At 43.9% G+C, this 123,443-nt stretch overlaps 10 protein-coding genes, 1 non-coding gene and 1 pseudogene across 13 annotated transcripts; 4 read left to right on the forward strand and 8 right to left on the reverse strand.

Moving 5' to 3' along the window:
* Positions 1–17,060: 17,060 nt before the first annotated feature.
* LOC118517131 (probable cytochrome P450 6a23) lies at positions 17,061–18,943 on the reverse strand. The gene is made up of 2 exons (XM_036062990.1): positions 17,714–18,943; positions 17,061–17,650 (listed from the first exon to the last, which is right to left on the reverse strand). The coding sequence occupies exons 1-2, from the start codon at positions 18,792–18,794 to the stop codon at positions 17,226–17,228; spliced, it is 1,506 nt and encodes a 501-aa protein (XP_035918883.1). The 5' UTR covers positions 18,795–18,943; the 3' UTR covers positions 17,061–17,225.
* A 57-nt stretch (positions 18,944–19,000) lies between these two features.
* Positions 19,001–20,862, reverse strand: LOC118517132 (probable cytochrome P450 6a14). Its single transcript, XM_036062991.1, has 2 exons — positions 19,622–20,862; positions 19,001–19,556 (listed from the first exon to the last, which is right to left on the reverse strand). The coding sequence occupies exons 1-2, from the start codon at positions 20,700–20,702 to the stop codon at positions 19,135–19,137; spliced, it is 1,503 nt and encodes a 500-aa protein (XP_035918884.1). The 5' UTR covers positions 20,703–20,862; the 3' UTR covers positions 19,001–19,134.
* A 997-nt stretch (positions 20,863–21,859) lies between these two features.
* LOC118517134 (probable cytochrome P450 6a23) lies at positions 21,860–23,597 on the reverse strand. Its single transcript, XM_036062993.1, has 2 exons — positions 22,480–23,597; positions 21,860–22,405 (listed from the first exon to the last, which is right to left on the reverse strand). The coding sequence occupies exons 1-2, from the start codon at positions 23,561–23,563 to the stop codon at positions 21,990–21,992; spliced, it is 1,500 nt and encodes a 499-aa protein (XP_035918886.1). The 5' UTR covers positions 23,564–23,597; the 3' UTR covers positions 21,860–21,989.
* A 1,420-nt stretch (positions 23,598–25,017) lies between these two features.
* Trnak-cuu lies at positions 25,018–25,090 on the forward strand. The gene has a single exon. It is a non-coding gene; the product is annotated as a tRNA-Lys (tRNA).
* Positions 25,091–25,480: 390 nt separating this feature from the next.
* On the forward strand, positions 25,481–37,173 carry LOC118517142. Its single transcript, XM_036063000.1, has 4 exons — positions 25,481–26,668; positions 26,729–27,145; positions 35,389–36,585; positions 36,662–37,173. Exons 1-4 carry the CDS (start codon positions 25,582–25,584, stop codon positions 37,075–37,077), a joined length of 3,117 nt encoding a protein of 1,038 aa, XP_035918893.1. The 5' UTR covers positions 25,481–25,581; the 3' UTR covers positions 37,078–37,173.
* Positions 27,766–29,458, reverse strand: LOC118517135 (probable cytochrome P450 6a14). The gene is made up of 2 exons (XM_036062994.1): positions 28,312–29,458; positions 27,766–28,246 (listed from the first exon to the last, which is right to left on the reverse strand). Exons 1-2 carry the CDS (start codon positions 29,390–29,392, stop codon positions 27,831–27,833), a joined length of 1,497 nt encoding a protein of 498 aa, XP_035918887.1. The 5' UTR covers positions 29,393–29,458; the 3' UTR covers positions 27,766–27,830.
* On the reverse strand, positions 31,016–32,644 carry LOC118517138 (probable cytochrome P450 6a14). The gene is made up of 2 exons (XM_036062995.1): positions 31,502–32,644; positions 31,016–31,441 (listed from the first exon to the last, which is right to left on the reverse strand). The coding sequence occupies exons 1-2, from the start codon at positions 32,574–32,576 to the stop codon at positions 31,026–31,028; spliced, it is 1,491 nt and encodes a 496-aa protein (XP_035918888.1). The 5' UTR covers positions 32,577–32,644; the 3' UTR covers positions 31,016–31,025.
* LOC118517136 lies at positions 32,971–34,911 on the reverse strand (annotated as a pseudogene).
* Positions 37,174–37,303: 130 nt separating the features above from the next.
* Positions 37,304–41,853, forward strand: LOC118517143. Its single transcript, XM_036063001.1, has 4 exons — positions 37,304–38,985; positions 39,048–39,472; positions 40,158–41,274; positions 41,340–41,853. The coding sequence occupies exons 1-4, from the start codon at positions 37,848–37,850 to the stop codon at positions 41,759–41,761; spliced, it is 3,102 nt and encodes a 1,033-aa protein (XP_035918894.1). The 5' UTR covers positions 37,304–37,847; the 3' UTR covers positions 41,762–41,853.
* A 169-nt stretch (positions 41,854–42,022) lies between these two features.
* LOC118517133 (cytochrome P450 6A1-like) lies at positions 42,023–44,005 on the reverse strand. The gene is made up of 2 exons (XM_036062992.1): positions 42,751–44,005; positions 42,023–42,690 (listed from the first exon to the last, which is right to left on the reverse strand). The coding sequence occupies exons 1-2, from the start codon at positions 43,829–43,831 to the stop codon at positions 42,269–42,271; spliced, it is 1,503 nt and encodes a 500-aa protein (XP_035918885.1). The 5' UTR covers positions 43,832–44,005; the 3' UTR covers positions 42,023–42,268.
* A 136-nt stretch (positions 44,006–44,141) lies between these two features.
* Positions 44,142–45,750, reverse strand: LOC118517145 (probable cytochrome P450 6a13). Its single transcript, XM_036063005.1, has 2 exons — positions 44,670–45,750; positions 44,142–44,605 (listed from the first exon to the last, which is right to left on the reverse strand). Exons 1-2 carry the CDS (start codon positions 45,748–45,750, stop codon positions 44,172–44,174), a joined length of 1,515 nt encoding a protein of 504 aa, XP_035918898.1. The 3' UTR covers positions 44,142–44,171.
* A 10,335-nt stretch (positions 45,751–56,085) lies between these two features.
* On the forward strand, positions 56,086–112,459 carry LOC118517146 (potassium voltage-gated channel protein Shaw-like). 3 transcript variants are annotated; one of them, XM_036063006.1, is made up of 13 exons: positions 56,086–56,347; positions 56,915–57,371; positions 87,469–88,118; positions 90,225–90,374; positions 90,848–90,980; positions 91,827–92,006; positions 93,142–93,624; positions 99,368–99,664; positions 103,031–103,240; positions 109,961–110,129; positions 110,312–110,407; positions 110,580–110,687; positions 110,803–112,459. In XM_036063006.1, the coding sequence occupies exons 3-13, from the start codon at positions 88,075–88,077 to the stop codon at positions 110,919–110,921; spliced, it is 1,989 nt and encodes a 662-aa protein (XP_035918899.1). In that variant the 5' UTR covers positions 56,086–56,347; positions 56,915–57,371; positions 87,469–88,074; the 3' UTR covers positions 110,922–112,459. The 3 variants fall into 3 exon arrangements, with proteins under 3 accessions (XP_035918899.1, XP_035918900.1, XP_035918901.1); XM_036063007.1 differs by having other exon boundaries at positions 56,086–56,341; XM_036063008.1 differs by lacking the exon at positions 56,086–56,347 and having other exon boundaries at positions 56,369–57,371; positions 110,806–112,459.
* The last annotated feature ends 10,984 nt before the right edge of the window (positions 112,460–123,443 follow it).

Here is a 123,443-nt window from a genome sequence, read left to right on the forward strand (position 1 = left end):
AAAACAACGTAAATCCCACGCTCCGCTAACCATACTCGTCCATTAACTATTCATGGCATGCGTATAAAATTTTCCATCCAAAATCACTTACACGAGCACATTTTCCCCAGAATACAAAAACACAAATCCATCCAAGCACGCACACTCATACATACACACGCACTTAAAATTGCACGCCACAAAAAGGCTACGACGAGGCGGTTTTCTAGCCACGGTGACATGATGAGGGAAATTTATTTGCATGTCCTTTACCTTAACTCACCGTCATCCATAACCTCTCCTAACGCAGCATTCCTGTACAGGGAAGGCCTGTATTGGAGGACATTGTAGAAGCAATGGATGGGGAACGAAAAAAAAAACATTGAGAGGACTTACAAAAAACGGGAAAAGTATCGTTACGTGTGCCTAGTGTGCGACGGAAAAGACAAAAGAAATACTCGGAAATGAAATGGCGCATTGGGCAAATGTGAAATCATAAACATGCCACCAGCAAAGGTGGCTAATATTTCATTCAATCTTTTCTCCCTTCGGCTTCGGCTTTTTCCACCTATTATTGTCCGATGGAAAAGTGTCCTTTCGCGAGTGTCCTGCAGATAAACCAGCGAATGCGACCACGACCTCTCGCTTATAAAAAGCCCCACAATAGCCCAGGACTCAACCTTATCCTTCCCATCATCATCGTCATCGGATCGCTGCTCGCCCGGCGTAGTAAGGGCTTTCGCTGGGCGGGGATCCCATTTGGGGATGGTTGTTGAATTTTTTATCGCTTTAAATAAAAACTTCGACCAAGGGACACCTTCGAAAATGGGTGTCCCATTGCGTCTGTTTCCCGTGCGGACTGTGGACACTGTGGAATGTGAATGGAACACGCCCGTTACTCTTATTATATTCACGGGGAGAAAAACAGGGAACGTCCCGAACGTTAGGAATTTCATCGCAGCTTAGCCGAAAGCTTAGCTTGTGTTTTCTTTCGCTCAATCCACATCGCTCGGGTTCGTTGCTGCTGGGCCAAGTCCTTGTGTGTGTGCCTTTTAAAACAGTATCGTTTTACCCTCCGGTTTTCTCGCGCTTTTCCGAGTTACATCACGCTCGGTTCATATTTTTCTTTGCCTACCCCGGTTCTAAATGGATCTCGACCATTTGAGATGATGCTTGTGGAGAGCTGAGGCTTTTCCGCTGCTTCCATTCTTTCAACAGTCGTTAGCTCATTTTTCACTCACACCATTCTGAGCGGGTACGACAATTAGAGGCTTTCAGCGGCGCCACACACAAACATCAACCTCTGGCGCGTGTAAAAATCCAAACGAGCGAAACCAGGGTTTGTGTTCAATTTCCAAGCAATGATTAAAGAGTACCGTTTACGGGTTTATGTTTGCCTCCACTTTTTTTTGTGTCACGTTTTCTCAACACGTTTTCTTCCATCCATCCATGTTTTTTTATTTGGACAATTTTCTACATGAAAACCTTTTTGAAAGACATAATTCCCGAAGGAATTTCTCTGTCACAGCTAAGGTAGGCAAGTTGACGATGATTAAAAAACATAAACCTGCTGATGGTGGTTGGGTGCAGAGAATAGAACTTTTTTTTCTTTTTGCTCCTTTCCTGGAAGAAATATACTCCTTGGATGGTTTTTCCCTGTGGAAAGACGATGCAGAAGGGAGCAAAAAAAAACATCTACGCCATCACAACGGCCGGAGGGATCCTCTTAAATGGCTGGCCAAAAAAAAAAAGGAGGACATCACGCATCCGTGAACGTGAAATTGACAGCCAGCCAGAAGAAGCATGCTAACGAACGAGCGAAATTAAGCCGCACATCAATCAGACCCACCGAGAGCCCTGCCGAAACTGCCGTGTGTTGTTGTGGTACGACGAGCTTTTTTTTCTTCTAGTAGGTGTGTGTGTGTGAGAGTCAGTGACACAGTTCCGGGGAAGACTTCCCTATATCCTGCAAGTGTCAATAAGAGCTGTAAGTAAGATGACAAAAATGATTGCAACGAGAACGATTCCAACGAAGCTGAGTGTAGTGACGGAAAACCCACGACTCGCAAGGACAAAATCTGCATTCACCATGAATCGTCAAGAAATGAAAAAACCGGGACACACACACACACACACTCGCTTCACGCACACAATTCATATCCGTGCGCTGGGTTTCTAGTTTTTCGTCTAAAAAAAGGATGACGCTTGTACGTATTATGGTGATGTGCTTCGAAATGATGGGTGCGAACCCGGTTAAAGGATAAAAGATTTTGTAGCAAAGAGAAAAAAAAACTGGAGCGTGAGGAGTCTTTCCTGTGGTGTTATTGCAGCAAAGTCGTTATATTATGTTTAGTGAACCGATGACACGGTGACAAGCATTAAGAACAATGTAACGTTTCCGGGTTTAACGAGGGTTTTTTTTTATAGTTTATTGAGGGCTTTGGAGACATTTCGTACATGATTGGAGGAAATTTATTCAGTAGTTTAAGGTAGAAACCCTTTTTGCAATAAACTGATTGAAAGAAAATGAAAAATTAAATATAATTAAAAAATTGCATACTGCAAGGGGTTTTGCTGTGTCAATATCCCCAAAAGTTATGCAATCTTTGTTTTTTTTCCTAACTTTTGTGCTGAAAAGTGATGGGTTTAAATAAATTATGGGCTCTGTTCCACGTGAATATGTTCTGTGAAACGAATAAAAATTCATTTCCAATCGAAATCAATTGAAAGATGAGACAATAACACTAACAACACACCTTCATTACGATATAACTTTATACTGTCGGAAGGTAGCGCGAAACTGCGCTAAATTTCTTATCCTTCCACCCTAACTGTTCCACACCATAAATAATAATGAATCTACGTCATTACCCTGTTATCGGTTACGCAGACAGTAAGAGAATCAAGTAAAAAGTCTCATCATTTTTTAACACCTCACAAGCTTTCATCGAACGAGCTTTTCTCGTTCCTTGTTCGGAGCGAGTTTCCGACAAAAAGGGGTTTCGCTCGAGACGAAAATCTCGTTTATGGCCGAACACCATCATTGACGCACGATACCCGAAGGATCAACGCGCGTAGTCAACCCTTATCGTGATGTTCTTCTTCTAAAATACAGGACGAAATAAAAAATCTCCCCCTGAACACAACCCACCAATTTCCAAACTTGCTTGGTGTCGTTCTACTTTGACTCCACGGTTCGGTCCACAAGAACTCGCCCAAACACACACACACACAGTGAAAATGGGTGCGAATGATGACGATGGGACGATGATGATAATGCAACTTCCGATTCTCAATTTGGCTTTGGGGGTTCATTTGCCTCGTAACGGTAACGGGAAAAGAAACTCTACTGGAAGCCTATCTGGTTTCTGGTTCCCGAGGCCGACGAGCCCGGAACAAAAAAAAAACACACACACACACCTTATGTGAAGCGAAAAAATGAATCACATCCTGCGATATCGGAGGGCGTTTTTTTTTTTCTCCCAACGCGAGATCCGAACAACGTTTATCCTTATAGCGTGCCACCCAAACAACGCACCGCACCGACAAAGTCAATTTGAGTGTGCTGTGCTTGGGAGTGGATGGGTAAATTGGTTCAGGTAGTAGAGTTGCGAGTTAACATGGCACTGATCTCTGCGGCAGACTCTCGCCCATGCAGCAATCTGATCGAACAATTTAGCACGCTCGTAACGTACGCCTTCCGGGCCGCCAATCAGAGCGCGGGTCGCTAATCGACGGAAGCCACGCGATGGGACTTCATACATATATACACACAGGATGCGAAAGAGAGAGAGAGACACACACACACGCGCGCGTGGTGTACGAAATAGTATCATCCGGATCCGGGGATGATATATCTGCGTGCCCGTACCCTACGGCATTTGGGTACGATTGCGTCAGATGAGCTACGACGCAAGTGGCAGGTTTCCTCCATGCGTGACTAGTGTGGAGCACGTGACGATGTCAATTACATGGGCGAATGTGCAAATTATCGATCCGCAGACGGTCTGATTCTTATCGACGTAGCACGAGACGACGAATGCGGTCGAGTGCGGCCTACAAGAAGCAATTAAATTGCATGACAATTCGGAAAACTATTGAATGACGCATGATTGTGTAGCTAAATGTGGATTTGGATTTGTGGTTCAAGGAATAGATTGATTTGGAGCAAACAGCCATCAGAATGGAAAAACAAGTCGAAAAAGGCTTTGTGTTTGTGTTTACAATAATTAGAACTGATGTGAAGCAATTTTGTGATAAATAGTAATGGTTTATTAGCAATCATCTGACACTAGTCGACATAGTCAACATAGTCGATATTCAGCTCTAACACAACGAGAAAAATTTCACTTAAAGTAGAATTGCAAAATTGTTAGTTCTTTTTTCGTATTTCCTCAGTAGCATGCAAAGTCGACATAGTCGAAATACCGTGCTAAAGCCTCTAAGGGGAACCTCAAATGCTAAACATTCCAAAGTCCTGAATAATTTAACATCAAATTTTGAGACACGCGGCTTTTGTGGCACCACTTTAAACCCTACCTTTAAAAGAGTCGTCATCGACACCCACAAAATTTAACCGAACCCAACACCGTCCCCAAACAATCGATAACTCGACGAAAGCACCTCCCATATCCGACCAACTTACGAATGATTGATAGCGATTATACCGACTGCGCCGACACGGTTGCCCGAAAATGCCATCGAACAAAAGGACAGCTTGTCCCAAAGCTAGAATCCCCTTCCATGCAAAGCGTGCGTGCCGGGCAAGGGTATCCGTTTTGATCTGTCGCTCTAACGTCACTGCTGGGGATGAAACATCATCAATCCTACCGTGTACACGATGCACCACAATTGGAATTCGTTCTGTACGGTGGTGTCGGAGCGAAAGGGGTTTTCGCTCTGAACGTTCTGTGCAACAGTGCGTCAGTTAGACGTTTAGAACCTTTATCCTACTGGCACCTACCGAGCTGTACCGCTCCGGATGCACGTACCACCAAACGCATCAACGATGATAAATTATGTTGAGCCACTTTCGCATACTGTTAGCTAGAGAGTAAAATCCGGCTTTCGTTTGCTACACCGAAACTCACATCCACCAGGCCATCCAATGCTATTGATGGAAAGCGGACTCTAAACCTCGAAAAACCGAACCACGAGGACGCGAATCCCTGAGCTTCGGGGGGAGGCTGTTTTTTTTTTTTGTGTGATGTGTCCTATTCGAGGGCTGTTCCACTGCTGGTTGGTATGCAAGTTATTTTCATCCAAAAAACCTCGAACCTACTGCACAACACCGAACCACAGTACCAAAGTCAGAAAATTGTACGCTCGAACCTACCAGTTACCGGAGTCGTCCGGAGTTTTGTGGGCTTCCGGTTAAACTTCGCGAACAAAAAACAGCACACAGTATAAAAAGGAAACAATTTCAGGATCAGGAATTTCGCTCTCACACTCCATTCATTTACTCATCCATCCACTCGTTCGACTGTGTGACAACAGTGAGGGGGGGAAACAAACCTATGGCAAGAGAGTACAGAGTTTCCCGGGAAAGCGGAACACAGCGAATAATCTGCCTCACCTCGGTTGGAATTGTTTAGAAAAGCTCGCCCATAATATCTTTGCACCTGGCGTTGGTGTTGAAGCGGAAAAACGCGCGGATGCGAATGGTAAGGCGAAGGATAATGAAATTCCAATTTAGCGTTTATTCAGAACGCTCTCATTAAACCACAAGCTCTTGAGCTGGAATGGTGTGGACGCGTTTGGAAATCCTTTTTTTCCAACTCATTTCTTTTGTTGTTGAAGTAGGGACCGGAGGTGTTTGAGATTTCACTGCACAACTGTTTTCACTTCCAGTAAATGGAAGCTCCAGAACCTCCAGGAAGTGACGACCTAAATGACCTACCACGGAGCTCGAGGTGTTCCGTCCCGGAAGCGACCGGGAGTCGTGCTAAGGGTGTGCCAGTTTTTATTTCTACGCCCCCCCTGTTTTTACCGCAACAATTACATACAGCCTACATTAAGCTTCTGTGCGAAACAGCGACAATGTTGCATTCGAGAGACCTGATCCTTCGAACCAACCGAACCTGACCAGGAAACGATACCTCGATACCACTCCAAGATTCACTTTAATTAATCCAACCGTATATCTACAGCCCGACGTGTGCACGTCCTCTTAGAGCCTCGCCCGGGTTCGAAATCAGCAAACGGTGTGAAAACTAATCGGAACAATCACACCACCACAACGCCCGTGTGACCAATGGGACGCCTTTTTCCGGATTCTTAGCCGCTCGTACGCTCGTGTCAGTACGTGATCCACTTTCCACCAGCAATATCCACACGTACGCACGCACCCAAGGATTAAAGGATGTGCCAAATGGTGTAGGCTCATTTCCGGCTCACGTAAGCCTTCCGTATCACAGGGGGTTTTGCTTTCGGGGGAAAATCGAGGCCTGCTCAGCGTACGAGTCACAACCCGGGAGGAATTATGTTAATGGGATAATCCAGCATGCTAGTAGATCGGTGTGTGTGGCACTCGGTATTTTACTCATTTGCTTCTTTTTTCTTGGGGATGGTGAAAAAAGGGGTTTGGGCTTGTGGGAAGCTGTCGGTGCGAAACGGAAAATTAAATCTCCTGCTTACTGAGCTCAAATTTTCACGAACTATCTTTCCGAAAGCCGTACGTGGAAATGGTGTTGCTGTGTTGTCGGGGCTTTTGTCATTAATATGTGAAAGAGTGTGGAGAACTGGGTTGTATTTTGGAGGTATTTTTTTTACCAAACCTGCCGGTATTGATTGAAAGTTGACAGACAGATGGCGCTTTCGTCGTCGGTTAGTGCGGTATTCTGATAGCTCAACCGCAACGTTATCCAGTCCATCGGCCGACCGTTATGAGGATAAAGCTCTTCAAGACTAGAGTATCTAGAATCGCTAGAGGAAATATATCTAGCTCAATATTCGAGACATTTGGAGACCATACACTAAAATGTTTTAATTTGTAAGATAAATCCAGTCAAAATGTCTATAATCAACAACAAGTTTAAAGGCCTCTCCTCGTCTTAATATCATCTGCATGGCACCAGTCAACAAAACAGTACCTCAAGTACAAATCTTAGTTTTGATAACATAAGTATCTGTATCTATCTTTTAGCATCTTTAGCTACCACGAAACTTCATCTATCAAAATGTTTTGTCCACCAAAAAGCCTTGTCGTCCAGAGATCTCGTAGGCTTAAGGTACCATCGCTCAAGAGGTTATGCTATAAATATTACTTTGTCTATTATTCGATCGACTCCAGCTGTGAGAAAAGTGAGGCCTCATAGAATGAAGTCATTATCCGCAAAGTTCAAAGATAAACACCTTTCTATTGTCTGATAAATTGTAAGCGTGCGTGAGATCTACAACTTATTTCTATCCCGCTTTCGAGTGATAATTGCCTTAAACCCCAGGCATATTGCTCTCAAAAGCATGTATTCCTGGAATATTTCGACAACGACAACCACTTTCCAGTATATTCTTCCATTTTCCAGGAAAACCCCGTCGAATAAACAATCTGATAAACCCAACCCAACTGCTCGTGATGAGCAAACAAAACCGTGGCGGTAAACTCTACTGTACAAACCTTAAAATGGCATCCCTGTTGCTTCCGTCCCGACAAATAACTTTTTAATTTACCAACAAAAGCAAACCACACCCAATTCAACAAAACTATTCGGCTCGAATGCTCGGCTCCTATCTGTCATCACTCAGTAAAACTACCAACAAAACGATTATCCTCTATTTTATTGGTCCAATTTTGGGGAACAGTCGTGTTTACATTACAGCCAGTAAAGAGCTTTTAAAATGGTGCTTTGTTTTTATTGCACATCGACTGTGACTCTCCGGAAGCGAGCACAGAAACACACACACACACTCAGACGTGCTCCGATTTTGACTTCCCGGGACTGCGCAAAAGTGGATAGGAAAGATCCATATCCATAAACGTTTTACATTAAAACAATAAAAGCAAAAAACGAACTGCCAGAGCGAGAAAGATCAAAGGTGGGACGTAAACTTTTTCACCACATTTCGGGATGCTGCACGAATAAATAGTTCCATTAGCCTCTCCCGTTACGACAAGCTAGGTCTTTCATTTAGAGGCTTTCCCAACGATTGCGTTAACCTTTTTCGCTTGCCCTCCTCCAAAGGCGATAAAAGTAAAGCACAAAAAGCATGTGTCCCTGGAGCGAAGATGAAACGATTTTCGTGTGGCCCGGCACCGGAATGATTCCCCGGATCAATTTGTATCCATTTTGGATGAGTTCAACTTATCAATCCCATTCGATCGGGAAAAACCCTTTCCCGGTGGTTTTTGCACTGTGGTTGAGCAAGCAAGTGGAAAAGTTCAGTGATGTTTGTTGTAACGTTGCCACACGCTCGTCTGGCGTTAAATCGCAAATTGTCTCTAATTTATGTGCGGAGAAAATGCCGGAAATGATAGTAATAAAATTATCCCGTTCCAGGAACGTTTAATTCATACACCGACTATTGGAATCTTGATGATGATGATGATGATATCTACAAAGATCAGCGTCTGTCTCGGATTATCTGCACACCGGGCTAAGGGAAACCCCACGCACATACTCCGGCACTCAAGAAGCGTTGGGTATTGAAATTAATTTTCAAAACGTAACGAGCCAGTAAATGTATTGAACGTTGTTGCCGCCTAAACTGATAAAAACCCTCCAAAATAGCGCCGGGACAACGCTACATTTCCTCCCTGGCGTGCGAGACCTATCGAGTCCATTTTCCCCCGTCGGAAGCTCGGTCTCTTCGGTAGACATGGATGGTGGCGCGCAGGAGACCCATAAAAAGTGTATTTATTTTATCATTACTCCGGCCAGCGTTTCCCGGTATTTGGAGGGATTTTAGCAGACGTGCTGAAATGTGATCCGATCAATAATGCTTGCTGGCAGTGCTCGTACGGCGCCGAGCCGGGGATTAGTGGCGACCATCGAACGGAGCAGCGAAGGATACCGGCCTGCTCGATACCTTCGGAAATGTGCCACATTCTTCCGCACAGGGGACGCAAATGGACGTCTTACCCATCCATCTCGTTACGCAAAACCGGTGCACGGTGGGAGAGTGCGTGGAAACGAACAGGAAAACAATTTAATATTTTTCAAAAGATTTCTCAGAAGTTGTAAATAATAATAAATCGATGCCGATACATGTAATCCTATATTAAAGCATATATGGTATTTTCACATCCAGATGGCGCTACTGTACTGATTCTACTCATATGATTGAGTATTTTAGTATTTTCATTCAAGATTTTTAGCTGTGTCTACACGTGCGTTGCACTCTGAATTGGATCAGTTTAAACATTTTGCAATAATATAAAGCTTTAGATGTATGATTCCACGGTCAGAAAACAATTTGAACAACTGAACAAATATTTTTTTCGAGACGCTCACAACTTTCGAAATTCGAATCTAAGTGTCTAAGTGTGTGAGACGTTATCGTTCAGTGCTTTAGAGTACGAGTTTTGGAAACGACAAACGGCCCTAAATTGTCAATTGGCATTCGCTGTTTCTTATAATATGTAATAAATGTGTAAACAACTGTCCTATAAACAAATAAAAATCCAAAAATGAATAAAAAACTGAAAAATCCTAAATTTTTCAAAAATGTTGACAATTAGTAACCTAAAGCTCTTTTTTAAGTCACTAGCCACCGAGAGTATCGATACGTTTAACTAACACTCTAATGTTTTATCCTCCTATCTTATGACCGTCCACTGTCCCACCGTGCTGTGGTCCTTCGTTTTCCGCGAAATTACTTCTTTTCCCTTTTATTTCCCTTTTCAGAGTGGGGCAGTATGGGGAGGTATCCTCATTCTTCATACAGATCGCTTCATCAAACTGACACGATTGAATTGGAATACGTATTTGCCACGTATCGATCGGGTGCTTTGTACGGCGCGCTCAGTTCCGTTTGGTCATTCATCCATTTCTGCACTTGTTTATATCATGATGTGGATGATGCGCATTCCGCAGTACAGTATCTTCAAATTGTCCACCATCGGGGGGAAAGAGGATGACCCAAGGGGTGACGGATACGGCCTATTTCCTTTGACCCATTCGCTGCTGGTACAGGGAGAAAGCGCAAAGCGAAGAATAAAGATCCTGCAGCTTTTACTGGTTACCGAGCGTCCGTGCCTCACAATTTCCTGTGTCGGTGTATCCTTTTCGTCTGTTTTGTTTCGCACTCTGCGATTCTGTTTCGCTTTCCTGGAAATCGCATGGAAATCACGACAGAGCAAAATCGATCCCGAAACTTCGGCCGAACGTTCGGCGGCACGTGCCGAGCGCCATTGCGAATCTTTTCAATATCATTTACATGCCTGTGCGGTAGCCTTGGGCGACGATGACCTGAATTGCTGGTTGGGTTTCTCGTGCCAGACAGATGGGCCATTTGGGTGCTGTTGAGTAGCGACCCTCACGGGCAGTGTTACATAACACCTCAAGGCCCCTCCCCTCCCCCAAATCTTGCCCCGTTGAATCCTCAGGGCTATCCAATTACCGATAGCAGATCTAAGATTAAATTAGGCCCGATGCAATCTTCCCGTCGTTAAACACTCGGTGATTGTTCTCGGGGCCTCCTTCAGCTCCCGGAGACTCCTTACGCTTGACTTTTCACGCACAAAAACACACACATCATTAACCTAGTTTGTGCTCGAGAACATTTTCCCGTTTTTTATGCGTTTTCAAGAGTGATATTAAGGTAAGAAAAAATCCTCCGACTGAAAGCACACATAACCATCATCTTCATCGGCGGCGGCGTTGGTGTTTTGACGATATGCGATCATATGTGTGTGTGTGTGGTAGCATAATGTTGGAGCTCAAACCCACAGACCATCACGACAAACGCGCCAGTCAGTGCTGAAAACGATATCCAATTACCCGAGTGTGGAGCAAACCATATCCATCATAATTAATCTTGTCCAGTCGGGTTACCGGAGTTGTGGGCTGGCATGTTTTCTCTTTGATGCGTCGACCATGGTGATTTCAATGCACCGTGTGCCAGCATTACGCTGGTCGGCCATCAAACAAAACAATCATTCCAAGTTGCCAGCAAATGATTCCCTTTGCCTTTTCACACCAGAGTGGGATGTGTGGTGTTTCTTACCCTCACCCAACGCCTGGCACGTGACAGATATGGGGCTGCTGAAACATGATGTGAGATAAAAAAAACTGGGACGCTATTTTCGCGTTTTTCTTCCTTCCACTGAGTGGAAAACAATACGTCCCACGGTCAGCTGCGGCTGGTCGTAGGTTTGCTGGACTGGCAGCTTTTAGTTGGATTAGATTTCTGTTTGCTGTGGGTGTCTTGTGTGCCTTCGTAAGCTGTTTGGCAGTGGCGATAAACAGACGCTAATGGTTAAACAAATTGGCTTGTGGAAATTGTTACTGCCCATGGAAAAACGCGTTTTTTTTTTTGGAGAATGACTTCAAAAAAAAGCCTCCAAACGTCTGATAACTCTTACGTTTCGTTCAGTTATTTTGCCAAACATTTCTTGAAGCAGTGACTTAAGGTTGAACCAATAAATTCTACAAAATAATAACGAGACGTTCCCGGACACGGTACATGGAAAACTTGCCAGGTTTTTTTACAACTCACATGGAACTGAGAACCTTGGAAAGGAGTTTGACGATCTCTTGGTGAACTTTATAGCATGAAGAGCGCTATCCTAGAGCAAGAGTACAAGACTTTAAAAGTTCGAACAACTTCCTAGCATTTCCACAAGTCAACAACGATTTATTGGCTTACGCTGATGAGATTGGCTATGGACATCAGTAATATACTACACAATCCACCTGTGGCCCTGCGAGAAGCGTTAGAGAAACCTTCTCTTGGCATCAAATATTTTCTTTTTAAACCGTACCTTCAAGAGTCTTTTAGCTGGGGCAAAGATTTTCAGGATTGATCAGTTTCACTACCTAAAATCTTCAATTAAATCATTTTGATAGAAAAGGAACTGGAAGGCTTCAGGAATGTTGGTGATGAAAGTGTTATGTCAGTTGACACATGCCATCGCACTTTATCTCATTACATTATTCCAAAACCAAACCCGAACAGTGGCGAGCCTTAACAAAACCAAACCCGAACATTTCCACATATTCCAAAACCAAACCCGAACAGTGGCGAGCCTTAACAACTGACAATAACAATTAAATTCTCTGGAGCTTGTTATGATGTTACCAGCGGTTCTACACACTTCCAGTAGATATTGGGTGCAGTTCCTATTCTCAAAAGTCTCTACCCAATTTCCAGAATTATTTTTAACACTCGCGAACATTGCTCAGTGTCATTCAAGAATATTATGGATATTTGGATCCAGATTTTTGGAAGACTGTGAGGTCTATGATAACACGTTCTATGATGTTTACATAAGCCTCCACTAATTTTGTGGCCCAAAACATTCACCCGATTAAGGCCATTTAAAATGTAAGAAATAAAATAATATGTAACTATTTTTAGAATCAATTTGTTACATATCCCAAACCTCTTTTTAATTCTGAAACATTCTAAATTATCTCTCTCTCTTTTTCTAAGTAAAACGAATAAATGTATTGAATTTCCCAATTCGATTTCAAACCGACAAGACACGCAACGGCAAGGTTATTTGAAACACCATCACTGCAGTTATTTTACGCTTTACTTCGGAAAAATGTTCTAATGCTCATTGTTGTGCTCGTTCGGATGTAAATTATGTTTGCTCCCGTGCTGCCCAGGTGCATTATTCATCGCTTACGCCGAATTTCAACAACAAAAACCGATAACACAATCTCCGATCACATTTCTTCGAATATCCAAAATAAATGACACTATGTCGGAAAAAAGGAAAGGGAAAAGAAAAACGTACGCTCACGGTTGGTTAACTTACCCGTGTGACCAGCTGAAAGAAGTGTTATTTTTCGTCGCTTTAGTAGAACCGATTGGTCGGATGGATGCTGCTGGTTGGAAAGAATCTCACGTGTGCTTGCTGTTGACTGAACACTCGAAGACGCACGGTACCGAGATGCTTCTACGTATCGCAAGCAAATGGTGGCGTGATTTCCAAAATTTCACCACTTCGCAAAGGAACGAAGCAATGCTAAGCGTAGGATAAGCCTTTCATTTTCCCACCACCCACAAACGCACACGGTACGCACAATTTACGCACTCACTCAACCATATACTGCTCCTGGTACACACGTACGCTCGCACGTACACACACACACACGCACACACGCGAAAGGAGCTACGGTTAAGAAGGAGAGCCTTTTCTCCGTCCAAACCAAACCGAGCAAGGAAATTAATTATTTCGATGAATTTTTAAGCCTCTCGGGCTGAATCGAGCGCGATCAAAACGTTAATTGACGGAAAAAGCGCAAAGCGTTAGCGAAAACTACAGCGTAAAGCAGCGTTGGGATGGTTGAAACTGAGCAGATCAGAAGATACTAGGCTAGTTGATAGCGCTAGAGCCACGAGCACAGCGACACAAAACCACGCCGTCACAACGAACTTTACACCGTGCAGACGGAACTGGAAAGCCTCGCATAGGCTCACTTCATAATATTAAGATTTAACATCACACATATACACACCATTTACACACATACACACACACACTTATAAACAAACACGTACACTCAAAACACACACAGCACACACAGAAATCACTCACGCGCGCAATTTTCTAATAAGCCGTTTTTGTAATTGAATTCAAAACTTTCGCCACGACGCGCCGACGACGACGACGCGAAAATTAGGGCTAGCCGTAATGCAAACGAACTCCCCTGAAAAAGACTGCCTCTTTAGTTCTCGCAATTCTGTGCCGTAATTTCCTCCTCAGGTTGGGCAAATGAGATTTGAAAGCTGGTCCCCGGAGAGCAGCAGCAGCAGCAGCTGGTTCGATCAGCAGACATTTAAATTTCCCATCACTTTCCACCTGGGGGAATTACGTGAACTTTCGGACTGGTGACGATACGACACAAAAGCGTCCCTCTTCTCAAGGGAGAGGATTTAATTACTAGCTTTTAAGAATCACTTGTTAATTTGGTTTAAAGCTGCAAACACCGGACCAACACTATTAGCCGTTGGGTAATCCGTTTCACTTTCAAGCTGGCTTTGATCTTCACTGCTGGTGGCCTCACTGACTCACTGGCCCACTAGCCTACACTTAGATCGAGAAGTATCGCACACACAAGCACACACACACACTCGCGTCAAGAATATTCGGCACACGCGCGCGCAAACCTTAACCGGACCGGACTGAACCGCGACCAACAAAAACCCACTGGACAGGCACTCGGTGTGTGTTGTGTGTGCTTCACACGCGTATCCTGCTGCACGACTGACATGGCAAGGACGAGCCTGCTGTAGCTGATGCTGCGTATCCGAACGGCTCTTTCGGCTTTCGCCTCCATTCGTTCGTTCTCCAGCACCGTGGGGATGCTGTATCGGAGCCGGCGAAAAGCTCCACCGAGCGAGGGAAAGCTTTTCGAGCAGGGTTTGCTCGAATGGAACGAATCGTTTTGCAGGGGAGAACGAAAATCAGCTGGCGTAACCCATGGCAACCGCGTTGCTATCGTGCTGCGGGGAAAAAGAGGGCAAACCAGTGGGGTGTCAGACAGTTCAAGGGATGAAATATCAAATCATCAACCCCTCGTCGCTCAAAGTGGGGTTAAATAAAGCAGCATCGGGCACCGAGCAGCAGTTGGTGGCGTTATTCGCTTACGAGCTGGTTAATAATATACTTACGGGCCGGGTGTTGGATTTACGATCCAAACCCGAAAAACCCATCACACCATCATTTGTTCCGCTACCCATCCCACACACACACTCACACACACACACTCGCACACGGGCACCCTTTTCCCGGAAAAAAGGAAACAAAAATATTGGTTGCTGTTTGCTGGGTTGTAAAGTTTTCGCAAGGAAAAATAAAACCAACCGAAACCTCAACGAAACAGAGCAGGCGGGGTTGCATACGCTTCGGGGGACTATTTTGTACAGGGGTTTTGGTTGATTATTAGAGCCACATGTACGCACACATACGCACTTGGGAGGATGCCGTGGTACAAGCGTGACGGTGTTATTTTTATGAAATTATACTAAAAGCTACGGGCGCTTGCCCTGCCGGGTGTATGTGTGCATGTCCCTTTTTTTACCGAGGGAAAACTTCCCATACGCGCACACACGCAGACGGTACACACCCGCAGCAAACCGCACGGCAGGATGCTTACATGGAAATTTTCTTCACTTCGGTTTACTTTCACCTTTGGCTAACGAACCACTCGCCACAACAGCCCACTCACGACCATGCGGGATGGAAAGAAGGGTGACCCGGGCGTCATACGGCTGGCATGTTTTTCTTTAATTTTCTCACCATGTTTTTCTTTCCGGCCGTAGCCATCTTCTTGCGCTTGGTACGTGACCGTAGGTTGCGTAGGTAACCGAAATCTGCGTATTGTTTGGTGCGCTCCCATCTCGCGGGCGTTCATTTGTGCCGCCCGAAGGGAGAGATTGATTTTGATATGTTGTCTTCGGTTGGGTGCTGGTTGTCGTCTCTTTGTAAAGGGTAGCATGATGAGCGGACGGGTGTTTTATGGGTGTAATAAGGTAAGGTTAAATAAATTTCTTGTGAATTCAGCCGTTCACTTCACTCGAAAATAGAATCATTTCAATGATAATAACATTTGGTTCCATGGTTCCAAAAATGAACGGCACATTTTTTTATTCGTCATAAAGCGCAACAAAGTGTGACAAAATCATTCTAGGGTACACGCTGATAGCAATGGAATGGAACTGACCTAAACGAGTTGAAGCGAGTGATGAAATAGGCTCTGCAATTGGATTTATATGTAGTATAAAAAAGCCACACAAAACAATTTAAAGGATGAAGTGGTTTGCTTATCACAATAAACCCATTTCAAAAAATCTATTGAAACATTTTCATTGAATTAATTTACACCAGCAACCATTATGTAGAACGAGTTGAATAAGTGCCATATCATTGTTATTAGTCCAAGTATGTGAATACATGTGAATACCATCATGACGAGCCTTTTTTCTGCTCAGTTCTGAGATCGGATTGAGATAATAATCGATTTCGAAATATATCACAACTTTTAATAAAAAGTATATGAAATCGGATCGGTCAGGCGGTTGATCCGATAGCGGCGCCGGCCTTCACACGGCTCTACAGTAAATCTTATCGCTTCCGGATGGTTTTACATTACGCTGAACTGACTAGCCAGGTTCCGAGCAAAAACCAAACCAAGTTGAAGTGTCGTATATTGCAGTTTTGCATTTTTACTTCATTCTTCTTCTTCTTCCTTGACACTACAACCTCGAGAGGTCTCGGCCTGCCATTTCTTGCTTTCTGTGACTTAATTTTACCGTAGTAAAGTAGTCAGCCCTACGTACGGGGAGGCGGTCTAGATGGGATTTGTGCCGCGGCCCTGCCGTGTGAAGACTGGCGCTGCTGTCTCCTCGGCCACCGGACCGCCCCTTCATTATTTTTTTTACTTCATTATTTTTTTCAAATTATAAAGTGCTCTGAACAACCCCTGCAAAAGAATATCTTTTGTGAAATATTTCATTCGAAAAGTTTCAACCGTTGAAGCGTTTCTGAAGCGTTTGTGCGTTGAATTGGATGAAATTTCAAAAGCTTTTTTGCGAATGTTTCGGCGCTATCATTACGGTATTATTATTTTAAGCGACTAAAAAAACATTTCAAATCAACAAAGAGCAATCATTATTAATGGAAACGAGTTACACTGGATTTCCATTCAACTATCAACAAATAGCAAATTATTTTAAGCGCATTGCAGAACGGGTATATAATTCTGCGGCTTTTAAACAGTCAGCTCAGATCTATTTACCTTACTACAGAGAAGATCAAAATGGCCAGAACAGTGTTGATTGTTTGCGCGGTTCTAGTTGGTGTGTTGCTGCTGTCCAACAGTCCACCAGTGCAAAGTCATCTGCAAAATTGCACCAACATTAACTCCACCACGGTAGTGAGCGACGTTGACCGCAAAAAACACATTATTACATTCATTTAAATCTTTACAGGTTTATTGCACAGTGAGCAACACATCTGGATATTCTGGACACCGTCACCGGCACCGTGGCATAACTTCACTTGTGAAAGTCTTATACACGGGAGCTGTTGACAAGAATCAACCATAACGGGCCCGTTGCAACAAATACACCTTCCACTATTCATTGCTAAGCTTCTCTATCTTCAACCACATGCCAGCTCTGGGTGATAGAATGGCGTTCTTCAAGTCAAACTTCATCGGAATAGGTGTTTTAGTGCAGCAGTCGAATCGAAAACTTGTGAGCAGATGTACCAATCCTATGCGCGTCTGCATCAAACCAAACCGAAGTCCCACACAAATCCGAGGACCCTCGCCGAACGGTGTCCAAGCATACGGATGACGGTTAGCTTCCTGTTCCGCAGTAAATCGATCCGGATCGAATCGTTCCGGATCGGGGAAATATTCCGGATCGTGATGAATGCCTAGCACAGGAATCATGACTGAAGTTCCAGCTTCGAGGATAGAGTTTGTACCTGGCACTAGATAATCCTTTGCCGTGATTCTGAAATGGACTGATATTGGTGGATACTTTCGAAGGCATTCTGTAAAAAAATAAGGCTTTTAATGAGGCTTCGAATAAAAAAAAACCTAGTTTTGTTTCAAACCTTTAAGAACTCGATCCAAATAGTCCATCTCCAAGGCCGCTTCATACGTCAGTTTTCCATCATGTCGTTTCAGCACCTCCTTAATACATTTCCTGGCCGTTTCTTGGACCTCTTGGTTCAGCGCCAACTCGTACAGTGTGAATGCCATCAGCGAGGATGACGTTTCGAATCCGGCCAGGAAGAACACGAAAGCCTGAGCAGCAATCTCATTGAACGTCAGCGTTCCGTCATCCGACTTTGTCTCCTTATCACTGCGCATCCGAATGAGTATGTCCATAAAATCGCTTCTCTGCACATTATTCTCCACTCGGTACTTGATCGTGTCCCTCACAACGTTCATGAAGAAGTCTGACACCTCCGGAACGATCACCTTTATACCCACCAGCTTGGCCACTCTCGGGAATGCGTTCATCAGCAGCAGTTGCAGCTTGCCACGAGGCCTTGTGAAGATTTTCCTTCCCATCACACGGAACTTCGCATCCGGATCACGCATACTGTTACACTCGATGCCGAACGCACACATCCCAATCACATCGGTCGTGTAGCGAGCTAGCACATCCTTCAACTCCAATTCCTCCTGCCCCCGGATAGTGTCCTCCATAAAGTCCTTAAACTGTTTCCCGGCCGCAACTATCGTCGGGAACATCATCTTCATCTTGCCAGACGTGAACGTTGGGGAGATTTTATTGCGAAGATTTTTCCACTTTTGCCCTTCCAGGTTAAAGAGATGAGCCGACAGTGGATCATGCTTCTCGTTGTAGTACGTACCACGGTCGTGGAAGTACTGGAAGTCTTTCACAAACACACACTTTAGTAGCTCCAAATCGGTGATCAGTGCGACCGGTTTAGTAAACATGTAGATTCCACCAAACGGATGCTTTCCCTTGAGTGCTATGTACAGCTGACGAAACTTCTCACCAATGTGGTAGATTTTATTTACATCACGCACATCACCAAACAAGAGTTCAGGCTTCAACTGAGGCACATTGCGTTCGGTCCAGTATTGATATCTTCGTACGAGTATCAGATACACTATTATGCACAGCATGCCCACAGTTATTGCGACGTCCAGTACTTCCATCTTGCTGAGGAGATGATGCAACAAATTCAGTGGAAGAGCCGTCTATCCCACTTCAAGTCACATTCAATAATGCAATGCGTTTAATCTGAAAGTGCCGCTCTGAAAAGGAAGATTCTCCACGAGTGTTGTTATCAGCTTCACTATCTTGCATTTTGACAGCTGTTAACACGTGCTAGATAAACGGCACAGTGCAGGACAACATTTACTACGTTCGATTCTAATACTTTTATTATTAATTATGCAGATCGTTCCTTAGAGCTATTCTGAATTAATACTACAGGCAATACTAACAACTAATGCAACATTTCACTCAGCGAAGTCTTCACATTTCGTCTAAACTTTATGAGCTCAACTTTTCCACCTTCAACCACAAACCACCTTGCGGTGACAGGATGAAACTCTTGATGTCCAGCTTCATTGGCACGATTGTTTTGGCGCTCGGCATAAACCGGAACCCGGTCAGCAAGTAGGCAAGTCCAATCCTTGCCTGCATCATCCCAAACCGAAGTCCCACACAAATCCGAGGACCCTCACCGAACGGTGTCCAAGCGTACGGATGACGCTTCGCCTCCTGTTCCGTTGTGAACCGATCTGGGTCGAACCGTTCCGGATCGGGGAAGTGTTCCGGATCACGGTGTATTGCGTAGACGGGCACCATGACGGAGGTACCAGCAGCGAGAACCGTCTTCGTACCGGGCACCTGATACTCCTTAGAAGTCTCTCGGAAATGAACCGGAACTGGTGGATACTTTCGAAGGCTCTCTAAAGACGATGAAAAAGAGAGATTAGTCAATGTCGGCTACAGGAAAGTCATTATCGCTACACACCTTTCAGTATCTGGTCTAAATAGTGCATCTCCATCACGGCGTCATACGTCAGCTCCCCATTGTGCCGCTCGAGTACCTCCTTCACGCAACGTCTACCTTTATCTTGTATCTCTTGATTCAATGCCAGCTCGTACAGCGTAAACGTCAACAGCGTTGACGATGTCTCAAACCCGGCCAGGAAGAACACAAACGCTTGGGCAGCGATTTCGTTCAGCGTTAGCGTTCCGTCGTCCGACTTTGTGTCCTTATCACTGCGCATCCGGATAAGAATGTCCATAAAATCGTTTCGCTGCACATTGTTCTCCACCCGGTACTTGATGGTGTCACGCACCGCCTTCATGAAGAAATCGGACACCTCCGGATCTAGTGTACGCAATCCGATCAACTTTGCAAGTCGCGGCATCGAGTTGATCACCATACTCTTCACTTTTCCTCTTGGGCGAGAAAAGATTTTCCTGCCCATCACACGGAACTCCGCGTCCGGGTCACGCATACTGTTACACTCGATACCGAACGCACACATCCCGATCACATCCGTTGTGAAGCGAGCCAACACATCCTTCAGCTCGAAGTCTGCCTGTTCGTGAACCGTTTCCTCCATAAAGTCCTTAAACTGTTTCCCAGCAGCGATGATCGTCGAGAACATCATCTTCATCTTGCCGGACGTGAACGTTGGCGAGAGTTTGTTCCGAAGGTTTTTCCACTTCTGACCCTCAATGTTGAACAGATGAGCGGTAAGTGGGTCATGCTTCTCATTGTAGTACGTACCCCGATCGTGGAAGTACTGGAAGTCCTTCACAAACACACACTTTAGCAGCTCCAGATCGGTGACCAGTGCTACGGGCTTAAAGAACAGATAGACTCCCACCAGCGGATGCCGTCCCTTCAGTTCGTTGTAAATCTCCCGGAACTTGTCCGCCAGATGAATCGTACGGCTCACCTCACGCACATTCCCAAACACTAGCTCCGGCTTCGATTGTGGTACGTTACGATCGGTCCAGTACTGGAACCGCTTGTCAATTAACAGATACACCCCGAAACATAGCATCACAAGCGAGATCAAAATGTCCAACGGCTCCATACTGTTGCGTGTAGCTCCACCACAATAACCGGAAATCTAATTATCGCTCCCCTTTTCCCGTTCTTTTTTTACGACATCACTTCAACCACGTTGACACAGTCTACCGTCCGATCCCGTTGAGCGTTGTCACACGACTACTAGACACTCAACCAATCATTGGTCACTTTATAGAGCTATCTCGTGGATGCACACTCGCGCTCCAACCATGATCAGCATGTTTGCTTATCTATCTACGGTCGCGAGCGGCGTATAGCGAAGGCGTTTTGATACACGCGCCCCGCTTTGTTTGCGCGAGACTTACGGTGCAGTAAAAATGTGCAAGAGAATACGAATCTGGATTTGAGTGCCAGCGTGACGCTGCGATTTACCATAGACAACAATCATCTGGAACAGTTGTGATAGTAAAGTGAAGATAAAACAACCTGAAGATGCTGAGGCATCTTAGAACCAGGTAGTGAAATATCATTAGAGTACTGTTTACTTTGGAAAATGAAAAATGTCCATTCAGCATTTCTTTTTAGAATTCACTTATATAATTCCATTCTAATAAATTAAGAAACCTCATGAAGAATCCCGAAGCGAGACGTTTTACAGAGCCAACTCCAAGCATGGGCTATATGAGTCATACCCACCAGGGACAAAATAGACAACCCTTCCAAATATACGATTAGTCACCTTCAAAAGGAATGCCATTCCTATTTTAAATAAATAATCTATCCAAAAAAAATAGACGTAAGCTCCTGAGCTTGAGAAGTAGTAAACATCTCTCCATTTTCTCTTTCCCCTTAGCTTCTATTTTTAGTTCTTTCTCTGTCTCCTTTTATCTAGAGATAAAACCTAGATAATCAATTCTTACAACTGGAAGATCAATCCTGATGAGATTGAAACATACGACCATTCTAATCATATCATTGCCAAGAGTCATACTCGAAAGAGCCCTCAGCTACGCTTTTAAATTTGAAGTAATCGTGACAATCCACAACCTTTGCTGTCGATCAATCAAACTCTGCGCGAGATAAGGTATGCTATTTGATCACACAAAATGCTCCTGTCACTTAATTAGTCTGTAAGATGTCTGACGAGTGGTAAGCACACTTCAGATTAAACTGATTAGTAGCAAGTCATTAATCGTCAGTGAAAGCGATATCCCTCGTTAATTTTTAATGCAATATTTTATATTTAATAATCTCATCCAAGCAGACATTTTCTTAACTAACTAGCACTGCTACTCTTAAAACCTAAGACATTATACAGACAACTCTTACGACCTAAATTGACTAGAACAGCTCAAATTTTATCCACCTTCAGCCACAATCCTCCCTTCGGTGCCATAATGAAACTCTCGGTGGACAGTTCCATCGGAACGGTGGTTTTCGGACTCGGTCCAAACCGGAACCCATCCAACAGGTACGCCAGACCGATCCGTGCCTGCATCATGCCGAACCGCAGTCCAACACATATCCTCGGACCTTCGCCGAACGGTGTCCAGGCGTACGGATGACGCTTCGCTTCCTCTTCCGGACTGAAACGCTCCGGATCGAAACGTTCCGGCTCGGGGAATACGGCCGGATCGTGATGGATGGCATGGACCGGCACCATAACAGCGGTGCCAGCTTCCAGTACCGATTTGGTGCCAGGGACCTGATAGTCTTTCGATGCAATGCGGAAGTGAACTGGAACGGGTGGGTACTTGCGAAGTGATTCTGTACAGAGAGAGAAGGTAAAATTAGCTCTAGATACTTCGAGATATAAGAAAATCTTCCAAACCAACACCTACCATTAAGGATCTGATCAAGGTACTTCATGTCCAGGATAGCTTCGTACGTCATCTCACCGTTGTGCTTCTTGAGCACCTCTCTCACACACTGACGACCCTTCTCCTGTATTTCTTCGCTCAGCGCCAACTCATAAAGCGTCCAGGTGAGCAGCGTGGACGATGTCTCAAACCCGGCCAGGAAGAACACAAACGCCTGAGCAGCAATTTCGTTGAACGTTAGCGACTCATCATCCGAACTGTTCTCATCTTTGCTCATCATCGTGATCAGCAGGTCCACGAAATCGTTTCGCTTCACTTTGTTCGTCACCCGGTAGTTGATCGTATCCCGGACGGCGTTCATGAAGAAATCCGACACTTCCTGATCGGTTTGCTTCATACGCAACATCTTCGCCAGCGACGGCATTCCATTCATCAGCATCGTCTTGAACGTTCCGGGAGAAATCTCGAAGATCTTCCTGCCCATCGCTCGGAACTCCGCGTCCGGATTGCGCATACTGTTACACTCGATACCGAACGCACACATCCCGATCACATCGGTCGTGAAGCGGGCCAGCAGATCCTTCAGCTCAAACACATTCTCACGCTTCACCGTTTCCTCCATAAAGTCCTTAAACTCCTTCGCCGCCGTCACGATCGTCGGGAACATCATCTTCATCTTGCCGGACGTGAACGTTGGCGAGAGTTTGTTACGCAGCGTGCGCCACTTCTGTCCCTCCAGATTGAACAGATGCGCCGACAGTGGATCATCACGCTCGTTGTAGAACGTACCCCGATCGTGGAAGTACTGGAAGTCCTTCACAAACACACACTTCAACAGCTCCAGATCGGTGATCAGTGCGACCGGCTTCACAAACTGATAGATGCCCGCAAACGGATGCTTTCCCTTGTGCTCGTCGTAGATTTTCTTCATCGGCACCGTAATGTGTTCCTTGGTACCGACGGTGCCGAAATTCCCCAGCAGCAGTTCACTCTTCGGACCGGGTACGCCACGATCCTTCCAGTAGGATCGCTTCCTGTCGAGATAGTAATACAGGCCGGCTACCAGTGCCGCCACCAGGAACGCGAAATCGAACAAACTCAACATTCTGAACGCACGTTCGACTGATCGAACTGTTCACCGCCAACTGATGACTCGGTCCGCACAAACCGGTTCTCTTTATAGGCGAAATTAGACGCCAAAAAGCAATTTGCCCATTTTTTCCTGCAAATCTTAGTATCTCCAGTGAGCCCGAAATCTTATCGCACCCCCCCTGTTTTTTGCTGCCCATTCCGCGTGTGTCAGGATGAGTTGACGGTTTTCTTCGCAACGGATCTACGCGTGTGTACTTCATAAAAGCAGCATGCCCACCACGAGGTTTCGAGAGGTGTACACCATGGGTGTGATTGTTTTGGAGCAGTAGGAAGCAAAAAAAACACAACACAGCGCAATGATTAGATTAAGGAGAACGCCACCAGACAGTGGAGGAGTTGGTTGAGACACGATGACATAAGCATAATGCTTGATGTGTGAGTAAAGTCGCGTTGGAATGTGCCAAACAATGCGTAAACATGAGAAGCGCTATGTTTGCATGGTAAATTTGTGAGTTTTGGAAGGGATAGATCGTTTCGGTGCAAAGGAAAAAAAAATACTCACTCGACACAGATCATCATCATTAGCTGGTTAGAGAAATAGACGTTAGAAGGCAATTTTATTTTCTGTACGCGGTACAGTGCACACTTTCTCAAATGTGACATTAACCTTCAATTTCTGGAGAGGCTCGTTTGCTGTACACGCCTCCCGGCACGAGCACGATTCATATGGCACGAGTTGAGATACTGTAAAAGAAACAAAGTTCAATTATTGACTAATTGTCAATAAGGCATCGAGAGCATCAGGAATGGGGGAGCTAATCATAGAGTACGAACAATCTATTTCGGATGTTGAAGAGTAGATCAGAGGTTCCTTTGAGAAATTTAACTACTGATATGGTTTCTTTGCTGGTGGAGAAGAATTTAATCAAGGGCTAATCAGGAAGGGTCGTGTTTTATAAGCTAGGAAGGACCCAAGATCAGTTCTAGTCCAGTTATTTCTAGATCCAGGTCATTATGAAGATTAAGGTATGTTTGCACAGTCTCCGATGTATTTAAGCACCAGAAGACATACCTCCATCAAATTCAGAGAAAAATTGCATGAGAGCGTTTAGAAATAGATCGTGGAAGCATCACACAGGATACATATTGCGAACTTCACGAACGCATCTTCTTGAAGACAGACAGCAGTCTGGTGTCATTTTATACCATACACTTATATCCCCTGCTTGAGTAACTGAAACCAAACAGATAACACAAATTTTTATCACAGTCTAAAAATATGATTTTTGTTATTTATCTCTACAACATTTTGAGCGAAATGTAGCTCTCTCAACTATCATACCGGCTTGTAACGCTGATGTGCTTTGCGTCTGCGCAATCAACCATCGTAACACGAATGCGTATGCGCACCTACCACGTGTAAACGCTGCTGTGTCTGGTGTGAACCATGCTACCCGTTCATCAACAGCCCGGCTAGCTCAGTCGGTAGAGCATGAGACTCTTAATCTCAGGGTCGTGGGTTCGAGCCCCACGTTGGGCGCTCTCAACAATTCTTTTGCCTTTCTTTTTCGCTATCATCTCATCTGAGTCTGATTTTGATTTCAATTTCGATTTCATCATGCTATCTGGTGCGTTTACAATCTTAGCACACCATCTCAACCAGATAATATTCTTGCCAGCTCACGCTTATACATCGCGTAGACACCTTCGCATCGAAATAGGGTCAATACAACGGTCATTGTGCACTGGGCTCGCAACTGCAGCAGGAGAAACAACGTTCTATAACTTCAACAACCACCATCAACCTCAGCCACTCAGATTAGATAGCTGTGAAGGGAAGCGTCCGACCTGTCAGGAATGGTGTGCGAAAAGAGCATCTCGCACGATAATAAAAGCGACACTGTACAAGCATTTAATTACCCACACCTAACATTACCGAGTCATGCTTGCGGTGCGAAAGTATCGTAGAGCGGATATGCAAGCCCACCGGTTCAGTTTCTCTCCAGCGTTCATCCGAACAGCATCAGCAAGATGTGGATTAATTTGCTCGTGCTAGTGCTGCTGGCGGCGGTGTACTGGGTACGGCAACGGCTTGCCTACTGGAAGCTGCGCGGCGTCCCATACGTCCCACCGTCCTTCCCGCAGGGCAATTTGGCCGGTGTTGGCAAGAAGAGTCACATGTCAGGAATACTGGAGAATTGCTACAAACAGCTTAAAAGCTCCGGTAAACCATTCGGCGGTATTCACTTCTTCATCAACCCTGTGGCGCTACTGATCGATCCGGATCTCATCAAGACGGTGCTGGTGAAAGATTTCCAATACTTTCACGATCGTAACCTCTACCACAACGATCGCGATGATCCACTGTCGCGCCATCTTGTGGCCATGGAGGGAACCAAGTGGAGGAACCTTAGGGCGAAGCTAACTCCTACCTTCACCTCCGGGAAGATGAAGCTGATGTTCTCTACTGTGACTGCTGTAGCGGAAGAGTTTGACAAGTGTATGACGCGTGAGATCAACCACAACTCCGTGGTGGAGATGAAGGATCTACTGGCCCGTTTCACCACCGACGTTATCGGTTCCGTTGCGTTCGGGCTCGAGTGCAACAGTTTGAAGGACCCAGACGCCAAGTTTCGTGTGATGGGTCGCAAGGTGTTCCAAGCGTCTCGCTACCGTGCGCTCAAGGTCTTTCTCGCTTCGCAGTTCCCACAGATAGCGCGCGCGTTTCGCGTTACGTTGACAGCTCCGGACGTGTCGGAGTTTTTCATGGGTGTCGTTAAAGATACGATCGAATTTAGGAAAAGCAACAACGTGCAGCGCAACGACTTTATGACACTGCTGATGAAGGTGATGAAGGAGCAGGTGGAGCAGGATGGAGGTGGTGACCCGAAAGCTGATCACCTAACGATGGACGATATTGCGGCACAAGCGTTTGTGTTCTTCCTGGCCGGATTTGAAACGTCCTCCACCACAATGTCGTTCTGTCTGTACGAGTTGGCGCTGCATCAGGAGCTGCAGGATAAGGCACGCCAGAACGTAACGGAGGTGTTGAAGAAGCACACCACTATCAGCTACGAAGCGATACACGAGATGAAGTACATCGAGATGTGCATTAATGGTGAGTATTACCCTTTATAAAGAATTTTCAATTACGAGAACTTCCCACTCTCTTTTGTAGAATCTCTTCGAAAGTATCCACCGGCGACTACCCTCACGCGTAGAGTCGAGAACGACTATCGAGTGCCCGGCACTGATCAGATACTGCAGAAAGGGCTCATGGTTGCAGTACCAGTGTACGCTCTACACCACGATCCGGAACACTTCCCCAACCCAGAACGATTCGATCCTGGGCGATTTTCTCCGCAACAGAGTGAAAAGCGTCATCCATTTACCTTTCTACCGTTCGGTGAAGGGCCACGCATATGCATTGGGTTACGCTTTGGCATGATGCAGGCAAGAATTGGGTTGGCATATCTACTGAAGAACTTCCGGTTTACGCTTGCGAAGGATAGGATGAGTGTGCCGTTGAAAATCTCACCATCAAGTTCGATTTTGACCATCGATGGAGGGCTTTGGTTAAATGTCGAAAAATTGTAAAGAAAATCCAGTCAGCGAGAAGTAGTACGAAGAATAAAATTCCATTAGTTTTGCAAGAAAAGTTAGGTATTTCATTTAACAAATTTAATACGTATACTTATAGCTCAAATAGCTCTTCCAAATCCCTTGCATCGTTTTAAACGGCAAAAATTGGTAGCACTACGATCCACATTATACATTGAGGACAGCGCCGGAATGTATGCAATGCATGCTTCAAAACTTCAAAAACGCAATCCCGGTTAGAACAGCTTACGAAAAAAGCCTACAAAAGTGAATAAATTAAAAAAACTAGAAAATAAATAGTCTCTACCTGATTTTGGGAAACCCCCAGTTGTTCTTTCATTCATGCTAGAACAAACCTCAATCATATGTGCTGAAGTTGAGATGAGGTTGATTTCCCCAATCATTAGACCCTTCACTCTTCTCCCAACTGCCCTTTAGTTACACTCATTAACCCCCCAGAATTCATTCATGTTTATCGTATCGATGTGTAGGTACATTTATCTGACGCAGTTCGGTTCATTATTGCACTCAAGTCCCACGCAACAAGTTGATTACCCATACTTCTGAAACGCGCTCTACTATTATTTTCATTAGCTCACAAACATAACCAGCTCATTTTTTTTTCTTTAGAATTAAGCCTTTTATTTTACTCATAGACGGCGGAAAACTCAGTAACACCATTATAGTTTGTCCACCTTCAACCACAAACCCTCTCTCGGAGCCAGAACAAACGAGTTCAGAATAAACTTCATCGGTATCGAGGTTTTTTCGTACGGAGCGAAGCTGAATCCTTGCAACAAATATGCCAATCCAATGCGAGCTTGCATCATCCCGAACCTCAGCCCAATGCACACTCTCGGACCTTCGCCGAACGGTATCCAGGCGAATGGATGACGCTTAGCTTCCTCCTCAGGGCTGAATCGATCTGGGTCGAACTTTTCCGGCTCGGGAAACAGTTCCGGATCACGTTGAATGGCGAAGATCGGGACCAGCACCATAGTGCCGGCTTCGATCACGGAGTCCGTGTTCGGTACGCGGTAGTCCTTCGACGCCACTCGGAAATGCATCGGTACTGGAGGATACTTGCGTAAGGCCTCTGGAATTGAAATCAAAATAATATATTAGAAGAAGAGCTCTCAGATATCTTGACTGCATACATACCCATCAAGATCTGATCCAAATACTTCATATCATGAACAGCCTCGTAAGTCATCTCGCCGTTGTACTTCTGCAACACATCCTTCACACACTGACGACCCTTCTCTTGAATTTCAGGATTCTGTGCCAGCTCGTACAACGTCCAAGTGAGCAGTGTGGAGGACGTTTCAAACCCAGCGAAGAAGAATACAAACGCCTGAGCGGCTACCTCTTTGAAAGTGAGCGATTCCTCAGGATTATCCTTATTCTGTAGCATGCGGATCATCAGATCCATGAAGTCATTACGCTGTATACCATTCTTCACCCGATAGTCGATGGTTTCTTCAACCACCTTCAGGAAAAACTCTGAAACTTCCCTATCAATCAGTCTAATGCCTAACAGCCGGCTCAGCCTGGGTGAAAACTGAACCATGAAGTTGACGAATTGGGACGGTTGCCGATCCATAAACTGTTTGCCCATCGCTCGGAACTTTGCATTCGGATCGCGCATACTGTTACACTCTATGCCGAACGCACACGTCCCGATCACATCCGTCGTAAAGCGCGCCATTACATCCTTCAGCTCCAGCTCACTCTGCTTCTGAACGTTTTCTTCCATGAAGAGTTTCAGCTGTTTACCGGCCTCAACAACCGTTGGGAACATCATCTTCATCTTGCCGGACGTGAACGTTGGCGATAGTTTGTTCCGAAGGTTTCTCCACTTTTGACCCTCCAAGTTGAACAGATGCGCAGTCAACGGATCATGCTTTTCGTTGTAGTACGTACCACGATCGTGAAAGTATTGGAAGTCTCTGACAAAGATTGATTTCAAAAGCTCCAGATCGGTCGGTAGCACAATGGGTGATATCAGCATGTACAAGCCCGCAAACGGATGTTTGCCCTTGAACTGGGTGTAGTATTGTTGCAGGTATTCGGTGAAGTGTACCTTGAGGCCAGTATCCTTAAAACTTCCCAAGAAAAACGCCGGAGCCGGATGCGGTACACCACGATCTTTCCAGTAGGATTGTTTTCGTATCACGCAGTACACTAGGCCACCAAGTAGCGCCAGAAGCGCTACCAGTGCCTCTACAGAGAGGAACCACATGTTTGCTCCCTTGACGAACGACACTCGATGCAAGACTGATTGTGAAAACGGCAAGTGTCGCAGGTTAATTCATACGTTTATATTGTGTGTGATGTGTGTATTGGTGTGTTCCATCGTTAATACGATGCTCCGCCGAATATGGCCAAAAAGAACGCATCCAACGCCCGTCTATACATTGATAAGATAAACGCAATGTTTGGCACTGGCTGTGTTGATCTCACACAATCAAAGCCGGCTTGATCCAACTGGCGCTTCGACTGTTAACTTCATTTCACAGAGAACCTCGTATATGACGCAATATTTCCCCATCATAAGACCCCATCTGTTGCCCCCACAAAGACCTGGGAGGAAATAATTTCAACCCCCTTCAACACTCCTCCCACCCATTCGAATTAATGTTTACGTTAAAGAATGCGAATGTATGAGTGCTCCATTTATCAGGCGTGGTTTGATGTTGTTATTGTATTACAGTACCGCACAAAAAAAAAAATCGTTCCCACATGTGATGGCCGGATGCTTAACATACCATTTGTGGAACAGCGTCTGATCAACCGATAAAGAGATTTATTACGCTGGTCCCCAACATTGGTCGGGGAAGGAAAATTAGAGAATTCCATTATCTTATCTGCTACTTTCTTAAAAGGACTTGCATATCTCACTCATCGGCATATCACAACTGTCCAGTATATGCCCATAAACGGATGCCAGGCTTCGTACTGGAGTTAACAGACTGTGGGAACCACGATGCATTCCAATCATCATTCGAAGCGTGATGTAAAAGGACTCCAGGCAGGCGATTATTCTAACTCAGTACAACGTTAAAGGACATAGTTGTTCTGAATTCGAACTCCTAGTAAATAGTTCGTTTAACTACAAAGAAAGGTTAATAACTCTCTTAACTCTGGCTGTAATATTGATCCAGATAATCCGTGAAGTCTAGCTTTGTACCAGTATCCCTAAAAGCTACCCAGGAAAAATGCCGGTACTGGAAAACTCACCGTGATAATTTCAGTAGGATCCCGTTCACGCCAAGAAGTTTTAACACTTCTGCGCAATGCGAACTTCTATAGAGAGGAATTACATTTTGGCTTGCTTGCCTTACGAAACTCAATGGCAAAATTAAATTTTGGCATTTACATTGCGTATAGCGTGTGTGTTGGTGAGTTCCTTTGATAATACCATGCCTTGCCGAATACGGAAACGCATCAAATGCATTGATAAGATATACTGAATGTTTTCTTATTGGCACTGTTGGGCTCACACGCACAACATATCTGGCAGCATTCTCTCGCGCTTTAACTCTCCAGATAACGTAAAACAATCTCTCATACAATTCTCGTATAACACCTGTATCATCTTGAGTTCATTTCTTGTAAGTTCATTTCGCGCCGTCTAGCATACTTCACAAGCTTCACGTTGACATGAATCTAAGGAAAGCATTCATTCAGTACATCGAGTAAATCGACTGCCAAGTTATACCTCTCTAAGCTCATCATGATATATTTCTAAGAGCCTATACTGAACCTAGCATGAAGAAGAACATATCAAACTATCGATCAAGACGATTACCAGCATTTCTTCTAGTAGGTAAACTCAAGCACAAGGTTGATAATCCCTGGTATGTCTTAATTCTCTACAATTTATTCACCTTCAACCACATACCATTCTGCGGGGTAAGGAAAATATTATCCTTAACAAATTTCTTCGGTATGGAAGTTTTTTCGTACGGAGTAAAGCTAAAGCCCTGTAACAGATTTGCCAATCCGATCCGTGTCTGCATCATCCCGAAGCGTAACCCAATGCAAACCCTAGGTCCCTCCCCGAACGGTGTCCAGGCGAATGGATGACGCTTAGCTTCCTCCTGCGGACTGAAACGATCTGGATCGAACTTTTCCGGCTCGAGGAATAGATCAGGATCACGTTGAATGGCGAAGATCGGAATTAACACTAATGTCCCAGCTTCAATGATTGAATTCGTGTTCGGTACGAGATAGTCCTTGGTTGTCGTTCGGAAATGCATCGGTACTGGAGGATACTTGCGTAGCGTTTCTGAAATTTGCACAGACAATTAAGTTCCTAGTTGAATTTTCAAGCGTAGCTATCATGTACCTTTCAAGATCTGATCCAAATATTTCATGTCCAAGATAGCCTCGTAAGACATCTCGCCGTTGTGTTTCTTCAGAACATCTCTTACGCACTGACGACCCTTCTCCTGGACTTCAGGATTCAGGGCCAGCTCGTACAACGTCCAGGTGAGCAATGTGGAGGACGTCTCAAACCCAGCGAAGAAGAATACAAACGCCTGAGCGGCTACCTCGTTGAATGTGAGCGACTCCTCGGGATTATCCTTATTCTGTAGCATTCGAATCATGAGGTCCATGAAGTCATTGCGCTGTATACCATTCTTCACCCGATAGTCGATGGTTTCTTCAACCACCTTCAAGAAGTAGTCGGATACCTCTTTCCCAAGCAGCCTAATGCCCAACGTTCGGCACAGCTTAGGAGACACTTGTATCATAAAGTTCACAAAATTGGATGGTGGTCGATCTGCAAATTGCTTACCCATCACCCGGAACTCCGCACTCGGATCACCTAAACTGTTACACTCTATACCGAACGCACATATCCCGATCACATCCGTCGTAAAGCGCGCCATTACATCCTTCAGCTCAAGCTCACTCTGCTTCTGAACGTTTGTCTCCATAAAGTCCTTCAGCTGTTTACCGGCCTCAACAATCGTTGGAAACATCATCCTGATTTTTCCGGACGTGAATATCGGTGTTAGCTTGTTCCTTAAGTTTTTCCATCGTTGACCTTCCAGATTTGACAGGTGAGCTGTCAGCGGGTCATCCTTCTCATTGTAATAAGTGCCACGGTCGTGGAAGTATTGGAAGTCCCGCACTAAGATTGATTTTACCAGCCCCAGATCCGTAACGAGTACGATCGGCGATACTAGCATGTACCCACCCATGAACGGGTGTTTGCCCTTGTACTGGCTGTAGTATTCTACCAGATATTCTGAGAAGTGCTTTTTGATGCCGGCATCCTTAAAGCTGCCGATGAAAAATGTTGGAGTTGGATGAGGTACTTCGCGATCTTTCCAGTAGGATTGTTTTCGTATGACGTAGAAGACTAGCCCACCTAGTAGCGCCAGTAGCGCCACAAGAGCTTCTATAGACCACATTTAATCTCCCGTACCCGTCAACACACAGCGAAATACTAAACGTAAATTTGGCTATCGTAAAAGGTTACATATAGGTACACAGATATGTGGTTTCCAGTGTTGGTGTGCTCCATTCATTCGATGACGAAGCGCTACATGTTACGTTTATAGAGTTGTGTGTTTCGTTTAACCCCGTATATGGTCAAACAGATGCTTCAAAGAGTTCAGACGACAGCGTCTTTACACAGCGATAAGATTTATCAGTCGGTTGATACAATACAGTCAAACAAATTTGTATACCAATATTAATTCGAAAAGCAAGTGTTAGTTGTTTAACATAATCCAAAATTTTCTGCCAATGATATTGCTATACGTCGAGGATGGACATTCGTTAGGCTCTACTAGCTTATGAGTTTCGGTTATGATACGACCACCTATGTATTTGTGATTCATTTCACAGTATCATATGTTTACATTCAAATTACAGTGCCGCACAAAACAAATCACTTGTGCCATTAAGTTAGTATTTATATAGTTGACTTACCTAAATATCTGAGGATCGCTTCTTCCAATATGGCATTGTAAAGAAAAATTTTAATGCTTAGTTGGATCCTTTAAAGCTTTAAGTACCTTCGTTATTACTGTTTGGTATAATTTGTTCAAATATAATACTGGGCACACTGGGTAAAATAAAAGTAAGTAAAGACCGCTAATGCATTTGTAGTTCGTAAAATAATCTTCAAAACATAACAATGACCGACATGGTAGCTTTCAAAGCTTGTTCACCTTCAACCACAAACCATCCTTCGGCGAAAGGATAATGTTGTTCGTCACAAACTTCATCGGTATCGAGGTTTTTTCGCACGGAGCGAAGCTCAAGCTCTGTAACAGATTTGCCAATCCGATCCGTGCCTGCATCATCCCGAACCTCAGTCCAATGCACACTCTCGGACCATCACCGAACGGTGTCCAGGCACACGGATGACGCTTAGCTTCCTCCTCAGGGCTGAATCGATCTGGGTCAAACCTTTCCGGCTCGGGAAACACATCAGGATCACGTTGAATGGCGAAGATCGGGACCAGCACCATAGTGCCGGCCTCGATCACGGAGCAAGTGTTCGGTACGGGATAGTCCTGTGTTGCCACACGGATGTGTATGGGCAGTGGTGGATATTTGCGTAAGGCCTCTGGAAATGGAATATTTGTAATGTATTTTTTTCAAAATTTGTGTACAAAAAGATATTTATTGTGGATTAAAGAGAGTAATACCCTTCAAGATCTGATCCAAATATTACATTTCCATGACTGCCTCGTAAGTCATCTCTCCGTTGTGCTTCTTCAGAACCTCCTTTACGCACTGACGGCCCTTCTCCTGTACTTCAGGATTCAGGGCCAGTTCGTACAACGACCATGCAAGCAGTGTGGAGGACGTTTCAAATCCAGCGAAGAAGAAAACGAAAACTTGTGCAGCTACCTCGTTGAATGTGAGCGATTCCTCAGAATTGTCTGTGTTCCTATGCATCCGAATCATCAGGTCCATGAAGTCATTCCGCTGTATGCCATTCTTCACCCGATAGTCGATCGTGTCCTTAACCACCTTCAGGAAGAAGTCTGAAACTTCCTTATCGATAAACCTCACACCCAACTTTCGGCTGAGCTTATGAGAAAACTGCACCATTATGTTCACCAGATTCGACGGCGGTCGTTCCACAAACAGTTTGCCCATCGCTCGGAACTCCGCGTTCGGATCACGCATACTGTTACACTCGATACCGAACGCACACGTCCCGATCACATCCGTCGTGAATCGCGCCATGATATCTTTCAGCTCCAGCTCGCTCTGATGCTCCGCATTTTCTTCCATGAAGCTTTTGAGCTGTTTTCCAGCCTCAACGATCGTTGGAAACATCATCTTCATCCTGCCAGACGTGAACGTTGGTGTTAGCTTGTTCCTTAGGTTTTTCCACTTTTGACCTTCCAAGTTGAACAGATGAGTTGACAGTGGATCATGCTTCTCGTTGTAGTAAGTGCCACGATCGTGAAAGTATTGAAAGTCCTTCACTAAGATCGATTTCACCAGGTCCAGATCGGTAGGTAGCACAACAGGTGATATCAACATGTACACGCCCACAAACGGATGGTTGCCTTTGAACGCACGATAATACTCATCGAGATAATCCGAAAAGTGCTTCTTCATGCCGGCATCCTTAAAGCTGCCGAGAAAGAAGGTTGGACTTGGGTGAGGTATCTTACGATCCTTCCAGTAGGATTGCTTCCTTGTGACGTAGTACACTAGGCCACCAATGAGGGCCAGAAGTGCCACAAGCGTTTCTAAAGACAAGAGCGACATTTTTGCCTCCAGAACTAACACTGTTCAACGAAAGACTAAGCGTAAGTTAGGCTAGAGTCGCAAAATATTTCATGAATCGCGGCAGTGGTGTTCGTGTGTTCGATTCATGGCCACAAACCCAAACAAACACTATTTATAGCATGTTGTGCCGGCTGTCGAATGTGGTAGATGTGATAAGATATGCTGGACTGGATTGGTACAATGCGGCAGAAAAATGTTCTACACGATCATATCAAAGTCTATTCCGATTTTGTAAAATATTATATAATTTTTAAAAGCTCTTTTTTCCACTAAATGCTCATCGTCAGGTCATAAACATACGAACAAAACAGCTGTACGGTTTACGGTGGATGCTGATTACAAACGTCTTGAAAGGTCATCCAACAGCCCCACTACCCATCTTCACTCGTCAGTGGGTACACTCTAAGCGATTTCTCCCACTTATTTCGATCGCTCGGGAGAATATGAACATCGTTCTCTCAGCTCTTACGCTCACTCAAACGTCCGAACAACTCACAAAGGGTTGCCCAGCCGATCAACCTACCGAGCCCCATGAAGTTCAGTTTAATTCCACACTTAAGCCAGTGATGTTCCTTCAACTGCTCGGTCTACTATTAGCCCTCGCGATTGCGTGTTTCGCATGGATCAAGCGTCGGTACCAGTTTTGGAAGGATCGTTCCGTCGCCTACATCGAACCACGCTTCCCGTTCGGTAACTTTGCTACCCTCGGGAAGGTGGAACACATCGCACCTATCACCCAACGCCATTACGATCACTTCCGGAGGTTAAACGTGCCGTACGGTGGAGTTTTCATGCTGACCGCTCCACTGCTCTACATCTTCGACACGAAGCTGATCAAGACGCTGCTGGTGAAAGATTTCCACTACTTCCCGAACCGTGGCGTGTACTTTAACGAGCGTGATGATCCACTGTCGGCGCACATGTTCGCCATTGAGGGACAAAAATGGCGCACGCTGAGGGCCAAACTGTCGCCCACGTTTACTTCGGGCCGCATTAAGATGACGCTGCCGCTGGTGATGGAAGTGTGCCAGCGGTTCTGCGACCATGTCTACCAGTCGCTGCAAACGTCCAGTGAGATCGAAGTCCATGATCTACTTTCGCGCTACACGATTGATGTGATAGGAGCGTGCGCGTTTGGCATCGAGTGTAACAGCTTCCGGGACCCCGATAACGAGTTCCGCCGGTATGGAAAGATCGCGTTCGATAAGCTGCGCCATTCGCCGCTGGTTGTGTACCTGATGAAGGCGTTCCGTAAGCACGCGAACGCGTTGGGCATGAAGCAGCTACACGATGACGTTTCCAGCTTCTTCATGCGCGTGGTCAAGGACACGGTCGAGTATCGCGAACGCGAACAGATCGTGCGGAACGATTTTATGGACCTGTTGCTGAAGCTTAAAAACACGGGAAGGCTCGAGAGTGGTGGTGAAGAGATCGGCCACATAACGTTTGAGGAGATTGCCGCACAGGCGTTTATATTCTTCACCGCAGGTTATGACACTTCGTCCACCGCCATGTCTTACACGCTGTACGAGTTGGCGTTAAACCCGGAGGCGCAAGAAAAGGCTCGACAGTGCGTAAAGGAGACGCTACAGAAATATGACGGGCGGCTAACGTACGAAGCTGTGTCCGATATGAGCTATCTCGAGCAGTGCATAAATGGTGGGTGACGGTTATCTGCTTTGCTCTTTTGATTCTGTGCGGTCATCAACAAAAACACGCTTCTACTCTTTTTCAGAGACACTACGCAAACATCCACCTGTAGCGATACTGGAGCGTAACGCCGATAAGGACTACCAACTGCCAGACAGTGGACTGGTACTGCGCCGTGGTCAGAAGATCATGGTACCGATCTTCGCCATGCATCACGATCCGACACACTTTCCCGATCCGGAACAATATCGTCCGGAAAGGTTTTCACCGGAGGAGGTCGCTAAGCGGGATCCGTACTGTTATCTGCCGTTTGGGGAAGGTCCACGCATCTGTATCGGTATGCGGTTTGGTTCGATACAGGCAAAGGTGGGTTTGGCGAGTTTGTTGGATCGCTTCCGGTTCAGTGCGTGCGATAGGACGCAGATACCGGTACAGTACTCGCGCACCAACTTTATTCTTGGACCGGCAAACGGTGTTTGGTTGAGAGCGGAAGAGCTTTAGGGAGCGTTCCAGGGACTTTCGTAGGATATGTCGGAGATTCTAGTAGAATTAAGTATTTTAGAAATAAATGGACAAAAAGGTCAAGTTCAGACTCAAGATCAGTACAGACTCTCAGAAGTCAGAAGTTCAGAAACTGGCCAGTTATCTTGAGGGGTTATCTTGATACTCCTCCATATTCTCCAAAATGTCGTTGACGAGAGATAATGATAAGAATCTTGTTGACAAATTACATCAACAAAGTTGTGCTCTGTCAGATCTTCTACATCTCCAAGTTCAGTTGAGGCACAAAAAACATAACAAAATGTCTTTAATTCTTAATTATCCAGGACGTCTTTCTCCTATTCTTCAAAATTCAACACACACAATAGGCTTAACAGTGTCTTTCACTATCTCTTGCTCACCCCCAAGCAATGCATACAAACACAACTGATCGCCGCGCCGTCAGTTGAAGCAACAAAAAAAGAAAACCATAGCAACCGAAGGTGGGAGAACATAAATAATTCAAACCACAGCCTGTCTCCCATTACATCAACACATCAGCCGCACACAGTAGGCGCGTCTCGCCGTTCTAGAGTCTCATCACATCGTGGCGCGCGTGCGTTCCAAAGTGTCTGTAAACGGAGTTCTGCGCTAAAACAGGTCTCGGTAGCTGCCATTTCGAGTGCCACAATTGAAGCCGTCCGCAGTAAGTAGGTTTCGCTCCATGCTTGATTGTGCTGTGCGATAATAGTGCCAGGCATGTCCATGCTTGTGGTCGACGCGTCGCGATAATGCACGGCGTTAGTGTCTCGCCGATGGAGCTCGTGGTAGCATCGGTGGCGAGTTTCGGTGCGTTCCTCGCGACGCTCTGTCTGGGCGTGTACGTTTTTGTGGTGCGTAAGTACTCTTTCTGGCGCACCCGCCATGTGCTGTACGTGGAACCGGAGTTACCGTACGGGAACTTTAAGGAGATGGGCAAATCGATCCATCCGGCCCATCTCAGTCAGCGGTTCTATGAGCGGTACAAGCATGCCGCTGATCCTGGGTTTGTTGGACTGTACATCTTCCTCAACCCGGTGCTGCTCGTTACGAACTTACGGTTGGCGAAGAGAATTCTGATCGAAGACTTCCATCACTTCCCCGATCGGGGTGTGTACTTCAACGAAAAGGATGACCCGCTCTCGGCCCATCTGTTTGCAATCGAGGGTCAACGGTGGAAGGATCTGAGGTCCAAGATTACGCCCACTTTCACGAGCGGACGTATGAAAGCGGCATTCCCGCTGGTGCTCAGCATAGCGGAGCAGTTCTGTGAGTTTCTGCGCGAGCAGCACACCACTGACGATATGGTTGAGGTACGCGATCTTATGGCCCGGTTCACTACGGACGTGATCGGTTCGTACGCGTTTGGTTTGGAGTGTAACAGCTTCCGGGATCCTCAGAACGAGTTCCGGCGCATCGGCCGCAAACACTTCGATACACCCCGCAATCATCCATTGAAGGTGTTCATCATGAAGACGTTTCGGGGGCTCGCGAACCGACTCGGGCTGAAGCTGCTGCACGACGATGTGTCCACCTTCTTTCAAACTGTCATCCGCCAAACGATTGAACACCGCGAACGGCAGGGTACGCAGGGGAACGATTTTCTTGACCTGCTGATAAGGCTGAAGAACACGGGCAAGCTGGAGGGCGCGAACGAGATAGTGGGCCGGCTTTCCGGAGACGAAATAGCCGCACAAGCGTTCATCTTCTTTACCGCCGGCTTCGAGACGTCATCCAGTGCGATGACCTACACGCTGTACGAGCTGGCACTGAATCAGGAACTTCAACAACGGGCCAGGGAAAGCGTGCTGGATGCGTTGGAAAAGCACGACGGAGTGTTGTCCTACGAATCGTCCAAGAACATGCTTTACTTGGATCAGTGTATCTATGGTAAGTGTTGCAGAAAATGTTACTTTCAACGTCCTTTAACGAGTTGTGCTCCTTCTTTTCAGAAACTCTTCGCAAGTACCCACCTGTAGCGATATTGGAGCGAGTGGTATCCAAACCCTATCGAATCCCAGACACCGACATAAACCTACACCGTGGGATGAAGATCATGATCCCGGCCTATGCCATCCATCACGATCCAGACATCTATCCCAACCCGTCCACCTACGATCCGGACCGGTTCACGCCGGACAAGATCGCTAGACGTGATCCTTGCGCCTATCTACCATTCGGCGAAGGCCCACGAATATGTATCGGGCTTCGGTTCGGGATGATGCAGGCACGGATCGGATTGGCGCTACTGTTGAAGCACTTCCAAGTACTGCCCTGTAAGGAGACGGACGTGCCCTTGACCTACATTCCGCAGGCATTCGTACTGACGCCCGTGAATGGCGTGCGGTTGCGGTTGGTTAAGTATGATCTGCATGAGTAGACGGACGTCAGGTGTTTTTTTACTGTCAGGAATTTAAATCAAATTAATTTTTGTGACAAAATTAAAAGTTTATTAATTTCGTTTGTTTTGAAAATCGGATCGTATGTTCGGAAGAAGACTGAAATAAATGGAAAAATAAAAGTGAAACAAAAAATATGAAAAACACATTAAATGTACCATAAAAATTACAAACAAGAAATCAATATGCTAAAAGGAAATAAAATCTATTAATTAAAAATATTTAAACAAAATATATAAACCCTATAAATATATAAACTGAAACACCCTGTGCCAAAACGTCCTTGACCGAGCGTGCGAATATCACTTCACCACTACCTGCCGAACCGTAGCATCAAAACAAAGCAACCGTTGTGTGCGCGCCGCTTTACAAGCAACTGCCGGTGTGCGGTAGTGTGCGTGAGACGTTCGATGACATTTTACCGTAAACATTACGCACACCAGCTGACTGATTAGCGAACAAAAAACAAATCAGAATCATTTCATCTCGAACACTCTGGTGCGATGGGTGTAGCGTCGGCGCTAAAGTAACGCGCAGTGGAGCGAGAAACGAGCACAACACACAAAAGAAGGGATAAGGGAGTGTAGATAAGTATAATTTACTGTCACATAACTGGCTTACTGTGACACTTTTGTTCGGCGTGACCATAATTATACCAACTAGCCAGCCAGTAGGCGAGAAGATCCAGTCTGGTGCGAGATGCTGATCTATCTGCTGCTACTTGCCGTCACTGCGGCGGTTTGGTACGTACGCCGGAAGTACTCGTTTTGGGCGGAACGGGATGTACCGTACATCCAGCCCCGGTTCCCGTTCGGCAACATCCAGGGAATCGGACGGCGCATGCATTCTTCCCAGCTGATGACGAAGTTCTACAACGAGATGAAGTCATCCGGACGCGCGTTCGGTGGGATCTACTTCTTTACCAACCCGGTCGCGCTGGCACTCGACCTGGACTTTGTGAAGAATGTGCTGGTGCGTGATTTCGCTCACTTTCACGACCGTGGTGTGTACTACAACGAGAAGGATGATCCGATCTCGGGACATCTGTTCAATATCGAAGGTTCGAAGTGGACCAACCTGCGGAAGAAGTTGATCCCGACGTTCTCTTCCGGCAAGATGAAGATGATGTGTCCAACAATCGTGTCGGTTGGTGGACGATTCCGCGAGTGCCTGGAGCGATGTATCGAGAGTGACGGTGTGGTAGAGATGAAGGAACTGTTGGCCAGATTCACGACGGATGTGATCGGGACGTGTGCGTTCGGCATCGATTGCAACAGTCTGAACGATCCGAATGCCGAGTTCTTGCGCATGGGACGGAAAGTGTTTGAGGTTCCGCGAGGTCGTATACTGAAGTTCTTCTTCATGGCCACGTTCAAGGATTTCTCGCGACGCATCCACATCAAGGGCACGAGTGAGGATGTGTCGCAGTTCTTCTTCAAGGTTGTGCGGGAAACGATCGAGTATCGCGAGCAGCACAACATCCAGCGGAACGACTTTATGAATCTGCTGATGCAGCTGAAGAATAGCGGACAGTTGGATGATTCGGGCGAGTCGGTTGGGAAGCTGAGCTTGAACGAGATCGTTGCACAGGCGTTTGTGTTTTTCCTCGGTGGGTTTGAAACGTCCTCGACGACGATGTCTTACTGCTTGCATGAGCTGGCATTGAACGGGGAGATCCAGCAACGAGCCCGGCAGTGTGTGTTGGACGCGGTTAAGAAGCATGGTGGACTGACGTACGAAGCGCTTATGGACATGCCGTACATCGATCAGTGTATAAATGGTAAGGGAGATGATACAAACGATCCGGAAGTCTTTCTCTTAAACTGCTTTTCTTTCTCGTCGCAGAATCTCTTCGGAAGTACCCACCGGGTGCGAATCTCATACGGCAGGTTAGCCAGGATTATCGCGTACCGGGGTCGGATGTTACCTTCCCGAAGGGTATGAACGTAATGATCCCGGTGTACGCCATCCATCACGATCCGGACCACTATCCCGACCCGGAACGGTACGATCCGGACCGGTTTGGACCGGAAGCGAGTGAGTCCCGGAAGCCGTACAGCTTTATCCCGTTCGGGGAAGGTCCAAGGATTTGTATAGCGGCTCGGTTCGGGATGCTGGAGGCACGGGTTGGGCTGTCGGTGCTGTTGATGAACTTTAGCTTCTCGAGATGCGAGAAGACGAATGTGCCATTGGTTATTTCTTCCCGCCATGCTGTGCTGACGCCGGAAGGGGGATTGTGGCTGAAGGTAGAGAAGCTGGAGTCGTAAAGGAGTTGCTGTAGAATCTGATTGATATGGGTATGGTTAGTTTTATCCAACAAGAATTAGATGAATAAATGTGAATCTTTTAAATCTCTTGATTTGTACTGTCCATCCGGGTCTTAGCGGTATTCCTGAACTGTCGTTACTGACTCCCTTGACGTGCTTATACCCGTAGCTGGATAGTCAGACCGGAATCCTATCGGTCGACGGTTAAAATCCTATTGAGATGCTGTGAATTGAACTGGTTAATGTTGTTTGACGCACTGGTTTTACTTTTTTGGTCGTTTATTTATAGAGGGTTTGGGTCTTTGAGACCTCATTCGGCTCTTTAAAAGATACACTTGAAGGTTGGTGATTGTATGCATCGTCTTTCTTCCCATGTTGAGTAGGCATTTCCCCTCGAAATTAACTGATATACCACAACTCAACGACTGTGTCGTTTGTAGACTTAGAGGTGTAAGCTTTGCTTCGATGGTTATGGATTAACGGAAGCTTCTGAAGACTCTTCTTCCCTTACAGGTCATCAATACGTTTTACGTTCAACCATACTTCTCCCGCTGGTCCATGCAACAGATTGATCGGATCGATCCGTAGCGGACGTTCGGCTTCGGCAGGATCAATGGTGAAGCTATAATTCCTCACCAGCATAGCCAATCCGAGCCGTGTTTGAAGCAATCCGAATCGCATCCCGATACATATCCGAGGACCTTCTCCGAACGGAAGGTAGCTAAAATTGTTCTTAAAATCATTCTTAAATGAAAATCGTTCCGGTTGAAAGTCGAGTGGGTTTGGGAAGTAATCGGGATCGTTTTGGAAGGCTAGATTCGGTAGAATTACTCCAATCCCTTCCGGAAGGATGGATCCGTTCGGTAGTTGATAGGGTTGTGTCGTTATTCTGTGCAGCGTTGCCACCGGTGGATACATTCGAAGTGTCTCTAGAAGAGTAAAAATATATCATGAACGATTTACAAACATCTTTCTAAGGAAAATCGTACCGTTTATGATCGATCCAATGTACTCCATCTCCATCACGGCATCGTACGAAAGCGTATTGTCGTATTTAGCCAGTACATCACGAACACATTTCCTTGCTTCGTCCTGCACTTCAGGATGCTTGGCTAGCAGATGCAAGGCACACGTTATGGTGGTCGCGGACGTTTCGAATCCGGCAAAGAAAAACACAAATGCTTGTGCGGCAATCTCTTCGAACGTTAAGCATTCCCCATTTCCAGCACCATTCTCCTTCATCATGTCGATCAGAAGCTGCATAAAGTCATCCCTTCGTACGTTGTTTTCCTCACGATAGCGAATCGTGTCCCGGACAACGTTCAGGAAAAAGTCGGACACATCTTTGTCGTTAAACCGTATCCCGAGGGCTCGCGCCTGCTTCCGGAACATCATGGCGAAGAACACTTTCAGTGCCTTTAGCTTGGGAAGGTTTATCATACGTTTGCCCATCACCCGGAACTGAGAGTTTGGGTTGTCTATGCTGTTACAGTCGATTCCGAACGCGCACGATCCGATCACGTCGGTCAAGAACCGTGCAAGAAGCTCCTTGATATCGAGTCGCTGTTCTTGGGTGCATCGTTCTGCCAGATACTGATCCAATCGGTTGCCTACGTCCACTATCGTGTGGAACATTGCTTTCAACTTCCCGGACGTAAAGGTTGGTGCCAGCTTCGAACGCAGCTTTCTCCATCGGTTACCCTCCATGAAGAAGAGATTAGCAGATAGTGGATCAACCTCTTCATTGCTGTACACTCCGCGATCGATAAAGTAGTTAAAATCTTTCACAAGGATCGTCCGGGCAAACTCAGGCGACAGGACCAACAGCACCGGATCGCGGAAGAAGTAAATCCCCACATAATCACCACGCGACTTCAGCTTCCTGTACAGCTTTTCAATAATGTGCGCAAAGTGTATGGTTGGCTTCAGTGTATCGGGTACGTTTCCAGCCGGGAAGGATGGCTCCAGATAAGGCACCTTAAGATCCGCCCAGAAACGGTAACGTTGCTTGAAATGTAGATACACCCACAACAGACCAAGGCTGGCCACTAAAAGTAGATGAACGAACATGACTACAGCTAGCACAGTACTGCAACTGAATTGCCTCGTGAGTGGTTTTACGTCATGCAGTACAATAACTCGTTGCAAGTGATTTGGAATCGATTATTTCACATTTTATCAGCGATAATCGTTGCTGATTGCCGCATAATTACCGTTTACCGTGTATTCGAAGCAGATAAACAAGGTCCGGAATGGTTTGACGTTTGTTTGTTTACATCCGCGCACAACGGTTGGTCATACGGTCATCGTGACGTAATTTAAATTTAATTTAAAAAATCGTTTTTATTATATCATCTAGGGTAATATCGCGAAAATTGGAGATCGTTTAAAGAATTACCTCTAAGATTCATCATTTATTCGTATTACCCTCCACTGAACGTTCCACATTCAGCCAAACTGCTCCCGCCGGTCCGTGCATTAAGTTGATCGGATCAATCAGCAGCGGTCGATCAAAATCGCTCTCATCCATCGTAAAATTGTAGCTCCTCAACAATATCGCCAGCCCTAGACGCGTTTGCAGTATCCCGAAACGTTTCGCAATGCACATCCGTGGCCCATCGCCAAAGGGAAGATAGCTTGGGCAGCTCTTCCCAAACGTTTTGTCCTCGAATCGTTCCGGTTTGAAGGCGAACGGATCGGGGAAAAAGGCCGGATCGTGATGAAAGGCAAGGTTCGAGATGATTACGCCAACACCAACCGGGAGGATTTTGCCATTCGGAAGTTGATAGGGTTGTGAGGTCATACGATGGATTGTCGCTACCGGTGGATAGAGGCGAATCGTTTCTGAGAAAGAAGAGATGTTTCGATTAGGATGATTGAGTGGCGGTGGTTGAATATGCATCCGTACCGTTTATAACACACTGGATGTAGTCCATCTCCATAACTGCTTCGTACGTCAGCTCATTACCATACTTAGCCAGCACGCTTCGAACGCACTTCTTCGCCTTCCGTTGTGCCTTGGGATATTTAGCCAGCAAGTGCAATGCGCACGTGAGTGTCGTGGTGGAAGTTTCAAATCCTCCGAAAAAGAACACGAACGCCTGTGCGGCGATCTCTTCGAACGTTAGAACCTCACCCGAACCTGCGCCATCCGGTTTCATCATATCGATCAAAAGCTGCATGAAGTCATCTCTACGAATACCTTTCGCTTCTCGATAGCGGATCGTGTCTCGGACGACCTTCATGAAGAATTCGGACATTTCCTTATCATTGTATCGTATTCCTAGCGCTCGCGCTTCCTTCTGGAACATCATGGCGAAGAACACTTTGAGGGATTTCAGCTTGGGAAGGTTAATCATGCGCTTGCCCATCACCCGGAACTGAGAGTCTGGATTTTCCAACGTATTACACTCGATCCCGAACGCACACGATCCAATCACGTCAGTCATAAAGCGTGCCAGGAGCTCCTTGATATCTATTCGTTGTAAGCAAACGCACCTTGCAGCTAGATGCTGATCCAGCCGATTTCCCACATCCACTATCGTGTGAAACATTGCCTTCAACTTCCCGGACGTAAACGTTGGTGCCAGTTTCGATCGTAACTTTCTCCATCGAGTTCCATCCAAAAAGAAGAGATTAGCCGACAGTGGATCATCCTGCTCGTTGCTGTACACTCCACGATCAACAAAATAATTAAAATCCTTCACGAGAATCGTCCGAGCAAACTCAGGCGACAGAACCAACAGCACCGGATCGCGGAAGAAGTAAATCCCCGCATAATCACCACGTCCTTTCAACTTCTTGTACAGCTTCTCGATTAGGTGTGCAAAGTGTAAGGAAGGACTGAAGATGTCCGCCACGTTTCCAACCGGGAAGGATGGCTCCAGGTACGGTACATCACGTTTAGACCAGAAGCGGTACCGTTGCTTAAAGTGAAAGTAAAGCAAAGCGAAGCCAAAACAGGCCACCAACACGACAGCAATTAGCATGGCTGGGGACGTCACAACACTGAAACCGAACCACTCGAAGGGAACACCATTTATCGGAGTCGAATTGTTGCACATTATTATCGCTCTGCGTTGTGGCTGATTGCAACACGGTGCGTGGAGAATCGATACTGTCCAGATGTTGAAGTGCACGTTGGACAATGGTGATGAAGGGTTTTTGGGATACAGTTCGCTGGTTAGCTGTAAGGTGGGTAAGCGTCAATCAACAGAGTGGACCAAAGTCGACTATTAAGAGCTTAAAAAACGAGTTGAAATAGGAGAAAGTGATAAATGTGATTAAATTGCATACATTTAGGGGCTTTTAAGTTTTATTGTGTTTAATCAACCTGAATCGAATACCATTTCAGTCGCATCAAAACCTTCTCAATTTATTGACTAATTTGCAATCGTTTCATCTAGTTCGTTTTGATTTAATTTGAATCCGGTCAAGCAAATCTTGTCCATCCTACGCGTAAACTCTACAAGAATCTTCACAATCTTCAAATCGAACAAAAAAAAAAGCGGAATCGCTCCGGATCACGCGAGACTCCCTCAAACACACCCGAACTCTGTACCCATAATCGTTTTGTGGAACGCAGCTCTTGTCAAACTGTGCTGACTTTTTACGACTCCGGACCCACCGGGGGGTCCGGGACAGAAGCAATCGCAACTCTTGGAAGTATAAAAGCTTTCATCTGTTTCCCGAAAATTGGGTTAATCCTCTCGGCTCGCTGTTCCCTAGTGCTGTAGAGACATAAAAAGAGACACGTGTTTGTCGCTTCCGCAATGCTCTGCCCAACAGTCTATCGCTTCACATTGCCTTTCATCATCACCGGCGTCTTGAGAGTGCACATCCAAGCAGCCGTGCCCTTCCAGGTGCACGCGAATGTGGAAAGTGAAAATTGTTTAGCAGAAAACGGGACGCCGAGAAAGGACGTCCGACGCACGTCACGGTTGGTTGGTAGCTCCGTTTAACCTAATTTATATTCCGGCGCACCTTCGAGCTATCGTTCTGCTGTTTCCCGAACGGCCTCGAAGGAAGCGTCAGTTCACATTTATTTACCGTCCTGTCGATAAATGGGAATCGGTTTTCGATGAGCAATCGGGTCGGGAATGGAACAGGTGAGTGGCGAGCAGTGGTCCAAACAATCCAGTTTGTTATTGATGTATTTTAGCAGGCAAACAGTTGGCCAGTATCCTGTAGCTCTCGAACCTTCGGGCTACTGTTTATGCTTGCGGTTAGTCTCCGGTGTGACCTTCGAAAGGTGGCGGGACTCGCTGGAACGCGAGGGCCGTACTCGATAAATTTCTGTCCCAAGTCTCACACCCGAAACCCCACTAAACGTGCAACAGGATGGCAGTTTTGGGAGTGGTAAAGCAAAATTTAAGATGTTGCCTTTTTTTCGGTTGGCAATGCTTTACGGTGGTGAGCACACGGTGAGAACTGACCGATTCTTCTCTCCAGGGAGCTGTACGTGCCTTTGGGAAAGGTTTGGACCGGGCTTTGGTGGCGATAAAGTGAAGGTAATTTATTCTTCATGATAGCCAGCCAGCTAAAAGCGCAAAGAGAATACCAAACCTCCTCGTGTGGGCAGATTTGTGACTAGCGGGAATGATCGATTGATAGCGGGATTGGACAGATTTGTCAAAAAAAAGGACCATTTGATAAACTTACGCCACTGCAAACGGGATCCATTCGAGTGAAATGGATTAAACGGATTGACGACGATATCGGAAGTCGGAAGTCGAGCGAATGAATTGATTCTTTTATCGCTACTTCCCGGCTGGACGGGAGAATGCTGATTAGGGCAATCGTAAATCATCGCGTCCCGGAGAAAGAATCGGAGGACATGATAAGGCTGATACGGTTGTTTACGGTTCATGTAGTTTTAAAAGATTGCATCGATTGAAGGGGGATTGATGGGTTTGATAAATGATTCTCTTTATGGGGAGCGAATCAGTGTGTTTTGACTATAAAATATACGGTTAAGATGGCGGAAGACTCTTCCTGGATTTGATGAGATAAGAGATCCAATACCTTTGGTGTATATCCAGGAGCTTTTGTGGTTAATTCGTGCATGGAGAGAATCGTTTTTCACCCTTAAGTTTAATCAGACATATCAGAACTTAAATAATTTTAGAATCCTGAAGTTCCAAGAATTTTAGGCTAGCGCTAGAACTTTGATTTGAGGTACTTTTAGGTATATCAGCTCTAAAATGTTCCCTCGCCCAGGGCGATTCAATTAATTACCATTAAACCACCATCGCTTCTGGCAGCAGCATAATCGCACCAAACCGTTTAACCGAAGCCCACGGAAGCCAAACCGATAGTAGGTGATGCGTTCCGTAGATAACCATCGTCCAATGCTGGCACATGATAATGCAGTCGGGTCCAGTTCTGTGCTACTGCTGCTGCTGCTTGTCGAGTGGTCATTTACTCCCGCTTCGAGCCATCTAGTGAGCGTTGATGCGCCCGAAGAAACGTTGCAGCTGAACGCACTTGCACCGTCTGTGATCGTAATTGAAAGTGCACCACAGACATCCACATTCGCTTCTGTACTATTCTTTTCCCCCACTGGGATAGAAGGAGCAGGCCTGCCGAGGAAGAAGGGAAATTAGCTCAGTCACCGGGGTCATTTCCGGAGGCTGTCTCTAGTATTTCAAAGGCTGCAGCAACGTGTTACATTAACCGGGATCCGTTCCGATGTGGATGGGCGCATCTCGCCGTTGTTGGAGTATGCCGCAGTAATTAGCTTTTAGCCACCCGGGCGCTGTCCCTGTGGATGACATGGTTCAGTGGTTGAAATGAAAATGGTAGGCCAACCTGTCTGGCTGGCATCAGGTGTTGGAATTTGGAGCTCTGGGTTTCTTCGTCGGGACTCGGCTCCTTGATAGAGTTAATAGAAAAAAACTAGTGGACTTTAGACCAAGTAAAGATGCTCTTAAACGTATCTGAACGTCAAGTGAAATAAATTACAAATTATCTCAAACTACTGCTTGAACTTCAGAACCTTCAATTTCCATTCTCATACCATGGTCCGGTCAGTTTAAGCAAACAGCTTGTCTGCTCGGGGCAACAGCAGCAAACATTCAGCTCCATTCTTCCGTTTACTAGGTTAAAAACATAAACTCTCTTCACCTCCGGCTAAGATAATAGCGTTTACAAAATGGAGCAACTAAAAGGTGAAAAACTCCTCCAAACCACCCAACCTACAGTACTGGCTGGCTATCTGGCGTTGATGGTGCAGCTGTTTTCCCAGAACCAGAAACAAATGTTGTTATTCGCTAAACAAGCTTTTGCACCTTTTTTACCCTCGCAAGATAAGTTTACTCCTGGATGGCCATCCAGCCGGTCGGTTCAAACCCAGGGCGATGGCGTTTACGTGCAACAGGAGGCCAACCACGGAATCAGACCACGGACTCTTTACGCTACACAACCAGAATCCCAAACAGAAACGTTCTTCTACAAACGCCTTGCATCCAACGTGCAGCGTGCGCTTCAGCATGGAATGCAATTGCAACTTTTTATTCTGTAGCACGGGAATATTTAGCGCCACACAAAGCATGGCGGCCCCGGTTTGCTCGACAATAGTAAAGCTTCATCTCCCGGCATGCCATTTCCCGGTACGCTTTGCTTCATTTTTCGCTTGTGAGGTGCAGGTGCTAAACATTAGTTTATTATGGGAAGCTGGTTTGGTGTCCGAGACATTGAGGTGGTGATCTTCCTCAGTGTCTGTGAAGGAAGAATTATGGGATTGTTTGTGATTTTGTATTTCTTAAGTCAATTCCACGTAAGGTAATGGTGCTGGTTGGAAAAAAGGAAACATATTGCTTAACAGTATGTAACAATTATGTACAAAGTGTTATCTTGTTGAAGAGAGTGTTTATGCTCTTCTTTTCATCCATAAAAGAAGGATTTTACACCTTTACGACTGGATGTAGGCAAAGTTAATAAACGCCTGAAGGTATGCAATATATAAATATGATTATTTCTGAGGTAAACATAACGCTTGGGAATGACAATAATCATAATGTTGACTCGCCAACAAGAGTGTTTGCTCAAATATTTATTTATTAACAATACACGGATTGCAGTTTCTTCCAGTATGAGGAATTTTCGGAAAGAAGCGCCTAACACTATGCAATTTGTAAATAGTTTTACATTTCTTAAACCAACCTAATATAACCTAGAAAGTTACATACTTACAGTTTGTATTTGATTTATAATCGGACAGTTTCAAACGTCTGTTTGTAGGCAATATTATACGACAAGCTTATAAATGAGCAATTTCAAATAGTTTTCGTAATAGATTCTAACGTCCATAATCAAAATCTCTTCCTCCAAATTCTCTTTCTGAAGGCATTTCTACATGACAGTAATGGATTTTTTCGAAAACCAATACAAAATAGCTACCGGTTTTGTCCGAAACGAATGAATTTTAATCAGACGACAATAAAGCATTCCGGCTGCTGCAGAACGAACATCATCCGGCTTCTAGTAAGACAGCTCGCATCGCTTCTTATCTGACCTTAATCGGGAATTTGCAACCTCAATCAAGTTTAGACATTCCTAGTGGAGAAACCTGGGACGGACATTTGGTGATGCGAAGTAAGGGGAACCAACCCCGTAGCCTTTTAGCAATAAAAAAGGGAATGAAATATGGAGCATTATTGTAACCGGGGGGCAACAAAAGTTGAACGAACGGTCGTTTATTGCGTTGACTTGTTCCCTTTAAATCCATGATCATAATGTCCAAATAGTGGACATTAGTCTTACAAGTTGTTTCAATTTGGATCCGTATTCAAAGCTTTTTTGTATACTTTATGCTGCTTTTTATTGCCACAATAACAAAACACAGTATAAGATAACTAAACACGAATATTACAATAATTTTCTTACGTCAACAGCAATGATTGACCGAAGCTGTGATTGGCAAGCTTCGTAGAATTGGTTTTATCGCGTCATAGCAAATGTCAACTCTCTTGTTTCAACCGTTTGTGCACGGATTATGGTAGTCCGCTTTTGCTACATTGTAACCGAATGGCATCACAATACGACGAAGCATATCATTTTGCATACCATCGTCCAATCCGACGGCAATCATGAGCAAACTCCCACTACAGCTGACATTTGACACCCATCCAGTCCAGTACCCGATATTTGGTGCATGTATCGGCGAAATGTAGACTACCAATAAATCATTTCGTAGTGCGTCCGGGACCGTGAGGGAGAAGAATATACAAATCATCAGGTCCGGAGCAAGGGCTCACGGCGAGTTGTTCCGGTTGAACAAATGGTGCTTAAGATGGAGTAGGAAAAGCATATGGAAGCGAGGATAGACACACTCGCACACACACACACACACACACACACACACACACACACACACACACACACACTGTTGTAATCTTTTGGAATGTCACCGGCATTGGGTGAGCTGCTACAATAGCCTGTAATCCTGGATGAAAAGTGTAGTTCCGTTTGTACTTGCCTGATGAAGTTTGCTTTTAGTTCAAGGTTTTCCTTTTTTTGTATTAGGCGAGTGCTGTGATGTTTGAGGTTTGGGGAGAAAAAATGGATCTGGGTCAAGATTTTGCGAACGGTGGAAAGTTACATGAAGTTTTTGCTAGACTGGTAGAAACAAAAAATGGATTACCCTTTCAGGATCAATTATAGCGTGACGTGTTTTTGGTTAAAACGTAATTGATAGTCCTAACGAGTAAAAATTAAAATGAATAGAAAGCTTATCATAGTGGAGTGATATAATCAATTTTATATGAATTTCAAATAAGGAATATATATTACAGGAATATGGATTACAGTATAAAAAAAAGTAATTTAAATATAAAATCTTGAAAGAAGAACTATTTCTTAGTAGAAACTACCAAAGGAACGAAAAACAAATGTTAAAAAATAGTAAAAGAAACCTTTAAGCAATAAAAAATAAATAAAACGATATGATTACATAAACGTAGGTTATCGGTAAACGGTTATCTAAAATAAGTAAATCCTTTAGATAACCTTCTAGAAGAAGAAAGAAAACGAGCAATCATAAAAATCATTGAAATTTGCACCATATAATTAAAAATAATTCAAAAATTCAATAAGTTACTTCCAAATTTAAACAGTACCAAGATAATTTTACATTTAAAAATAACAAGGAAGGACAAACCCCAAATTGATAATAACAATAACATAGCTAATGTAACTAGGTACATTAAGTTAATAAACAGTATAAAAAATAATAAAATTGGTAATAAAATTAGATAATAAAACAAGCAAAATAGATAAGGACGAAGATAGGCAATTGAAAATAGAAGTCAAAATAAGTCAAATCTGTTATACCAATAATAAACAAATCGTAAATTATAATCGAATGAAAGGAAACTAAAATAAAACTGGAAAAATAAATAATGAACGTAACATTCAACTAGAATTCCGTTCAATAATAATATAATAATAGACTAATATAGTAAACCAAGCCAACTATAAAGAAGAAAAGAGAATCGTTTCATGAAATAAATCCCAAAGAGTTAAATAAACGAAAAAGTAAAATAAAAATAGCGGCAAATCAAATCACTTAAAAACACCTGTTCTTCGGTGTAAAGTACTAAATAAAATTCTTTATTTTCCTATCCAAACACACACAAAAGCGAGCTGGAAGAAAGATCGAAAGGATATCATCACAAAACATCTGTTTTTCCAACTTCCAATAAGAAACTTACTCCAGCCAAGCACAAGTGAGAAGCACAAGTGAGTTCAATCCGAACGTCTATTACTTCCCCTTTTAAACAGCTAAAGCGGATCCAGCCCTTTATCACACAACTTCCGCTTTTCCACGGGCTTTCCCGGGTGGTGAAAATTGCGAAAGTGTCGAAAAGGTTCATACGTACGTACCTGCACAGTGGGTGGCATTTCCTTCCGTCGAACAAAAAAAAAAAAGGAACGGATGCAGCTCTTTCTCAACAACGACGCTGATGATGATGATGATGACGACAAGGAAAAAGGCATTGTTGTACAGCAAAGAATGGCAACGATCGTCGTGGGGGGCAATAACGGCGCTGCTTCCGGTTGGGAAGAACCTGCTTCTTAGTCGAAAGGATAGGAAAGCGGCTTAACAATTATTGTCGCCAACAGGTTGCTTCGACGACATTGTGATTCGATGCTTTTCATGGCGCAAACTGGTGCGCTGCGAATGGCATGGGATGGAATTTTCACGAACCGCTTGATTTGGTGCTGGTACAGTCGTTGGGAGCGCCATCGAAATGCGGGAAGTTGTTAGCGTGATTGTTCGCTGTGTGCATCGCGATTTGGAGGGCGATCGATTTTGTGTGCGCCTGATGCAGCGTCGCAACAGTCAAACAAACACGTTCAATTGCATGTTTACCTTCTCTGGAAAAAAGGGAACGCTAGACAACGGTAGGAAAATTCCTAGAAAGCTTAAAGAGCGAAGGAGCGCGTGCGAATGAGAGAGCGATATGTAAATTTTTAATACCACCCACTGAAGCAACCGACCGCTTACGGGCCCCCGGTTTGTTATGTGTTTTCCACCTTGAAAAGCAACGGAAATTGGAAGCTTTCCTAGGAGCCGCACAGCATTCAAGTCTCGTATGAGCACAGTTCCGGTTCAATTTGTGGATTCATTACTCTCCAGTCTCGTCGCAGCGGGCTAAAACGGGCTCCTCTGCTAAAACCAACCTAAAGCAAGCAAAAAACCTTCCCAGACTCGTACCTCTGTTACAGAGTATGGAGAAAAAACCGTCCATTGCGAGAGCTGCAAGCTTTTTCCTGTTGCCCCATTGCGCTCGATGGTAATTTGTTTAGGCGTTTCGTTGCCTGTGTCTTCATTTATTTCCGCAGCCGTGACGTCAACGGTGCTGCGGTTGAAGCAAAACGTTCGTTTGCAACAGCTTCCGTAGACGCGTCAATGTAGGCACAGCCTGTACTGCTGCTCGCTGTGGAAGCCGGAAATGGGAACATCAGGAAATGGTGTCTGCAGAATGATTAGGCATTGAATGGCGTCGGCGAATGTGGGTGCGAAGACGTTCATTACCCTGGGAACGTACATTGGTATGCGTCTTTGTGTCAAGTGCAATAAATTATGGTGCCGGATGTGTGAGCAGCGGATTGATTTTAGTGGGAATCGTCACAGTTGTGTGAGGTGTTGTGCTGAGGTTTGCTTTTGCTTGGTCGGCAGGGTGTTCTAGGTGTTGCTATTTGAGAAAAGCCTATTTAAGATACTTTTGCGGAAAACAGTCAAGAACTTACGGTCACAGGCTTTAACCCAGAATTCAGAAGGTGAACTTTCCGAATGTCTTATACGGCAATGGCCTGGTGAGCCTAAAAAGCAATGAGGACACCCTGACGAATTGTGTTGAGATAAAGAGATACTAGCCAATCGACCAGCCTGATCATGTCTACCATATAATGACTGGCTAGACATAATGATCCCACTTTGATGGATTGTCAGTCCACACTACGGAGGATCGGTTCAGATGGGATTTGATTTCCGATCCTGGCGTGTGAAGACCGGCGACGCTATTGCCACTGGGCTATCTCACTGGACTGCGTCCGCTATTGGACCGGTTCACAATCGCCACGGGACTCCAAATGCTTCAGGGAGGTTGACTTCGAATTTGTAAATCGATTGCATACATTTGGGCGACCTTCGATGAATATATCAAATGTCTTTCTTGAGGTGAATTAAATTTCACTTGTACTATTTTATACACATTGCAACTGAAACTAATAGCTTACATAATTATTCCGACCAATAATGCAAATAGAAAAGCACAAAATGACTAAAAGAAATGAAAATGAAATAATCTCAAAGCGTATCTAATCGTACAATCGTCGATAAGAATGAAGTAACAGTGCGTCTGAAAAAAAAACTGGAACAAAGTATCGTCATCGTCCACATTCAGCTGACCAGTAGAACAATGCACACCATTGCAGCGTACATAAGTCCCCAGCAACGACCAACGATCGCAAAAACTCTGCCTACGGGTGGAAGCAAATCGAATTGGTCCGTGGTAAATATAAACAACGACTAAAATACTACCTCACGTAGCTCGTAACACACACACAGGCCGTGTACCTGCGGGATGGAAGAAGTGGGCCACAGGCCCACAGTGAGCCAGTGAGTGTGTTTCATCAATATTCAACACGTGTCTTTGGCTGTCGTGCTGTGGACTTGGTGGATAAAAACAACTTTGTGGAGTAGGAGATGTTTTCCTTCGTCCGGCATTTACTTCCGGGGCCGGAACGAATCGAACTATTCCCTAATGGGTGTATGAAAAACGAAGCTGAAGTTGAGCACGTCCCAGAAGAGTGAAGGAAAAAAAGGGGGGTGTAATTTTCCTACTCTTTTCCAAGGGTAGGGTAGTCTTCAAACGCTTGTCCAGTCGCATGCCGATGTCGCTGTCTTTTGCAAGCCAAAGAACAACGCTTGACGGACGGTCCAGCACGAACAACACGGACGTTTGATGCAATTTTTACGCTTGATCTTGCCCAGCCGGTGCTCTGGGAAGTATAGTGGAACGTGTATCGGAAGTGGACATACTAGACAACCTAGAAAGAGCAACAAAAAAGAAAAAAAAACTCAGAAAGTCAAGCCCCACATTCCGTTTGATCTTTTGTTTGGATGGCCGGTGGCGGGCCAACTCTTCGTTTGCCGCATTTTCTTCATGACAGACACACTGTAAGCTGAGTGAGAAAATGGAAAAAACAGAAAATCAGAAAGAGAGAGAGAGAGAAAAAATGTACGCCCCAGAGAAGACGGACGGCACTACTCGACGATGAAGAGAAATGTAAACAACGGTGCGAGCAATCAACAGTTTTCCGTTCCCGAATCGTTGGCAGATGTTGTAGGTAGTAGTGCACGCCCGTTGCTGGTTTCGTTGTCGTCGCCGTTGTCGCCGTCGTAGTTAGCCTTGGAAAACATGTGCTTTTCCCGAGAACCATGCCCGAACGCACGGTGAGAGTGAATGTGAGTGAGAGAGATTTTGTCAAGCGAGAGTAAAACGGTTGTTCTAAGTTATTTACTCAGTACCTGTACAATCAGATAATTTTCAAATTTCGGCTCATTTCATATGAAAAAAATAATTTGATAATATTTGTTATAGTTTGCATAAATCTTTACGATATTGAAGCAGAATTTTATTTTTTATAGATTAATTCAATAGTAACATTATTTACGTGAGCTTTCGTCCGTAATATTCCATAGTGGGACGCGCCTTCTCAACTGCAGAGAGTGAGAGAGCATCGTGCTGGAGAAAGCAGGACAACTGGCACTACCTTGACTTCTCAAACAGGGATGCTGCCGGCACACGATCGGCACGATCTGGCACCATGGCACCAGGAGCCGAAGAAAAGCGCGCATCCTTCGCGTCAGTCGGTGCCGTGGCTTTCCTCCGAACGGTTGTGGCTGTATCCGTATCGCTGCTCTCGGACTCGGAGAAATAGACTTTAAACAGGCGTACTCGTACCTTGGCCGTGTAAAATCCTTTTTTAAATTTTCCCAACAAAAAAAAAGGAGAAACAAGAAACAGTACATTAAATTTGTGACAAACCAAAAACTTTCAATCCCCAAAGGTGTTGGTGAGTTTAGAAAAGTAAAAACGGGTTCAACCAAAAGCCAAACAGCACTTTATTTATCGTCCCAGCGGCTGAAGCCATGTGGGAAATTAAGCAAAAGGATAATGATTAAAAAATAGCTTCCGCATTCTTAACCCGTTCAACCGTTGTCACTGAAAAGAATTTGCCCATTCTCGTGTGTGTTGTGCTTTTGAAATTGGAAGGTCCGAATGGTAGAAGAAGAAGTTGGCTTCCCATAAAGCTCTTTCATTTTTTAAGCCACCCGGTAACGAAGTAAATCAAAATTTAGCCAATCGTGAAATTTACTCCCTTTTCCTTGTACTGCTTACAATCTGACCCATCTGAAACTCCCGGTGGGTGTGCGTCGCGTGTGTGTGTTTATAAGTGTTTTCTGATGGATACGTGTTTGAAAGCGGTTCTGTTCTAGCTGGCCTCAGCAACCAAACAAAAAAAAAAAGGATAAAACGAATGTAAAACCTCCATTCTTGGTTGCTGAAAGGAGGCCTGCAGAGTGGCGTAAAAAGTTGAAAGTAATCCGAATCGCTTCATTTTCGTCCTACCGCATAAAAGGGGCCGCCGACTCCAAGCTGCGTTTTTTGTTGCTGTTGCTGTTGTACGGTTATTTGAAGTGTGAGCTGCGTAGAGTTACAGGATGGCGCAGGTGTGCAAGGCGGGCCGGATGCTGTGCGTTTGACATGCGGTGAGCGAGGATCGGAATCGCGTTCAACCGTGCGTTTTGGTGCGTGCCCGGTGAAAGTTAAAGCACCGGTGGCGAATAGGCGAAAATAAATACCCATACGAAAAAAGGGTATAATTTACACAAGCGACACAACGACACGAGCGAGCGAGAGAGAAACGGCAACAAAACAGAAAATAGATTGCCAGTTTTATTGACTTCGACGGACCGGGTGATTGGTTTTCTAGACAAGAGGGTTGCGTGGGAAATTGAGCGGGGGAAGTGCATTGAAGCGGAACGGGACGGAGAAAATGCGTGACCAACAACGAGGCGCAGTGTAAATGGTGATCGGTAAGTTACCTTTGTACCATTTTATACTTTTTCGAAGCATGTTTGTTATACCACAGCAAATAGAAGTGTAGTGGGAAAAGCGTTTATCCCCGTTTTTTCTTCTTCCTTTTTGCTGGAAAATGATCAAATCACTCACTGACAGGGACGATTTATTACACACGAAGGGGGTGTTTCGTAGGTGGTCGACGGAAGGCGCTTTGATGTCCCGTAGAGTGAAGTTATTAAATTTTTCACCCGCAACAAACCAAAGTGTTGGAGCATGTTTTGCTGCCCAGCAGTAGGTGCTTCCGGCAGGCGCTAGCACTCTGTGTGAGGTCTGCGTGCTTGGGGAAGTTGTTTTGTAAATTGAATTCATTGTTTCAAGTTCGTTGGCTACACAGGTTTTGCTTTACTGTGTGTACCATTCTATCGGTGGTTTTTGAACATGTTCTAGTAGATTAAAAATAAAAGCATAACTTTAGGCGTTGTTTGAAGCTGATTTCGAACAGATTGATGGGCAGGATTGATGTTTTGCTTTTGCTGTTGTTGCAGTGTTACACGATTGTTGCTGGTAATAGAAATCAATTTGAGGTTTTAAACGATTTAAAATGAAATAAAAACCAAACCAAATATTTCTACGTGTTGTTGTAACTATATCAAGCATTACGCACTGGGTTTGAAGTCTTATAATAAAACAATATTTGCAAAACTGCAAAGGCGATAAATGAACTTTTTTTAGTTAGATATCAGATTATATTAGAGGCTCGAAGCTTTGTTATTAGGTTGATAAAATATAAGACCAAATGTTGCCTAACTTTAGGCGCTAGATGAAGCTGATTTGAAATGGATTTAAGCGTGTTTTTGATTTGTATTTATCACTTTGTTACTGATTTGAATCTTAGGCTGATAAAAAATGAATATTTTACGGCACAAAGGAATCGGATTAATCTTTTATTAAATTACAACCAGATCTGCTGAAAATTCCTTTTCAATCTTAATTTCATCGCTAGGCTCGAGACTCGTTGTCAATCCGTACATTGCACCACAAGCTATTCAATTGGAATCTCATCAGTCTCCAATAAAACTTCATTACTGCTGCAATGTCTCCACGAGCACTAGAGCATCTAGCACCGACGCCAATGTTTTCCACCAATTCCCAAGAAGAAACCAAAGTCAAAATCTTTCTCATAGCTTCTTTCTTTCTATGTTGCTTTCTTTAAGAAGCTTCTTTCGTTTTGTTTTTTTTTGTTTCCCGGTGGCAATGCGTCAGACGATTATCGAGCGCTTACGCTACCTCGCACGCAGATGAACGACCGAATGAAGAATGGCAAACCTATGCATAATCTAATTTGACGAAAATAAACGATTACTTTTATGACCCACCTTTTTTTGCTGGTGCTTCCGGTGTTCGTGTTGCTGTTGGCGTCGTCTCCCGGTGGGAACGTCGGGAGTCGTCCAATTCGATTCAATTATGTGCTTGTGTTGCCCCGTTGCCCACGGTAGGTAGCGTCGTCCCTTGAGAGTGAGAGTGACTTTGTGCGTGAGTGTGTGTGTGGACGCCTTCATCTTCGTCTACTTCGTTTCCTTGTCTCAGGGTCACGTGCAGGCCGTGATGGTAAACCTGTGTTCTTCGGTCTGACAGCTTCAAGGAAACGATGGCGAACGATGGACCGGCTGGTGGATAAAGGACGATAAAGCAGTTACTGATGCTTTATGAAGACTCCAGCATGGCGCTTTAGCCATTTGAGAGGTGAAGATTGCGATAAAGTATCCTTCAGGTTATGTGTGTGTGTGCGAGAACGAAAAAAATTAACTTCATGTCCAACGACACTCCACCGAAAGGGAAGGTTCCATGCAATCGTGTTGATTTAATTTCACTCTCCTCATCCATGCCGTCTCCGTCTTCATGCTGCGTAAGATTCGCGTATGAAACTGAAAGTTGAGAGCTCTTCCCGAACCGACCTACCGGAACCATTTGCTCAATCTCGGCGCTAAGTTCATTCTGGTCCGGATTTGCCTACCGCACACACACACCGCGTTACAGTGCGTCAGTGCAGAACACGGTGACCCAGCTGGTGACTGTTTCGCACTCCAATTCTCTCGAACTGATTCGAAAACCGAGGACACTCCGCACACAACACACCGTACACTTGCCGATTTGCCAATCCAGACCAGAACCCTCGCCAGGATATCGTTTTAATTGGCTCCTGCCAGAGTTCGCCATTGTGATAATGCCGTCATAATAAATGGTGGAAATAGCTAATGAATGCTAAGTGAATTTTGGGGTACGGTGCAGCACTTTTTGTTGGCATAGGGTTTTTCCCGTTCGGCTTGGCATCTGTAAATCATTAATTAGATCGTGCCTCGCGCATCGCTCGCTGTGACCGTGAAGCCGCTGTGTACGGTTGAATTACATCGTTAGCTTTTCTGGGTTTGGGGTCAGCTGGAGGGTTGGTGCGGTGCAGACGAAACTATAATGGAACTGAGTGGCAGTGGCAAACAAAAGAACCGAAAGGAGTTGAAATGTTGATTCTAACTTTTGTCTTGCTCGGTCTCGGTTTGGTCAGGAAATTTAAAGTTCGAGCTTCGGGAGTGTCTCCTCTGGAAAGTTCTTGAGTTATTGGTTGAAAAATATTATGTACACATATAACTTTAAAACTATACTTTATTTGAATGTTCATGGTCACATAATTTAGTAGCAAAACAAATTCAATATAGTAGAAGAACTTGACAGCATCCGCATGTTGGGCTCAACATTGCAAGCGATCTCATTTTTAAATATTTGGTTAGCAATTTGCATAACGCAATTAAGGCGCCTTTTTTCGAATTTCTCTTCATTTACTGCATGACAATGGTTCCTAAGTTTTGATTGCCATTCTATTGAATGTTTGCATATGAATTTTATCTCCTCTAAAAAACAGAAATGGTGGGGTTAATTGTAAAGCTTAAGGCGCATTTTGGTTTTGTTTTTTGTTTTCAAAATTTAATAAGAATGCTTCTATTTCTGTTTCTATAGCTCAATAATTTTGCCGTTTATAATTGAATGAATAAATGAATTTTTGTGAATTTCTAAAAGTCAACACATGCGGTGTTGACAATACGGCGTCAAGCCGTAATCCTAAAAAAATAAATAAATAATTGAATCATCAATAATTTTTCACCATTTTTTTTGATTTATTTGTAGCAATTTGTCGAACCAATATGTCGAATAGCTTCGTGGTTGTTTTGGAATCTCATACATATAGATTTATGGCATGATTTTGTTGTATCCATTCAAAAATATTATTATAAGGATTGGTGAAATTATGTTATTATAGTTCTGAAACACGATTATTGATAGAAAACGAAAATAAAATTCATTGGACCCCAGAGCAATAGCATCTCAGATGTTTACACCCCTTAAATTCACGTTGTTTGGAGAAGCGAAACAATAAAACAGATGGTGTCGATGAGCGAGTAGTGTAGTTGTAGCAGCTTTGAAATAAAAATCCCCCACCATAGAGCATCATTTGGTGGCGAAGAAAATCCAAACACACCGTACCATCTCGCACTTCCACACCGGAACTGAAAAATGTGACCCACCTGTGTCCGTGTGAAAAGTTTCCAATCAAACGAGAGAGAGAGAGGAAAAACTAAACCCCAGAAAGCAAGAAAAAGAATCACATCACACTTGAAAGACCATTTGGAAAATTGCTTATTTTGATTGCGAGCGGGTTGCAACGTTCTGGTTCGAAGGGTGTTTAAGGGGTGCTCCGTTGGGAGTTTTCCATTCTCGGGGTGATTGGTGGAGTTTTTGTTGGAGACTGGGCACTCATGTATTCATTTGGCAGCCAGGGTTACGGTCATGGGAATTTTGAACCACACGTCCACCACGTCTAGCCACCACCTACGAGCTTGTTTTTCCTGGCCGAGAAGGCGTGTACGGTTTTGCATCTTGAAGCGTAAAATATTCCATCGAGCATGACTTCAAGTCTAGCATCTCGTGTTCGAATCCGCTTAAGATGGAGGTTGGAGGTGAGAAAGCAAAAAAAAAATGGAGAAAAATTTATTTATGACAATCTTGCTGTAGCTGTTCGCTCTAGCTCTACCACCGGCTGTAGGAGATTTCTCAATTTACTTCGAAGCATAAATAATGGGAGAACCACAGGCAAAAAAGTCAACCCCGGTGAGGTCAACGAGGACGGTCAGATCGAATGTGTAGATATTTATCGTACATCATCCGAAACGGAATTTAACCACCTCGGATTCAGATTCTTGTGGTGCCAAAGAGGATGTGGCCTTTTTTTCTTCTCGCTAGGGTTGTATTCTCAGAAACGAGCAAAGAACCGCTCAATCCCTCAAGAATAGCGAAGAAAAGGTTTTCCTTTTTTGTGTATGTGTGTGTGTTGGGTTGGGTTAAGCTTGTCCGGCAAGTGTTCTTGTTGAAGGTGCTGTACGACGACGACGACGACGATGATGATGTGGATGATGATGATGAAGACAATCTACACTGCCAGATGAGAATTTCATCCATTTTTCATAAGCTAATCTTTCATTTGGTTCACTTTGCTGGTACGGGGAAATGATTCATTTATGCACATTTAGCTCGTGGCTAGTTTTTGGCAGAATGAGCCGAGATTTCATTCCCTGCTGGCGCTAACCCCGGAGATGCTGCTTTCGTGAAATGAACAAGCGTTTGTTGAGTTTTTTTTTTTCAATTTAACCTTCCTGTCACTGGGTGTAAGATTAATATCATAAGCTTGTTTGCTGTTGAGTGCCCTGGAGGTGCTTTATACATTTATAGCACGAATTTATAGAGTTTATAGCACGCGAACTTAAGAATTATCCTGAGGGTTTGTAGAAAACGATTTTCTCGGCCATAACTTGATTGGTACGCCGAGCGATTCACGTTCTTCAGCTGAAAATTACATGCAAATAATCGTTCTTAAAGACAATGTCGGTGCAGAATTGGTTGTGACATAATTATACCCACGTTACACGCTAATGAAGGAGTTTATCAAAATTACTCTTCGATTTCCCCACACTATCAGCTTGCTCCCGTTTGAAGCTGGTTCAGCGGAAACCACCTGCCATGCCCGAGTACAATCGAGCGCATAATTAGCATAATTGATAGTGAGCCACGTACGCCTACCATCTGCTTCGAGGCAAACTGCATCCCGGACATCCTGGACACACAGGCCGGAACTTGCGGTTAGTTTATATTTACGAACCTCGCTTTAATAATGATGCGTCCGACCGACCGACCGACCGACCGACAGGCGGGCAATCGATTTATTGGGTTTGAAGCAGAGTTTCCGACGAACGAGCCGGATGGATGAATAGTTTGTTTTCGAATTAGTTAGATCAAATAGAAATGCGCGATCGACGAAACGTAAATAAACAATTTATTGCACCAAAGGGTGAATAATTCATCCTGCCGGTGATGAGCTCAGCCCGCTTTCAATGGCGAGTAATTGCATTTGAAAGATCAATTACGATAAAAACAATATCAAGCGGTGTGCGCGTCGGCTCGGGAGACTGTTCGACTTTGGTAATTTGTAATAAAATTTACACAACTTTTGATGGAATCGAATCGGTTTCAAACGAGATGCAACAGTCATTTACCGTCCCGTTGCATACATTAAGGCGAATAGCACGATAGACTGGCGTTTATTTTATCATTAAATTGCATAGCTTTAGGCGATTCGGGATAAATGTTCAATTTAAAGGAAAAGAAGAAGAAGAAGCCCTCTGCTTGAATTGCTTTAACATACGAGGTATTGATTCATGTCTTAATGCTTTATTTAATTCTCTCTTAACATACGAGGTATTGATTCATGTCTTAATGCTTTATTTAAATATGCGATCTCCTCAGTTTTTATTGAAATTAAGTATTTGACTTTGACTCCATTAGTTTTTGTACTTAAGTAGTTTAATAATTCTACTATGTCAACATTAGCTTAAATAACTCAAACTCAACTATAAAGATAGTCGAATTCAACTTGTTGCATAGATTTAGGCGGTATAGCGCTAGGAATTGAATTGTGTTATTCAAATTGCATAACTTCAGGCGTTTTTAAAACGCTTATTGTAGTGTTCCTTGATGTTAATCCATTAAGAGATAAAAAGAAATATATTTTAAATGATATAATGCATAAAAACCACGTGCCATCGTTCTTCTTCTTCTTCGGTGGCACTACAACCTCGAAAGGTCTTGGCCTGCCATTTCTGGCTTTCTGTGACTGGTTTTACCCATAGCAAAGTAGTCAGCCCTGCGTACGGGGAGGCGGTCTGGATGGGATTCGAACCCCGGTCCTGCCGTGTGAAGACCGGCGCCGCTGTCGCCTCGGCCACCGAACCGCCCCCGTGCCATCGTTAACTAATGCTAATGCTCCAATTCTCATTAAGCCTACAAAACAGGAAGCTATATTTCTCGGAATCGTTTTACAATTTCACTGTAAAATAGCATCCATCTCCCGGGAGAAGAAAACGAGATGAAGAATGAACCTTGAAATTAGATATCTTGAGCAAGACGATGAAATAGAAATGCCTCCTTAATCCGTACCGTTCGGGAGTAATTAATTTATTTGCTTGTTATCCTGTCGGATAAGAATAGGCACGCAGTAAAAACTCAACCTCCTCAAGACATGGCTGCAAAAGTACAGCCCAGTTCCCGCCCACCAACAGCAGCAGTAGATTACTGCGAACAAGCGCACCCGGGTTTAATGATACAGAATCTGCAGGATTCCGAGTGATGTAATCCAACATCCAGATCTGTTCCCGTTCATGGTGAAGGTACACAAGTAACAAAATTAAGGATTTCATCTCTATTTCACAAGTACAAGTGCTCTCTCTCTTTTTCTCCTGGGAGTTTCTTTCCTTTTCCCCGACTACCCCGGTTGAATTGACTTCTCTGGAGCGAGCATTAAGATGTAACCAGCTCAGCTCTATCCCGTCCGTCAGCCTCTGCTACCGATCGAACAGATTTAACTGGAATCATTAATTTTGCTACTCAATTTGTAGCCCGAACTCCTGGCCCTGTACCCGAGCTTGGTTTGGTGGTTTTGTGTCTATTTTGTGTGTGTGTATGGTTGGTTTGCTGTTAGAAGTAGGGTTGACCTGACGAGGCAAAAAAATAGAAGTGCTTCTCAAGCGGGACGATATATCCTGCATTTTAGTGCTTTTTGCTTAAAAAGTTTCCCATTACTTGAGTAGTTGTGATGGGTGAAGTGGCAGTGGGTTGTAAGAATGTGATATCGTTCCATTTCTTCTCCCTTTCAAAAGCTATTTTTGAACTGCTGGTACGAGAAAGCTAGCAGGGAGAAATTGATCGAGTTTGGTTTCAGTTCACACAAGAGAAATAGAAGTTTCTATTTGTGAGGCTCAAAGGACGGAAAAGGACTTTAAACGGAAACCGGTGCGCTCTTTGATGCGTAGACACAAAGGCGTACCGAGTGTCCGGATTGTAACGGACGCTATCCAGGTTGCCATTTAACGCCTTAATTATCGAGCGGTTTGCAATCGGACTGATGTTTGAGGTTTTGAGGTGTAGTGCTGACTTTTTCCGATAAGCGCCAGGTGTGCTAATGGATTCGTTCGGCCCACACAATACGCTTGTACCGTATTCGGAAGGAAGTGGTTAGTTTTTGGTTTCTGTATTCTCACCTGATCCGGCTGAGGTTTGCTGAGGCATGATTTCGAAGAAGGATTCGAGAGTGGTTTTTTGACGAGGGTTAAGCCCACACACACACACACACACACATACGCTCTCTCTGGCTTAGTATTATCTCAGCAACACATGCATATTGGACTAGGGGCTTGGGTAAGAAGATTCACCCGGTAGAAACCGCATCCCGGCGCGTATAGCAATGCAGATGTACCATCTCAACCAGCTGCTCAACTTGTGATGATTTAACCCTGTCGATTCTGTTCGATCCGATCGAGCAACATTGCTGGAAGCTGGAACAAAATCTACATGAAATCGAAATTGGTTTCCTGTTTTGATTGCATTGCATTTGCTCGGCGATGGGTGTTAGCATCCATCTTCGTTATTCTTCACCACCGGGGGCGCGAAATGTACAGCGAGCACATGTACGAGTGTACATAATATTATATGGAACGAAAATAAATCCAAGGCTACCGCGTAGCACAAGTGTAAGCGTGTGCCACAGATTCCAGGACCGAGTGTCAGGTGGGCGAAAGCACTAACAAAAGCCATGTGCCACCTCGGGCGTTTCGAAGAAAATCCCACTGCTCAGAATCCCGCCAAACGCAACGACATTGATGCATTTGTGGGTGAGGATTTGTATTTTGCCCAGCTTTTGAACGTCCATACAGACGCCACCACACTTCCACAGCGACTGATTGATGGGTTTTTTGGAGCATGCACGCCTGCGGATCGCCTCCGATGCGTTCTGTTCTAGGAGCTTTTGTCTTGCGTGCTAAGCTTAGTCTAGAACACCGAGAAGAAGAGTGATAGTGTTGTATGTTCTTTTTTTTTTGTGTGCCACAAACAGCTTCTCCTTATCGGTGGGCCGGTAAGGAAAATCTAACGAAGAGCCCACCAAAACGATTGAATTTTCGGAGAAAGTGCCTTGCGGCGTTCGAGGGATTTAGTTTTTGGCGAGTGATTTGATTTTCCGGTGGCATTTGATACGTCCCGGCAGGCAGTCGTGTCAGTTTTTGCTCCTATTCTGTCTGGTGTTGCTGTGTCGAGAGTGTTGAAGTGGAACAAACAAACCTGACAAACAGCCGGCTAAGGTTTGAAGCATATTTGTGGTGTTGATTGACTGGATGTGGTTTTAAAATAATGTGTTTGTATTGGAGGGGGGGATTGTTTCCTTTCCCTACATTAGTGAGGGAGTTTCAATTTGGAGGAATTGAAAGGATGTTTGTTTTTGCTTAAAAGAATTGAGTGCGAAGAGACGTTGAAAACTGTCAAAAAACAAGTAAGAAAGATTCTTGGAGAGTTGTCATGCAATTTGCATAGTTTTAGGCGCATGTTTTTTTATTACCCGTATTTGTTTCTTTTAAGAGTACAAAATTGTTCTAAAATGTTTTTTTGAGACATCAAGCATCGCCTATGCTAAAATTTGAATTCTTTTACTTTATTTGTAATATGGGTCAATAAATTTATATTAAATTTAAATTATCTAACACATGTGGCGTAATTGAAGCATTTTAAATAAAAAGTTTTATTTTCGCTTTTCGCTTCGCTTGAAATAATTGATTTAAAATAGAGCTTTACAATAAAATTTGCTTCGAATCGTGCTGGACTTCTTAATACAAATCATTCAAGTTCGTAACATCACGAATATCTCTTTAAAGTGCATTAAAAATTCTAAGCCAATTAAAACAAAATTATCTTTGCTACTGATTTTGCATACTTTTAGGCGTAATCATCATGTTTTTTTTATTTGATAAGAATTATTTTGTTCTGATTTTTTTCCTAATTATTTCTTATGCTTGTCGAAAGAAAAGTAACCAATTTTATGATAGCTTTAGCTGATGTGAGTAAAATAACGATGAAAATCAAATTTTAAATAGATTATATGATTGTTTTAAAACTCCTCATATAGACAACGATTCCCCTGCCCTGCAAATTGCGATTTAAGTGTGTCCATAATGGTAGTAAAATGTGCTGCAGTCAAATTTCCCCTCAACCCGTACGCCGCCTTCTATGAATTAATCGCTCCTTTACGTTCCAACCGTTTTCCTGCCCAAAAACCGGATATGGAGCCAATCAATTCGTCCCGTTCCGCTGGCTCTCCTAAAACCGAACCCGCAAGCCAGAAGCGGCCGGCAATAATCTAATGTAATTTAATAGCACCTCGATATCCGTTTTCGATACATCGATTTACGATGCGAACTTGAAACGCGCACCACACCTGTGTGTTCTCGTAGCCCACAAACACACACACACTCACCCACAAATGATGCCACTCAGTGTAAAGCCATTAGATTTATGTACCGTCTTCGTTGAGAAGACGAGCGCAAACACATTCCGTTACGCTACTTAAAGCGCCGAAGAAGGTTTTGCAGCAAACAACAACAAGCTCGCCCCAGCCTGCTGCGTTACGAGCAGTATGTTTTGTTAAGTAGAAGCAAGAAAAGAAAACGATTTTTTCATCCAAGCAGCGAAATCGAGATTGCGGTAAGCACGACGCTAAGTAGTGGCCCCAAAGGCACCAACAACCATTCGTCTTCGGCGGTGAGATCTAATTTTTTCGTTGTTGTTGGTGCCCAGTCGCCTTTTTTCTTTTCTTTTTGTGTGTCGAACGAACGACACAGATGGTACGGCTTGGAATGGTTTTAGTCAGCGTTCCTTTTTGTTTGCCTGCGTCCTTCAATCCATTCAACTGCTGCCGGGTTGCTGCATGGGAGAAGAACGAATCGCCATCGGGGATTAAGTTCAGGAGGAAGGATTATAAAATTTATGAAATCCCAATAAAGCGTGGAAGTGATTTGGCGAAACATGAAGAACAGCTTCGTTACTTTTTTTTTTTGGAAGGGTTGCTCCTGGCGTTGTTGTGCCGTTGCGTATTTGTGTGGGACTCTGTTGTGACAATGTCTTGCGTAATGTGATTACAATCCTTTTCCGCTTTTGTAAGGGTGTTTTGAAAGGGGCTTTTTCTATACTTATAGATTTATTTTTATATTTAAATTATTTTTTGATTAATTTTTCACGACAACTTCAATAGAACAATCATTTTATTAAATTAATAAAATCATATTTAAAGTTCTTAATGTTAACTACAATAACTCATAGCGTTCGAATAATATCTCAAATTTATATGCCCACGCTTTATTCTCAAAGTTCAGACAGTCAATTACAACTACGTTCGAGCAACCAATCAAAACGAACAAAATCGATGAAAAATGACTCTCCAAGAAAACTCCTTCAAGCAAGTAAACCCCTTTTTTGGTTGGCAAAATTCAGATCTGATTTTATAAAGAAAATCTCCTCCCAGTCTTACTCTCCTTTCCTCTAATAACTTCCCCACTCCATCCTTCCGTTGGATTAACCCTTTTTTCGGATTTATCGTTATCCGGCTGCCAACGCTGCGTGGATCGGTTACGGTTCCTTTCAATTTCCTGTTGAACCATGGCACGGCAAAAAGGGATTCACCTTAAATTTTCGGGCTATCGGGCCCCGACACGACACCGATGACAGAATAATGGTGAACGTGTACAGGGGGTTTATGGTCGCTGCCGGTTGACTCAAATCTTGCTCTCTCCATCTCTTTCTCTCTCTCTCTTCCTTCCTGCTCCATTACGGACTGCAGTCAGCAAGATCCAGCTTATTTCCGCAGTATGTTCATCAGAAAGAACGTTCTACCTCGAAAGGGTAGCGAGCAAAAGAAGCGTTAGTATATAGAAACGAAGGAGGCTTCTTTGAAGGAGGAAAATGTTTATTAAACATTGCGAAACATGAATCTCCGTTTGCGAGCGTGTTTGTTTATGTTTATAGTTTTGTTGCTTTGATGATGAATGCAGCGAACCGAGTCCCGAGTAGCAAATAAAAGTTTTTCGAATAAAAGAACCGCCGTTTGAGTTGTTTCTCTTATTTCTGTGCTTTGGTTTTTTTTTGTCCTGCTTCAAATTGCAACTCTTGGCACTATCAAACATTGCACGGGAGGATCACTCCCGGAAGTCGGAATCTCTCAAACAAACCACAAAACAAACTAGAATGCTTGAAATTGTTTGGACAAAGCAAAACCTTGTCCCACGAAAGGCTCGATGCAAGTGACAGTTTTTCCATTTCCATCACATGGTATGGTTTAAGGACATTTGTTGGAATTTTTAGTTGAGTTGCACATAGACATTGCTAAGCGTGCGTTCTCTATTCAATCGGCAATTATGCTGAAAGCTTGATGGAACATTCCATACATTTTTTTCACATTCTTCCCAATTTATTTGGAAGCTTAAAGCATGTATTTCGTTTTTTTTTTGCATTTTTAAGTAATGGAGAATGCTTTTCTGTGCTTTTTTGGGATTCCTGTACGTGATAGGGTCGATAAAGGGAATACTCACAGCCATGGATCGTATTGGCCGATAAAGTGGCATTTAAAAGCATAATCTATAGCCGATGACGACGTTTATCAAATATCGTTCGATAGCTGTTCATTGACGCCTAAAGGTAGAATATTTTCATCTTACTTGAAGATTTTATATATTTTTTATATATTTTATATATCTTTTTTATTTATATTTTATTTTAGGAAGAGTCATGAATATTAAATCTTCCTTGTTTAAGTTAATAGCCTCCATCTAGGCGCGCGCAATGCACATAGATTTAAAACACTTTCTGTTTACTTTAAGTGAGTTACAAAAACATATAAATTCAATACAAATGAGAAAATATTTGCATGCATTTAGGCGCTGTCATTTGAAATTTGGATAAAATTCGTTATAAATGGCCTGCGACACTGACAGTCTGTGATGCACATACATTGTAATTCTCACATATCATTTCGCTCTGCCCATTGCCTACTTGTAGGCGTAAACAATAATTAAGCACTGCCATTTTCACAATCCGTCAAACTTACTGTGGAGCTTACTTCACGCCCTACAACATAGTAGAACATGAAATTATTTACGCCCCTGTTCAATCATTTTCACTCGAAACTCACCTACCTCATTTTGTAGTGCCATAGCGAGTGATAGAGACTCATTTCCATTTCATAAACAGCATTAGGGCAGTGCAGAAGCATCCGGCTCTTGAAATGAATACTTAGCTGGACAGTGTGCCCACTTTACCGCCCTTGCTAACCTGATTGATGATTGACCCAACGACCACACAAAATCATACAAGCACACACACACACACACGCGCGCATACACTAGCTCAAATTGAATTGAACTCAACCCGCACTGTAATGAGCCCACACTGTGCCAACGGGATCGAGGTTGGTTTCGCTTTTGACCAGCCGCAGCTTTGCTGAAGCTGCCAAACGTCAAATGGTTGGGTGTGAGAGCTCATATTTGATTAGCAATCGGGTAAAGTTTACTCACCGCCTCACTGACATGGACCACCAGCATTGGAATTGGAAAGCTTAGAACCATCCACCAAACGTGGGTGATGACGCTTCATGTTACATGTTGGAGATTTGCACCTCGTACGCTCGTCGTGACACTAGAGCTAGTAGTTTATTCAGCTGGATGGAAGTCATCATCATCCCCTGGGATGGTGGTTCAAAACCCCACTGCGTAAATAAGGGTGCCAGTAAGTGAATCAACTGTGGATGATGGTGGACTGAGCTGCACAGCGTGTGTGTGTGTGTGTGACCAGTCGTAAATTTGTTGATTGCCAGCGGTTGGAAATTTTCATCCGAAGAATTTATGCACTTGCCGCAAGCCGGACAGTTAGCCGAACGGCCTGGCTAGCTGAAGTTACGGCCCACCCTTATGTCATTGGCAGACGGGGGGTTCCCACTACGCATTCGGGGTGTGTTCGTGAGAGTGACCGCACAAATTCGGAAAGTTACATCGGTTGCAAGTCTGCGCTTGGCAGATGTTACTGCTGTGTTTTGTGGATTTTCTTTTGCGTGAATATAAACAACCGAACGAGGAAGAGCTTTAGAAACTCTAAAAAGGACGCTTCAGAAGGACCGTTCAGCAAGATTCGGAAGACAAAGAGCGGCGTCTTTTGTTAAGCCAAGCGCTCGTGCTCTAATGTTGGGCTGTTTCGTGCTGCTTTGAAAGTGAACTGCCGAAACCGGTACATATAATTATTGCTTCTCCGTCCGACACATTGTCCAGCACGAGCTGTATTGTTCATTGTTGATTATTTTTACAACCGTGGCAAACAGAATAGCACGAACCCATGAAAAGATAACAATAAGCAACATCAATAATGTAACTCTGTATCTCACGGCTCTAGAGCCGGGTTTTCTACCGAAATTCGAACACAGTTCGAAGCGATGAGGAGAAGAATGGCTGTGTGTGTTTTCTCTGTATCTGAATAATGTAACGATTCATCAGCATTTGCTGTCATCATCTACGCTGCCGCTCATCACGTCAGGTGGTTGAGTTGCCACGCTTTTCCAAGGAGCCAGTCAGAGTGTGACATTAGCGCTTGTCTTGCGTGATGCTGAAAGAGAAAGGTCAGAGCTGCGAATCCAAGAAAATATGATTTCTGGTGCTGGTGGTATTGGTATTTCTTGTGAATTGCTCATAATGAGAAGCATTAGGAGTGCTTAAAGAATTGGAGCATCGGAAAGGTGTGGGTAATTTTTAATTGTGTGCTATGAACATTTGTATCGATTATGTGCGCCTAGAAGTATGCAATTTGTATGATTTTTGTAATAACATTTTTTGAGCGTTCGTGGCTATCAATAGTTGAGAGAGCTTTCGTTTAAGAATTTCTATCCATTAACTGGAGCCTGAAGTTGAACTAAATATTTGAAGGGTCAGTTTCAAATTTATGGCTGATTAATCATGAAAACTCAAACTTTTCTTAAATAGTGCATTCAAGAGTGGTGAGATACAAATTAGTTTAGAAATGCAGTTTGTACGAGTAATTATAAAATTCTGAATCAAGCGATTGAATGATCATGTTCAACTAGCGGGAAACTGTTGAAATTGAATCTTACCGTCAATTGCCCTAAAACTCTTGATTGCATACTATCAGGCGCTTTGATTATTAGAGTAATTCAAATAGAAAGGAATGCATGGTTTTTCGTGGACAATTTATTGCTTCTCATTTACCTCAAGCAAATTTTCACAACTCTAGGTTAATAATTTGAGCAACCTATCACACATGAACACACATGCTTAACACTTTTTTGCAATTGTATAAGTTTATATATTTATTAAGTTTACCAAGTGTTTATTTGTTCAGCGAACGCCTTCTAAAATTCGTGCAATATTTTTCTCTCACAAAGTTCACACCGCAACCACTGTGGCACACATCCCTGTGGCCGTACAGAGGCTGCGCGAGGAAAAATTATTTGCTGAAGGTAAATAACGGGTGCATCAATAAAGCAGGAAAATGGAACAAAATCACGGGAGACAAATATTTGCCGAAGTTATTTACACCAGCTAGAGGTAGATGGGGTGCGCTGCTAATCTTTATTTTGGCCCAAGGTGGTAACTGAAGCACCTCACAATATTCTCTTTTCTTTCCCTTTTGCTTGCTTTGTCAGATTCACACTGTAATTTCGGTGAAAACAAAAAATTGCGTGCTCATTTATTATGGAACTTGGAGGTAGGAAACAAAAAACCCCTCAGTACCGATTCTCGGAACCGAAGGCTCGGCTGCATCGGCTCAGCAACAGTTGGGCAATAACTAAGAGAATAGAAATATTTTGCTGATTAATGTTGGCCGGGTGAAGGAGAATGGGGATGAACATTTTTAAACCAAAATTAAGCTCCAAGCGTTCCAAACGAGCATTCCAGAAAAAAGGTCCCACTTCGCACTCCCCCTACGCCTGTCACCACCAGTGCCACTGCCACCAGGTGGAACGAGGAAAACGGTGTAATTGGTACCGGGAAAACGGGGAGAGATGGAAATGCGCACCGAATTAATTGCGTTTAGGTAACCACTTAGGTGAAACCATTTTCAGCGAAAGGAAAAGATTTGGTTTTTTCCATGTCCGACCAAACGGAAATGTTGACTTCCAACAGGGAGATGGCTTTAAGGATGGCTGTGGTAGAGGGAAAAACTTTGCGCAAGCCGTTGTTGGAGCTTGATGAACTTCAAAGAAATTTCGATTCGCGAAAGAAAAGCTTCCCAAACTCCATCAATATTGACTTAAGCGCCGGCGAGTTCATCTGCTTTTCTGTTAATCTTTAAAATCTTCTCAACGAGAACAAACAAACAAACCGCGGGCACACACACACAAACACGCACACAAATACAGTGTACTTTTCGGGGGGAAAAATTTCAATTAACGTGTTCAACAACGCGTTTAGCCTCGATTGATGTGCCTTTGTGTTGGAAGGCAGAAAGCCAACCCATGTGGCAAAATATGTTTATGCAAAAATGCTCTCAAGCATTCTTTTGCATTTGAAGGCCCAGCATTCCGTGCACGATTAATGAGCACGAGTAGGTGCGTAGGTAGAGAAATGGTAGCAAGACGCCAGGCAAAGACATTCCGAGAGCAACCAGAACCAGAACGCTTTACGCTCTTGCCGAGCGAGATGATGAAAGATCTGAAAAGAATGTACTTTTACGGATGGCTTTCCATTACCACCTACTTGAAAACTGTTACTTTGGCTTTCTGGGAGACGGCGAAGCTGATCATAAATATGACAAATGTGCGGACAGATTGCTGAGGGAAAGTAATTTTCTACCCGCGAAAAGTGAAAGCGCGCGTGTGGTTTGTTTGAGGTCGCTTTTTTCCCACCCCAATAAGCCCTCCAATCAACGCGTCCGGAAGAAATAGGAACGCGACTCATTGGAGTAGATTTATATGGAAATGTGCCTGATTTGAAGGCTCTTTACTAGATTGAGTGGAATGGTGGTATCATTACGCTTAAAGCAAAAGTTCCCTTGTAGCGTCAACTAAAAATAGAAAATCCCTCTAAGGAGTATCACCTCCTAAAACGTCTCGAAAACCATAAGCATACCATAATGGCAACTCATATGGTATGTGTCAACAGATAGATAAACAGCTCCCCCTTTTGTTGACCGACAGCCGATCAGAATTCATGTGTCGTGTTGTTAGAAAACCGAATATTGGTAGCTCAACAAGAGGCGGCTCTCATTCGTTTGTCATCGACTGAAAGGGGTTACCCTGGCAGAAATCTAGATGAGGGTTTCTAGGCAAGATTGCTTTACACTGCTGTTGACCCTATTTGAATCAATCCACCAATCGGTTTGGAAAAGGGGGTTGAAAGGTTCACGAAGATTTCAAAGCGAGGGAGAACGCATCGTATTCATCGGTCGGTGAAGATGCCATAACCTTTTTTGACCGGAGAAGGGATTGTTGTGTGTTTGATATGATATGAAGATCATATGAAATATTAAATGTCAACAGGGAAGGATCAAGGTACAAGAAAGGGACGCTTTTTGGGTGAGTGAATGATTATTGCTTAAGGCTTAAGGGAGACTGTTGAGAAGGCGTTTACTTGAGACGTTTAATAACTGCTGAAGGATATTTAGCTATGTTTAATGGTGTTAAATGTTGGTATGAAATAATTAATTCCATCTCGAAATCCAGTCTCCAGAAGATGGTATTGATTTCTGGATGTACTATCATTACAGTACTAATAAAGTCTGGTAGAGAGCGCCACAGAAGAGCTGAATCGGAGGTTGGACCAAACATTTATTTGAGTTTATGTAAATGAAAATTCTGTTTAGTCAGCCCTACATACGGGGAGGTGGTCTGGATGGGGTTTAAACCCCGGTCCTGCCGTGTGAAGACCGGTGCCGTTATCACCTCTACCATCGGATCGCCTAAATTAAGGATATTATAAGACGAAAAAACTTCATTTAATAAATTAATTAATAAAACTCGGCCAAAGCACAATATAAGTATTAAATTGAAAGCCTATACATATGTCATCCTTAATATGACAATATGAATAAATTACTTTAAATACTTGTGAAAATTCGTCGAAAAAAATTAAACTAATTATAAACAATTCTAGGTCCTCTCTTGAGCACCAAAAAGCAGTCATGAAAAGTTTGCCCACTTGATCAAAAATAGTTAAACAAATTCATATAAAAACCTTCGCTAGCACTCCAACAGATGGCGCTTTATCAGAACTTTTAGAACGAAAATTGAAACTCGGCACAAGTTTGTGCACTGAGCACCCCCTTAAAACAACTCACCCAACAAATAAAATGTCCCATCGTATGGACCAAAACAAAATTTGCCCCCCCCCCCCCCCCCCCTCTCTCGTGCACAAATCACAATAAAAAGCAATAAAAAATGGAGGAAACATTATCAACTTCGCATACCTTTCCGGGCGCCCCGAGAACGCAAGGATTGGATGAAACAAATTGAATTCGCGCCATCACCGACCGGCTACGCCCGAATCCAACCGTCGGCGCGTCAAATTTAAAAACTTTCCCGATAAATTTAGTACCGACGTCAACCTCCGTTTGCCCTTTTCCCGCTTCTTCCCGCTAAGGGATGAGTGCAAAATGGCTGCCGGTCACCTTTAGGAGGAAAACGATCTTTCGCCAGTGTCAATGTGCGTTTTCTGTGGTGTTTTCGTTACCCATTTTTTGTTGTGTACGCCAATCCTTCAGCCTTGTTCTTTGTGTTTTTGGGGTTGAACGGTGGTGACATTTGATGGCCTTTGCTATTGTTTCTCATTCTCATTGTTCCTCTTCCGTGTGATGAACTGGTGTTGCAAATATTTTTGTTTTTTTTGGTCCATAAAAAATATTTTACGCCATTTACAGTGTCACTAACCAGCGTCCTTTTTTCCCTTTAATGTTTCAAACACCATTAATCTAACCCAATAGAGTAACCATTTGCTGGCAGTCCGATGGCTTGGGTTGTTTTTATTGGGGAGTACTTTTATCCAAAGACACGGTAAGACATGGCATCTAAAAATCCCATAAGACTGAAGTTTGTTTCGATTATTGATTACGATTGCCGTAAGGTAGTGGTGGTTCGTTTTTTGATTCATGGAAAATGATGGCCATTATTCAGCCCCGTCTCGGTGGTACGAGCGGTAGCTCTTGTACGCTTGTTTTTGAAAAGGCAAGAAAAAGAAAACCTTTTACAAAGATGGATAAGCATGTTAAAGTTTCGCATCGCTCGCTGTCAAAAGAATTGATTAAAAACCCTCGGGTTGAGATGGAAAACCGTGGAGAACGAAAGCTGGTTGTGGTTTTGTGTGTTTTTAAGCCAGTTGTGCTTAAGAGTTTTACCGATTTTCCCGATTGAAGCTGTAGGAGATTACCGATAATTTCGAGGAAAAATCTACTTGTTTTGTAGGTGATTATTTTCCACAAATGAAGAAGGCAAAGGTTAACGATGTATTGCTGTCACTAATGAGGATTATTGACACACAGGCCAGCTCCAAAGTTATAATACCAGGAAAATGAATATCCCGATCATTATAATGTCACGATCGGACGATGAGAACCGAACCGAGGGTGGAAAACAGCTACCAAAAACACCATGGTTGGAAAAGTTTACAGAAGGGGGAAGGGAAAACGGACACTGCTGGAAACAAGCAAATGTTGAAAGTTAAAAAGTGATTGACTTGTAATCAAAATGTTGCCCCATTATAATTGATAGCTTGGTCGTGAAAGGTGATGAAAGGGAGATTGAACACGGGTCTTCGGTCTTTGCTGAAGCGAAGAGAAACTTTGAAGCAGCAAGCTGTTTGCTTAGCTGGATTTGTCAGATTAGAGTGATTTCACAATAAAAGGAGAAGAAAAAAAGCTAAAGCAAGCGATCAAAATTAAGAGAAAGCTGAGATCGACAATGAGTTTGTGAGGCGGATTGCATAACTTTGGGCGTATTCAGCTGTTTAAGTATCTCTCAAGGAATGGTTCAAATTATGAATGCATTTCAAACAATTTACTTCGAATACATGAACGAAAACTTAAGCTCTTTTTCTGTCCAAACAAAGGATGTATCATTTAAGAGAAAATTGAACCCATTTCCCATCAAGAAACACATGCCATCATCAAGTAATGTTTTCGCAAAGTAAGGCAAAGTTTTGCCGGCCGAAGTTGGTCCACTTTCTGCAGAACTGCTGGTCTGTTTCTTGTGCCATTTCTTCATCCTTTTGTCATTCCATCTACTTCGAAAGCAAACCACATAAAGGCAACTTAACTTTCCCGAAGCACCGAACAGATCCTGTCCAGTGCTGGTCCTTCTTGTCCGGCTCATCTTCAGCTCGTCCGTTTCCCCCTTACCAAAAACCGCATACGAGCAATCATGCATGAAATTGGTGCTGTCAAATCTTTTGCTAAGACACTTACTAACATTGCTCGATTGCTTACTTCTCGCCTATTTCACTATCCAAATCCATGTCGTTTGCTTCAGCTGAGCGCAATCACCGGTCGCCTTTCAGCTAAGGGATATTCAAAGAAAACGCGGGCAATGAAAATGAAAGCCAAACTCGCGAACACGCACACACTGTGTCATAACTCAATATTGAATGAATCAGATTATGCGATGGTTCATTGAATAACCGGCAGCACTTTGACCCGAGCGTCCGTCGGTCATAATTCCCGGCACAGTCTTATTCCTGTGTCACGAGCCGAGCGCAAAAAAAAAACGCAAGGTGTTTTTCATTGCTCCGCCTCTTCCGGTAAGCGATGTTGAATGACACGGCTAAAGCGGGAAAAGTAATCCTATTGTTTCAATAAGCGTTTGTATTAGCGGGAAGAGATTGAGTGTGAGTGAAATCCGGAGCAGGCAGATGATTGAATGTTTTCGGCGAATTATCTGCGAAACGTTGCTGGTCCGGTACTGACAGTGACAAGTTTTAGTGACAGAAACAATTGATTTTTCCATCGGTCATTGCTGCCTTGTGAGTGGCTCGCAAAAAAACTCGCAAAATTGAATGAAGCGCTTCTTTTGGTGAAATGAAATGGTTTGTAAAGGAAAGAGGTTTCAAATTTTAGCTTTTGCGAAGGTCAGTCCAGTCGAAAGGTCATGTTGTTCGCCAAGGCCAAAGCAGTGTTTTACTTAGTGTGAAGTGTGAAAGCTAAGTGGGAACAAATTTCGTTTGGAAAAAAGGTAGGATGTTCCTTGCATTCTAGTGAAAATGCAAATGAAAAATTGGCATCATTTTCTTTTGCTCTGCTCTCTGTGTGCGCCGAAATATGTACTGCCACTTTTGCGAAACCGTTCTTACCGCATCGATTGTTTCAGATTCGCCGTCTCCATTCACACCTCACTCTCACTCGCCCTTTGGTACGAACACAGCATCAGCATTATTTTCCAAGTTCTTGGAACTCTCGGAGGTTAAATGGAAAACTTTTCCCTACCACGGTCTAATTTGTTGCGGATGTTTCGATTCCTTTTTCGGCCGCGTTATAGTTTTGGGGAGCGAAAGCGAAGTAGTTCGGGATGAAGGGAAGCGAGAAATGGATAGAAAATTAGTTTCAACCACTTCTGGGCCAGATCGAACTTTTGTGTGCGGGTCCCGAACCGAAGCAATAAGTTGGCCAACGGGTAGTTAATGGGTTTATCGATTTAAGTGATTTGAGATGAGCTGTGCGATAATGATTGGAGGGAGGCCGAAATCACTGCGGTTTATCACCGATAAATGAAGCGTTCGTTTCAAAATGGCGGGGAGAAGCTTTTATGTATTTTCAAAATTTTGTCGACCATTACTTCACCGAAAAATATTGAAAACAATTAAATAAAATGGTACAAAAATGCCAAAATTTTACAAATGCATTTTTATCGGATCAGATTATTATCATTGGAATGGCGGCCCTTGTACGTTAAAGCCCCCACATAGCAATAAATGCTTTAGCTCCATCATGTGCTCGATTCCGGATTAGAAACTTTTTGCAATTTATTTTCTGCGTGCTTTTCAGCTTCCCGATGCAAACGACCATACCGGTAACCTGAAGCTAAAGCCTCTCTTTAGCCGAAAAAATGCCTGTTCTATCTCGATTTATGAACTTCCCCTTTGTGCCTTTATGCAAATGTGATGAGTCCGATGGAATTCATACATATCGGAACAAGTTTTTGGTGTTGTGCAGCGATGGAGCGATTTTGCGGACAAAAGCGAGCAGCCGGATGTGCATAACTGTGCCTCGGCGAGCGGATGCCAAAAAGGGAGAAATTATTGTACGACCAGGGGCAAGACTCGGTTTTTTTTTGCTGTTGCTTCCCGTGCCCAGTCCATTTCCAATGAAATCTGACAAATTTTCCCAAACGGAAGTGTTCGATCGTTGCCCGATTCGCTCGAGCGGAAGGAACAAGGCTGTGACGATCCGTCCCATCCGACGTTGACCGCGTCGGTTGGCTTCCAACGGCTTCCAATGGCTTTATCGCTCGAAAGCATCCGGTCGTTGTGAGCGTGTGTGTGTATAAATTCTCCGGAAAGCAATAAACTTGTTGATACGGATTGGATTGTTCCCGTTTTTCCCGATGCACACAACCCACACGTCGACAAGTGGTCGGTCTCGATGTGCTTCGAAGTGCTTCTAGGATGAAACCGTGAAGCGTCAGATGAAATAGCAGCGTAAGACGTGTGCTGGCATCGCCGAGCGAGAAAGCGTGAGCTGAAACCTATCATTTTGTTATCTTTATCGATTTGCTAAATTTAGTCCGCTTCGGACGGATGGTTGGACCACATCGAGCCAGACAAATTTAAACTCTAAGCTTGGTTTTGCTCTTTATTTAAGTTTTGGACTTTTTGCCTGCCGATCAACGGAAGCGAGCAATGCGAGAAAGTAAAGAGAGCGAGTAATTGGCTAATTATAATGACCTGTTTGATACTACGCGTTGGAGACGCCTGGTGGTTCATGCTGCCGATGGAGACGCCTGGTGGCTTATGCTGCCGATGCGATGGAGACTTGCTGCTGGTGGCTTTAAAGAGTTTGGTTGAAATGAAGCGCTTCGGTAGCTAGCTGGTGCTTAACGCTCGCCAAACAAAGCATTTTACTTGCCGGAGGGTAATTTATCATCATCATCATCGTAATCATCATTCTGAAGGCTTGCAGCTCCATTACAACCCATTTGCACAAAATTGACTGTATAATCAGTCAGCGCTGATGGTGGGAAGGGGGGGTTAAAGTTGAAAAGATAAACACCAGGCCCAGCCATTACCGAACGGACCACCTTTTTGCGTTTGAGTTTATGATCCACCGTGTGTTTATCTTCGTCTGTCGATTCACGGAAGGTGGGTGGCCGCTTGCTGTGGTGGGGAATTTCCATAAATTATATCATTGGAAATTATTGTACAGCTAATTGGATAAAATTTCTTCCGAAAAATGTTTAATTTCGAATGAGTGTTAACATGTTCAGAAAGCCTTCGGGAATAAGATAAGCAAATTTCATTATAAAATAGTTCCAAAACTTCAATTTGCACCTGCTTCAAGCTTGTTAAGTTGTGTTTCTTATTCACGCCAGGTGAAAGGCTTAATCTGCCTCCTATCTTCCCATATTGTGCCTGTCAGCAGACGCACACTGTGTAAATGAAACCCTACACAACCAACCCAGCCCGTTAGGAATTCTGTCAATCATGGTAACATGCAAAACAGTACCTTCCCCACACATTACGCTCCGCTCTTCTGCGCACACGAGGATGACAAACATAATAAAATATTTGTCTAGGATTCCGCGTTCTAAGTGAAACGTTTACTCATCTCGTCACAAGCCACCCGTAAACAATGGCCGGAATGTTGCGAAGCGCCGATGCGTGGTAAACGCCACGAGAATCGTCGCGACGGGGTGGTTTTTGGCGCCTTGTTGTAAAACACACATACACTCCAGATCTCTCGCGAGGATCACGCTCGAACGCATGACGCATGACGATGCTGTGTGTGTGTGTTCGCATCAATATAAAGAACAAAATGTTTCTTTCGCGGTACGCGGGTGTCAAGCCCGCATCAGCCCAATTGCCCTTTACGGAATGAGCTTGGAGTTAGCGGATTCGGTACGGTGGCGCTGATATAAATTAAATTATGCCTACATGAGTCGGACGCTTTGTCGGCTGCTGCAGAAAGGTCCTGAGCACCGCTGGAGGTGCTCTTTTTGCTTGAGTACAATCATAACATCTTTTTGCCATGGGTTTCGGGCTTTTTAAAGCTGCCGTATATGTTTCGGCACCTGTACGAACCGAAACCAGCGCTATTAGCGTCGATCGGTGAAAAAGCTTGGGACCTCCGGGTGTGGACGCATCCCTATTGGTGGTATGTGAACTTTGAGGGTTGAAGGTTGAAAAGAGAATGTTTATTGCGAAGTTCGGGGGAGGACGCACGTTCCTTGAAGGTAATTGATATTTTATGAGTGCGTGGGTAAATGGGAGGTTGTGTTCACATTAACATTCACCTTGCGGAGCCTGAACTTGAGCACCGTGCTGGTTATGTGCAGTGTTCCAGCAATAGGCAAAGCAAGAACATTTCTAGCCAAATACCTGAGACCGAGTTTTCAGAAGATAAGGATGGTCGAAAATCTAGCAAAAAACTCTGATTTTGAGGGTAATATTTTTTTTTATTCATAAAGAACGGCCTGGCCGTATTGCTTAAAGCTAAATTACAAATATAAGTACAATTCACGATGGTTTGGAAACATTTCCTTCTCCAAACCGTGAAAGGGCACCTTATCCCGGGTGAGCTCGGTTAGATTTTGAGGGTAATATTTCAAAGAATAAACATAAGGATTGAAGTAAATAAAAATTTAAATCGATTCCCAATCGCAGAAAAGAACCTAATATCAATAATCATTTAATTTAAAGGCTTCCAGTATCACAAATTGATGAACCTTGAAGCAAATAACCTGGCCAAATGAAATGGAGCGGAGAAGGAAGAGTACTTGATCGTTCGTCTGGATTTTATCGGAATTCCAGTTACAGGCACCCAGGAGCTACAACCAATCTCATAAATAGTTAAACAAGTCGAGCACAATTCGCAGAAGGTTCAATCAGGTCTGGGCGGTCATTTTTGACATTCGGTGCTCCTGGCGAAAAACAAAAAACTCTACGAAAACAACAAGCAACACGCGTTCTTCAGCACAACGTGCCGGTTAACGTACCCAATCGCTGAAAGGTATAATGGATTCGAAAAAAGGCTCAATTTGATTTGAAATCGAATTTGAACGTAGGTATAACAAGACGTAAAGGAAGCAATTTTGCAGTAAAATTTAACAATTGTTTGTACAACAGTTGGTGCAGCTTTAGTATACTTCACTCCCCCTTTTTTGGCGGGATTGTGTTAGTTTCCAGGCCTGTGTATGATTTACGAGTGTCTTAATCCAACGGCTCTGGTGCTGATGCAAAAAGTTGTGCCGTACAATTTCGTTCCCTAATCCTGGCATTCATACCGGGCTTTGGAAAAGGAAGGCATACAGCCTTTGGACCTTGTATCGTCGTGTCTGTGTGTTTGGTTTAGTATGGCTGCATTTGTTTGGATAGCTGGTATCTCATTGTCTCCAGCGTGGAGACGAGAAAACATGTAGGGAAACAAATTTAAATTATTATTCAAATTGCTTACCGGCAACTGTGTGCAACGTGGAGTTTGTTCTGAGGATTGGACGGTATTTGCCTGAAGGATTTCAATTCCCCCTCCGGCGGAATCTCTGTACGCAAAGGAAAGCAAAATAGAAATATCACCTTCGCTTTTGCGAGTGGGCAAACGAACGAGAGTAAATAGGACCAGAAGTTCCAGTACCATTCAGGTGAACTCTACCTGCTTGGGGGTGTGAGAAATAGTTGGTAAATGACACTAGTTTTTCACTTACCGTGCAGGAACAATATGGCATGTGGGTTTGTTTTGGACAGAGCATAGCTTATGTCCTGTGGGAGAGATAGGTCGTGAAAATAGAAGCAATGCACGTTTGGTATAATACCTTTAATGTTATGATCATATCAAGAATATATTTTGAAATAGTTAAAAGGCTCAAAAGGTATTTATAAGCAACCTTAAAAATTATTTCCATTGAATACATTCAAAGTTTTCGTTACAATTTTTTTTCCTTAAAACTCTTTAGAGAAAAAAAAAAACACCTAAAATGGTTGCTTGAAAATTCCTCTCAGTTTAAGAAAATAATTTGTGATTATTCCATTGAAGAATTATTTACTTAGCAGTTTAAAGATGTATTTAAATGCTTTGGTTAGCTTCCAATTGGCCATAAGAAGTGACGATGATGAAAGAATATATTTGGTAAAAGGGAAATGTCTAGCTAAGGGACATTCTCCATGCTATACTTTGAAACACCGTACAAGAGACCCAGCTTTAATGAGACCTTTATTCAACAGAATACTGAACCTAATGTACTTCCTTTTCAAAATACGACACTTCTTTCCGCACGGAAGCGTTCATTTGTCGCTTTTTCAAGTACCGGGATGCTTTGCTGTTTACCAATTGCTTGTGCATGATTATTTCCCTTGGTTTGGATGTTTGTGTGTGTGCTTTTCCACGAGGGAAAAAAGCAAACGTGCCGGGTGACAGCAACGTTGTGCTTGGGTAATTTCTCACCTGTTGGTGAGCCGGTAAGCATCGCCGGAATGTGACACCGTACTTTGCTTCTTTTTTTTCTCCCCGCAATTCAACATTCATGCGATGGCTGCTCGAATCAGTGGCACGCCCCAATGGTGGAATTCTCGCTTGGCCGCTGGATGGCCGAAAAACGAAAGAAAGGAATTCACCGGTGATTTCCCAGCGTGAGGAATGCATACGAAAATTGCCACAATGTTTCCACCGATTTAAGGAGATGCTTCTCGGTGAATCTCTGCCCAAGCGGAGGCTCATTGATCGTGGGATCGAGAAGCGAAGAGCACAACGATCTGTGTGTGTGTGTGTGTGTGTGTGTGTGTGTGTGTGTTTGTGAGAGAGGCAACTTTAGACACAAATGCTGTCAAATTTGGCACTTTGAAGCGCGGTGATGTTTTTTAACATTTGCCAAACTCACCTAGATGTCCCGAGGCTCGGTCACATCCCGGGCGCGGATGTACTTCAATCCTGCACCGCTGAAGGATAAGTCAAACAGAGGCGATTGTGTGTGTGAGTGTTTCAAGTAGGATGTTGTGCCACACGGTCGTTCGTCCGTAGCTTTGGGCACAGTTTGTTTCCCAATCTGGCAACTGGATGCAAATCATTCGCTAGGACTGCTAGGCGACGCTTATTTGTCAGCTGAACCTTTTATTTGTCAGTCAACCGGGATAAGCTGTCGAGTGTGGCGCAATAGAATGTGTGCAATCCGTTGAGAGCCATCCGCACATTGGTGTTGTTTGGATGGGGGTTGCAAATGTTTGCTGAATCAATTGCACGGTGGAAACGTTTGACGCATAAAATGCTTGAAACATTCTTGTATTGTGTTGTTGAGGGCTTTGATGTTTGCTTGAAAATCTTCAGCAATGATTTATTGAAAAGATCAAGTAGCTATTGTTGCGAGGTGAAAACACAAATGCTCAACAATTTGGTAAACATGTCGCTTGTTTCTCGGGTTGTTTTGTATTTTTGTACAAAAAGGTGATTTTGTTGGATTGTTTAAATATCAAAAGACGATTTGAATTACATCAGTGCATATTTTTGTTAACGTAAGAAATAAGTTTACAAGTCATTAGAAGTTACAAAATTAAAAATTCAGAAAATCAAACAACTCCTAATATCCAGTACGAAATGACTTTATCAATTGCATACGTGCAGTATATGGCTAATAATGAAAGTGTTCAGAACAACCTTCAAATTGTAAATTGATTTTAATAATTCATACTAATATCATTTATTATCGTTTCGCTGTAAAACAAAAGAAAATCGAGGTAAGAGAAGAGAATTGCATACATTTAGGCGTAACAAAGTTCAGTATACATTCCTAGTAACTATCTCTCAGCTCTGTTCAAGGAAACGTATTTGAGTGATGTGAAATTCAATGTGTTAAGTACGTTGGCAATCAATGAAGCATTTAGGTTATTCTTTTAATACAATTGCTGAAAGAAAAGTTAAATTAAATAATTACAGTTTATTCTAGAAAATAGTATTTTCTTGCAACGAACAATTATCAACAAAATAGCAGCAAATCATTTGTATTAAATTAACAACATTATTCATCACTCTCCTACAGTCTAACCTAACCAATTTAAATGGGACATACATTTTCCGTATCAAAGGTCAATTTGTGCCACACGACAAAAACCTTCTTCTGCAACCGATGTAAGACGCACACATTCGACGCTCACGTGTGCATAAGAATCTAATAAATAAATGAATAAATAAATGAGCTGCTTGCAAATGTCTCCATTTACCCTCAGCCCTCCTTTCCATCCACCCCTCACACTTGCTGCACACTGCCAAAACCACACCAAAACGAAAGCACAGCATCACGAACACACTTTGTTTTTATTGTATTTCGTTATCCTTTCACTTTACATTCACCACACCGTGTCCATTCGTTGGCGAAGGTTGCCAAGGTTAGGTCTTTTGTTCGGATTTGGGGCCCCAGTTCAACCATACCCCTCCCCCCGCCACCCTTTCCCCGGAGGGCGTGGAAATGCTTTTCGTAGTTCGTTGTCTTGATACATTTCTTTGTTTTTTCGCCACTCGCTCCCGGGTTTTTCCTCGAAGCACGCTGCGAAGTAAGCCGCTGAAGATGGGTTTGTTCTTCTTCACGGCGGCGGCCCATGTTTGCCAGCGGCATGTTTCTTACCCGTGCTGCGGTATTTTGCGAATTTCTAAACCACGACGTTTTCCTTTCCCATTGGTGAGGCACGTTTTGTTCAAGTTTTGTGCAAGGAGCCGAGTATGCCGTTCGTTCGGAGATCGGTTCATCCGTTCGCCTCCGTCCGGGAGGTTTGGCACCGACAAACGTGCTTAACTTTGCGGTTTGCAGTGAACCGAGTGAACTTCGACCTCGTAACACGGATTTTTTTTTGTTTTTGCTTTCGGGTGGGGAGAGAAGGAAAAGTTTCACTCGCCACCGCTACGGATTCTGATGCCGTTTTCGATGTGATGCGACGAGAGTTCTGATTGTGTTCGGTCGGTTTGGCTAGCAGCTGTTGCTGAGGTTCGTCCAGCACGGGTTTGCGTAGCTTGATTGAGTGCTGCGGACTGGAAAAGCGGAAAATAGGGACGGTCGTAGAGAAATTATCCGCCGGAAAACAGTGCTTTACATTTCCTGCACTCAGCATCGTTCTTGGTGAATTGAAATATATCAAGAAAAATGTAAAATGGACGAAGAAAATCGATTGTGGTTGGAAGCGACGATAGAGATTCTTCTGTTTCTAAATGGAAATTTTATACCAGCACCTTTTTTATGAAATAATAATTAAGTAAAACATCTAAAATTGTTCACCTTTCATTAAAAAAACATAATGCTTAACTGTAACATCTCATAATCAACCACCAAGAGAGAAAATAATGAAATATGTTGTAAATTGCATAGCTTTCGGCGTTGAAACCTTCTTCCCGATCTGCACTTTAACAAAACACAAACGAGAAGATAAGGAAGTGCTCATTGCATAACTTCAGGCGGATGAAACACAATAAAAGCCCGATTCTCGCCTTCATCACCCGACTCTGATAGAGTTAATGAATCGTTTTTACCGCAAAACCGAATGCACCAAAAAAAGTTTTATATTTTTTCCCCTCACTCTCTCTGTTTTACTTGTTTGATTGGCTAGCAAATTTAATTCCGATTCAATCACGCCGATCGATACGACGATTTAACGTGCAAACAATCCTGCTCATTCGTGTGGGGTTTGGCGTGACACTTTTATCACACCGCATCCATTTAATTGGGAGACGACTCGATGGTCCCGATGCCATAATTAATCCGCTTATCATGATCAACGGACACGTTCTGCGGATGATCTAGCGGGGGGTTTTGCAGTAAAACTCCGCTGCTGACCCATCGCGGGTCGGGATTTTTCTTATCTGCGGGTAATCTTTCGCCGTTGACCAGCCAAACACCTACCGGGGTGCGGGTGCGGTGAGTGATTGATCGGGTGGATGGGTCCAGTAACGGGTGACAATGATGACCCTGTTAACTTCGTTTAGTGGATTGTGCTGTCGGTTAACCTCAACTTTATTAGGTCTGCCGAACTAGTGTAGACAGAGTGAGAGAGAGAGCGAGAGGAGGAAGTGATTTTGGTGGTTACGACCTGATACCGCGATATTAACGATGCCGATGTGGCACGGTTGCAGACGTGGTTAGTTAATAATGTAACGCCAGTTTATAGATTTACCACATCCGACCTCGGGCTGAACGGTGGAGCAAACCATTCTGATTAAAAATGTTCATTAAATTATCAATAACAGCCGATGGGAAGCTATTTATAGTAGAGAAGGGTTGTTCGATCGATTCAAGTGGAGATATGACATCATATTTATATCTAACATTAGAAACACTGTATTGGACCATATTTCATCCCGACTCGCAATCATTTCAGCGCCACCGAAAAGCATCACACGTTGCATCATTGAATCATTTTTCCATTCCCGTTGCCAATCGTGGAGCTGGAGATGAAATTTTTACGACCCCCAATTGCACACTTGCACACTCATTTTTCATAGCCAGTTTCTTTCCTTCTCTTCCGATTGCAGACGTGCCTACGACATCCTACGGACGCTGTTGACGGTGTCCAGCATTACTTCGGTTGCGGCCGTCTATCATGATGCTGAAGCGTGACCAGCGTTGAGCCGAGCGACGAGCGAACGAGAGCAAGAACCTTGAAGAATGGTGCGGAAAAATGCGTCCCACTCACAGCGGACCGTATCGTTCCCAGGTTTGGGCCCGAACCCGGAGCAGGAGCAGGTTCACGAATAAATAATAATCCATAAATCAACTGCCAGGTCGGTGCATGGAGCCCGTACCGTACCGAGGGCTTTTGTGTGTGTAAGCTGCAAATGCACTTGTGGAGGAATTGAAAGCATATGTAACACTTCCGTAACACTGACGTGCGGTGGACAAAACGAGAGCCAGACAACTTATCCAAGGAAATAGAGAAACTTCAGTATAGTTTAGTCTGAACAGGTTTGATTTGTTGAAGTTGCTGTATTATAAGAAGTTAGATTAAGGAGTCTGTATGCAGTGTGGAAAGCTAGTCTTGAGTAATTCAACGCGTACAGACACATTTAGTGAACTGTCATGAGTGTTGTAAGTGACGTATTGTTTCCGTGTGCCAACGTTGCAACCAGTGGACCGAAACCATGGATGGTGAAAATCGCATCATACTCAACGTAGGAGGCATCAGGTAAGCTGAATAGTACTGAATATGGACATTATTTTCTACACAAAAGATGAGTGACATTGCGCCGAAATGTATGCCGCTAGTGAAACAAAACTCTATTTTTTCAACATCTTTGACTAGATTTCCCCAGTATAATTAAAACAAACGATTTATCTAACTATTTATAACAGTCCCGACAACTGAAGCCCATTATGAGGTATTTTTTACTCTTCACAAGAGGTAAAATTTCGAGACACCTCCTCGGAGCTTTATGATTTACAACGACAGTCTCGGAGAAGTTCGTCAAACCTCCTTCTTCCGATGTGCCACTTGTCCAATTTGTCTACTAACCGTGCCCCACAAGAACATAGTTTTGACATAGTCGGGATAGCTACGTCCCTTCTTGGCTTGCCGTGTCGTGTGCAACTCGAAACACCGTGTACTTGGCTCAAACCCTTGCCGTGACTAATGGCAATAATGGCTAACTATATTAACAAGTCTCCGTCGTTCTGTCACGTCTCCGACAGTTGTTTGGCAGGGAAGGACGTGTAGCCTGTTCTATTTGTGGACACTTTAAAGACCCACCGACGACGACGACGACGAGCAAGTCAACTGCCGAACGGTGGTAGCAAAGTAGTGGTGGCCTTGTTTGATAATTAAAACCAATAAAGCCGTGAAGTTTACGCAGCAGCACAGAACTATTCTAATTGGCTTCAGGTAGACACCTGGTAGCGTGGGACTCGGGGAGTGCAGGAAGCATCCTTCCCTCAAGACAACATGTCGCCAGAGTTTTCGATGTTGTTTCCCGTAGGGAAAACTTTTTCCAGCACGCGTCTCGTGTTTCTTGAAGGTGCGTCTCGCTGTCCTTTAATAAATTGCCCGACACGACGAGAAGACTCAGGGCTACAAGGGTTGGTGAGCAAAACTTCCGGCTATCTTACCGTACCGGGTGCCGTCAGGTCGGTAAAATACACCTTGCAGTGGACATCAGGTCACTTGAGGAGGCAAATGTTAGGCCAACGATGACGATAATGGCTTCCGAATGGCGAGAAAAGACTTTCACTTGTTACCATGACGGGGAACAGTCTGCGAACAGCCTGGATCTTGGGGCAAAAAAATTGAAGATAAGAAAAAAGAAAGAACAAACAGATTTTCTCGTTCTAGTAGAGAAATGCTTGTTGAAGTGAAGAAAATGGAAAAGTTTTCTCGTTTGTTCGAAGGCGTGCCAGAAGTAGCTGTAGAAGAAAAAAAAATCAAAAAGCAAGACTACAAAAGGAAAATCTTCAAGACTTACGAAACTATAAAAAAGAAACACACCATCAACGGATTAGTTGTTGTAGATTTACCTAATACTTAGGTTGTTAATCGGATTTCTGTTTTTGTTGGCGAGTTAAATGTTTTTCCAACAAGTTGCTGAACATTTTAATAGATTTACTTCCTTCTTTCGTCTGCCTGAGAACGCAACTCTTGCACCGAGAAATCAAGGTCCTTACTAATTTGTGCATAACCACAACAACATTTAGCTGCTTCAACTATTCCCTCCAAGAAGTTCTTCATTTAAGGTCTTCTGCTGACGACGATGAGTACGGTGGGAAAGTTAAATGTTTGCCGTTCACTATTTGCGTAGGAAACGATTCATTGCCCCCATCTTCTTAGCTGTTTTAGTGAAGTGAGCTGACGCTAGCAGCAGCACATCTTCATAGAGCGAGAGTGAAAGAAGAGAACTGGAGCTTTTAAGATGTGAGAATGTATTTATCCAGCAGCGTCCCGTTCCACAAACCTGTGTCCTCCAACCCTAACGAGCACACTCGAGCGTTCCGAGAGCTTGGAACTACAGTTCTTTGTAGTTTTCTTTCGAGTGAGATAGTTTCTGTCTCTGCTATGGTGGAACATGCTCACGAGCGTCGTAGGAAACGGCAATTTTAAGCTATGAATATGTAATGATGTTTACACTGTATGACCGCTTCACAGATGAGCTGCTCGCATGTGACGGAAGCTGTGAAGCGTTGCGAGAGCAAACAGTAGCGTAAAGTTTTGCTGCCCAAAAACCCTTACACAACACACATCGAACGGTTCAGTTCGATGAGGCTGCTAAACGGGAACCCGTTTGCCTCTCTCTCTCTCTTGCAGGTATGAGACGTACAAGGCGACGCTGAAGAAGATCCCGGCCACAAGACTTTCGCGGCTAACGGAGGCTCTGGCGAACTACGATCCCGTCCTGAACGAGTACTTCTTCGACCGCCATCCGGGGGTGTTTGCACAAGTCCTCAACTACTATAGGTAAGCGACCAATTGTAGCGTTGCATCGCCATCATCACCACTCGTAACACTATCAAGATAGAAATAAAAGTCCCGCTGGAACCGACGACTCGCTAAGGACACAATGGCGCACTAATAAAGGGGAAACCCTTCGAACGGGCAGCTTATCTGCCAGCAATAAAGACATAACTCGTGAAGACTTACAAAAATTGGCGGTGGACGCACACTGCTAGAAGTAGTTTTTATCGTCAGTATCATCCCACAGAACGATATTTCAGCGAGAGAAAGAATGTGCCACCATAAAGAAAACTACTTCGACAGTTTGTGCCAGAGTTTTCATGCTCGCGAACGAAATATTTACATCGGGGCCCATTTTTGCCCATTCTTTGCCGCCAAGTGTGTACCATTACGGTATGAAGTTTGGCTTGCGCGCGTGTGTGTGTTTGGAGCATGTTTTGCTATTTTGGTTTGGTGTTTTTTCCCTCTCTCGCCAGAACTGGAAAGCTGCACTATCCGACCGATGTCTGTGGGCCACTGTTTGAGGAGGAGCTGGAGTTTTGGGGTCTTGATTCGAACCAGGTCGAACCGTGCTGCTGGTCGACGTACAGTGTGCATCGTGATACGCAGGTAGGTTCACTTTAATCTTTCAACCGCTTTGTAGTTTTGGGGTGGTAAGGGATAAATTAAATGGAATGTTGGCGCATTTTGGTCTTTTTCGTGTGAACGGAATTTAACATACTAGGATAAAAGACTTGAGAAATATTCTTAGATTATTTTGTAGGAAGATTGTATGAAAGGCGCCTGACGTTATGCAATATGCAACACAACATGCATGAGAATAGATGAGTTTCGAATAGCTTGGTCTATTTTTTGTGGAATTGTGAGATGGAGTGGATGATAATATTTTTTAAATAAATCATAATAGTTTATTGAAATACAAAAATAAATCGTAAATATTGAGCAAAACTCTTTCCAATTAATTATTCTAAAAAGGGATAATTTAACAAATGGTCTTCCTTAAAGCATCTCCTGAGTAAACTTATGTTGGGCTTGCTTTGCACAAACAAATTTATTTTAATTGAATGTCCTGCAAACGTTGAGCAAAAAGCAATCACAGCCTCTTATCATGTCACAAGTTTTAATTAAACTGCATAACACCAAACGCAAAGGACTCATGTTTTCGATTAACTCAAACACACTCCGATAACTCGGCGAAACCCATCTAAAATGCGGGCTTTTTGGCAAAGATTTTGTGATTCGGTGAAGATCATCGCCTTCGCCCTACCGCTAGGCGGGACAGTCTTAGGTGCGCATCGAAAAATTTGCATATTTCTTCCTCCCTGGGCAAAAAGTGTTTGTTTCCACCCCGCACTGATATTCAAGCGCAGAAAACGTGGGTGTACGCGGAAGAAAAGCGTTGTGCATTGGAATTGTTAAATTTTGCTTTTCTCTCTTCTCTGCCCGGGGCGATAGAGCACACTCGCGATACTGGACAAATTGGAGCTAGACGATGAGCAACCGTCCGAGGAGGCGATTGCGCGACTGTTTGGCTTCGAGGAGGCACTGCTAAACGGCGAGCTAACCTGCTGGCAGCGGACGAAACCGAAAATCTGGGCCCTGTTTGATGAACCATCGAGTTCCACCGGTGCTAAGGTAAGTGGATGTTGTTGTGGGCAGAACGGTGAGATGTAGGAGAATTCATAGGATGCAACCAGCACGTGCAGCCCAACACGAAAACCCAACCGGGAAGACACTTTATTTGCGAGGACTTAATTTATGCATGAAATAATTGAAGTACGCTACGGCTAACCAGCAACACTAACTTCTAGGCGGCTCTATCTGCGATGGGTAAGATTTGTGGGTTATATCACACTGATCGTATCGATTGGCACGTGATTGGATCCGGTTCCGCTTAAAGAGCGCTTCTTTGTCCCGCAAAGCCGGTCGGTCGCAATTGGACAAATGTTTCCATGGAATGATGTATTCATAAGGCACCGGCAGTTTGAGTTGGTCGCAAGCGATAGTGACAGACACTACATAATTGATAAACTAGAACTGATTCAGAGCAATACCCAGCCGAGTCTAGAACTCGTCGATGAAAGCACCAGCAGGAGGTCTGCACAAAATGGAGCGATGAAGAGGAGGGCTCCTTTTTTAATGGAATGAAATGGGAATGGTGCAGAAATAATAGCAAAATGAAATGGACAGTTCATTTTCCATTCCGGTTCCATTTGAGATAATAGAGTCAAAGCGATCAAAGGCTGTGTGATAAAGTCGAGGTGAGGTTCTATCGTGAAAGGACAAATTGAGAGTGAAAGATCTTTTGAAATTAGAATACGATGATGCATAAAGCTATTTATCTCATTCAATGAATACTTTCTGGGCATGTCATTAGGAATTCGTGTTCTAGGTGAGACAGGAATGCTGACATCGGCTGTCCATACTCGGTAGAACGAACTGAGGACAACTGAGAAGATATCTTAACAGGAATTTCTTTAGCGGACGCTGGAGATGGACATCCATTCGGATATGAAATATCAAGAATTTTTCACAATAATGAATCCTTGAGTTCAAAACGTTGATGAATGGGGTTCTGTTTTAAATTTGTCCAGAACATTCACATCTCAAGTAAGAATATCTTGGACGAGGCATCAGGACCATACTTTTAATTGCTAGCAATCTAGACCAGCTAGAGCGTAGAATATAGCGGACGGAGAATTTCTTCCAAAGTTAAAGTCAAGCATTCTTATACACCCTGTCCGATTCCATTTCCCATTTTTACCCTTAGATTGTAGCTGGAATATCGGTGTTCTTCATCTGCATCTCTGTGATATCCTTCTGCCTCAAGACGCACCCGGGCCTGCGGGTGGAAATTCCGGCCATCCTTAACATCACGACCAACGGTAGCGTCGGCCCACTGCCCGACGTACCATCCACCCTGGACGATCTGCTCGACCACGGACGACTGGACGAACTTCTGCTGGACTATGGGTCACCCACCATCACCAGCACTAGCACCGCCAGCACCACCACATCCACCACCACCAGCAGTGCCACCACCGAGAGCCAATCTTCTCCACCGACACGCCCGGAAACGACCACTCAACGTACCGGCCGGATCGTCTCAAGCGCCTACCGGATGAACTCCGGCAAGGGAGCGAGCATCGTGGAGAACTGGCAGGAAACGTACGGTCAACCGCACGAAGCATTCTTCTACGTCGAGCTCGTCTGCAACGTGTGGTTCATCATCGAGCTGACCGTACGGCTAGTGGTGAGTACGGGGCCCGGGTGTTCTCCCAAATACCTGTGCCGAAAATCGTGCCGTGAAACAGATGTGGTGATGTAGTTTTCTCGAATTTCTTCAGCCAAAAGTGTTCCTAAAAGTGTGAACTCAAGCTGAAGTTTTTCATCCCCGAAAAACAATTCCATTTTTCCAGATCGTTAGCGTCCGGATAGCATCTGGTGTCGTCTGGTCCTTATGATCCAATCGATCGTGTAATCGCTTTTTTCACGCACGCAAACTTCCTCTTTGGTGGGTTTGGCGGGACGGGCAGAGAGGGCAGAAGGTTTGCAAAAGTTCGTCGCTTTCCCGCCTTCACACGTGGCGGGTCCATTCACATGCAGATTGAATCGAGTTACTATTGCCGGGTCGCTGTTTGTGTGCCATCCATCGTCGAATCCATATAGAAGCCCTGTCACCGATGGATTTTGTCCCGTGGAGACGAGCTTGCACGAGATTAATGATAGGCCTTCGCCCTTTCGGCCTTGCACGTCGGTCCCTCCCACTCCCTCTCTCTCTCTCTTTTAGCCGACAAAAAAAAACCCATCAACTTCAGTGCTGGCAGCTGTGATGTGTTTCACGGCGGTGGGAAGCGAATGTCTTCGAACGGCGCGCAAATGTGGGGCTTCTTTTGATAGGATAAACATTGACATTCATCATGGCACAAGGCCCGGTAGTTCTTAGGATTGAGTTAGGCTTCCTCCGAAGGGGAGCCTGCGGGAACAGAAGCTTCCGTAGAGATTTGTGTTGGCAGACATGTTTTCCTTTCATTACTATATTTTGCTTAGGTTGTTGCCGACGGGGACATGATATTGAAACTAGTCCTTGAAGTAACGGGAAGCTTTAGGTGGCTGTGGAGATATGCAAATGAGAATGGAAGGGCTTTATTCCCTGGGCATGGATGAACTTACATTTCATTAGGGGGTTTATTTGGGTTTTCACCGTACAAGTTTCTTGTGTGCAAGAAAAACATCTCCTCTGAACTGAGATAAATGCTTGTTCTAGTTTTTGGGCACGTTTTTTTGAGGGATCTCGTTTTTAAAACGTTGCATAGTGGTCCGTTCAATCATGATTATTTTTTCCCTTAAAAATCATTGTAAAGTTCTAATGAAGCGGCAAACCCGTTCAGCGAACTCAAAACATCTTCCGTTCAATCATCGATAGGACAATCGTTATCGGTCGGAAAATCATCAATCACGTTGGCCCACGCCACAGTGCTGTTACATTTCCCGAAAAATATCTCCCCCAAAAACCCACAAACGAGTTCCAGACTGAGTCAGCACAAAACTCTAACGAAAAGAGGTTTGATTAATGAACGGTTGTCGAAGGTGAAGTACTCCACAGTAACACTCTTCAAAGTATCATTAAAAATGCCCCGCACAAATGGGGGTGCTCAGTGAAAAGACACAAGAAGCAAGAAATGAATGCATGATAAGGGATTAAAGTTCACCCGTGGGGGTGAAGACTCGAATGCTAATGGCTCGCAATAGTCACACACACACGCTGATCCACTATTAGCATATGGATTCACGAGCCAGCAGTGACACTGGCAGCAGCAGCAGCACGTAAGCAACACTTGCTGTCTTGCCCTTATTTTATGTCCGAGTAGGTTGTGGGGTTAAAATGACACCAAATGACACCAAATGACACCTAACTATCGTGACGATACGGTTACGGGGTTGTCTGCTTGCCACCACCAGAGATCCGGACACCCTCCGGTGTCAAGCAAGTCAACTGGGTCGAAGCAATCCGGGTCGAGTACCGTCATTTGAGCTTTGCCGGATCCGTACTTCGTACGTACCTTTCCGTTTTCTCCCGGTTTCTATGTGAGTGTGTGTGAGTTTGATTGTGGTAAGACGCAGGAAGGATGAGAATTAAATACACGTAATCGTCGTAACCCTCGTAATCGTGACGATGGATCGGACTGACATTAACATCTGCTTACCGGATGTTGTTCGTGTCCGGTCGTACGCTGGTAAGCTTTAGGTTAAAGTTGTACCTTTATCCCGGTGGTTTCGTACGTCGCTACTTGCAAAAGGCAGTGGTCGCCAACAGAAGTGATTTAGATAAGATGAGATTGGGTGGATGATTTTACACAGGAATACAATATCGCTGATTAGAAAGTGTTCTAGAAACTTCAGTGGACTTATCTCTTGGTGCTTGAACGTACTAGACAGTAGTAGACAGTTTAAAGTTATCAGTTTTTTATTTAAAAGCGGTCTTTAAATGGAGCGCCTAAAGGTATACTATTTTTCGTTTATATTTGTTGAGCTGCAAAAGCTGCTTGTTCATTTGATGAATTTACTTTATAAGGAAAAAATTGAAGAATAAACCTTCAATGGCACAAAAATTAAAATTTCAATCGAATTATGTCCATTGGGTTCAACAGCAAATGTTAGCGCCTGAAGGTATGCAAAAAATGAACACGAGTTTAATGCTTTGCTTTATAATTGACTCCGCTTTCAAATATTTGATTTTCAATAGAGCATAACATCTGAAATTATAATTTGCTTTTAACTAACTAGGATGGATGAACCTACAAAAGTCTGAACATTATTCCTGGATGCCTGGTTCTCAAGCGTTCCACACTGAAGAAGGCCCTCCCAAGCTCAACTCTATTCAATTTACATCTCTTTGGTCTTAAAAGTGTTCCTTCAGCTGTTCTCATGTTTAGTAAGGAACTTTTAGAACTCCACCTTGCTTGTTTGCAGCGTGCAGGACAATCTATTGCTGAAACTCGCCACCGAGCCGAAGCCCAACGGTCTCTTAGTGCACATTTATTTTATGATATCACTCCGCCCAGACTGTACTTAACACTCGGCCTGTGTGGGCAGCGTATCGCGCGGGAAGAAGCAACAAACGGAAAATGCTATAAATTTAAATAAATATCATTTGCGCGTTTGCCTGCAGGTTAAAGCCAGCACCAACGTTTGGCTTGTGACGCTGAAGTACGCTTTTGGGGCCTACCGAAGATACGGTGGACCATGTTTTGAGCATTGGCTGGGAATGTGCCGGGAACGATGTTGTGCAACGATGTTGGTGGTATTTATGTCAGCTTATGAAATATCGACTTTGCGTTACGAACGGTGGCCCCCATACAAGCGTAGCCCGGTGGCTGAGCAACTGGAATGTCGCCCCTTCGAAAGCTTCGTAACCCGGAAAAAAGGGAATGTGTAACGTATGCTCACACGTTTGTTATGGATGTATTTGGTTTGCATTGAGCTTTTTTTGTGAGGGTTGACTTGGTCGAGCAGAGAACCCTCCCTTTTTGGCCGTGCCATCGATCTTCGGTTGCTCGAGGGAAATTGTGTTGGTGTGTTTCGGGTTGAAGCTTGCCGAAGGATTAATAAGGTAAACATGACGTATTTTTCTTCATTTTGGAGACGGATTAGGAACCCGACGCTGGAGATAGCAGTAAAGAGCCAGCATGTAAAGTCAGCACAATTATGGACAAGAATTCATTATTTCGAAAAAGAGATAAAAAATCACATACATAAAGGGCTTTTTGTTCCTAACTCAATCAACCACGTTTCCGATAGGAGTGCCCGGACGCAGTAGCGTAAGGGTCGAAAATTGATCGCTCCTTTAGAGGCAGTTTAAAGCTGTTTAACAAATCAAAGATTCATGGTATCGTCGAAAAACTTTCAAACTGTGAGGTGGGAAATGGTCCGGTCAAGGACAACCCATTTTCCTCGCACTCTCCTGCTGCCTTCCTTCGTGGCACGAAATGGTGATTGAATTTGAAATGATGCTAATTAAAATCGAATAAATTAAGCAAAACGGTTCCGGCTGTGGTGCAGAGCGATTATGGCGCAGTTAAATATTAAGAACAGTAGGAAAAGCTCGTTGTGCTTCCGAGTGACGGTCGGTGTAATGCAGCTGATGCAAATTTAATTTCCCGCATTCATTTTTGGTGAAAGGTGTTGCTTTGCGGAGAGAGCGAGGGAGAGCGAGAATGTTAAATAAATAAATGGAAGATCAATTGAATTTGATAATGCTTGATGTGATGTGTGGTCCGGTGGGTGATATTCATTTCATATCTCGTTTTAATTTCAATGGGCACATTTTGATTAAATTCAATTTGAAAGTTTAGAGCGAGACTAATTGCGTAGTAAATTTAGAAGAGTATTGATCCAGGAATTCAAAATTTTCTTGATATTATCAATTAAGTTGTTGGGGCGAAGAGCAGTATGGAATGTAAACAACAAGCAAGAGTAATTGAGAGAAAATTGATAGACAAATAAGAGAGAATCGAGAGAGAAATGAGAGAGAATCGGGAGGGAATCTAGAGAGAAATGAGAAAGAATGGAGGTAGAATCTACAGCGAATAGAAAGATAAATTAGAGAGGAATAATATAGTATCGAAAGACAAATGAGAGAGATTTGAGAGAGAAATGCGAGAGAATTGAAAGAGAAATGAGAAAGAAATGGGGCAGAATTGAAAGGAAAATGAGAAAGAAATGGGGGAGAATCAACAGAGACATGAGTGAGAAATCATAGAGAAAATTGAGAGAAAACCGAGAAAAAAACGAAAGAGAATCTAGAGAGAAATGAGAGAGTAATTCGAGAGAATTAAGAGAGAAATTAAAAAAAATCGAGGAAGAAAAGAGTGAAAAATGAGTTAGAAATAAGATTCCACAATAAGCGAGAATCAAGACAGAAATGTGAGTGAATCAAGAAAGAAATGAGAGAGAATGGAGAAAACTTTTTTTTTCTATTTTTTACTTGACTGTTTATAATTTCTCTCACGATTTTCTCTCCATCTGCTTTAATTTCTCTCACGAATCTCTCATTTATCTGTGTCATTTCTCTCACGTATCTCTCTTAATCTGCTTTCATTTACTTTTCATTTTTCTCTCGATTCTCTCTCAGTTCTATCTCAAATATATCTCATTTCGTTCTGGATTGTTTCTTATTTTTCTCATATTCTGCTCTAATTTCTTTCTCATTTATCTATCAATTCTCTCTAATTTCGCTCTCGATTTCCCTACATATGTTTCACGATTCTCGCTCATTTCCCTCTCTCTCAATCTATTATCATTTCTCTCTGGATTCTCTCTTGATTCTCTCACGATTATTTCTTATTTTTCTCTCAATTCTCAATCGTTTCTCGCTCGACTATATCTTAAATCTCCTCATTTAGTTCTCTGCACCGTATCTCATTTCTCTTGATTCCCTCTTGATACTCTGAATACGCTTTGCAACGACTGATTGGCTGTGAAAACCCTTTATCTTTGAATCAATATGGTATTTTGTTGGCAAAAAGGTACGTACAAGTAGCTAAACCAATTAAATCATTGGAACTGAAACTGAAACTCGTATAAAAACTACTAATAATTCCTTCAGCCACTCAAACAACTCCAATGATTAAGCTCGAATATTTTTTTCTCTAGAAAACTAATTCAATATTCATTCAACTATCAAATGCAGAATTATGATCACTCCTCCCGAACCAAATCCCAACCAGTTTCAGGAAGGACCATATGCTTCTTCGTATTTGTGCGTGTGTGCCTGATTTTCTCTGCAATCAATGTCACTTTCGAGTGTTTTTCTCCCGTGCTCGTCTTCTCCACGCAAAACGGTAGTTATTTTCGTCCGCAAGAGCCCACTTGAGCGTGCATAATTGTGCTTGACACTTTGCGCTTGACACCTTTACCATCGAACCCCTATTGCACTGCAAAACCCTCATTGACGGTGGCGTGTGTGTGTTTTCTGTTTGCTTCCCATTCCACAGGTGACCCCGAACATTGTCGAGTTTATCAAATCGCCCGTCAACATCATCGACCTGGCGGCAACGCTAAGCTTCTACACCGACGTCTGCCAGCGGATGGGTGAACAGACGGGTCTGCTGGAAGCGTTCTCGATCGTGCGTATCCTGCGGCTGTTCAAGCTGACGCGCCATTCGCCCGGACTGCGCATCCTGATCCACACGTTCAAGGCGTCCGCCCGGGAGCTGACGCTGCTCGTGTTCTTCCTCGTGCTCGGTATCGTGGTGTTTGCCAGCTTGGTGTACTACGCGGAAAAGCTGCAGGTAAGGGAACAATTTCACTAGTGGGTGGGTAAAACAATACGGTTGCTATTGGATGTGTGCGTGTGCGGTTGGGATGTCTTGTTTGCGTCAAGATGTTACCTTGAATGTGTCTCCGCCGAACAGTTTCGCCGAAGGATAACTGCGGATGATGTTTGGTCTCCTGTGTACGAACATCGAACCTAACACACACACAGGCGGTGCGGTGTGTATGTGTGCTGTTTTTGTGATTATGACCTGTTGTTATGGTAAACCAGATGGAAAACAGACAAGAGTGACAGTATTTGTGTAAGCCCCAATCACCGCAGCTGGCTCGAATGTCTCGAATGTCTCGAATGGTTTCTCGGAGACGAAGAATAAAAATTACCTTCTTTCTTCGTTTTTCTCTCGCTGCATTATGATATCCGGTTTCATAACCAGTGCCGATGGTTTTATCCGCAGTATGGGGCACATTGATTGGAGGTTGCCAGACGAACTCTTTCCTTCCGTGGCCGGCACTATTCCTCCTTGGAGACATCAGCACCAGCGCGAGCATTATGATTGTGGCAATAAACTGTTGAGACCCATTCTGTACCGGTTTCGCCGAGTCGGTGCTTAAACGAACCATATTGCTGGTGCGAAGAAAAGCAAAATGAAAACAGAGAAAAATCGTTCGCTTGTTTTCCCTCACGAGTGCTGCTGCTGCTGCTGCTGCTGCTTGAAGAATAGCTAATGAAGTGTCGTCGCTTCATCTATTAAGCCATTCAAAGAATCGATGGTCGAACGGTTCGATAGCGTCAGGCACAGGACAACCGGGACGACGACGGGCAAACACAATGATGGTTGACAGTTTTCTTAAGTAATCTCGATTATGCGTGGCAATAAGGGCGACAAAGGGTGAATAGCCGGTGAGTGGCAACGGTGTCGTTACCAATTTCCTGGAACCAATAGGGAATGAGCTGGAAGACGCCCGTTAAACACTTCAAGGTGTTGAAAAGTTCAAATTAATAGGTGCTTGACGGTTGTTAACTGTAATAGATTAAATTAATGCTTACCACTTATTTGAAAGGGTAGATTGTTTAGAGTGCGAGAGAACTTGAGTTTGGCTGGTCGGCCAGAATTCCTGTAAAAGAATCAGGTTTTAATAGAGGTTTTAATGTCACCGATTTAGCTGAAATGGGCTATTGATGAGCGGTAATTATTTTACAAATTATCCGCTATTGAAAGTATCGAATGATTTTGAAGTACTTTGCTTTAATTGAAACGTTAAAGCCAAGTATGAAGTCCTTCTTTTATCACATAATCTACGGTTTTGTTATTTTTAAGAGGATATTGTTTTGTAGAATTGGCTTCAAACTTCCGTGCAATTCAACACATTGTTTTATTTTAAAGTAAACAAAAAGCATGCACGACAATTGCATACCTTTAGGCGCATTTCAAAGGATGGCTCAGTGTCATAAGATTAAGTGATTATTGCTATTGTTTTTTAATTAATTATACATCTTGCTTTCTTACAATATAGTCAGAAAAAAATCTTCTTTTTCCTTAACAAAGCTTATTCGAGTATCCTGAAAAGTACAAATGAGTGCACGTTTTTGACTTTAAAGTGATTTTTTTCTAAGCTTTCCGCTTTGCATTACATATCGTATTCCTTAGTTCAATTGATTAAAAGTGCCGATTTGTTACAAAAATGTCATTCTTTTATGCGCTCATTTAAAATCAAATTTGCAAGACAACGTAATATACGATTTTCATCAACCTTAATCTACTTTTTATTCCAAATGCAATTAAAAGTTGCGATTAAACAATTTCCATTTCAGCTTTTTGCCTTTCAAACGCTCAAAGCACACACAGCTCAACCTTAATGCGGTTTGACCTCTTCCCATAACGCAGCCCATTCTCGTTCAGCATTATCGTTTTCCATCATCATCATCACCATCATAATGCAGCATAAATGTAATTTTCCATGCGGGAAGTGGAGGACGCTCACACATATCACATTTATCTGTAAATGTGGTGTAAATTGGTTTGCGTGGTAAAAACTCACCATCCACATACACACTTCTGAAGGAAATAGTTTCGCGTGTGTATGTGTGCGTATGTTATGCCCCTTCATCTTGATGGCCGTGCGATCTGAGTACACGGTGAAAACAGACTACACTACACTACATCAACGGACCGGTTAACAACCATTGCACAAAACATTCATCGTCGTTTCGTTGCCGGCATTCCAGCCCGGGCAGGCATTCGTATGCCCGATATGAGATAAAGTTTTTGTTTTATGGTCCCTTCAATGCCTCGTCTTTTAATGGCCCCCGCTTTCAGCCACTCGTGCGTAACGCTGGCAACACTGGGAAGCAGAGGAGGGTAAACTATCCACCAACGCACCGACCATTATGATGGCTGGCAACCCGGTTGCTATGCGCCGGTGTGATGCGGCGCGCGTGTGTTTGGGGGAAGTGAATAACAATCGTCCGTTGATTTTCACCGCTACCGGTAGATGTCGCTAATGAGCGCATAAAATAGCAACCTATGAAGGATGCCGAACGCGTGGCGATGGATTTCGCTTCGAAAATAATGATCTGCGTGTCTATCCTGGTGTCGGAGTTCGGCTCTGGATGGTACGGGGTGGCGGAGATTACGTTGATTAGGGTAAATTAATTTGAATTTTCTGTCAGCCGATTAAGCGAGTCGGTCGGCTTGGGGAAGTGTAAGTGTTTTCGGGTTGGAAAATGCTTCCATTTTACCGAGCGCATTTTTATTCTGCTGACCTTTTCAAAGCTCGTTAATCTCGTCGTTTGAAACGCAGCAGCTGACGCCATTTTTTGCTGCTGCTGCTGTTGTTATTTTTAAATCCCTGAAGGTGGTCCCTGGTCTCGGGTTGAAGTCCAGGGAGCATAGAACGGAAATCGGTTGTTTCGATTTTTGGGCCACCGGTTTCCCGCAGGAGAGCATAATTAAAGATTAAATCGTAAAGCCTGCTAATGATACGGATGGCTTGAAAATCATTTGCGTCCACTCGCTGTACTTGCTGCTGTCGAGTAACCCCTTCGTGAGCGTTACGTGAGTGATTTGTTGTTTTTATCAGCGAAGCCTTTCTGCACGACAAATAAATAAAACGGGCTCAAAGGGATTATTTGACGATTTTTTACACCCAATCCCTAGTTGACCTCGGGAACAAAAGGATTTCACTGCGAGTTTGGAGTCATTATTATCTTTTAACGGGATTTAACAACTGTTTCAACATTAGTCGGTGTAGTGCTAGTAATCTTTTGTACATTCGACATGAGTGTTTGAAAAGGTCACACAACACCTCTCATTGAATGGACTAGCTTTTTTACCCAAGTTTTTTTTTCTCTTACTCTCTCTGTGTTCTCTCTCTCTCACCAGGATAACCCGGACAACCAATTCAAGAGCATTCCGCTCGGTCTGTGGTGGGCGATCGTAACGATGACCACGGTTGGGTACGGTGATATGGCGCCCAAAACGTACGTCGGGATGTTTGTCGGTGCGCTCTGTGCGCTGGCCGGTGTGCTGACGATCGCCCTGCCGGTACCAGTTATCGTCAGTAATTTCTCCATGTTTTACTCGCACACGCAGGTAGGTTTGAGATTGGGGCGTTGGGCGGGAAATTTAATGAGCTTGGCCCGGTGCTCGAAAGATCAGTTGCTAATTATTTGTTTTAATTATGGGCCGTGAGTTAAGCTTTACGATCTTGTTGTTTATGGATTATTAAGGGATTAACACACGTAATTAGTATTTTAATGAAATGTGGGTAATTTTGTAGTGCTGGTAGTGATGAGGCTTAAAGACACATATCACATTTCATTTGCAATGTACGGTAACGGTTCTCCTGTTTTCACGTAGATATTCTCAGCTCCGAAAGTGATATATGAGGAAGCAAGTTTTTCGTTCCTGGAAGCTTATGCTCATTTCACGTCGATTGTTCATTACCGAGAAATGACATGCATGATTTTTCTTATTGTGTCATGTGGCTGTAACCGGCAAAGTGGCCGTAGAAAACAGGCTCTTACACAACTGCAATACCGGCATCCGGTATCAGTCCGTACAATCGGTGGAATGAACTCATCTCACATCTTTATTTCCACACAAGGAAGCCATCGTTCGGTGTAGCTTTGACCTTATCATCGTAGGCAAATCTTCGTCGCGTTCGTTCATCAATCACCCATAACGAACGTGTCGCTGCTGTCTGAGGTTGGTAGAGGAAGGAGATGGCAGTCGTTTTTGTCTGCTTCTGTTTTTTTTCTCTGAATCTGAAAGTGATTCGGGGAAAACACATCCTCATAACCACAAGGTAGCTCTCGAAACAAGACTCATCAAGTATGGGAGTTGTCTAGCTCTGCTCACAGTGGGCATTTTGATGGTTAAAACAGCGTTGTTATTAAAGATTTATTATCATTTTATTGTTTTTATTGACTCTAAAAGTAGAAAAAAGTTCCTTCCTTAGTTCACACACTTCATCACACTAAACTGCACAGAATTCACGATCGATCTTCATCACATCTGTCTTGAAAATCACATACTTTTAGGCGCAAAACATGTCTTGGTAGCGAACCTATAGTTCAGATTAATATAGATCAATCTTTATCGAAAATTCAACTTAGGTTGGTGGTTTGCAAAAACTGACGCCAAAATTTAAAAACAGCCACCTTAATATTTGCTTGCATCCCACTGCTTGCCCAATGTGCGGATGTCTACTGTAGGAAGCTTGTTAGCCACGATTTATGACCGAAAGAGGCGGCAGCTTTAGTGAACTTTTGAACTCACCAAGAACATACAAAAAAAAAACTCTATCCTTCAACCACCGAAAAAGCACCCGTAAGCTTGTTGCGGTTCGTTTCCGACACCTTGCCGGTGAAAGGGCTTATGGACGAAGTTCCTGTTGCTCTCGTGGCTATACAGTAGAAAGGCAAGAAGCAAAAAGAGCAATAGAGACATTCCAGTGACGATGAGCCGTGTGTCGATGTTCCGATAAAGTTGACACTCTGTTCGATGTCCGCTGCACTCGCCCACTGACCGGCTGATGCGATGATTAACGGCTTTAATCTGCGTCCCTGGTTGGCTCGGAAAGAGCAAGCAAATTTGTCAAAGCAAACTATCCTGACTGGGTTGAGTTGTGCCGTTTCGGGTATTCTGCGCCTCAGCTCCAAGCAAAAACTGTGTGTGTGCCTCGGGATATGGGAAAGTTTTGCGAAAAGGAAAGTGCGAAAGAATTCTGCATAGTGATAAGTTTTCCGTCTTCGCGAACAGCTCTACAACCCTGCTCACAGGTTTGGTGCAGACTTTGATTCTTGTTTTGCAACTCTTCTGCACAGACTTCTCGGGACAACTATCATCTGAGCGTGCTATGGTCCACTGGGGAGATTCGCATTGAGCGTAACTTTTACACCGCCGGAAACATTATCTTGGTAGAGTTGAGCAGGAAGAAAAAAGTGAGTTTCGCTCCACCGGAAAACTTTAACTCTACGGTCTCTACAGGCATTTTTGGAAGCAGATGCTGTTGGGTGAGAAATTGTCTGGTGAGTTTCCTTCCCGGGCACGGTGCTGAGTTTAAAACTGGCAAGATCAGTTTACATTTTTACATTTGAATGGATTGTTATTTGAAAATCATTTCGATCGTGTCGTCCTGTCCTCCCGAACTGCGCGCAACACGCTGATAAAGAGGAAGTAAATCAAAATTATTTCTTTTCAATAACCTCCTGCCCAAAATCGTCTGTTCTTTTGCTCGTGTAATGGCTTCCAATTCATCATTCTCGGAACGGCATTATTCGTTCGTTCGTCGTGAAGCTCGATATTGTCTTAATCTTGACCTTAATTTGTAGATTTATGTTCCACTCCGTCGCGTCAGTTATGATTTATGTACCTGTCTCGCTTGCCGGGCAGCTTCATAGTGGTGGTTCTAAATTTTCTATCACAATCTTAACCTGTCTAGCCTTAAGATGGAAGTTCGCTAAGAGTTATGTCCGGTTTCTTACGGGGTTTTGTTGATAAATGATCGCTGTTTGTGGGTGAAATGGGCAAGGAGCAGGAAATGGAAGCTTGGTGAGGTGGCAGGAAACTTCTGAGTAATTGTAATCGCGGATGTAGCACGTCGATTTAAGGCAGAGGTTAGCCGTTTCGTATAAAATTTACGACCATTTTGGGGGTTTAATATTATTTAATTGCTGAGGAACCCTTTAAGGCATGCTGTAAATTTTGAAGTTAAGATGAGTCAAACATCGGCGCTGTCTGTGCACTTGTAGTTCAGAATCGGCTGTGATATCACCGAGAATCTTTAACAACAGTTTTAAAGTTGTGTAGAAGTTGAGTTTTTAGTTACATTTCTGCATACGAGTCTTAGAAATGGACTGAGTGCAAAAGGACCATACAGTTTCTCCATATTGGTGAAAAGGTGTGATAGCCTTGACATTGGAATTTCTGTAATCATAGCACTTTAAAGGTTGAAGACATCAATCCTGAAGTTACGTCTGATGTAGTTATGGATTCCGTTCGAAGGTGACCTTTGACAAGAAAGACTCTTAGAATACCTTTTGGAATCTTTTCGTTGATATCTAGATTTCAGGACTGGATATCAAGACAACTTCAGGTTCTGTTGGTAGATGAAACCCTTTGACTACAAATACTGAGGCATTTTCGACCACGAGATATATTGGTAGATGAGGTTCTTTGAGTGACGAGGATGCCTTTTAAATGACGAGTTCTCTTCCAGACAAAGTTTGTTGAACGACGAGGTAGCTCAACAAAATATCTACAGAAATTTAACCGGATCGGATATCAAGGATCGGTTGAAAAAAAAAAAGGATACTTAAATATGTAATAAAACGATAAAAAAACACACAAAATTTACTTACTTACTTACTTATCAGGCGCTACAACCGCTTTGCGGTCTTGGCCTGCTGCAACAATCCTCGATACCGCTCACGGTTCAGCGCCGTCGTCTGCCAATCCGTTATACCGGCCGTTCTGGCGGACGCATCAACGCCATCACTCCATCTCAATTTGGGCCTACCACGCCTCCTCTGTCCTTGTGGACGGCCTAAAAGGACTTTACGGGCTGGGTCGTCCGGTGTCATTCTCATGACGTGACCAGCCCACCGGAGCCTGGCGAGTCTAATGCGCTGTACGATAGTGAGATCATCGTACAGCTCGTACAGCTCGTCGTTGTAGCGGCTCCTCCATTGTCCTTCCACACATACGGGGCCAAAAATCCACACAAAATTTACCTTTAAGTAATTTTATAAGCACCAAAACCAACACCAATTGAGACATAGTTCAAGTTAGTTGAACAGTTCAAGTGACAATTATTCAAAGTCCTTACGAAAAAAAAACTTTAAATCTCAATAAATTGGACCCGACAACCAATCGGCTCGGAACGGGCTGACCCCAAAAACTGTTCCGTTCTAATTAACTGCACTTGACAGCTCGTTCTACCCGGCACAGATTGTTCCAATTTGCTGCCATTTCGATAAGGTTTTCCAACAGAAAAAAGGAGTTGGCTGAGTGAGTTCCATTTACCCATTGCTTTGGTGGGTCGAGTTGATAAAGTTGATCAAACAAAAAGCCCCGGCCCCGGCTGACAGTTGCACGCTTATGCAAGGCCAGCACTCAATGACTCGAAACTCGGAACTGCTGCTGCAAGCTTCCAAACCTTCTTCAAACCCTCAAGGTCATTAGCATAAAATCATCCCGCATGAACGGGTCACGCGGAGCAGGTCGATTCTGTCGAGGACCGTAAGATGGAGATCTCCTTTCAGCGTCGAGACTAGCCAACTTCTCAGCGCCGCTAGCCGTGCTTGTCTATTGACTACTAATGCCATCCTCGGGCGTTCGTTTCACTTCATTTGCTCGCTCATCAGGCAACCCCGGCGGGCTAATGTGCGCTCATTTACCTGTTGGCAAGCTTGTCAGCTGAGTGGTAAAGTGTGGCCTTTTTGTCTAAAATCTACCACATTTCGTGACGGGTAGCAGTCGAAAAATGAAAAACACACCTTTGACGTCATTAGCCTACCGCGTGTCGGCCACCGGTGTGCGAGATGATGTGTTTTCAACAAGTGCGACAGGACATGTTGAGCGGCATACATTCAGGCGCAATGTACGGTCGCGACAGCACAAAAGCAAAATCTATTTTTATTTCTAAAGCCAGTCGTTCCACTCCACTTGATGCCCCGGGATGTAACGACAAATAAAGTATCTGGTTCGCGTTGGAGCTTTTCGGGAGGGAAAGCGTGTCAGGTTGTTTGTGTGTGTGTGCGCGGTAGAGTTCCTTTTAAAAAGGGGAAAAGAGATTACCAAACTGCAACAATCCGCCGTGTCGGTGTCTGCGCCTTCCGCCAGCCTGTTGTCGGTCACAGGTGCCGCCATTATGCTTTTTTTGTTTGCTTGATCCTATACACACTAGGCCCTCGCGACAGCGGCGCACTCTGGTGGTGTTGTTCGATTTACATAATTTTCTCATTTAAATTTTTATCGACTCTGGCAGTATCTCAAATTGGCTCCATTTCTTCCCAGTGAAGCCCGGTGCGGGAACACCACACCAACCAGCAAAAAAGAAAGGATTCGCCAAGCGCCGCCATAATGTGTGTCCGCTTGTCCGGATGCTCTGCCCAAGATAAACATTGCGCAACGGTTGTGTGCTGGCTTAGTGGAAATTTATCAGCGTTTTTCATCGTGATGCTTGTGTTTTTCCTCTGCTGTTGTTGTTTTCGCTCGTTGGTTCAATAGCCGTTTCGCATCGCATTAGTTGGGCGAGGCGGTGCTTAGTGAGCGTACTCGTGTAAAAGCGATTTATTACCACCTTGCGTAACTAGGCTCATCTGGGTTGAAGGCGAACGCGTGGTAAGGTGCTGACATAACTTTTATTTTCACACGTGTACGGGATAAAATATTTATTGTTAATTTTGCATAATACGCTGTTGATTACTTTCGCCGATTAGGACTAAAACCTCTGGACCATAAATATGTAACTGATCCCCTTTTTTGTGTGTGGGGTTGTGAAGGAAAGTGTACCCGTCATTTATATGCAAAGCAATTTGTTCCACTTCACGGACGGACCTGAACAAACAATCTCGCTGATTGGACATCGGAAAGGTGACCGGCGACATCTTGGGGGCTTTTTTTTCTCTGTACAGGAGATGGGACAGGATGCACGTTAACCAGCAAACATTAGTTCTTCAGCTGGGTTGAGTTGGTTATTCTTGTAAAGGAGAGTAGCAGACCAGCTAAAAGTGCAACGAAACGATTAGGTATTTGCTTATTGAGTTACAGTGAACGTTAAATGTTTAAGTTGTTTAATGTTAACACGGATTTGATAATATATTTTTAGATATGTGACTTATGTTTTTGCATAGCTGAATTAAGGTATTATTTGTCGCAAAATGGACTGTTTTCATAACGTAAGCTTGTGGGGTCGCCCGATGGTAGAGGTGTCAATGTCGCCAGTTTTCATTAGGGGTGGCCTATTAAACTTATTTTTAAAAGTTTGCCGTTAACTGAGTGATTTTTGAGCATTTTTTCTAAATTAAATGTGATACAAAAATTCCATAAAAAATGAAATGATCGGTCAAATGCATGGCTGCCGTTTGATTCAACTATCTGCTCGATAATGCTTGAAACCCTTAAACAATCAATTCACAAAAAAAACAATGCTAAGTCAGCACACGTCTACCTTCCTTATCAAACAATTAGCAAGCAGAAGGTGCGATGAAAATTCCAGACCCAGTCCCATAGCTGGTAGACAATTGAAATTCACCCTTTCCTTACGATGTTGCCCAAAGTAAACCTACCACCAAAACACACCAAACTCCCGCAAGGGCTAGGAAAAGGTGTTTCTTGGTGTGCTGATCAGATAATTTACCCTTCACGAAAACAGGCGCCAATTTACACATCGTACCACCGTACCACTCGCTTTGTTTCCCTGCTGCGTGAAGAAAAGAAAAACTTCCCAAAAACCACCCTGATGGGGCAACTTTTTTCCACAGGGCACAGGGGACCAAAAACCCGGAACAGTTTTCCTCCTCCAAACCCCCGTAAACAAACACAGCGTAAACAAAGACGTTGTTATCTGGTGATTATTTCTTTCGCTCGCCCTTTTTTCGCCCATCACGCTCAACTAGCGACCACTTTTTTGGGGTGTAACTTCTCATACTTTCAGCGAAGAGAGAAAGAGAGAGAAAGAAAAATAAAGGGGACACTTTGTTTCTATTCTGGTCATCGGCACCTCAACTACTGGTTTGTCTGCAGGAAAACGATTGTCATTTGTTTCTTTCGACTTTTTTCTTTACTATCTCCTCCATCTCTTAGGCTCGTTCAAAACTGCCGAAAAAGCGTCGCCGTGTGCTGCCGGTGGAGCAACCGCGAAGGAAGCGTGACATGGGTGCGGCTAACCGGCGGGTAAATGCGCTCAAACACCAACACACCCAACCGACCCATCCCGCCATCTTTAAGGATGCTTTCGGTGGGGCGAAAATCGGTAAGCTTTCGCCTCTCGAGGGAGCTTTTGCGTGCAGAATCATCCCTTAACCGAAAAGCTTAGAGAAGTTGAGCTTTGAAGAGCTTTTGAGAGCTTTTCTTTCAACATAGATTGGGAAAGCTTCAACAAGAACATCTTTTTCTGCATTCCTCATGTATTTAAATTATGTTCTCACCCTTCAGGTCACGTGAATGGCGTCAATGTGATAGGACTCACCCTTCAAGGACCTTCCGTACCAGGGCTAGCAGTCCTCAAGCCACCTTCCGTACTACAGCAGGGTAATTTTTGTACTTTAAATCATAATCCCCGAAAAAAAATTCAATCCCTTCCCAGTAAAGCTTCAATCGCAAACAAATTTCATGCTAATATTGTCGATAATAATCCATCCGTTCCAATCTGCCAACGACAACAAATTTGTCCTCTTCCACTTTCTCGCTCTTCTTCCTCTAGGTGATTTCATCAACGTGCCACAGCTGAGCTCACTGCAGCCGCGCCAACCGACGACCGGAAATGTGGATTTATTGCTACCATTACAGCCGAAATTGCTCGTTCCGCTGGGTAAGACGAGACTGCTGTTCCGCCCGCATCGAACCGCGTTTGTTTGCCATTAATTCAACTCGATTCTTTCGTTCTCCCGTTTCGATTTTTGCTTCCCCTTTTGCCACATTCGCAGCAGCAGTCGAGCGACGGGAATCAAAACCGGAAGAAATGATCCCACTGGAACCGAAAGTCACCTTACAGAGCGACCCGAACGGTGTGTCCGGCAGCAATACGCCTGGGGATGAATGTTAAACGCCTGGCAGCACGCTTTCCTCCTGATGCGCACACTAAGGGACACAGGCACGGTGTGAGTGTCCTGGAAAATTGAGAAACGAAAGGATTTTGATTAGATTTGTAAAAGTTGTAAGTTTGGGAAGTGAACAGTCATCGGGAAAAAAACTTTTCTGAAAAGTAAAGCGAAAGAAATCTGGCAGCAAGTCGTAGAAAAAAAGGATGTATGTATGTACTCAAATAAAGGAACTAAGCAGGGATATGAAATAGAAGCTAAATAAACACTTAAAGAAATGTAAGGCAAATAATAAAAATGCATTAAAGTTTGTCGCAATCCACTTCACGTCAGAGAGAGGCTAGAGTTGAAAGTTTTCTTTTTTTTACTAGGGAATTGTGCGACCTTTTTGCTAGCAGAGATCGTAAACGGGAGCACAATTTAGTGGTAAACGAACCGTTTTTGTCATACAAAGACGCGTGTGTTGGACGAGTTGAGTTTGCATCGTAAAGGGAGATTAAGCTTTGTGCCAAGCGCATCATAAGTAAATTAGCTAGTGAATAGTTGTTTAATTGGATAACGTTGTTGTGCTCAACTTTTATACGACCGTGTGTGTGTGTGTGTGTGTGCATATGCCATAAAATGATGAGTTGAAGTATAGAATCAAAATGGAAACAGATTTCAAAACGTGGGTTGGAAGAAGCAGCGTGATAAAGCGGTTGAACCACGACCATGAGCGAAAAAAACGCTTCTCCAGTGCGGGAAGTGACGTGTGTTAGTGAAACAATACAATGTATCTGTATGAATGTATGCCAACATTAAATGTTCTGAATTGGTTGAAAAAGATAAACCAAGCAGAAGAACAACCAACAGAAAGTCCCAACTTGAAACAAACTTCAACCGTCTATGTCAAAATGTCCACAATTATCGATGTCCAGCAAAGGAAAACTGAAGAACGGAAAATACATTTCACATTTAAATGTGAATTGGTGAGGGAAAGAGGGAAACCACATTACAACAAGCTTTAAGAAAACATACAACGGTGTGAAACGAGGTTTTAAAACACGAGGAATCGAATGACTGGAGCGGTTTAGTGAAATGAATCTGCAACCAATCTACTCTTAAATTTAACCGAACCAAAAGGAAGAAAAGAAAGATGAGGAGCAGTTTAAACAATTATTCAACTTCAAAAGAAGACTTTCTGATGCTATTCTCCCTCAACATTCATAAAAACGGTCAATGAAACAGTAGAGCAACAATTGGAATCAATTTCTGATCGGTTTCAAATCGACAAAACGTCAAGCAGAACGTTGTGAGGCGCTACAAGTTTCTGTTCAGTAGACAAACTTCTTCAAAGACTATCTCCTTTCTTCATTAAACATGTAAATCTTACACTCAGAAAGGATTGATTTAACTGGAAAACTAAACTTGTTTATTAATGTTAAACGAACCACAGCGACAAGAGGAAAGCAGTGAAGGAAAACTATATGTGTCAAGACAATTAAGCTGTTATGTTTAGTGAAAATGAGACCAGAAATATATTTGTGCGGTTTTAAACGAGCCATATCTTGTTGTTTAAGTTAATCTTCTTCTTCTTCTTCCTTGGCACTTCAACCTGGAGAGATATCTCTGCCAGCCATTTCTAGCTTGCTGTGACTTAATCTACTCTTAAATTCGAAGCAAAATAGTCAGCTCTGCGTACGGGTAAGCAATCCGAATGGGATTTGAACCCCGGTGCTACCGTGGTGTGACCAGCGCCGCTGTCGCTTCGGCCACCGGACCGCCATGATATTTATTTATAGATGACAAAGTTCTCTAGCTTTATTTCAATGATGTCAAGCACAACTTTGTCTCTTTGCCACTCCAAACAATAAACACCATCAAAGCATTGCCCGCAGATTCCAGAACTGTCATTCTCTTTCCATCTCTCATTTGTTCTCTTCTTTTCTCCCTTTTTCTCTCTCTGCCGCTCACGCGTTGAAATAAAATGCGTATTCGAGTGTTTGAAAATAGCATAAAGAAGATATACTACATTTGAGATTCCTTTCCGGGGCCGGTGGGACATTTGCCCATCCGTCCATTGGTCCGCTCCGTCCATCGGCCGGACGACAGATCGTGGACAATTTTTACTGCTGCTCGTAAATTTTGCAAATAAGAAACCATGCACCCGCTACTATCCATCCCCCCACACACACACAGCGCAGACCAAAATTAATGACGTCTGTTTAGTGCTTCTGACGGTTCCACAAAGTAAAGGCCGATGCGTTGTCGCTCTGTACTACTTGACAGTAAAAAAATAAAGAAAAGAAACTCGAACGGACGAAAGAAGACTGAACAACTCAAGGCATACCACGTAACTTACTTGATAGCTCTCAAGTAACAAACCGAAACGGGAGAAAAAGATCCCACCGAACGATCCTCTTTTGTGGAGTGATTGCTCCATGCAGGCGGAAACGGGCTGTGAAGCTGACGCGGGTGGCTTATTGGCCGGGCCGGGCCGGTTGTTGAGAATTATATCCCGAAAAAATCATTAAATTAGGGCAAGCGGTAAGCTGTTCATCAAAACGCGTACCGAGCGCCTTCATTAACGCAAAACGTGTTGCGTTTCTTCGCGATTGGAGGGGAGCAAATTTATGGGCTCTCTGGTCCTTGCATCGGACGCACTTGTGAACGTAGTTACGTGGTTACCATGCCGACAGTGAGTCTTAGCTTGGGGTTGCTTTTGGGACAGATTTTGTTGTTGCTTCTTGCCTTCAAAATCAATTAAACTGTTCATCTCGTGGCAAAAAGTTTTCCACCACAAAGGCATAATGAAGGTCATAATGCATTAAGGGAAACCTCGAGATGAGTATCTCCCTCTCTGGAAGGCTTTCGAGCAGCGTCTTCATTCAACACACCTTTCTCAACGTTCACAAAGACTTTCAAGCACGCAATCAGCACTCTGCTCGCTGGCCAAAGAACAGAAACTCCGACCAGCGGTAAAACTCTAAGAGCTCGGTAGCGGAAACTTGAATGCTTGTTTCATTTCGGTGCTTCTTGGCTTGGCGGTATTCTTCTAGCACGAGATAGCACTTTCCCAGTTTCCAGTCATTTTAATTTTTCCTGAAACCACAAACCAAATCGCAGACGATGAAGCCGGCGGCAGCAGCATGATGATTCTTGTTTATGCTACGCTTCGGTGCGGTATATAGTTGAAGTCGTATCCTATTTTCTGTGGGCGCTTTCGAAAGCATCCGTATCGCTTCTGCCCGTTTTAATCTCCATCTGTCTATCGGACGGGGGATGTGTGTTTGGTTGAGTGTTTTGTTGTTTCACTTTGTTCGAAATTAAGCAACGTTTACTTACCTTGAGGAGCGTGCACTTGGGGGGATTTTTAATTTATCGGAGGAGATGATAGTTTACGGAAGGGTTTAAAACATTCTTTGAAAGAGGAACAGCAGTTTTAATTTATGTTCGAACATTTTCAAGGTTTTACTTTGTTCTCTATGAAACATTATAAAAAAATCGTATAATAAACTACATGAAGTTTTCTTTTGTGGTAAGCGTTGACGAAGACTCTTGATTTGCTCCTGTTCTTTTATCAAAATCAGAAGGCAGCTCATATAAATGAACAAATTACAACAAGAACCTCAAAGAAAAAATCACCCTAAGGAAAGCTTGAAAAAGTCATTTGTCGGACGTAAATGGTCAGGAAAATGGTTCGTTACGGACGGTCGCCGGACGAAAAGCTAGCGGTGAACAACGAACAAAGGACGAGCGCAGGGAAACCTCTGTGAAAACCATCATCATAAACAATCATTGCAGTTTTCAAAGGTTAGGCAATAAGAAGAGGAATGAGACGAAACATAACGGAAAACTCTTGCCAAAAACGTGCCTTCCGTGTTGATGAGAACCTTCACCTTCGTCGAAAATGGTGCTTTGTCGTCTGTGGCCGTTTCCGGGTGGCGCAAGATTGTTTCAATTCTCCTTTGTGCATTTCGTTCGTATCAATTTTTGCTTCTCCGAGAAACTATCCAGAGAAAACATTGTTGTGTCCTTTGAGTTTTTCGACAACTGTCTGTCTGATGTTACAGCTGGCAGTATTGATTGTGCTGTTGCTGTGCAAAATAATAAAATATACCAATGTAGACAATCAAAGGTTATGGGCTGTCTGGCACAGGTTACAAGAAGGTTGATTGATCAAACATTCGATGGGTGACATTGAGGAGATGCAATTGTGCATCAGGTGGGATTTGTGGCACATGAAAACCCTTGAAGTAGCAATACGGTCAGGCCGTTCTTTATGAATAAAAAAAAACCCGTGAAGTACTGGGCGTCTCCATTAAGTACGCTTAGCAGTTAGTAAAGCATCCAGGCGTCTCCATCTTACCAAATTTTTTCCCTCACGTAGAAGAGCCAGGAAAGTAAAACTCTAAAAATTCTAAAGTAATTTGTAAATTAAATCTCCTTCAGAGAATAATTTGTTCAAATTGTCTAAAATCCAAAATTAAACACTTAAAATCAACCAGGCGTCTTCATCAGAACTTTAAGGCGGAACTTCTTGCTTTCTAAATTGAGCACAGCTTAACTTTTATTCCTGTTTGATCTTATTCTCGATGTGAAGTCTTAAATTCATCACAACTTAAGCTTAACAGTAATGCGACCTTGATACCTTTTTCCTCCTTCCCCGATACACGACAAAGAAGTCGCATTGCGACGGACCAACTATGAATCGCTTAGGTCACGAGAGGAAAAGGAAAACATCAAACCCTACGGTTTCGCTTTTGTAAAAATAAGACCACAATACCGTGCCGTGGGTGGTGTGCAAGGTGGTAATGAATCTTTTATGGCACTGATGGCAAATTAATCGACAAGGAAGGATAAAGCACAGTCCGAGACTGTACAGAACGCGAGAAGAGCGAAAAAGAAAGATCCGTGCCGTGAAGATGCTGCCTATTCGGGACGGCATGTTTTGCTAGCGATGTGGAGAAAAAAAAAGCGCGACACACCATAAATCGTCGATCGATAGGGCAGTGGTGCCGACCGTTAATCGGACTGTCGGACACGGTCGAAGTAGCGCGATTGGGTTCTCGGTTTGGCCGATTCGTGTGTTGTGCCGATTGTTGCACATGTGATCGAGGAAGAAGGCTGAGGTTGAGTGAGCGGTGAGTGGGGTGTGCGGGGGCAACATTTTATGTATGCTACTTTACTTCAACTTTTTCCCTCCGTCAACATCATCATGCGCCACACATATGCGAGCTCGACCACTAGAGAAAGAGTACTTAGCGCATGAAAGAAGGCAGAACGAGTGTGTGTGTGTGTGAGCGATGTTTATGAGACTCGATAATGAAGGCCATAAAGCACACCACGCCATCGACCACAAATGAGTGTCCGATGCGAGAAAAATCGATCCATTTCAGTCGGTGCTGCTGGTGGTGCTACTGCTGACCTAGTCACTACCACCGACCGACCAGGGTAGTGATTTGTAAGACCATAAACTCTAATCTCAGTGTGTTATAATTTGTTTAGCCATTACATGTCAATACAATCTGTACACAAGCACACACACTAACTGACGCACTTAGGTTAGCCGCTGGGTAAATCTTGTCCTTATCAACACCCGTACCGTATCGGAAGGCTGTTTGCTTTTGCCCCGAGTAAACAGAGCTCAAATACTCAACGACGAGAGACCTAATGCAGAAGCCTTTTGCTTTTTTCCTTCCTGCTCTTTTTTTCCCAACTCCGTTAGCTCAAGCCCCGCAGCAGATACTTTAGTCATTTGCGTTCCAAATTAAGTTCATATTTCCGCATAATCAGCCAACCGATCGAATTAGCATGCGAATGAGATCGAATCGCTCACTGGCGAATCAAAAATTAAGCAAGAACAACCAGCCGCCGCCCTTTGATGAACTTGTTGGAGCGCTTTTTATTTCTGCTTCTGCACTTGACTGCTTAAAACAGAGGCACACAGACAGGCTCGGGATGGTACTGCTGATGGAACTCACTTATTTGCATAACCCAGTTCAGTTCAGTTTGGCTCAAACGCACACACCCGGGAAAGTATGGAAATGAAAATGAGGGTTAAAAAGAAGGGGATTTTAAATGGCTGTCAGTATCACATCCTGATGAGTGGTGCATTCAACTGGTTTTTACTGAGAACTTAAATGGGTGTAATCGATAAAGCTTTTCCGGGACATTTTCACTAGAGCTAGTGAGGCCTTTTTCGTTGGAAAAATCATTTGGTTTTCGCTTTTTAACGATGATTTAGAACAGTTTATAGGCATTTATCAACCTAGAAGTTAGGTTTAATGGGCTTATTGCATACTTTCAGGCGCATAGTTCAATTCGTTCATGCATTTTGTGCCGTTTCTGGCTAATATTAACCTTCACTAGCCACATTAACCCTCGAGAAACCCCATTTGACACCAACGCATCACCATCAGCGCCCCAAAGGATGATTAGCACGGCACTGTGTCCAACCCTTATTGCATCCAATCGAGCATCCTATTGAAATGCTCTCTTCCGGGTGAATGTTCATTACACGAATAATTGTTTGATGTGAAGTGAATCGAATCGAACCGACCGACCGACACCGTCCAATACGATTTGTCGTCGTGCGTCATGCCATTTTGTGTGTCTCGGCCCTTGGCTTTCGAAGCAATTTTCCTACCCACCTTCGGCAAACGCACTTTTCCGCTTCATCGATTGCCACCGGGCGGCGAGGTGTGTAATTTGCGTCTTCGTGGCTGTGGCCACGCTTCCCCAGCGTGCCGTACTTCTGCCGTTTTGTCAATGTTTGCGACACGCTGCATAAAGCTTAACACTTTGTTACCGGCCTGCAGAGGCAGCGTACGAAGAACAAGGATTAGCCGCGTGCAAGGCTCTGCTCTTGGGATATCGTTTTTCCACCACGCTTCGGGGCATTATCGAGTGGCTCCGTTACGCGACGCACGGTGCCACGCTTTCCATGGAACGTTCTGGATCAAATTAAGTCTTGGCGTAGATTGCTATCTTCTGCCGTGCTCATCGACAAGCTGCGCTCTCGTCTCGTCGTCTTCTCGAGTGGCATCGAGCCGGGCTTCGATTTCCTTACCGGCAAAATGGCAAGCAACAACACGTCTTAGCGGGCCCCGTGAGGCATGTAAAGTATCTAAAATATCCGACCGAATTCATGCTTTCGGGGAGGTTGGATTTTTTTTTTATCGTTCCATGCACAGCCTGAGATAAGTTGCGAGAAGATGAAACATTTTTTTCCGCTTGTTATTTATTTTTTGGGGTTTACTTCACCCTGTCACGGACACAATTGCGTTTGTCTTTTTTTTTGGGGCAGGACGGAGAATGCTGAAGGAACATGCGGCTTGCTGTGAACGCAAACGCACCCGCATTAGGTTTTTCCTTCCATGTTTTCTTTTCGCTGTTTGGAATGGAGGCTGTAAATCTCTCATGAGCAAGGAAGCACAAAGAAAAGACTAGAACTGGTGCCACACACACACATGGACGGCCAAATATACGCTGCTATTGCGAGGCATAAACCCCTTTTTCCTAATCCGTTCAAAATTGAATAATATTGATTTCTGAACAGAACAGCTTCCGGAACACAACAATGCTCACTAGCACACACAAGCTTTGGCAGAAAAGTGTAACAAAAGAAACCAGAACAGCTTCAAACAGCAAGCGAAATCATTTGGCAAATCGCATGAATCGATTCACTTTCCAGTTGGCATGCTTTCGATGCTTCCTTTCATTTATCTTAATGTTGCAAGCAGCGTTCGCGCGTGTGTAGCACACGAGGAAATAATAATCACACGAAACGTGTGATGGTTCGAAACCTGGTCGATGATTGGAAAAGCACGTCGATAGATGGAAGAGAGTAAAAAAACAGCTGTAGTATGTGAATCAATTTCCTTGTTTCCCGAGTGGAGACAACAAAGCAGAAGCAGCGCTGATAAACAAAAGCCACAACACTAGCGGCACACTGGAAAGGGCTAATGGTGTAGTTGGAAAAGTTTTAAATCTGTCTGGGAAACTATAAAGCGTTCTTTTGTGTTTTTTGTTTAGAAAGAGACGCTTGTGTTGCAGATAGTTGGTTGGTTGTTCTTCTTTGTTTTTCTGGGGAGACGTGTCAATAAAGTTCGGTTGGTGTGTCTCGGGGTAGACGGCTAACATGTCTGTCGTTGAGATTAGCATATTGGCAGAGCGAAAAATAATGGTTTAACATATTTCAAACATAGGAGATGATTTGCTTTTTAAATGACAAGACAGTCGTTTTATCTTTGCAAGTCTTTAAAGAGAATAAGGGATTAAAATGAGTTCAGATTTAAAATTGCATCATGATGATTAATTAAGCTGGTTGATTGTGTAACAATAGTGCTTGGTATTTTAAAACTGGTTGACGATTAACGGTTCTTTTCCCGTGTTTAGATTGATATACTGGTTTCTACCATGAGAAAGATCTATATCAGGGATTGAAAAGACAAGAATAATCAGCTTTATTGCTGGTGCTGTGAGCTCATTTTCTTTTATTGCGCAACAACCTTAAAGCGTCATGGCTTACCATTTAAGCTTTCTGCGACTTGATTTCGGATAGTCAAGATGGTCAGTCCTGCATATGAGGAAGCGTTCTGGGGATTTGAACTCCGGTTCTGTCGTACGAAGACCGGCGCTGTTGTCACCTCTACCAACGGGCCGCTCCGACGTTTGAGAACTTTCCTCTTCCAAAACAAATTATGGCAACTAGACAATGGATGTAAAACTTTTCACCTCTCTCACTGTTCTCTACCCTTTCCCACACGCAAAAGCACCTACTTCAAGTTAATACAGTGATGCAGCACAAATGGTTTTATTTGCCTGTAAATTCCACAAATTTTAAAAGTCTCCAAAATCGTTTGTTTCAAAGCTACCGGCAAAAGAAACAATTCACTGAGCGTTTCTCGCATTCCTACATTCTCAAAGAAAATTGTCCTGCCCCAGGGGGAGGGAGAGGTGAGTGGTACTGGCCGGAAAAGTACAAAACTCTACAACACACCCACGGAACGGCCTCGAGCAGTGTTTAGTGAAACTTTTCATTTCTTTCCTATGAGAAAAGGAAAACCTTGACAAGCCGTGGTCTACTATGGCGGTTGGTAGTAGTTCACGGAAACACCAACACACACACACACACACACATAAATCCTTGAACCGACTCAGGGGTACATCAATACATATAAAAAGCATAAGCAGCGGCATCGCCAGCCAGCCGGCGGGCACGCGTACCACGAGGGAATAAATTATTCATCCCGAAAGTGAGCCGGGACCGGTTCGGCCTTTCGAAGCTACTGTTTGCCTTTCCAATCACACAAACACACAACCACATTCCCACATGAAGAAGCGCATTATCTCGCTCGTTCACCCAAGGTCAACAAACGGACCATTTCCTTGACCATACTTTTGGGTCACATTTTCGGTTGTTTCGCTTCGAGTCGCTTGTCGCCGTTTCGTGTCCACCCTCATACCTCCAGGGTTTGTTTGGCGAACGTCCCCGGAGGACACACGGGACTGGCGTGAATTAATATCTAATGTGTTTTCTTCCACCACGACACCGAGATCGTTGGATGAAGCGAAGGTAAAAGACATAAACGCGGTGCACACGCAAAAAGATAAACTCCCATTAAGGGGATTGGTCACGGCGATGAATTGGTAGCCCGTTTTGACGAATCGTTTGACGTTTAATTTAAATTGAATGTACTGCACGAGGGAGTATTTCCGTTCGGAGGACCAAAATATCACATTTTTCCACGCAGGCAATAACATTTAAGATGAAAAGCGTCTTAACTGATTAACTGCGTACAAGAGGGTCCCAGCAAGCGGATCCCAACGGTTAAAAAGTTGAAGCAACGACTGGGAAAAATACAAAATTATTTACACGCTCGAAAGAACATAAATTGATGACCGACGGGCAAGGTGTGAAAATGATTTTTACACGCACATATCGCAATACCAATGGGTCGTTTAAGGTCCCTTTTCAGACCTTTCAGCAACCCATTATCATGTATCTTATTTTATTATAAATAATCACAGTCCTTAAAAACGGTTTAGATAGTGAAAAAAAGCACACGCTATGTAGTGGAAAAAAGTGGGAAATTCAAATTCACCATACCATTTGCCACCCCGGAGCACCTGTCGGAAGAAGTTTGTGAGGCAGAGAAATTGTTGCACGTGCGGGTCATTATTTGTTGTTTCCCCTGTTTCTTTCCCGTTTGCGTCTCATTTTCCAATCACTTCCCGGTTTTCCTTTCATCGAGAAAAAGACGCTTTTTGCTTCTTTTTTCCATCCCTTTGGATATGGGAAAATCAGGACACATCAGACAGAGCCGTTTTCCGAAGCAACCAAACCGGAAATATTACCAACATCCGGGGGTTTTCCTGGAAGAAAAAGAGAGCAGGAGATTGATACGTGTGTGAGTGTGTGCATACATTGTAACCGGCGGTGTTATGTAGTGTCAACATGACAGTTTTTTCCCGCTGAGTCTTTTTTTCCTTTCTCTTTCCAGCTCAATATTGGATTGGTATCCAAACAGGCTGGCTGGCTGGTTGGCTGGCTGGCTGAGGGTGCAACCAAAACAGGACCTGTCCCAATAAATCTTACGCCGACGGGGACGCCCGTAATAAATCTCAACCAAAAGCCATCACCGCGTGCTCTCGTGTGAGTGTGTGTGTGGATGTGTGCGCCGGAAACGCTGGCGGAATCGGGCAGGTCAAAATGAACCATTTCCGGTGAGGGAAGTTTTCACTTTTGCGGAAGGGGCTGAGGTCGTTTTCTTACTGGGACCTAGCCTGCCTATTACCGGCCACGGAAACAGGTGAACCAAAAATAAATCATTACCGGAAAAAGTTGGTGAGGTTGGGACACGGAGGTCCAAGAAACTCGGTTGTTGGTTGCTTAACCAGTTACTTGCTTGCTGCGAGTTGCTGGTGAGTTGCTTTCGGGCATGTACATGAACAGGAACTTTGAGCAAAATGTACGCTTTTTTGTGCGGAGACTGTCGAGCCGGTTTAGTGAATGTCAAGGGCAGACGAAATTTTAATACGTCAATTCGTGTGAACGTGCGATTGAGCTGTTTCTTGTGTAATGTAATTAGTTGTGTCAGATAAGAGCAGATTAGCTGGATTTAGGCCGGTTTTAATGCTTTCTTCACAACAACTTAATGCTTCTTAGCTTAAGTGGAAATGCTGAATTCCTTAGCTTGATTAAATTTAAACTTTATTTAAGGTGTTTTGGTAAGAGTAGTGTTTAATTTCATTTTTAACAAATTGAAATTCGAGCCAAGACCTTTCTAGGTTGTGTCTAAGAAGATTTAAATATTTCATCCCATATGTCGAAAGATTTTTCAAATGATTTTTGTTTTAATGAATTGTCAACCGAATCATATATTTCGCATCATAAAAAAACATTTCTAAAACTATGTCAAATTTATTTTACTTCCTCCCTTAAAACCGATCCCACAAACAGTTATTTTCTCCTACTACTATCTGCTACTATCTGTTGAACGAATTTTCTCTTTGTGTGTGAAAAGACCAGCCAGCAAAACCAAGGGGCTCGGAGAATTCCAGTGCCAGCGTTACACACCTCTACCGCACCAAAACGGCCGAAAGTCTTTTGTTTCGTGTAGGCGAAGCGAAAACGGGAAAATGTAACATAACACAAGAACACTCACAGCAAAAAAAAACTCCCACCCTGCAACGAAATACATCAAACCGCCCGCTCTCGTGTAATTTTTCGTACACCAACGACTCGCACCAGCCGAACGGCTCGCGGTGTCGAGAGAAAGAGAGGCTTTCCGTTTTCAAGAAGCTGAAACTCTCTTCGCACAATCTTACGCACTCCCCCGTATCCTCCACCCACTCTCCCCACTCCACCCAGTGCGTTCGCGATGTGCGCTTGTAGCAAATGTAACAATGTATTTCCAAGCGAAAAAGCACAAAAACACTAAACCGGGAAGTTGACGGTTGGTGAAGGGGTTTTGCGGTGGAGTTTCGGAAGGGAACTCGGCAGTTACGCTAGTGGGTTATTACTACGGATGGTTGGAGGGGGTGGCTCTCTCTTGTTTATCCGGCTCATTTTCTCGGACGTTTTCTCTTGCTGCTCAACCCCACGCAGACACGCAGCTGGGGCTGCGGGAAGCGTTTAATTTTTTGTTTACTTACACATTTTCTCCCGTAAGCTCTGTTTTATGTTGATTCACACACTGGGCAGGAAAATCTGTTCTCCCGGTTAGATTGCAATGTAACGCCTTCAAAACATGGAGAGCGTGTGTGAGAGAGAATGTTGGTGCGATTTGCTCACGCTTTCTCTTCGTCGATTTGAACACTCTCTGGCGATGGTTCGTTTCGTCGATTTTCATCATCTCAGCAACAGTGTTGGCTCATAAAATTCCGCTCAAAGATGTCGTCTCTCTAAATCTGTGCAATAGGAAGGATATTATGAGAGGGGCGTCAAACACACTGATGGAGAATAAAGCTATGGTGTACTGTGAACTCCTTTAAGCAATGGGCCGAAATCGATATGGTCGTTAATATCAAATTGTAGATGA

The sequence above is a fragment of the Anopheles stephensi genome, unplaced genomic scaffold (assembly GCF_013141755.1).
Source record: "Anopheles stephensi strain Indian unplaced genomic scaffold, UCI_ANSTEP_V1.0 ucontig53, whole genome shotgun sequence".
Classification (NCBI taxonomy): domain Eukaryota; kingdom Metazoa; phylum Arthropoda; class Insecta; order Diptera; family Culicidae; genus Anopheles; species Anopheles stephensi.

Coding starts and splice junctions, on each gene's coding strand:
- LOC118517131 (XM_036062990.1), bottom strand. CDS start 18,794: ATGGAAGTACTGGACGTCGCAATAACTGTGGGCATGCTGTGCATAATA. Junction 17,651..17,713: donor TTTGGATCGAGTTCTTAAAG/GTTTGAAACAAA, acceptor ATTTTTTTACAG/AATGCCTTCGAAAGTATCCA.
- LOC118517132 (XM_036062991.1), bottom strand. CDS start 20,702: ATGGAGCCGTTGGACATTTTGATCTCGCTTGTGATGCTATGTTTCGGG. Junction 19,557..19,621: donor TTTAGACCAGATACTGAAAG/GTGTGTAGCGAT, acceptor CATCGTCTTTAG/AGAGCCTTCGAAAGTATCCA.
- LOC118517134 (XM_036062993.1), bottom strand. CDS start 23,563: ATGTTGAGTTTGTTCGATTTCGCGTTCCTGGTGGCGGCACTGGTAGCC. Junction 22,406..22,479: donor CCTTGATCAGATCCTTAATG/GTAGGTGTTGGT, acceptor CTCTCTGTACAG/AATCACTTCGCAAGTACCCA.
- LOC118517142 (XM_036063000.1), top strand. CDS start 25,582: ATGTGGATTAATTTGCTCGTGCTAGTGCTGCTGGCGGCGGTGTACTGG. Junction 27,146..35,388: donor GTTAAATGTCGAAAAATTGT/AAAGAAAATCCA, acceptor TCGTTCTCTCAG/CTCTTACGCTCACTCAAACG. Junction 36,586..36,661: donor TCTCGAGCAGTGCATAAATG/GTGGGTGACGGT, acceptor ACTCTTTTTCAG/AGACACTACGCAAACATCCA.
- LOC118517135 (XM_036062994.1), bottom strand. CDS start 29,392: ATGTGGTTCCTCTCTGTAGAGGCACTGGTAGCGCTTCTGGCGCTACTT. Junction 28,247..28,311: donor TTTGGATCAGATCTTGATGG/GTATGTATGCAG, acceptor TTTCAATTCCAG/AGGCCTTACGCAAGTATCCT.
- LOC118517138 (XM_036062995.1), bottom strand. CDS start 32,576: ATGTGGTCTATAGAAGCTCTTGTGGCGCTACTGGCGCTACTAGGTGGG. Junction 31,442..31,501: donor TTTGGATCAGATCTTGAAAG/GTACATGATAGC, acceptor TGCAAATTTCAG/AAACGCTACGCAAGTATCCT.
- LOC118517143 (XM_036063001.1), top strand. CDS start 37,848: ATGCACGGCGTTAGTGTCTCGCCGATGGAGCTCGTGGTAGCATCGGTG. Junction 39,473..40,157: donor TTAAGTATGATCTGCATGAG/TAGACGGACGTC, acceptor TATACCAACTAG/CCAGCCAGTAGGCGAGAAGA. Junction 41,275..41,339: donor CATCGATCAGTGTATAAATG/GTAAGGGAGATG, acceptor TTCTCGTCGCAG/AATCTCTTCGGAAGTACCCA.
- LOC118517133 (XM_036062992.1), bottom strand. CDS start 43,831: ATGTTCGTTCATCTACTTTTAGTGGCCAGCCTTGGTCTGTTGTGGGTG. Junction 42,691..42,750: donor CATTGGATCGATCATAAACG/GTACGATTTTCC, acceptor TTACTCTTCTAG/AGACACTTCGAATGTATCCA.
- LOC118517145 (XM_036063005.1), bottom strand. CDS start 45,750: ATGCTAATTGCTGTCGTGTTGGTGGCCTGTTTTGGCTTCGCTTTGCTT. Junction 44,606..44,669: donor CATCCAGTGTGTTATAAACG/GTACGGATGCAT, acceptor CTTCTTTCTCAG/AAACGATTCGCCTCTATCCA.
- LOC118517146 (XM_036063006.1), top strand. CDS start 88,075: ATGGATGGTGAAAATCGCATCATACTCAACGTAGGAGGCATCAG. Junction 90,375..90,847: donor CAAGTCCTCAACTACTATAG/GTAAGCGACCAA, acceptor CTCTCTCGCCAG/AACTGGAAAGCTGCACTATC. Junction 93,625..99,367: donor AGCTGACCGTACGGCTAGTG/GTGAGTACGGGG, acceptor CCCATTCCACAG/GTGACCCCGAACATTGTCGA.